The sequence below is a fragment of the Hemitrygon akajei genome, chromosome 7, assembly GCF_048418815.1.
Source record: "Hemitrygon akajei chromosome 7, sHemAka1.3, whole genome shotgun sequence".
Taxonomy (NCBI): Eukaryota; Metazoa; Chordata; class Chondrichthyes; order Myliobatiformes; family Dasyatidae; genus Hemitrygon; species Hemitrygon akajei.
Window position 1 is genome coordinate 183,551,773 of NC_133130.1, and position 142,358 is coordinate 183,694,130.

The 142,358-nt window shown below is 40.9% G+C and overlaps 2 protein-coding genes across 2 annotated transcripts; one reads left to right on the top strand and one right to left on the bottom strand.

Moving 5' to 3' along the window:
• Positions 1-7,814: 7,814 nt before the first annotated feature.
• On the bottom strand, positions 7,815-57,249 carry ubac1 (UBA domain containing 1). Its single transcript, XM_073052850.1, has 10 exons — positions 56,991-57,249; positions 38,968-39,088; positions 34,968-35,041; positions 34,483-34,590; positions 30,931-31,033; positions 27,702-27,810; positions 26,827-27,040; positions 26,087-26,173; positions 23,422-23,560; positions 7,815-20,016 (listed from the first exon to the last, which is right to left on the bottom strand). Exons 1-10 carry the CDS (start codon positions 57,126-57,128, stop codon positions 19,901-19,903), a joined length of 1,209 nt encoding a protein of 402 aa, XP_072908951.1. The 5' UTR covers positions 57,129-57,249; the 3' UTR covers positions 7,815-19,900.
• Positions 57,250-67,523: 10,274 nt separating this feature from the next.
• On the top strand, positions 67,524-141,720 carry LOC140730113 (xenotropic and polytropic retrovirus receptor 1 homolog). Its single transcript, XM_073050248.1, has 14 exons — positions 67,524-67,565; positions 100,598-100,699; positions 106,335-106,552; positions 110,220-110,369; positions 114,172-114,255; positions 116,916-116,997; positions 118,704-118,891; positions 119,674-119,853; positions 122,644-122,812; positions 124,535-124,729; positions 125,828-126,000; positions 130,237-130,373; positions 132,768-132,977; positions 140,174-141,720. Exons 1-14 carry the CDS (start codon positions 67,526-67,528, stop codon positions 140,217-140,219), a joined length of 1,974 nt encoding a protein of 657 aa, XP_072906349.1. The 5' UTR covers positions 67,524-67,525; the 3' UTR covers positions 140,220-141,720.
• Positions 141,721-142,358: the final 638 nt, after the last annotated feature.

Here is a 142,358-nt window from a genome sequence, read left to right on the forward strand (position 1 = left end):
GACTCATCCATAGACAATGCCGAATACGCTTGTTGAGCCTTCCCCCCAAGTATGCTCAGTAACAGAACAGCCCATTTCCCCTTAGGCCAGTTCTGATACACAGCCACTTTCTCAGAATGAAGGAAGAACTTATCGATATCCATCTCCTCGAATGGAGGTACCAACTGGATCCCCTGACCAATATTGAACCCCTCATTTGGGTTTGCAACCCAGTCTCTTCCATGCGATGCCTTTAACCTCTCCATTTCCAGCGCAAACTGCCTCTCTTTCTCTCCGTCCTCCCTCTGCCTATCAGCTTCTTCTCTCTGCCTTGCAACTTCTATTTCCTTTATCTGGAGTATCTGGAGCTCATGCTCCCTTTCCTTCTTCTCCGCAACCAACCTTAATCTTTCTATCTGTATCTGAAGCTCACCCTCAACTGTTTTTTTCTCAGGGAACAGGTCCAATACATCCGACGTGAACACACCTTCGGATACATAATGCACAGCTATTGCTCTCTGTATATCCGACTTGCTCATCGACGATTTCACCGCCGAGAGATTTAATCGTTTTGCAACGCTCACCAATTCCACCTTCCTGGCATCCTCTAAGTCGGGTCTTTTAAAAATTTGTCAATTTCCATCTCTGCTGGTTTCCTGTCTAGTTATCCACACAACCAGATCAGATAAGGGACTTTATCCTGATTCACTGGCCCCCCAATTTGGTAATCAAATCCCGGACGAGCCCCCAATTTGTTACATACCCCGTAACTGTGTGTCTGGCCAGCAGAGAAAGAAGAATCCGTTGGAGTCTGGTGGTACCAAACTAAAGGTGTTTATTAGTAAACTACACAATACAATATCAAAAATGCAAATATACATATAAAACAAGTTAGCAGTAATAAACCTAAAAGTGTAGGAATAATAATCATCAATAATAAACAAGTTCTATCAATGTCTAGGGGCAAATGAATTGTCATAGTAAAGTATAGAATTCAGTTCATAAATACTGAGGTGGTTATGGTTGTTGTATTGAAATCATTGGAGAGAGAGAGAGAGCAAGCGAGATGTAACAGCAACAGCTGCGGCAGGCAAACCTTTTGTGGCTTTCTTAATCCGTCGTGTCGTCGTGGCCATTCAGTTATGACCCCTCTGGTCTTCAGCTAGACTGTTCTTCTGTGGTGGACTCGTCACTCTGGCATGAGTGGACACACACACAAGTCCCCACCGGCCCTGCTGTAACACTGTGAGCTTTACTGACCGATCTCCTGGTTCAGTCTCCGAAGCCCCCACCTTTCTGTGGGTTCCCAACACTCAGTCAGTGTCCACTGGTGTGTCTGAAGGGTGTCTCGCCAGACCTGTCTTTTATCCCCACTCACGGGGTCTCAGATATCCATCAACTCTGAATGACTGTGTCCATCAAATCAGGCCACTCCTGCTATCTCCTGAGGAATGTTAACGAGCAAAGTAAAGTCCTTGAAGTGGAAGGTAAATAATCCAAGAAGAGTCAAAATACAGTAAGACAACAGTCTCTCTCCCCCTCTTATCTGTAGCAAATGTTCTTGCCTGGACTTTCTCTCTCTCTCTCGAGCAGCATAGCAGCAGCAATAGTTCGTAGTTCTCAGGAGGGGGGGGGTTGGGAATGGTTAACTCTGCACCCCATTGACCATCAGGTCTGTTCATCACTCATAACATCCCCAAAAATTCATGAGGCATTTGCAGTCTCGTCCTACAGAAATTCTCTACCCACAGCACAAAATAAGGACTGCAGTGATACAAGGCAGCTTTCCACCACCGTCAGAGGCAGCTCTGGGTAATAAATGCTGTTATTGGTAGTTACACCTACATCCTGCAAATGAATGTAAAGAGGTTACTGTTGTAATTTAGAGAAAAGAGAAGCACCTTCATGCACATAGTTCCACAATAGCATTTATATAAAACACTAAATAATTTGCTTTCCATGATTAGTTCAGTAAGTACATTGGCTGGGACACTAAAGATGGCTCCGTTATTCTGTGAAATAGTGTTGTGCTCTTTCTTGTCCATTCACGACAGAGGGGTCATGGATTTAACATCCTCTGAAAGAGTGCTCTCCTGACAGCACTGCAGCTCGATGGCTTCACCACTCTCCGCAAAGACAGGACAGCTATCTTTTAAAAGGCAAAGGAGGTGGAGTAACACTGTGGTTCACAAACCTGGTGGTTCTGTCTCAGTCCCACTCACCTGATCTGGAACATTAGTGATCAAATGTTGTCCCTTTTATCTGCCAAGGGAGTTTTCCATCATCATCCTGGTAACGGTGTACATTTCACCTCAGGCCAATGTCAGGCAGGCATTGCAGGATCTGAGCAATGTAATCAACAGGCACAAAACTCTGCATCCTACTGCCTTCCCTGTCATTTGGGATATCTCAACCAGATCAGCTTGAAGTAGTCGTGGAACAACTACCACCTATATATCACCTGTGGAACCAGACTGGTCAACATACTTGTCCACTGTTACACAACCATCAAGAACACTTACCACCCCACACCCACACTTTTGTAAGTTCTATAACCTGGCTGTATTTCTACTCCCAATGTCTAGGCAGGGACTATAAGACTGCAGCACCAGTGGTGTGGACCAAGAAGGTATGGTCAAGAGTGGGAGAGGAACACTTACAGGATTGCTTTGAGTCGGTGGACTGGACAATATTCAGGAATTCATCTTTGAGTCTGAATGAATATGCCACAGTCATCATTGATTTCATCAAAACCTGTGTGTGTGTACCTGGAGATTCATTATCTGCTGAGGATTAGATCTGTGGCATTCAAGACCGGGGGATCCAGAACTATACAAACAGTCCAGGTGTCACCTACAAAAGGCTATTTTAAGGGTGAAAAAACAATTCTGATTTAGGTTAGAGATGGAATCAGTTGCATGTCAGTTTTGGCAGGGTTTGCAGGCCATTATTTCCTACAAAGTAAAACATTACTGTTTATGATGTTTCACTCCCATATGAGCTGAACACCTTTTATAGGGGATAATAAAATTATATCCATACAAATCAATGCAGCATCTGGTGACCATGATCTCTGTCTTGGAGGCTGACTTCAGAACATCTTTCAAGAGGGTGAACCCTCACCTTCAGGGTGAAGACTCTCATAGTGTACCTGGTAGGGCTCTGAAAACCTGTGCCAGCCAACTGGTGTGAATGTTCAAGGACATCTTCAATCTCTCACTGCTGCACTTGGAGGTGCCTACCTGCTTCAAAAGGGCAACAATCACATCAGTGCCAAGAACAGGGTGATCTGCCTCAATGACTATTGCCCAGTGTAATTAACACCTACTGTGATGAAGTGCTTTGAGAGGTTGGTCCTAGCTAGGTTAAACTCCTGCCCAAGCAAGGATCTGAACCCCCTGCAATTTGCCTATCACAACAATAAGTCTACAGCAGGTGCAGCCTCACTGGCTCCCCACTCTGCCTTCAATCACCTCGAAAATAGTAATACAGTACTGTGCAAAAAGTCTGGCATGTATATATAGCTCAGATGCCTAAGACTTTTGCACAGTACTGTACTTGTTGGGAACGGTGAAGGTGGGTGACATGGAGGGGTATGGGACAGGTGGGTGCTGCAGGGGTTGACACAGGATCAGAAACACCCAGCCCTGAGACACAAGGTAAGGTAATTTGATTCCAAACTATTGGTTTATTGATCATTACAGAATGTCTCTGGTGCCTCCCACTCTCTCCCCTCACCCTTCCCCTTTCCTTAACCACGATTCTCCTTTCCCTGTCCCCTTCCTACTCTCAAGTCCACAACAGAGACCCAAATCAGAATCAGGTTTATCATTACCCATGTCATGAAATTTGTTTTTTTTTTGTGGTAGTATAGTGCAATTCGTAGAATTATTACAGTACTCAGCAGAGTCTTAAACACCCTAGCTATACATGTACCCAAGACTTCCACACAGTACTGTATGCCAGGCTATTAACTACAGCTCAGCATTCAACACAATCATACCAAGTTCAAATCTAACCTTGGCCTCCGTACCTCCCTCTGCAACTGGATCATTGACTTCTTCAATGGGAGACTAGTCTGTGAATCAGAAACAACATCTCCTCCTTGCTTACAATCAACACTGACACACCTCAAGGATGTATGTTTAGCTCCCTGCTCTATTCTCTTTACACCCACAATTCTCTGCTCAAAAACATCTAGAAATTTGCCAATGACAGAACTATTGTTGGCAGAATTTCAGATGGTGACAAAGAAGCACACAGGAGCAAGCTAGATTAGTTCAGTGGTGCCACAGCAACAACTTTGCACTCAATGTCATTAAGACCAAGGAATTGGTTATGGACCTCAGGAAGGGGAAGCTGAGGGAACACACATGAAGGAATCACAAGTGGAAAAGGTGAGCAGTTTCAAGTCCCTGGGTCCAACATATTGATAGAATTACAAGGAAAGCACAACAGTGGTATATTTCATTAGGTGTTTGAGAATTGGTACATCACCAAACCTCTCGTAGATTTCTACAGATGTACCATGGAGAGTATTCTAACTGGTTGCACCACCATCTGGTATGGAGGGGCCGCTGCACAGGATCAGAAAAGGTTCAAAAAGACCCAGCTTTATCATGTGCACTAGCTGCTCCAGCATCCAGGCCACCTTCAAAAGATTGTACCTCAAAAAAAAATACAGCATCCATCATTAAGGATCCCCATCACCCTGGACACACCCTCTTCTCATTGCCTCTATCAAGGTGGCGGCACAAGAGCTGAAGATACATTCAACACAAGGAACAGCACATCACTTCTGCCAGCAGATTGCTGAATGGACAATGAACCCATGAACACTATCTCAGTATTTTTCCCCTCTTTTTGCACTATTTAATTTTTTATATTTATAGTTATTATTAGATATTACAATGTACTGCAGCTACAAAAAAAAATTCAGGACAGTACTGTGCAAAAGTCTTCGGCATTGTAAAAAAAATTTTGTAAAGAGAAGATGCTTTTAAACAATGAAAAGTTTTAATTATCAAAAAAAACTATAAAGAGCAGTAAACAACAAGTAACTACATCAAATCAATATTTGGTGTGATCACCCTTTGCCTTTAAAACTGCATCAATTCTCTTAGAAACACTGTTGAGCAGTTTTATAAGAAATTCAGGTGGTAGGTTGTTCCAAGCATCTTGGAGAACTTGCCAGTTCTTCTGCAGACTTGGCTGGCTTGCTTGCTTCAGTCTCTCCAGGTAATCTCAGATAGCATCAATGATGTTGAGATCAGGGTTCTGAGAAGGACATACCATCTGCTGCAGGACTCTTCTTTCCACTAAAGATGATTCTTTATAAACTTGACCATGTGTTTAGGATCATTATCCTGCTGCAGAAAGAAGTTGGGACTGATCAGACATCTCTCTGGATGGTATTTACGTGATGGATGAGAATCTGCTTGTATTACATTGAGCATTCCATTAATGCTGACCAGATCATCAACTCCATTTGCAGAAATGCAGCCACAAACCTGCAGGAAACATCTACTTACTTCACTGTTGGCTGCAGACATTCATCCATCCATGTAGTACTCTCCAGCTCTTCTATGGACAAACTGCTTCCCTTTTGAGCCAAAAATTGACTTGTCAATCCAGAGCACTTGCTGTCGTTGTTCAGCACTGCAGCCCTTGTATTTTTGTGCTCAGTCAAGTCTCTTGGCCTGGTTTCCACTTTGGCGGAAAGGCTTTTTGGCAACTATTCCGTGAAGACCAGTTCTGACAAGACTTCTCCATACTGTAGAGGAGTATGTTTGGGTTCCTGTGGTTTCGGAGAGTTCATAGCAATGATGTAAGAAAATATTGTAAAAAAAAAATGATATAGCAGTTAGCAGTGCTGGACTTCTCATTTTAGAGGGGACGTCAGTTTGATGTCTCATCTGTGCTCTCAGTTGCATAGCTGACCTCTGCGTTTCTGGTGCTCAAATTTGCCCGTTTCTCTGTGTTTCATCAGAAGAGCTTTGACAGATTATCTTGAAACTCAAGACTGCTGCAAAATTTCTGGGTTGACAAGGACCTTGATGATGTAGGATGACTACCTTGTGTCTGTTTGCTACACTCACTCTTGCCATGGTGTGAGAATTGATGATTTGAAGGTTAAACAGTGACATCTGCCACGTCCCCATCTTTTAGCTTGGTTGTCCTTTGTCCAGTTAGACTCAAACACTTGTTTCTGTTTCAGTTAATCAGTTTAGTTAATTCAACTAATAATGTCACTGATCAGTAGCATCCTGTTTGTTATCTTTGTTTAAAGATGCACTGAGCTACGTACATACCTACAAGGTTATCAAGTTTATATTTGAAAAGTGGTCTATTATTTAATATTACTTCAATGAAATACATCTCATTTTTTGGAAAATGACTATTTGGAAATCTAAAATTTGCTCCTTTCTACTGACACATTAATGTAGAAGACAAAAATAAAATCTAAAATACAATTTATATAAAAAATCTAGAATGCCAAGACTTTTGCACAGTAGTGTATGCCAGTGATATTAAACCTGATTCTGATATCTATTTAGCATGGTGGGACCACTAAGATCTGTGACCAGGTTCTTAATACAATTACATGTGTTCAATAGTTTAATGTTCTTGCTCATCAGGTAATCACATTTGTTTTAAGAGTAGCAATAGTCAAGTGAGCAGTGAATTATCTGTGCGTACTCGTTCTATTCATTTCCCACACCCACATTCTGCACCAAAATCAACACTGAGGTTGAAAGCAAAGAAAACTGTAGATTACCGCTCTCTCTCTCACCGGCGCAACTGTGCGGCACAAATAACTGAAATGCTCCCATGCATGCAGCATTTGTTGCTGTGCAGTTGGTACAAAGACAGATGAGAAAAGTTTATGAAATGTGAAGTATGTTGTAGTGTATTTCATTATACCCTTCAATTGATAAAAATGTATGTGATTTTTAAAGTTTCATTCTAAATATTCATAGTATGCAAATTACAAAAAAATTAAAGTGCTGCAGAGATTTCAGGCTGTGTAAAAATTTCCAGCTCAGAGCAACAGTTTAAAAAAAATAGGGAACATTGCCACAGATGCTGCAAATCTGGAAACAATATGCTGGAAATTCAACTGGTTGGTTTGTACCTGTAATTTAAATTGGCCGCTGCTTTCCCCAACAAGCCAATTAATCTTTGCTGTGCTGGTAAACTGATCTATACTTAAACTGTTTACTTATTAAACAACCCTGCTAAATGCTTCAGGGCAATTGGCAGCACCCATTATGAAACTCTGTGTGTGTAATCTTATACAGTACAGATGTATCTCCAGGAATGCTGGAGAAAATGAGCCTGCACCCCTCAGGCTTCTGTCTATTGCTCTTGTACATATTGGTTACAACGTCATCAGCACATCCAGCAATAGCTTGCCGTTTGTGGATTGCACTCCATTTCACATCATGATGTGTTTCTGCTTTGATCACTCCTTTCTTTGTTGCTATTTTGGGTGCTTTTGACTGAACGGCCTGGATTCTTTCGATTTTGTCTTTTATATTGTGTTTTCCATTCTTTTTTTTGCTGCCGTTAGCGCGATTTTATTCTTTTTGCGCAGGGCAAGGTTCGATGTTTTTCTTTGAACAGGTTCCATGGTTTTCTGTCTCGTGGCTGTCTGTGTGGAAGACAAATCTCAGGGTTGTATACTGTATATATACTTTGATAATAAATATACTTTGAATCTTTGAATATGGTTATATATTCACATTTCAAACAAGCTCATTCATATGGAGAAACGCTATAATTTAACTCATCTTTGTAGTGTGTTTTGAAAGTACATTATACAAATACAATCAGACGCTTAAATCTTTTATTGCAAATAAATAAATTCCAAACATTTTGTCAACCTGAAATCAGTTCACATTAGTATCAGAACTGTGCACTTCACAATCCACAAAACCAGTTCACAGTCACTCCAAATAAGTACAGGAAATTGGGAGAAATTGTGCCAAGTCTGACTTGAGAAGGAACAACTTTTGACAATTGAGGGTTGTTTTACAAGCAATTGCAATTAATCAGAACACAGAAAAGAGAGATACAACACAGAATTGCAATGTATTTTCACAAAGAGCTGCATTGGTCTATAGAAACCCTGTGTAGTAATACTCTATTAAAAACTGCAGAACAACAGGAATGCTTTAATGCACGCTTTTCCCTTGTCCACCAGATACAACCAGAATTGCAGCATAATAGACTGTGACACAATTAACCAGTGTTAGTCAGAATTCTCTAGTTTCTTAATATCTGTAGATTTTGGATTGGCATGAATGCTGGAGTGTGCATTGCAAATCATACTTTGTGGAAAATTACAGCAGACTGCAGTTAATAAATGAAGACAGTTTAGTTGAGATTGCTTCGCCTCAAAATGATTCTTATATTAAATCCTCATATGCAGAATTGAAACCTGACACATTAATTAGACTATGAACTTAATCTGCTCAGACCTAATGATAGCAGATTTATATCTTCTGCTGTTTTCATTACAAAGACCGTGTAAGTGGGCTGGGCTAAAGAAATCAATGCCAGCTCTCATCTCTCTCTCTTCCTGGCTCAAACTTCTCTTCCTTCTGTTAACTCATTTTTGCAGTATCTTGCAGGGCTAGATTCTGAAAATTGTGTATTCTTGCAATACCGTTTAATATATCAAACTCTTTAAACATGTAATCTAATTAATCTTGCTTAGCCATACCTGACCCAAAGCTCTGTACTCTTCTCCATGGGACAACATTGAAAATGAAAGAAGAATACATTGACCAGGCCTCTATCTTGAACCAGCTTCCAATCAGTACAAGATTATAAAACTGGTGAAGAGGTTCAATATGTCTATCTTCCTAAAAGTTGGTTCAGGTCAGCCCAAGGCAGTCAGACAATAATAACACAACACTTTTTTTTAAAAAAGGTATCTTTCTTTCATTTTCTACAGTTTGCAGAGAACTTGGCCATATCCACAAAACAAACCATCAACATTGAGGTATATAGCAGAGTACATTCTGAATGCTATTTCTGCGGTCAATAGATAATTCTCATAAGGATGCAAGATCGGAATTCGCTTTCCTTCCCCAATAACTAACACTTGTGAAGATATTGGGCATGTGAATTTTGATGATGCTCCAGTAACCACCCAGAAGCCCTACAGAACTAGTCTTAACTGATAACACTCCAACATTATATGCTGATAACATGGCTCTTAACAGCTGTATAATTTAGAACAAATGTTCTAAATTTTGAAAAATGGGTGTGTAAACAGAGATCAAAGTTGCAGTACAGCTGAAGAGTTTACTGACAGAGTTAAGGAATCTGACCAGCCAAATCAATGGCACAATTAGCAAGTTAATGATCAGATTCCATAACTCTGCCACTAAACTCTATTCGTTTGATTGTTGATGTGTCAATGACAATGACCATAGACAATAAAAGTCATGGTAAGTTTACATTTACATTAAAATGAATGCTCCATTCTGCTTCTCACTACAAGTTCTGTATTGCAGTAAAAGGCAAAACTGACAGGCTGTATGATCACAGTTTTACCCTGAACTAAAAAGTTGCACATCATAGACCACAATCCTGATAAAAAGTAAAAGGGGACATACTGCAATTCAATAGATGCAGCACCAGTTTAAGAGTTTGGTTGAATATAGCATGTTTGTACTGCACCCTAATCCAAGCCCTTATGTTCTCTCTCCAATACTTTGGTCCATCATCTCAACCTCTCCCACATCAAATTGTCACATCAATTATGTCCATTACAAACAATAGATTAACTTGAGAATGCTGAAGATTTGAAATAGAGTGGCTGCATTTGACCTCTAACCATCTAATACATTGAGGGAAGTGTATCATACACTGCTGATATATATTCTGGGTCACTATCTGAGGATGTCACTTTCAAACAGCAGAGGAGGGCATTATGAAGAGCTGGTATCTTTCAAAAATAAAACAAAAGCAGCGCAATTAGATTGGCAAGGAAATTAAATAATTCTTCAGTTCAAATCATGAGATCAACTTAAACCCAAAGTTAAAACAACACTACAAGTTGCCTGCCATAGAGATGATCAAATGCATTTGTCCCATCTGCATCTTTTGCAGGTAAAAACATTGCTGTAAATCAAATGAAACAAACAATAGTGCTTCTAACATCCATGGGATAGTTTGTAAAATAACTAAAGGTTTGAGATGAGTGGCAGAAAGTGGCAAATACTACTGCAAGATTGAGATGTACTGTACACAACTATCTTTTTGATTGACTGACAAATGAGGAACCAAGCCCTTTAGCTAATACGAGTCCAAATTCTATTTCCCCATTGAACCATTGATAAGTGTACCATGTAATACAGCTATATATCTGATCAACACAGTTGCATATACCACATACAAAGTGACCAGTATGAACGCAGAGAAGGTTGCTGTGATGGTAATTATTAACCAGAAACTGGTGAAGGTTACAAGTTTAGCAAGTCTCTCTTCTCAATGCAAATCCAGAAAGTGCAGACGGCACATACTGGGTCAAAAAGTGAAAAACTAGAGTTAGTGATGGAATTCAGACATATGAGAGTATCCTGCTTTCAATGCAAGACGCCTGTGAACTCTTTGCTTTACAGATAGAGACTTCACTTCGAAAATAAATTCATCTAGAAATGAAAATAGTCTTATATTTTGACAGATATATCACATTCTCAGTAAGAAAAAAATCTAAATCTATATAGACTTCTACAAACTAAGTGTCTCTGCATTAGACTGGATATCCATCTTAAATTAGAAGGAAAATCATTCTGACTCAATATTCTTTAATTGTAAGAATGAAAACGGTAAGGTTATGATTACATATTTTAACTTCTCTGGAAATTTACCAGATCTGAGAGAGCAAGGGAAGTCCCAGCCACACATTCTAATTCAAAAAGGCTATTCACAGAACTGCAATGGTTTTCAACTGACAGTTTTACAATAAATTGACGTAGCATTTTCACAGGTAACATTTCAGATTCTCATAATGCATGTATATCACTGATAGAAATATATAAATATCCAAGTTAGCTATTCTAAATGATTCACTGAGTTTGGTTTAGACGTAAATAAAGCAGTAACACTACAGAGAATTTGGTTTCTAATGTTCTGCATCACAGCACCAGCAGTCAGTGAATAATATTCAGGTGATAAATGGATGCCTCCTTGACTTTTACTTTCTGTATGAATCAGACAAATTACTAGAAAGAATTGGCAAGAGGACCAATTTTGAGGCTACATAATGATGTAACTTGCTGCAAGGTGATAGCACAGTCATTTGGCTTAGGGAGAATCACAGAAATGACTGCTACAGAGCTCACAACACAAGCTTGAATCAGTTTTAACAGATTGCGAATATTAGTGGGAATCCCACTAGATAATTTTCATTTCTTCCTCCAGGGTTGTGGTAGCAAACTTACATCCTAGAAACTTTCACATAGGGATATCAGAAAGCACAATTTTTGAACGTTCAAATAGGATATCTCAAAGCAAACTCAGCAAGTTGCCCAAATTCCTTTGAGAAGGGATGGAAATAGAAAGCTCAAGGCAACAGACATTACTAATAGCAAATACATCTCCAGACTGTACACCACCATCTTTCATCAATTACAAACCCAACTAGTGTACAAAATGGTTTGCCCTTTCCAGGTAATGGGCATTAATAAACAATCCATTTATTACATTTAATATTAATAGTCAATATCATGCAACCAGTGAATTTAGCTACAAACAGAAAATTTAGAGAAACCACTGAACAATTCAACACCGAGCCATAAATACATCCTTTTTTGTCAATTTATATTTTAAAAATGTACCTTTCAGCAGGGATCTCTTCCACTGACAATCGTAGGTGTTCTTTTATTTTTCAGTCATCAAACTGAATAATCAAGAGAACCATTAAATATCTGCAAACTGGATTTTGACAGAGCCCTTTTACAATCTCAGGATGCCTTCAACCACATGTATCTACTGATATATTTAGAAATGTAATCACTATTGGTAGAAACTCAGCAAGTCGACAGCAATGTTATGATGGTGACCATAGTGTGACTAAATGGCCTATTTCTCTGCTATACAACTCTATTTGGTACAATTCAATAACTCCAAGTATAAATAATTCAAAGTTTGGAATTCTTGTGGCAAATTTAAATTTTAATAATGAACATAACAGAGTGTATTAACCAATCCTATCATTTCAGGAGTGGGATATGGTGGTCGGCAACATTGCCTCTAATTTCCTAATTATTATCATCTTTTTTTTTTAATACACATCTTTGTGGTCCAAACATTGCTCTGAGCAGGATTCCCCCCCCCCCACCCCAAATATAAACACAGCCTGAAAACTGCACAGCACTTTAAATGTTTCCTAAACATAAGTCATTGATGTCAAACAATCAAACAACCAATAAGGCACAATGCAAAATTAAAATATTTTGAACAGAAGGTAGCATTTGGCAGACTGGTGGCTTATTAACAATGAGCTACTCATTTCTATTCTGTGTTTATTGCTACAATTTCAGTGTTTCAGGTTTCAACAGTCTTGTAACTTGAAATATTGACAAAATAAATATGTAGATGCTCCAAAATGTTTCAAAGTAAAGGTTGCATTAAGTTTATTATTTAGAAAATTTATGGATTATATTAATTATCAATTACAGGGTATTTCACAATGATATTAACAGATTTCAATTTTTAATATTACAGTGCCTTGAAAGTATTCAACCTCCACAACTACTCTCACATTTTACTGTCTCATTTTCTAAATTTGAAATATATTGGATTCATTTTGAGCTAATCTGCATCATGTTGAAACAAAAGAAAGATTCCAATACCTGTCAACAATTTACTAAAAATTAAAAACCAATTTTAAGGCTAAGAAAGTATTCACCCCTTTGTAATTACTATGCTAACTTTCCTCAGATGCAATACCATACATTACCTTACCAATTCACCCAATTAGTTGATGTAGAAAATTGGAGGATCACCTGCTTTTCAATTAATTCATTATTAATGAATCTGTAGGGTACAGCAGTACACCAGATTTTCAACAGACTAAACCAAAATGAAGACAAAAGAGCTTTCAAAACAAGTAAGGGAAATGGTAATAGAAAAGCACAAATCTGGGGCCGGGTACAAGACCATGTCAAAGACAGTGAACATTCCTCAGAACTCAGTCCATCGAGAAACAGAGGAAACAAAATGAAACCACAGCCACATTGCCTGGTTAGGCCATCCCTCTAAGCTTATTCGCCAGAGAAGAATGGCACTTGCTAGAGAAGCTACTGTGATGCCAACAGTCACTCTGAGTGAGCTGCAGAAGTCAGTGGCTGCAACTGGAGATGAAGTTCATAGTTCCAAAATCGCTAAGGCCTTGTGCCAAAAGGATATTTATGGAAGAGTGGCAAGAAAACAGCCCTGGCTTAAAAAAAAGCACATTTTTACCTGTAGGAACTTTGCAAAGCATCAGTTAGTCGATACTGTAAAGATGTGGAGAAAGGTGTTGCGGTCAGATGAGATTTATGTTGAAACTTTTGGTCTCAACACTAAGTGGTGTGTGACATAAATCTAATAAACTGTGCATCAGCCAGGAAAACCATCCCTATTGTAAAGTATGGTGGAGGTACCGTCATGATATGGGAATGCTTTTTCAGCAGCAAAGACTGTTAATCTAGTCAGGATTGATAGGAAGATGAATGCTGCTAAATACCAAGAGATCCTGGATAAAAACCTACTAGCCTCTGCCAGAAAACTTAAACTGGGGAGAAAGTTAGTCTTTCAGTGGGGCAATGACCCAAAGCACACTGCCAGAGCAACCATGGAGTGGCTTCAAATGAAGAAAATTGATATCTTTGAGAGGCCCTGTCAGAGACCTGACTTCAACCCAATTGAACATCTTTGGCAAGACCTCATGATTGCTGTCCACTGCTGCTCCCCAACTAACCTGGCACAGCTTGAGTAATTTTGCAAAGAGGAATGAGCAACTCTTGCTCTATCACATTGTGCAAAGCTAATAGAGACTTATCCAAAAAATCTACAGGCTATAATAGCTGTAAGGGCTGGTTCAAATAAGTACTGAGCAAAGGGGGATAAATACTTTTAAACTGCTGACATTTCAGTTTTGAATTTAAGTTTTTCATGCTTTACAAGTTTCTATTTTTTGGGCTCTACTGTGAAAAAAGGAACAAGCTTATGATTCACAAATAAAAATACTCAGTTATATTGTAATACTCATCAACGTGAACAAAGGGTTGGGGGCTGAATATTTCTACAAGGCACTCTATACAAAAGAAAATTCCAGCCATGCTGCAACAAGGTCTATCTGCACAGGAACATTTCAGTTACTGCATAGCCATTCACCTGTGCAGCTTAAAGGTAACACTGGTAGTCTGAAAGAAATATTTTGTGACCTGTAACTAATTGCAAAGAATTGAAATAGCTCACTTGAAAGAAATATTAAGCAATTTATCAATATGAAGGTATTTACTCTCACCTATTTCAGCAGAACATTACAGCTTGGATGGTTTTTATTAGTCACCTTTCAAAACAGTAATTGACTTGCAGGAATTCAGTGTATTCCCCACAGCTCAGGTCCAGTACAATGACAGCAGCAAAATGACCTAGCAATTATACGATATAGTGCTTTTCACAATGCAAGTACTTTTCAGGACCAGTCATTATTTTATCATGTGAAATGTGGCAGTTAATTTATTAATACCAAGCTCTCACAGCAAACTGAAGTGACCAAATAATCAACTTTTTAATATATATTGATTAAAAGATAAATATTGGCAGGGATATTGGCTAAAGCATTTCATCCAAACCAGAAATAAAGCAAGATACTCTATGACTCTAGCTAAAGTTAATTCTTCACTACTCTAACAGAATTTGCCTTTGGAATTATATTTAATTAATTTTCATTTTTATGAGGTAATATTTCTGCAAGGGCCAACTTCTGGTGCAGTTTTTGGGCATTCTCCAAAAGGGTACAGGAAAAACAAATACTTAAATTAATGCAGGAAAGAGAGCGTCTACATTACACATCATAAAATGGGAATCCAATCAAAAAGACAAAGGCCCAAACTACAGATTGAATCAAGAAAGACAACTTAACAAGCACTAGATGTCAACAAGTGGTAATATTGAGCCCATATTGTGACTCTTGAAGATCTGGTAAAACAAAACATCAGGATCACATGGGGAGCTGGCATATCTGGAGTGGTAGGGGCGAACGCAAGTTTGGAAGATTGCATTTACTTGAAGCCTTGAAGATATGAGCGAAATTATATTATTGCTGGTTGTAACAGTTAGAAAGCAGACAAGAATAGAAGTAGTGAAAGACCAACAGTATGAACAAGGCCTTGCTTTGCTTAAGTATGTTTGGAAAAGAACTGAGTAAAAAAAACAAGCATGAAAAGACTCCAGCATGGCACTCTCAGTGATCAGTTACTATTTGAGGTTCACTAAATCACATCTTTTTGCCACTGTATAAATTAACCTACACCGATTCTCACCATCCCACATCCTTTACTTTTCCACCTCTTGGTGCTACAGTCAAACCACCCACTCTCTGCTACTAGCATGTAGTTCTGTACTTTGATATCACATTAACCAAGATAAGTGCCCAATCCCGCTAAAGGTCACTCCATTTCCACTAAGCCTCAATGCAGACATTACATAATGATCTCAATACAGGCATTACGTTGTATTACTAACATAATTAACATAACCCACAAATCTGTAGACTGAAGGTCTACATTTAGAAAATTGCATATGGTCATTTGCCATTAAACTCTCATTCAAATTTGAATTACTAAAAACAGGTAAGATGCATTTAAAAATAACTTTTCCTAATTCAAATAATCCCTCCATCTGTCACGCAGCTGATTTTAATAACAAATAAATTACCATTTGCTAAAAATCTTAAAATGGAATCACTTCTTTAAAAAGGTAGAATATAAATAATATTAGAAGTCAAATAAGGACTGGAAAACATGCTATCAAGGTGTCAGCATCTAAAAGTGAAAATAGGCTCTTTTCAGTTAATCTGCTTTTCACAAGCTTGCAGACGCACTGTGGATTAGCAACATTTTCCTTTCCTTCTGATTTCATTAGTCAATTTTAAAAATGTTTGTTTCTGCAAATGGATGCTGCAATAAGCTCTTGGCAGCAGTTCCCAATAGCTTGAAATCTGCATTGTGCAATGGTAAACGCAAACAGAGATGAGGATAGATCAGAAGGCGTGACTCACTTACATTTTAAAAGAAGCATAACTCGGAAATAAGAGTCTACATATCAATATCCATTGAATATTTTCTATAACATATCACTTGACAGGAAGGAAACAGAGCCATTACAATTTTTGGGAGGTTACCTTGTCTCCACAGTAGTTGAATCATTTTTTAAATTATTTGTCTAGTAATGTCTTGATTTTCCTTATTCAGCTCTACCTTTATCTAAACAATACAAACTCAAGGTCAGGCAACCCAACATACCGAGTGGCAGTTGCAATCCCAGAAATAAACAGGCTGCATCACAATTTTCCATACCACAAAGCCAAATCATCTACACATGTATCAAGAAACACAAGTTGGGAAAAAAAGGCATTTACTTTGCTTTCGCACACAAATTCTGTGATTGAATTTTATTCTGAATCTCAAACTTTTTGGATAGTTATTTGTGAAGCTTGTAAGGGTGAAATTTCATGATCCAAATGGCAGTAATGGGAGAGTAATTGTATAAAATGGAGTGCTAGCAACAACAGAAAAAGGTACGTTATTTCAAAGTCCTTATGCAAATTAATCATTCAGTGATGACATGCTTAAAACACTGTTCTTCTGGAAGGCAAAGTTTAGAGGAGCTGTTTTTTTTAAAAACTTACATTTAACGAAAAGATGGTGCCAGATCAAACAGATGAGCAAAAAAACTTGGACTCAGTTTCAAATTTCTATAATTTTGCATGGGTCTTTAGCAGGAGTTTACTATTTATAATCATTTAATGCAGGGTGATTAAGGTAGGGTAATCATCTGATTATCTGTTCTAGAATTGGAAGTGAATGAATGGCACATCCACAAGTGAACAGACTATATTGCCCCATTTTCAACAAAGTAGTGAGAGATTCTTTCACATACAGATATATCTCAAAGAATCTCTCAGTGTATGTATTGAGGTATATGGTAGCTACTGTAAGCATAAACTGAGAATTGAAGCATTGATAACCTGAATTACTTGCTTCCCTCAGTATGCTATCACAGACAGAATACAAATAGCAATTGCTCAGTAAGCACATCATGTGTTAAATGAGGTCATTTTCCAGAGAATTTTTGTTCCTTCACAAATGAAAAATTGCTAACAAACTGAGACGTGGAATTGTCTCTGGAGGAGTGCAAACAAAGTGGGAAATACCCAACGAATGGTAAGATACCAGGTAGGGCAATTTTGTTGGTGGATCCCAAAAGACTGCTTAGCTAAGCAATAAAGTGATGATGATAAGTGGAGTACTTTCCATTGCTGGCAAAAGCAAGTATAAAAGGTCATGGTGAAGATTATACAGTAATTAAGTTTGAGCTGGTGTACTGCTCCAGCTCTGGCCATCATGTCATGAAGGATGTGATAGCACTGGAAGGGATAATCTCTTTCATCCAGTTCTTGAGCATTCAATCTGACAGGGTGTGGAGATAAAATGACCCTCTCCACATGAGAATTTCTAAGATGAGCATTCAATATGTAGTGGATCAAGACCTGGCAAGTGGTATTATTCTTAATTGCTTATTTGGTTGGCATGGTATGGATCAGTTTCATATCATAAAGCTATACACTTCTACAATTGAGAAATGAATTACACACAAGTGCTATGCAGTGATATCACCTTTCATTCTTCTGCTGCAAGAACCAAAAATACCTACTGATACTATTCATTGGATTTACACATAAAAAGTTTGTCATTTTCAGCAGGGCACACAAAAACGCTAGGGACCATGAATTAGTACCTTAAGCAGAATCCCTGGAACATTTGGAATTAAGGAAAGGCAGAAATTAACCCAATGTAAGCAATTATGCAATTAAAGCACTTCAGTTCCTCTAGTTATAGCTAGAAGTTTCTGCATTGCAATTATTCTCCATACCACCTTAAATCTGCACTTCAGGCAGTAAAAGCTATTTCCCTAACTACCCAATCTATTCCATATCAATAGAGACATGTTAGTTGGTCTGCCTTGTAATGATGGAGAGGATGAGAAGATCTTCTCAAATGAAACAGTAGAAAATTGAAAATCAACTAAATTCCAAAAAAAAGCGGCACCCAGACAGTTCCCCATTTTAATGAAAACCTTTCGATAATCTTTTCACCCAATATAAATGCAGAAAAGACTTTTCACTTTGCTCAGTCTATTTTTAAAAGCACTGGTAGTCTCACACTCCAAACTACAAATTAACATTGTGAATCAGTACCTCCTGATAGTTTCAGTACACATTTTAAAGAAAGGAGAACACTTATAAAACACAACCGAGCACAACAGGAAGAACTGCTTGTGCCTTCATGTTTAGTGATTTTGTAAGTATTTTTCAGAGCAAAAACATATTTTACTCTATGGGGACCAAAGCACTTCTTATGCTTGGTCTCTATTTTGATAGTGTATCAAATCTTACCACTTACAGATGTTTTGGTGTAATGTTAAACCCCAGCAGCCAAAGCATTTCCTTTTCATATACAGATGACTGCTCCAGCATTCAACTCCAACACCAATTTTAGTATCTCACCACTGGAAAAACTAGCTTAAAAGCAAAACAATTTCATTTGTTCATGGTAATCATCAATTTCATTGAATGGATTCATATGTCACAATAATTATGGATTTTAATTTTTCCCCTTGTCCCCCAGAGATGTTACAAGCTGGTGCATGGAAAACCCAGGGATATCACAAGTAAAACTCAACTGTACAAGTTCTCCAAATAGAGCGATCTATAAAAATCAGCATTTAAAGATTTCTTATACACAGCAGTAATAATTCAGTACCTTATAGTGAAAAAGAACTTCCAAAGCTACAAAGGAACCATGTACTTTCATTACTGTATGAATTTTTCTTTTAAAAAAAAGCAGTGGGAGAAGTATTATTTACTCTAAAATCGACTTATTTGGCACTGAGTATTTTGAATGATGGACCTCATGTTACAGGGTGCAAGGAAATGCCAAACCTGCATGTTAGTAAAAGATGTGGTAAGAAAACCTTATTCAGTTACAATGATTACATTTTCAATATTGCCATCATTACTGTCTCCAGGATTGTCTCCTTTATGGTGTGCTGCTGCGAATTTTGAGGTTCTCACAAAGGACTGACAACCTCGATAACCAAGATCTTCAAACCTCTCATTAAGGTCATTCCACATTTGCTTTGGTGCAATTCTGAAGGAACAGTACAGGTCACCTGTTATCAAAGTCGTTCGCTCCCTTTTGAAGAGGTATAGGGTTCAAAAACCAAGGCAATTTAAATAATAGTAAACATCTGTTTAGTGTATCCCAAGCTTTTTACCCTTTGTTCTTTGGCTGTTCACAAATGTCCAAATGCCAAACAACACAATTGTTGCCCTTTTCCCAAAGTGGGATTACCATTGTAAATTTAGTTTTTATAAGTGTTCTCTTATGTCTCAAATTCTGTGCAATTACTAACAACTATTCCTTTAAATTAAAATACCTTAGATCAAGTTCTTAAACATTAGATCCAAAGGCAACAGTAGTTAAGTGGATGTAGTTGCAAGCTTCTCACGTTTTAAGTACAAACAGGCTCCACCAGTGAACAATCCATAATTGCTCTTCTCAGAAAATAATACCCAACGATGCAGGTGTGTAGCTGGAAGCACCTGTGTCAGGGGAAAAAGGGGGAAGTCCTACGTACGATTCAATGTCTGGAAAATTCTAGAAATCTGTAGCATCACAGGGCCTGTCTCAGGATCATTCATCCACTGAGTACTGTTCAGTGGATTTTCCAGCATATCTTCAAAAGCTGCAAATGAGAGCAAAAGGGACAGGGGATGGAACAGGGAGTGGGAAGGTGGTTTAGAGGAAGAAGAGAAAAAGGGGAAGTGAATTGCAGCACAACACAAAACTCTGGACAATGGAATAGTAAAGATTACTTTAAAAATCTCAAGAAAGATTTGATTAAAACTGTTCTTGCTGTTAAATATATTTTACATATTTGAAAAAAGTAATCACTTGTGGTATATTATTTTTTACAATGCATGTTTATTTTAAAAATTATTAAAATTTGAATTAGTGAAGTACATTCCTTTATGATTTAAAGATCCTATTGCTCAGTATTAAGTGAATAAAATGACAAGCAAGTAACTTCTAAGGAACTTAAAACTAGTGAAACTAGCATGATCTTTTATCATAATCATATACAATTCAAACAAGCCATTTGGCTCAACTTGTCCATGGTGACTAGTGGGCAACATTCTGTATTAACCCCATCACCCAGTCCACAGCCCTCTATACTTAAAGCATTCAAGAGTTCATCACGATATCTGAATGGTGAACCACACTGTTGGACAACGGATTCCAAGTAGTTCCCACTCTCTCTGGATAAAGGTGGTTCCCCCACATAACCCCTCCAAATCTCTTCTCCATTACTCTAAACTTGTGTCCTTTTGTTTTAATTACCTCTGATATTGAGCAAAGTTTTCTGGTGACTGTTCCATCTATACCTTTCATGTATCTCAATCGTGTCTCCTCTTAACCTCTTTCGTTCTCTCATCATAACTGGAATACTCCATCCCAGGATATATCCAGGCTAATCTTTGAATTCTCTGCAGCACTATTACATCCTTCCTATACTCTGGTGACCAGAACCGCATGCAGTAATACAGTTGAGGTCTGGCCCAGGGTTCTCTCAAGTTGGAGCAGAACCTCCCTAGTTCCGAATTCACTGCCCTTACTCCCAAAATCCAATATCCTGAATGCTTTCTAATCACAATGCATTACTACCTTCAAGTAGTTCTAGACATGTACTCTGAAGTCTCTGTTCCTCAATTCTTCCTGAGACCCTACCATTCACAGTGTATGTGCTTTCAAGATTCATAATCTCACATTATGGATTAAACTCCTTATGCCATTTTTCAGTCCATTTCACAAAAATATTGATATCCCTCAGAAGCCTCAAACTAACTTCCAAAACTAACAATCAACAACTCTGCCAATCTTGCTAAAAAGCCAAGGTTGTATGCAAACTCAAGATGTAAAAGTACAAGCAAGGCACAATTCACTCAGAGTCTGCACATTGCCAGAATCTATTCAAAGAAGAATCAAATGCTATGTGAATTACAGGAGTCTGTGGATTTTTTTTTTACATAAATAACACTGAATGAGAGACTACTGTCAAAATTATTTTCCTAGCAACAGAGGAACTGTTTAAGAAATTAATTTCACCCTCCTTTGAAGCCAGGATTGAACAAACAATACTAGATGACAGACTTCTCCACCTCTTGGTTAGATAATTATATAGGATTCTTGGAGGTGACCATGCAGGAAAAGTACAAGAATTTTGATCATACTTGGAAAGTCCATAGGCCTGATGTTCCTACTGCCCAGATCAAGACAGTGCAAATACAATATAATGAATTAACAGATATTTCTAAGGAGATATACTTCACACATTATGAGAATTCTTTAGTACATTTTCCTCATTTACCTAACAAAAGCAAAAACAAGTTAGGCTGCTCTAAAAGAATCAGTCAATAATAACAGCTGCCATGGGCAATTGACAGTTCTATCACAGCTATTGTTCTATTGCGAAAGAAGCCCAGAGGGAAAGTTATTTTTGTACAGATAAATTGTTATGCAGCTTTGCATATAAAGTTCACTGTTTGCTCAAGGGTAACCACACCATTACAGTAACACAGTCACACAGTCAGCTTGCTCACTGAACATCCATGAATAGCTGCAACATTTTTAGAAATATAATATACAAATCTGCAGGGTTTGAGGAACATTTAAACCTTCCAAAGTGTGCCGAGAACATCTGACTATGTCAATGTCACGCTTTGCTGCAAAACAAGGCATCAATACTATAGTAACAAATACAAAGGACTGCTCACTAAACAGTTTATAAATCCCGGAGTCACTGATCTCAGCAAACTGAAGTTATAGTTGTCAACTATGTACTAATTATTTTCAAATACTATTTACATGTAGTCATGCAACTGTTAAATTGGCTATGGAAGTGAAACCTAGTAACAAGAGACATCCCAGACAAAGTTCCTGCTGCAAGTTAATATTTAGCCTCTTATGTGAATATACATGTTCACAAGGGAGGGTGGCTCATTACATCTTGCATGTGAAAAGCAGGGACTAAACTAGTTAAACCTTACCAAGTCTTCTTCTGGTTGGCCAGATTTAACTAGTGGTGTCACAAGGACAGTGGAACCCCAACTTTTTATATAAATTATTTGGATGAAGAAACCAAAGTGATGATTCCTAAATTTGCTGATGCCACAGAGAATTGGTAGGAAAGCAAATTGTGAAGAGGACACAGAAGGATTCATAGGATATAGTTAAGTGAATGGGAAACGATCTGAAGAGCAGAACATAGAAAAGTGTAAAGTTCTCCAATTTGGTGGGAAGGTTGTTTAGAGATTAGAGTTCAGAGGTGCAGATAGATCAGAATACCTTTGCACATTATGAGTGAGTACTGGCATTGCTGAGTACTATGCATTGGTCTCCTTAATTAAGAAATGTGTTAAAACACATTGAAAACAGTTCAAAGAACATTATACCAGACTGATACCTGGAATGGATTGATTATCTTATGGGATAGATTGGACAGGCTTGGCCTTTCTGTTCTGTAAATTAAAAGAGCAAGGTGACCGGTGGGGGAAGCAAAATCCTGAGGGGTCTTGACAGATTAAACTAAGAAAGAATGTCCCCTTTTGTGGGAGAATCTAGAACTAGAGATCATTGTTTAAAACAAGGAATTGCCTATTTAAAGAAGATGAGGTCAAAATTTTCTATGTCAGTGGGCCTTATGCCTTTGAAGCTTTTCACAGAAGGCATTGGAAATAGCATTTTGAGTATTTCAGGCAGGGATAGAAAGATTTTTTTAAATATAAGCAAAGGAGTGAAATTACCTTTGATGTGTGGTGATGTGTTCAACTCTAAGTCAATCAGCCACAATTTTTGTGAACAAGAGAACAGATCTGAAGATCAAATTGCCAACTCTTGAACTAAATCAGACTCATAAGACTCCAAGGAAAATATGGAAATAAACACTTGGATGTAGTTAACATCCCCGGGAGAAACAGTAAGGACAAATAGAGAGGAAAAATTGTTTGCAAAAGATACAAGGAGTCAAAATAAAAGTAACAGTTTGAAATTCTACTTTTTCATGAGAGCAAAGCTTTATAAGGAAACTTACCAAGCAGTGTTTTAGGATTAATCAGTCCCAGCTGTACTACAGGGTTGTCCAAAATGGCTTGAAATAATGGACTTTCCACATCAATGCCATTATCCAATTCCTCAGGGGAAGGCTTTCGATCACCCAGCAGCCACTCACACTGAATGATGAAAATTGCTCATTATCAATCAGTTACAAATTTATTCTTTGCAATCAATTGGTACAGTAACCATTCAATTTTGCAGATTGAGAATCTTTCAATTACAAGACTTTACACCTTTAATATTATAAAATGACTCAGATTATTTCAAAGGTTATACGAATTATTGCCACAACAAATTCAGGGTCAACAACAAAACTTTTGCTAACGGGTGATTTAAGGAGCAATTTTAAAGCAGGAAATAATAAGGGGTTCAGTGAGGAAATTTCAGACATTGGTCCTCACAGAGTGAAGGAATGGCTGATCAGCATTGGGCAATTACAACTGGGGATATCCAGAAGGATTGTTAGCCGAGAGGCTGTAGACAGCAAAAGGCCAAGCAATGGAAACGAGTTTTAAACTAAAGCATCATATACCCACTAGCCAACGTAGGTGATCAAGTTCCAGGGTGATAGGTAAAAAGTACTGGTGTGAATTGGGAAATGGATAGCATACTAGGCATTAGCAGCATCAATGGGTTCAGATGAAGATAGACACATCTAGCTGGCATCCACAGTCAAATCATATTCCAGGCATGTTTTAGTTGGAAGAAAATTTATTTATAGCAACTTTTCTTCCTCTTTGGTAGTCCTCAAGGTCAAAGATCCGAGCCCAGTTGTGCAGATTCTAAAGGTTGCTGATATAGCTACTGTGAGACTCACAGAATCTGCCTTCGGAGGAGCAGAAGGTGCCTTATAGTATAAGTGAATGTATTTTAAGAAGTCACTGTCTAAGGATCCACAGGAATCAGTGAAATAATTATACTTTGAGAAAACTTTCAAAATATTCTCACATTCTTTTCTACATTTACCTTGTAATATCTTGCCATAACAAATTGGAATAGAGTATTTTATATAGATGTGGTGTCACGTGTCGACACTTGTGAGCTGCCAGCAGCACAATCCTCTGACCATGTTGGTTATTGATGTAAAACAACACATTTCATTATGTTTCTCAATGTATATGTGACAGATAAAGGTAATCTTTAATCTCTTCAATGACTCCGAGTCAGACAGCAGGGAAACCTCTAATTATTACAAACCATTTCATCCCTTTTTTCCCTTTTTAAAAGATGATCACAATTATAGTGTCTCAGAAATCCCCAGATACATTCTCCTCATTCCAGCCAGGGGAGCTGCAGTTGTAGATCTGCCCAACGTTCTCCCTGTGAACATGTGGTTTTCTCCAGGTGCTCTGGTTTCCTCCCGCATTCCAAATGTACCAGTTAGTAGGTCAATTTGTCATTGTAAATTGTCCTGTGATTAGGTTGGGTTAAATACGTGGTCTGCTGTGTGATGTGGCTTGTTGAGACGAAAAGGCCTGTTCCATGCTGTATATCTAAATAAAATTTTAACGTTCTAGCTGACCTGATTCATACACAGCTGCCTCTCTTCTTCAAACTACTACTTCAGCAACCATTCTTTTCATGTAAAACTGAGAGGTTCAACGTTTAAGTAAAACTATTACACTTAATTCATGAGATTTACTAAACTTCATAGGCTCTGTGGTCAAGCTGTAATCTCACTTAAAACATGTAAAGCACTATTTTAGGGTCAGGGTGGAGAGCATGCAGAGGGAGAAGTGGATGAGGAAGAAAAAGAAAAATTACAGCATCTTAGCTTAAATAATAGGACAAAAACAACAAATCTGCACAAATATTTCCTTCGGGAGCAAAGAGCTGAAATGCTTTAAGAATGTGATTTTCAGTAGTCTGAATAATTTAACAAACTTTACTGACCTAAAATTTCATCATTATCAATATTCCACTAGTTCCAGCCATTTGCTACATTTTGGTTTGCAACAGGACTTACCATATTGACTATTATTGCTAACCATTATGCTGGTGAGAGCTTTCATTTTCTCCTGAGACAGCAAACCAACTCTTAGCAGCCAAGCTGTAACCACTAAATTTTATTCTATTTCAGTTGGTATTACTAAGAAATTCAAAAAGGAACAGCCGTAAATAAAACTTTATACACTATCTCAGAATAGAGAAAACTATCATGGCAAGTGAATGCACTACCTCTTCAGAGGGATACAGTATCATGCCTCATACTGACTCACAAAGACAAGCGTATCACCTTTGCTTAAATTATCAGTGACTCATTTTGCACAAACATCATACCTTCCCCACCCCCTTAAGTCAAACAATCTGTTCATGGTTTAGATGAAATCAGTGAAGCAATTATGAATCCAGTGAAAACGAATATAATTAGGTACAAGTATTTGGAGTCAGAGTTGTACAGCACAGAAACAGGCCTTTGGCTCACCATGTCTGCTGACCGATGTGCACTAATTTGAATTTTCTGCATCAGGACTGTGTCCTTTCATACCTTGCTAGTCAAGTGTCTGTCTAAATGCATCTTAAACGTAGTAGGCATATCCAATTCTACCACCTCCTCTGGCAGCACATTCCAAGTATCAACCACTCTGCATTTATAAGACAATATTTTATCTCATTTAATTATCTGCCCCACTGGTACTTACAGCAGCATCTTGTTGGTTGTTATTCACTCTCAATGCATCTATTACTTCTTTTTCATCAAATCCCATTTCCATGAGAGCAATCATTGCCTATCAAAGGAGAAACAAATTGAGTGGCAACTGTTTCACAACGTGTATTTCACTTATTTTGACATTACATCCTTAAGTCGATAATTTCAAAAAAAGCACATTACTTTAATCTTTTCACAGTCTGTTTAGGATTAATGCTTAGTGTTGCTTAGCAGCATTCAGAAAAGGAATCTTAAAAACAGTTGTGAAATATCACTAAAATGTCACTACATACGGCCTCCATCAACTCTGTTTGGCAACATGATTCAATTTTATTTTTGACTTTCCCTTTCCATTTCCCACAAATCTGTAAGGCTTGGAAGCCTGTGTAATGAACAGTCATAGGGCAGTGATCAGAGGATTAAGAGTAGGATTAAAGCAGTTGATTCTAAACACTGACCAAGTACCCAGACTCATTACACATCTTTGTTCAATAACACAGCAGTCTGCAGCCCCATCTTCCTCATTTTGCCAGCTAAAACATCAAAGAATTGGAATGCAGAGCTTTTCAAAGCCTACAACTGATTGAGGGAAAAATGACTACCTGTAACACATCTGTGGCACACCTACACATCAGTGAGCACACCTACTAATATAAATTATACTATGCACAAGGAACATTCAACATTCAAACCTTATGACATCAGCATCGGGGAAGAATTTATTCTACTCACTCTGGGTTCTGGTCGAAATTCCCGTTTCCTCCTAATTCTCTTGAAGATGTCAGTCAGGTCATCTTGCTTGGAAGTTTCAGTAACTGTTTCTGGTTTTGCCTCTTCTGCAGCTGCTCTCCTTCCTCCAGATGTTCCAGGAACAGGTAATGGTGCATCAATTGCTGGGTCTTCTGCATGCTCAATCAGCCACTCCATGGCCTGTGTTACAGACATACTGGAGGTCGAAGGGAAACCCTGCAATTATTGGTACAGCTGGATACAAAGATACTACAGATATTCAAACCCCCACAATGGGGACTGCAGAATTAAGACTCTTCACTACATCCATAAGCTAAATAACTCTAAATTATACAGTTGTACCGGTACTTGAAATTGAAATACAATAAAAACTTAAAATTGGCTAATGATTGATCACTGCACTCAAAACAAAATGTTTTTGTGTACCTAACCCACTATTTTGACATACCACTCCCCAATTGATAATATAATTGGCATTAGCCAGGTGTTTAAAGAACAGCTAGATTTGAGAATACACTGTTTTTGCTCTGTTTAAGGAGCATCAAAATAACAATGTACTACTTAACACAAAACAAAATCACCTTGAGTATTCCAAGTTCCCTTATCAGGGCATTTAAAAAATATCAGTATTTCCAATAGCTGAGCTATTGCAACAAAGATGTTTAGAAAAAGCAAGTCCTTTGAAAATGAAATAGTGCCCCATTTACGTAAATACTATTTATAAGGTTCTCTGCTTAAGATACAACATATTCCACAGGGGACTCTAGCCCTGACAGCCTTTAGTACACATATATAGTATTAGGTAAAATGGGCAGAACTATGCCCACAATTCCATCCTTTCTTATAGTCACACTCACTGATTCAGCCGCAATGCTTTAACTGCTCGACTCTCGGGGAAGCCCATTTCCGTCAGTTGACGTAGAGCTGCCTCATCCACCCGTTCTTCCTCATCCTCATCCAGCATGGCTATGGAAAGGAAGAATATGCTAGCAACAATCACAATAATCCAGTTTTTCAGAGCATTCCACAGATTCACTACTCTCTGACTGAAAAAAATTCCTCTAAGGTCACCCCTCAATTTTGAGGCTATGCCCTCTAGTTCTGGATAACCCCACCATAGGAAACATCTTTCCACATCCACATTATCTAGCCCTTTCAACTTTTGGTAGGTTTCAATGAGATTCCCCCCACATCCTTCTAATTTCTAGTGAGTACAGGCCCAAAGCTGCTAAATGCTCCTCATAAGTTCACCCTTTAATCCTGCAATCATCCTTATGAACCTTCTCTGGACTCTCTCCAATGACTACAGATCCTTTGAGTTAGGGGGCCCAAAACTGTTGACAAATGTGGCCTGACTAGTGTCATATAAAGCCTCAGCATCACCTCCTTGCTTTTATATTCTATTCCCTTTGAAATAAATGCCAACATTGCATTTGCCTTCTTTACCACTGACTGAACCTGTAAATGTAACCTTCTGCGGGTTTTGCACAGGGACTCCTACTTCCCTCTTATCTTTGAATCTACTCTCCATTTAGAAGGTCCGCACTATTGCTCCTTCTACCAAAATGCATCATACATTTCCCAACACTATTCCATCTGCCGCTTTTTGCCCATTCTTCCAATTTATCTGAGTCCTGCTGCAATCGTATTGGTTCCTCAGCACTACTCACCCCTCCACCTATCTTTGTATCTTCTGCAAACCTTGCCACAATGCCATCAATTCCATTATTCAGATCACTGACAAACAATGTGAAAAGTAGCAGTCCCAATACTGACCCCTCAGGAACCCAACTAGTCACCAGCAACCAACCAGAAAAGACCCCTTTTATTCCCACTCGCTGCCTCCTGCCTGGCAGCCATTCCTCTATCCATGGCAGTATCTTTCCTGTAACATCATGGGATTTTATCTTGTTAAGCAGCCTCATGTGTGGCACCTTTACAAATGTCTTCTGAAAATCCAAGTAAATGACATCCACTGCATCTCTTTAATCCACACTGCTTGTTACCTCCTCGAAGAACTCTAGCAGATTTGTCATGCAAGATTTCTCTTTACAGAAACCATGCTGTCTTCGACTTATTTTAGTTAAAATAGTCAAGACCTTATCAAAGACCTTACTAAAGTCCATATAGACAACATCCATTGCCCTAGCTTCATCCAGTTTAGCTACCACTTTGAAAAGCTTCGTTAGACATGACCTCACTCAGCCAAAACATGACGACTTTCCTTGATCAGGCCTTAGGCCTTGACAATCCAAGCGATGTTAAATCTTGTTCCCCAGAATTCCCTCCAGCATCTTCCATACAGTGGAAGTAAGGCTCACACGCCTGAGGTTCACTGGCTTATCCTTGCTACCTTTGAACAATAGAATATTAGCCATCTCACACATGACGCAGCTATTAAAAATATTTGAAAATTTAAACATGGAATAAATATCTTCTCTGCAGTTTACTGAATCAGTGGCTTAATCTCCAAAATGATTTGACCAAGCCATTCAAAATAACGAAAAGGCTTGATGAGCTTGCCATCAAATGGAAATGCAAACTCTGTCCCACTCCACTGATGCTACCTGCCCAGCTGAGTAACTCCATCAGTTTTTGTTTTTATAGCATTTTAGAGTTTCATGTACCATAAAAACAAATCAAGACTAATCTGTGAATATTATTTCCAAAACCCAGTTGATAAAAAAATATTCATTATTCTATGATCAATCAAGTTTTATTTCCTCATTAAAGCATCCCTTCCTCCAGATCTGGCAAGGATTTAGGAGGAAGAATTCAGCAAGCTCCACAAATAAGGCTCAGTATTACTTTAAACCCACTTTTGCTCACCCATTTCGCAATGCTTTACATTTTAAAGTAGTCATAGAAATGCACGCTACATGCTTCAACAACAGGACTTTAAATAGCCCTTTATAAATTAGAAATTGTCAAATTTCTTGATTTCTTTGATTTCCACAATCATTTCCTTCAGTGCATAAGGTCTCAAACACCATGCTCATTATATTTGGAAAATAAGTAACTTCATTTCTTAAAATAGTCCAGTACATCCATAATTGCTACGTAACATTCCAAAAACCCACATGCACTCAGCCATACAATGTAATCAACAGAATGAAGATTTTACTCTCACATTTAGAACTATAATGTCTGTTCTTACGTGTCTCTCGTTGGTCTGCAGCATAATTTTAAGATGGCATTAATCAAAAATTAATTTGAATTTTCTGTTATTTCCTGAGCTTCCCAAGCTGCTAATTAGTTTTCTTTTGAAAATTTATATTTCAGACAATCTGAGGAAAAGTATGTGTATCATACTCCAAAATGACACTGATCAAAGAAATTCAAGGCGGTAGTTTCATTTAATAAAACATCTGGCACTGACACAATGTTACCATTTTACTTCCATGAAAAACTCCAAAATATAAACACTTTCTTACATCCTGTAACATACAAGCTCATTGGGACACAAACCTGGCTCCCAGACTGCTCTGAGGATGCCATTAATGCAGAAAATGGTTTCAGTTCACTTTAATATAGCTCCACCCTTTGGCTTGCTGGCCAAGTACACCTAGTTGGACGGTCTTTGATTGATTCTATTATAGTTATTATTTTATAGATTTGTGAGGATGTCCACAAGAAAATGAAACTCAGAGTTGTATATGCTGACATATGTATTTTGATAATACGAATTTACTTTAAACTTTGAAGTGGAGAAATGTAATATTTTTAGAAAGTCTGTTATTTCCACAAACTTTTTACAAGGTCTTTCTATGATTTTTTTTATAAAAGAGTCCCTTGTCACACTACTATGATGTTCTCTATCCTCAATAATATTGTCTCACCTCACAATCTTTAAAAGAAAAACAGGATAATGAATATCAGAAAGCACCAAATACCCCAATTACAAATGCCATTAATTCTGATAATTCAGTTCAATTGTCTTCAACAAAAAACTTTGTCTTTAAAATTTCATTTGCTCCTAATCTGTACTAGGGGATAACCTTAGAAAGTACATTTTTTGTGGTTAGAAAACAAAATTATTGCCAGAAAGCAGACCATTACCTCTTCTTAAACAATTGATAATCTTACCATTTGCCTTCTTAAATAGTTCAACAGCATCTGGATTTAGCGCTAGCAGCTTCTGTGCCACTTCTATTAGCGAAACAAGGATTTTCCTGAGTTCTGTCTGAAACTAGAAATGCACATTGGTTTATCATATATTTTCAGTTAAATATCATTGTCTGGCTGAACAAAAGTTCAAAAAGACACATTTTTAATGTACATCTGGTATATTTTCCAGTAATGCTCAATCACATCCTGCTGTTATTTATCTAGTCATTTCACATCACAAGCTCTAGTACTCAGATAAATATCTATACCAGTTCATCTGCTTCTACTTAGTCCCTCTTTAAATTCCATATCTTTGCACAAAATGACTTTTAAAATTTTATTGCTTGCAACAAGGTAACTGACTGCCTATTCAATAATTAGTGTTAGAAAGCAGACATGGTCATATTTTGGTTTTGTTTTTCCCATTATTTAGTGCCTCTGTGATTATAATTCAAGCGCTATTAGCCCTACACTCTCCCTGCAACTGATCATCATTATTTTGTAGGGCTGATTTCGATATTGCTCATCAGATGGAAATAATGTGACAAGACAGTTAATTAATATCAGATGGAAGACGGTCCTTTCCCAGTTTACAATTTTGGAGGCCTTGGCAGCAAGGTCTCCCAATAGACAACCTTGGCTCAGTCATAAATACTGGAAACCAATATTAAACATCCTTATAAGGAAAGTTGCCTTAGCTTTCCTGCCTAATGAAAAACATGGAGAAAATTTTGTAATCAGAGATGCAAGGGGTCTTGTGAGTCCTCATGCCAGATTCCCTGAAGGTTAACTTGCCAGTTACATTGGTGGTAAGGAACAGCATTCACTTCAAGAGAACTAGAATATAGAAACAAGACATACAAGGCATTAGTCAGATCGTATTTGGGAGTACTGAGAGCAGTTTTGGGCCCCTTATCCAAGTAGAGATGTGCTAGTATTGTAAAGGGTTCAGAGGAGGTTCACGAGAATGATTTCACGAATGAAAGGGTTAAAATACAAGGAGCATTAGATGGCTCTGGGCCAGTATTCGCTGGAGTTTAGAACACTGAGGGAGGATCTCACTAAAACCTATCAAATATTGAAAGGCTTAGATAGAGTGGGCATGGAGACGATACTTCCTACAGTGGTGCTGTCTAGGACTAGAGGGCATAGGTTCAGAATAGAAGGACATCCCTTTAGAACAGAGCTGTAGAACAACTTCTTTAGCCAGGACACGGTGAATTTATGGAATTTATTGCAACAGACGGCTGTGGAGGCCAAATTCTTGTGCATATTTAAAACAGAGGTTGATAGGTTCTTGATTAGTGAGGATATCAAAGATTACAGGAAGAAAGCAGGAAAATGAGGTTGAGAGGGATAATAAATCAGCCATGATAGAATGGTAGAGTAGAACTCTATGGCCAAAGGGTCTGATATGATCTTGTTAGGAAGTATTCTGGAGGTATGTGAATACAGCAGATATTAATTCAAGCAAGAATCAGTCTTTAATTCTAAATGTAAATTGCAAGCAGTAGATTGAAGTTAAAAGCACTCCTTACAAATAAATAATAGTCTATGGAGCAAAGACTATGAGATATGGTTTACTAAATGATGACACTGAAACTTTTGCACATGCATCAGCCGAACGTTAAAACAATGGAGTTATGTTAATTGGCCTGTATCAATCCTATGGGTTTAGATCATTTGTGTCATTGTAATCAAGTTCAAGGAAGCCTGCAGATAAGAATGATACCATCACTTAGCTCGTATCAATCACTGGGCTCTCTGCAGTCAGAATATTTTAGAAAATTTGAGTTAATTACTTTCTCCCAGCAAAGCTGTTTGAACCTTCAGATGAGTCTATCAATTACACTGCTTCCATTGTAAATATGCAAGTCAAAAGAACCATTAGTCAACCCAAAGTACTGAAGTAAATAATGTCATTGTAAGTACTGAAACTGTATTGCATCACCTACTGTTACCTTTGATCTTAAGGGTATAATGTAATGTACTTTTGAGTTTGTCAGACTCTACCAATAGGGGCTCCAGAAAAATGTCTATGATGATGAATAAAGACTTCTATATCACCAGCTTCAGTGTCTCTCAGGTGACTTAGGGTTCATAGTCCCAAGAGTTTTATGGTCTAATATTAAGTAAATCTGGGCTACAAGAGACAACTACCGTAGATTCCGGACTACAGAGCGCACCTGATTAAAAGCCGCTGGCTCTAATTTTAGAAATAAAATCAATTTTTTACTTGTACAGGCCGCACCGGATTTTAGGCCGCACCGGATTTTCGGCCGCAGGTGTCCCACATTGTAATATGAGATATTTACACAGAAAGATATTACACGTGAGGATTTTTTAACTTTTAGTTAAATCCATATGGTAACATAAACAAATACATATTGCAAATGCTTTTTTTCGAACCGTGCCTGTAACGCGGCTACTTTTAAATATACGTTGCGTATACTTCTTTACTGAACAACATTCCAATATCTCCTAACGACTGGTAAAAAATATATATACTGCAGCCTACCAGGAAAAGTTATTGATCGCCTTTAACTTAAAAGCAGTGTTTTCGCTCCGCCGCTCCCCCCCGCCGTCCCGTTTATCGCAAACCGGTATCCCACAAGACGCGGCGAAACCGGGTGTGACGTCATAGCATCCCGTGATGTAGTACAGAAAACAAATGTAGTTAAAACAGTTTTAACTTTAACTAACAAATGAATTACTAAGCGAAAATATTATAAACTAAATAACTGCCATAAAGGCAGCACAATGCTTTTCTTCGAGTGTTTTCCATGTTGATGAGGGTGAGTACAAATGACTGATTTACAATAATTTAATTGTGAAAGTGCGCTTGATTTATCGTACAATTTCATTGGACCTCTGTGAACTACTCATCAATTTTATTGGTCTACTGTTACGAGGCAAAATGTTTTTGGCGGCATGAAAAAAAATAATGCATTAGCCGCTCCGTATTAAAGGCCGCAGAGTTCAAAGCTGTTCAAAATGTGGGAAAAAAGTAGCGGCTTAAAATCCGGAATCTACGGTAATTTCTTAAAGAAAATCTGTACGGCACAACTGAGCAGAACTTTCCCTCTGGATGTTGCAGGACAGCTACAGGCTTCCCTGCAAGAAACCTTCTTTTTGTGGCTTAGGAACCATTCCAATAATCCAGATGACAGCATCCTGCTACAATACAAGTAATTCTTTGTCACCATCTGTTGCTTATTAAATTTGAGTTGGAAAATACACTCATGCTTCAGCAGTTAAAAGTCATCCAGAATACAGGTGCATTTTTCAGGAGCTTTACAACTGAGCTTTATCAAAACAAACTCAACTTAACAATGGTAATGCATTATCTTATCTTGATATTATTAAAATTCACATTCAAATTCAAATACCGAAACAATTACTTTGGAAACAGCCTACATAAGCCCATCAACTGTATCCTCTTGCCAGCTGTTGGGGTGGATAGGAATTTATCCTGACCAAAGTAGATCAGAATCATGCAGAGAAAAGGTAATTAAATGTTAAGTATCGTACATCTCGCAGGTTGTGCTGAGTGACCATGCGATCAGCCTGTCGAGCAGCAAGTTGAGCTGTCACCTTCATGATGGCCTCCTTATCTGGTGCCTTTTGCTCCTGTTTTTTCTGAAAGCAAAGGGAAATCTCAGTATATCTGACTATCATTTGAAGGTGTGTTACAGACTATAAACTACTAATACAATATCACGGCTTGTGCACAAACTGAATCAACCAGTCTGAGCAAAGTCAGAAGTACTCATTTATCACTCCATAAATAAATCCTTATCTTCCCACAGGAAATATGAAGAACTATGTAAAAGCCCCTAGTTCACATTCAGTACTCTCCAGTTCAAGATGAACCCAAAAATTAAGTGCGACAAGATGACAGCAAATGTGACATGACAAGCAATCCTTAGTGATATGAAACCACCAGTGAATTGGACCATTGCTTTCATATATTTTACCCTACAGGCATTGTACATCATTTCAAACAAGTGGTTTACCTTTTCTTCAGCAGAAACATCAGCCATTTTGGGAGGAGCAGCAGGGGCCCGCTTTTTAATTAACAATAAAACATCTAGAATAAAAACCAAAGGTGAAAATGAATATGCAGATAAGCGAACAATTGATAGTAGATTATCTGAACACATTACTCAGTCATGTCACCAGACTACAACAAACAAAGCAGGATAAGAGTTAATGTCATTATCCATTTAAACCACAGGAATTACCTAGAGCAGTTTACACTACTGTATAATGTTTATTAGGCCATTAATTTTACCTGGACACTCAATGGTTCACCATAGACTTAGGTTTGATAAGCAAAAGATTTGCAGATGTTGCAAATCTAAAATAATAACAAAAAATTCTGGAGATACTCAGCATTAACTGTCTCTTTGCAGACAGTGCACAATCTGCTTAGTGCTTCCAGAGTTTTCTATTTTTATCTTAGTTTTGAAGTAGTGATCCTAGATATCTAAAGTACAGTAACAATACGTTTCCACCCTTTTACTGCTGACTTCTAACTATTTTCTCTGCAGGGTTAGTTTGTTAGCTTTCCATCATTTACTTTAACCCTGTGATCATTATTGATCTTAACATCACAGACATTAAAAATCAACTGTGACTCTTTCCCCAAGCAGTAACAAACAAGAACCTCAGATAATTCTGAGTTACCTCAAGAATGCCCTTGTTTTTGGACTGTTTGTCCACTCCCATTAGGGAGGAGACTATGTAGCATCCACGCCAGGACCACCTAACTCAAAAAAGCAATTTCCCCAAGCAGGAAGGCTGATCAACACCTCCATCCACGAACCCACCCCTCCACAATCCCACAACTATAATTTTCTGTCAGAGTCACCTTATCTAAACACTCCTGTGCCTAGCATCACTTAATGTGTAGAAGCTATTTTTTTTTGTGTTCTTTGTTTTATTAGTTTTTTGAATGTTGTGTCAGATCTAAAGTCATTTTGTTCTTCTTTACACTTGCATACTGAAAATGCTCCTCTTGAATCTACTGAAGTTCTAATATCATTTTAGATAGATGGTCTCACTTAAAGGATTCTTTATCTTGGCATTTATTGCCATTTATTTATATTTGCATTTGCACAATTTGTTGTCTGTTGATCCTGTTTACAGCTACTGTCCTATAGAATTGCTAAGTATGCCCACAGAAAAAGAATCTCAGAGTTGTATGCAGTGATATCTACTCTGATCATACATTTTATTTTGAACTTTACTTAGAACTTTGACCAAGGAACAAAGGTGGGCCTTTCCTATTTAGTGTGGCTCAGCTACTGACAGAAGAAAAGCAATGCTACAGAGGATAATTTAGACCACTGTTTTAGTGCAATCTTATGTATACATTTTTCTTCAATCACACTATTCAAAATCACCACTCAGAAATGAACAGGCCAAGATTAGCAACTGTCCAAAACCTCCAGTTAAGACAAGAAACACTCGTGGTGTGAGAGGACATTCATCAAACAGAATAAAGTCATAACAAACCTTCCCCCAGCTCAAAAATTAGAACTCCTTTCTTAGCAGTACTGCAAAATACTGCTTGGAATTCCAAGATGGCGGCACGATGCAGCTTGCAGCAGCCACTCCGGAGCTGATTATCTGTTATTTTTGAAGTGGGGTGCCGTGCACAATCATAATCAATTGAAAACGGACGTGGGGGCACGGAGGAACATCGGGAAATCTCCAGGAAGACCTTCTTCGTTGCTGCTGCTGCTGCGAGGTCTGGGACTCTGCTGGGAAGAACAGGCCCCCAGTCCTCGGGGTCGCATTGCCGATGGCCATTGGCGGGGCCGTCTTAATACGCTCGGCAGAGGATGGTGCTCGGAGAAGCTGTGCCGGAGGGGATGGTCGTCGGCTCGGAGGTTCGACGGACTCGGAGTCCGCTGCGGTCAGGTCACTTTCGGTGTGTGCTGCGTCTGCGAGGCTGGTTTCGATGGAGCTTTCGTTGTGTGCTGCGTCTGCGAGGCTGAGTCGGGCGGTGCCGTGGAAGTCCGCAGCGGGGGTATTCCCTTCTGCTGCCAGCGTGGGATGGCGAGTCTGTTGGGACCCTGGGGACTTGTGGAAACTGTGTGGCGATTTCTTTTGAACTTATAGTCCTTTAACATCTTTGGACTATTTTTACTGTGCCCATAGTCTGTTTTTTTAAAAATCAATTATGCTATTGTTTGCACTGTTGTAACTATATGGTTTTGTGCAGGTCTTGTAGCTTTAGTTTTTGGTCTTGTTTGCCTGGTGGATTTGGAGCTCCTTTCCGGGGAACGCGCTGAGATGGTAGCGCGATATTAATATGCAGCAGCCTCTCTGGACTCTGGATTGGGGATTGCCAAACGTTATGTAGATTTTCTAATGTAGTCTGTTTTGTCATATGCTTTTGTGATATCATTCTGGGGGGAACGTTGTCTCATTTTTTAACTGCATTGCATTTGTGGTTTCTAAATGACAATAAACTGAATCTGAAAATAATAGACAAATGTTCAATAACAAAGCTCACCATTCCCCACCACCAAGGCAAGAGGGAATGAGTAAATGAATAAAGTATTTTTGTACACAATTCCTCTTTTTAAGGAATAGTGTGATTAGACCTTTAACCATGTCAGTGTTATTTTTTGTACCTCTTTTCAGGTTAGCTCTGCAACTTAACACCCTTTCCTTGTGCATCTTGTCACCTCACCATTTAACAGTTTCCTGCAAAACGAGTCTATTCATTTCCCACAATTTCTTTAAGATCATAAGGCATACACAAATATATACAGCTATAACATCAAGGGCTGAAAATGGAGACAAACTCAAAAGCAATACTTAAAAGGGTTAATTATGTAGCTAAATACAGCTCCAGTGGTGTATTTAAGTTTGCTGATAATACCACTGTTGTTGGTTGAATCAAAGATGGTGACAAATTGGCATATAGGATGGAGAATGAAAATTTGGTTGAGTGGTACCACAACAACAACTTCTCACTCAAATTCTGAAAAACCAAAGAGGTGATTATCAACAGCAGGAAGAAGCAGCTGGTGGAGCGGGGTGCTGAGAAGGAGGGAGGAGGTGGAGAGGGTCAGTAGCTTTAAATTCCTTGGCATTAACTTATCAGAGGTTCTGTCCTGGGCAGTGCCTCCACCTTCTTAGAAATTCACGTAGGTTCAGTATTTCACCAAAAGCTCAGACAAATCTAAATGCTTGCATCACAGCCTTCTATAGCAACACCAATGCCCAGTAATGTAAAAGGCTACAGAAAATAGTAGATACAGCCCAGTGTATCACAGGCAAAGCCCTGCCCAGCATCAAGTACAGTTGCATGGTGTGCTGCTACAAGAAAGCAGCATCCTTCAAAGGCCCCTGTCATTCAGGTCATGCCTTCTTCATACTAATACATCAAGTACTTGAAGCCTTTGGTCCCACACAATCAGGGTCTGGAACAGTTATTACCTTATAACCATCAGCCCCTGGACCAGCATAGATAACTTCAATCACCACTACTCTGAACTAATTTTAAACTCAATTTAAAAGACTCCTTTCAACTCATGTTTTCAGTATTATTTTTATTTGCATAGTTTGCCTTCTCTTGCACATTGGCTGTTTGTCAGTCTTTGTCTATGAATAGCTTATCCATAAAATTCTATTGTACTACTTTTTTCCTGTTAATGCCTGCAAGAAAATGAATCTCAAGGAAGTATAAAGTAACGTATGTGTACTTTGACAATTGTTTTACAATGAACTTTGAACATTTTTCATGTTTGGGCAACCGAGTTAATCAGAAGACCCAAACCACTGAAGTACAGTCACCATCAAGTCTTTGTACTTTCCATGCATCCCACCTCTAGATACCAACTTTTCTGGAAGTTATCAAAGTAGGATTAGAACTTAAGAGTGAACTCCCAAGCAAGCTTCCTTTATCAGTATTTGAACCTTAAAAATGATGAATTGCTACCTAAAGAAATTGACTCCAAAGATCCTTTCCATTCACATAGTTGTGCTGAAACTCACCTTTATCCTGGAGGTTTTCTTCAGCCACAGTCTTTGTGTCCGACAGGACCCTCTCTGAAGAAGCATGAATGAGCTTGTGGTGTGTGACTGTCTTTGGATCTTCTAATCCTCCCTGTACACACTGCAGGATATGCCAATAAATGAAAAAAGTGATCTTAACTCTTAAAGATACGCCACAGTAAACATTACAATACAGGCTGGAATTGCATCTTTTAATGCTGAATCACTATCTGGCACTCTTACTAGGCTTAGAGCACTGGCTGCAGGATAAAAGAAAGAAATTTTTAAAAAAGCAGCTAAACCAATGCTGCATTAAAATATTTATAAATTTTGCCTGTTTTCTCTTACTCCTCAATCAATTGGCTCTTCAGCAAAATATAGATCTGTGGGCAGAGGGAACCTGCTGCAAGTGATGCTCAGGAAGTGTTCTATCCACAACTGAAAGGAATACATGTCATGCAGTGGACCTCCCATAGATATAAAGGCTTGTTCTGTACTTTCTCTGCCTGGACTGAGGCTAAGAATGTCTCAGGCAAGCCCAACTGACATTAACCACTCAGCTGTTCATATTCATCTCACACCATGTCTTATGTTCTTAAGACATTATCTCGTATTACCACCGCACTCTGCAGTTGGCTACGCAGTGCCAATGCGGCATATTACTGCAGTGTTACATAACTTTCAAATAATTTACCGGGAAAAACAAATCTAAATTTGACAATTGTGTTCAGATGCTTTCTCCATAGTTGGCACAACTGAAAATTTCACATACTTGTTATTCTTCAATTGAGTACAGTCTATACACACACATTAAAGAATCATCCAGGTATCAAATACTCTCATCAAAATATTAAAAGTCTGTAATGATGGGACTCCACTCTCTGGCTGGCCTCCAAATATCAATACAGTCGGCCCTCCTTATCCGTGAATTCCACATGCACGAATTCAATCAACCGCGAATCGCAAAAACCCGGAATTGCTCTTCCAGCACTTGTTGTTCAAGCATGTGCAGACTTCTTTTTCTTGTCATTATTCACTAAACAATGCAGTATAACAACCACTTTACATAACATTTACATTGTATTAGGTATTTTAAGTAATCTGGAGATGACTTAAAGTATACGGGAGGATATGCGTGGGTTATCGTAGATTTGGACTGAAAAAAATTGGAAGTTCTCTTACTAACTAAGTTGGAACAGGTACATCCAGTATTATTTAGCGTCAGTTAGTCAAACGTTTGCCTTAGTGTATAGTATATATTTTACCTTTCTATGCATATAAAGCACTTAAGAACGTATGTTTCAGCACCAGGAACGGAAATTCTCAGGACTTGGGACAGATCGTCCCCGAGCGCGCTCTCCATCGTGCTGGGTTGATGTGGAGGATCAAAAACCCCAAACCCCAAAACCCAATAATTAAACCACTGCGTTGCTTAGTAAAATAATTGTAGCTTTGATCGGGGCAGAGCCTTTCTCACTTTTAAAATTGTTCTGATCGTTGACCGACGTAGCCTAACGCTTTTCCAATGACCGATGGCGTTTCACCTCTTTCCGATCGCTTTATTATTTCCACTTTGTTTTCAATCGTTATCGTGATTATTTTCGCGAACAGAAACACAGCAGATTCAGATCTCTACCACCAGGTCTTAAAATCCACTGCACTGAAACAGGTTAAATAAAGTCTGGGGTTCCGCTGGGTCCTAAGGTCCACCGCATTGAGACAGTTTGAATAAGGGACTTGAGCATCCGCGAATTTTGGTATCTGCGAGGGGTCCCGGAACCAATCCCCCGCGGATAAGGAGGGTCGACTGCATCCAATTTTTAACACGTACTGCTATTGCCTCATCTTTGCTACTTCAGTATACCAGAATCCTATGTCTAACACCACCTTTGGAGTTGCTATGAGTGATGAACAGACCTGATGGACAATGGGGTACAGAGTTAACCATTCCCAACCCCCACTCCTGAGAACCACGAACTATTACTGTTGTTATGCTGACCATGAGACACTCCAGAGAGAGAAAAACAGGCAAGAATATCAGCGACAGTTAAGAGAGAGGGGGAAATTGCTGATTAACTGTATTGTGACTCTTTTTTTTAATTATTTACTGTTTCGCTGCAAGGACAATAGCTTGCTCATAAACATTCCTCAGTGGACTGAAGGAGTGGCCTTATTTGATGGACACAGTCATTCAGGAGTGATGGATAGCTGGGTCCCCATGAGTAGGGATAAAAGACAGGTCTGGAGAGACACCCTCCAGTCATGCCAGTGGACACTGATTGAGTGTTGGAACCCACAAGAGAGGTGGGGGCTTCGAAGACCGAACCAGGAGGTCGGTCAGTAAGGCTATCAGTGTAAAAACATGGCCTGTGGGGACTTGTGCGTGTGTCCACTCATACCAGAGTGACAAGTCCACCACAGAAGAACGGTCTAGCAGAAGGACGGAGAGGTTATAACTGAATGACCACACCGATATGACGGATTAAGAAAGCAAAGGAAGGTTTGCCTGACTGTAGCTGTTACATCTCACTCGCTCTCTCTCTCTCTCCAACAATTACAATACAACAACCATAACTACATCAGCACTCATGAACTGAACTGAACTTTATACTTTTCTATAACAATTTATTTACCCCTAGACATCGATAGAGCTTGTTTATTATTGCTTATTATTATTATTCCTACACTTTTAGGTTTATTACTGCTAACTTGTTTTATATGTATATTTGCATTATTAATATGGTTTTTGCTTATTTTTATTAATAAACACCTTTAGTATAATACCACCAGACTCCAACGGATTCTTCTTTCTCTGCTGGTTAGACACCCAGTTACAGGGTACGTAACAGAGTGTCTTTACCGTAAGTGGAGTAGTATTTCCAAACATCAGTTGTCAGATTCCAAAACAACTGAGAACGGTAATGACTAAGACACTGCTAACATTAGGCCAACTTTAAGCACAGTTCAAGAGGCAAGCATGGTTTTAATTTTTCCACTGAAGACAGAGTTCTAATCCAGTTACAATAATGGGAGTCACTTTTTTAAAAAAAAGTCAGTGTATAAAAATATTCATGTTCCAGTTTCTCTTCTGAGACCGATTCCCCACCCTTTCAAAGAAACGCAAGCACTATACACCAAACATTTAGATAACATAACCTTAAAACAGTAAACAGCTAACATTGCTCACGGTTCTTCCCTTTTCAACTAGTCCTTCATTATCTACCATCAACAAACTCTCTCCAAAATAAATCAAAGCACTTGTCTTTTTGCCAATGACCATTTCCAATACTGTTTCTTCAAAGTCCTATCGGCTGCCAAACCTGTGATCTTCTTTCCTGGAAACAAGTTTGAATCCTTCTAACCAAAGACTCACACAAGAAAAGTTACAAAAGATTTTGTCATTCTGATAAACTAACCTTCTAAGTTCAAAATAAATTTATTATCAAAGTACATACATGTCACCATATACAACCCTGAGATTCATTTTCTTTTATTGGGGGCACACTCTATAAATTCTTAACAGAATAACAACCATAATGGAATCAACAAAAGACTGCACCAGCTTGGGTGTTCAACCAGTGTGCTGAAGACAACAAACTGTGCAAATATAAAAATAAATAACAAGGATTAATAAATAAGCAATAAATATTGAGAACATGAGACAAAAGAGTACTTAAAAAATGGGTCACAGATTGTGGGAACATTTCAATGATGGGGCAATATGCCCTGGTTCAAGAGCCTCATGGTTGAGGAGTGATAACTGTTCCTGAACCTTGTGGTGTGGGTTTGAAGTTCCTGATGGCACCAGTGAGAAGCGAGCCTGTCCTGGGTGGTGGGGGTCTTGGACAATGGATGCTGCTTTCCTACAACAACATTTCATGTAAATGTGCTCAATGGTGGGGATGACTTTACCAGTGATGAACCTTCTTCCACCTGCCCCTCTGCAATTATCCATTTGGCAGCAATGCACTTGACTTGGTTGCTTTCTTATTGATCCAGTCAGGCCAAAATCAATTGCAACAGTTTCTGTTCACATGTCACCAGCCTCTGCCAAGAAATTATCCCCCAGCCCCTTCCATTTCTTATTTATAAGCTCTCCTATGGCAATAGTTCTTGTACATATTCTGCTTCACACATTATGTAAACTATTAGGCAATGCATCAAACATAGTCTTCAAATAACTAGAAATCTCCTCTAGCTGACTATCAGCAAGGTCAAAGATATCACCACAGCTTTTGGCCATTAAGTCCATTCCCTAGTTGCTGACTCCATTATCCCGGGTATCCACGTATAAATCAGGTTCTTCACAATCCATGACCATTCATCAAGGTGAAGGATTTGAATGTTGAGATGTAATGCTAGTTATGGGCTAACATGTAATGTTAAGACAATGGAATGGACAAAGTTACTGAGAGAATTGAACAGAAGAATTGGCTACGATGAGGCCACCCTCAGGATGGAGGAGCAACACCTTTATTCCATCTGGCTAGCCTCCAACTTGATGGCATGCACATCGATTTCTCCTTCTGGTAAACCCCCCTCCTTCTTCTGTTCACCACTCTGGCCTTTTACCTCTTCTTACCTGCTTATCACCTCACCCTAGGTTCCCTCCTCCTTCCCTTTCTCCTTTGGTCCATTCTCATCTCTTATCAGATTCCTTCCTCTCCAGCCCTTTACCTAGATTCTGTGCAGAGCCCCAGTTAAGCATTTCGCCAAGACTCTGGCCCCAGATGGAGCCTGTCCTATCAGAAAAGCTCCTCCCTCCTTCTCTAATACTGGTGCCAATGTCCTACAAAATCAAGCCAATTTCTCCCATGCCCATCCTTGAACAACATATTTAATTCTCTGTTCTTACTAACTCTGTGTCAACTTGTGCATGGCTCAGGTAACAATCTGGAGATTAAAAGGAAAACACGAGGAAATCTGCAGATGCTAGAAATTCAAGCAACACACACAAAATGCTGGTGGAACGCAGCAGGCCAGGCAGCATCTATAGGGAGAAGCGCTGTTGACGTTTTGGGCCGAGACCCTTCGTTAGTCCTGACGAAGGGTCTCGGCCCGAAACGTCAACAGCGCTTCTCCCTATAGATGCTGCCTGGCCTGCTGCGTTCCACCAGCATCTTGTGTGTGAATCTGGATATTATTACCTTTTAGTTCTGTGTTTTAGTTTAGTCTTGAGCCGTTCAAGTTCCCTCAGCAGAAGCTCTTTCCTTGTTCTTCCAATGTCGTTGGTACCCAAGTGGACCATGATAATTGGATCTTTCCTCTGGAGGTCAGATGACATGTCCTGAACTTTGCAAAAGAAAATTGTGTCTATTCCCAACTATACTACCCCCAATTACTAATACATTTCTCTTCTCTCTCGAATGCCTTCCCAAAACATGATTCAGTAAGGCTAGCTGCATTATTCTGGTAAATTTTAATTTCATGATGACCAAGAAGAAAGAAGAGGAAGGGGTGCAGCCAACAGACCCCCATTAATATTAACAAGTTTCTTTAAACTAGATGTAAATGAATGAACTTTTTTAGTTCACTTACAAGAGCCTATAGCATCACAACTTTCATCACACCTTCAGACTCATTCTACTCTGAGAGGAACCTCTAATACCATCCTTGCATTTCTTCATGACTAATGCTCTTCATCTTCTCCTTAAGTAGTGCTTCAGATTTCATTTCTCTATGCAATGTAGCACCTTATATATGATCACAAATAAAAAAAATCAGCTGTGCCTCTTAACTGTGGAGGACACTAGCAGTATGGTGAAAATTCCAGGTGTCAAGGGTGATCAAGTGTGTGAAGTTACCATTACTAGGGAGAAGGTTCTTAGGAAACTGAAAGGTCTGAAGGTAGCTATGTCACCTGCACCAAACGTGTACTCTCCAAGGTTCTGAAAGAGGTGGTTGAATAGATTATGGAGGGATTAGTAATGATCTTTCAAGTATCACTAGATTCTGTAATGTTTCCAGAAGATTGGAAAATTGCAAATGTCACTCCACTCTTCACGAAGGGAGAGAGGCAGAAGAAAGGAAACTATAGGCCTGACGAAGGGTCTCGGCCCGAAACGTCAACTGTACTTCTTCCTATAGATGCTGCCTGGCCTGCTGCATTCCACCAGCATTTTGTGTGTGTTATAGGCCAGTTAGACTGACTTCAGTGGTTGGGAAGATGTTGAGAATCGATTATTAAGGATGAGGTCTCAGGGTACTTGGAGGCACATAATAGGCTGTAGTCTGGATGGTTTCCTCAAGGGAAAATCTTGCCTGACAGATCTGTTGGAATTCTTTGAAAAAAATAACAAGCAGAATAGAGAAAGTAAATAAATAAATCAGTTAATGTTGTGTACTTGGATTTTCAGAAGGCCTTTGACGAGATGACACACCTGAAGCTGCTTAACATGCTACGATCCCATGGTATTACAGGAAAGGTTCTAACATGGATAAAGCAGTGGCTGATTGGCAGGAGGCAAAGAATGGGTCAGTGTTGGGACTGATTCTTTTTATATGTCAATGATTTGGATGATGGAATTATTGGCTTTGTTGCAAAGTTTGCACACAATATGAACATAGGAGGAGGAGCAGATAGTTCTGAGGAAGTATAGAAGCTACAGAAAACTTAGATTCGGAGAAAGGACAAAGAAATGACAGGTGGAATACAGTGTTGGGAAGTGTATGGTCATGCACTTTGGTGGAAGAAATGAAAGGGTTGACAATTTTTAAATGGAGAGAAAATACAAAAAAACTGAGGCACAAAAGGACTTGTGAGTCCTTGTGCAGGATTCCCTTGCACAGGTTCAGTCTGTGGTGAGGAAGGCAAATGCGATACTAACATTCATTTCAAGAGGACTAAAATATAAAAGCAAGGATGTAATATTGAGATTTATAAAGCACTGGTGATGCCTCACTTGGAATATTGTGAGCAGTTTTGGGCCGCTTATCTTATAAAGGATATGCTGAAACTGGAGAGGGTTCAAAGGAGATTCATGAACATAATTCCAGGATAGAATGGCTCATCATATGAAGGGCATTTGATGGCTCTGGGCCTGTATTCACTAGATATCCGAAGAATGGTGACCCTCATTGAAACCTATCGAATGGTGAAAGACCTTGATGAGTGTATGTGGAGAGGAGGTTTCCTATGATGGGAGAGTCTAAGACTAGAAGGCACAACCTCAGAATAGAAGGGCATCCTTTTAGAATGGAGATGAGGTGATATTTTATTAGCCAGAGAGTGGTTAATCTGTGGAATTCTTTGCCACAGACAGCTGTGGAGGCCAAGTCTTTACGTATATTTAAGGCAGAGGTTGATAGATTCTTGATTGCTCGGGACATGAAAGGATATGGGGAGAAGGCAGATGATTTGGGCTGAGGGAAAAATTGGATCAACCATGATGAAATGGCAGAGCAGACTTGATGAGCCAAATGGCCTAATTCTGCTTCTGTATCTTATGATCTTAAAACTGCCTTGTCAATTAAGCTTTTGATCTGTCCCAATCTGTTCCAACATCTTTTGTGGCTTGGTGTCATATTTTATTTGTCAATGGTATGGTGTATTTTTCTAACTTAAAGACAATGCAGGAATGTGTTCTGGCCAATTACCATAGATTCCGGACTACAGAGCGCACCTGATTAAAAGCCGCAGGCTCTAATTTTAGAAAGAAAATCAATTTTGTACTTGTACAAGCCGCACCGGATTTTAAGCCGCAGGTGTCCCACGTTGTAATATGAGATATTTACACAGAAAGATATTACACGTGAGGATTTTTTAACTTTTAATTAAATCCGTATGGTAACATAAACAAATACATATTGCAAATGCTTTTTTTCGAACCGTGCCTGTAACACGGCTACTTTTAAATATACATACGTATCGGTAACACACAAATTACGTTGTGTATACTTTTTTACTGAACAGCGCACGAACAACATTCCAGTATCTCCTAACGACTGGTAAAAAAATATATACTGCAGCCTACCAGGAAAAGTTATTGATCGCCTTTAACTTAAAAGCTGCATCATATGTTTACAGCGTTCTCGCGCGGGTCTAATGCGCTTGCCCCCTCCTTTCCGTTTATCGCAAACCGGTATTTTCCCCACAATACGCGGCGAAACCGGATGTGACGTCATAGCATCCCGGGATGTAGTACAGAAAACAAATATACTTAAAACACTTCTAACTTTAACTAGAAAATACTAACAAATGAATTACTAAGCGAAAATATTATAAACTAAATAACTGCCATAAAGGCAGTACAATGCTTTTCTTCGAGTGTTTTCCATGTTGATGAGGGTGAGTACAAATGACTGATTTACAATAATTTAATTGCGAAAGTGCGCTTGATTTATCGTACAATTTCATTGGACCTCTGTGAACTACTCATCAATTTTATTGGTCTACTGTTACGAGGCAAAATGTTTTTGGCGGCATGAAAAAAAACCATGCATTAGCCGCACCGTAGTAAAGTCCGCAGTGTTCAAAGCGTGGGAAAAAAGTAGCGGCTTATAATCCGGAATCTACGGTAGTTCAAGCTGAGTGTAAGAGCTACTTTGTGAATGGAGTATCACTTTTTCACACAAATTTCCAAAGCCTAACAACATCATGACACTGACACGAACTACCATTTTCCAGAGCAGTAAATTTTATACAAGCTTAAGGACTTTATACTGCAGATCAAAACTCTTATGATGCCGTCCAGCACATTTCAACAAAACTGCAAACTCCAACTTCTTATTCTACAAACATACTGTTGTTTAATAAAAAGTAGAAAGCTCACAAATTTGGAAAGATTTTTCTCCCACAATATTCTTGGAATTAAATAATAATTCTATTATGACATTGTACATTATGATAAATCATAATTTCACAAGAGTATTTTTCAGATTAGTGTTGAAAAATAGCACCCGTGTGCAAGATAACAGGAAGTAAAATATTGTGCTGCAGAGTTAATGGATAAGTAGTAAGATGCTATTATTAGATGCTACTTCGATTTTCTGGCCTTAGTAAACCAGTTTCCAGCATCCCCTAGTGGAAATGTATGTGTATACAGCCAGCAAGGTAGTATCACACTTATTTATGAAGTCACCACACTATGACAGTTAAATGAATCAAGGAAGCTGTTGCAAAAAGATCACTTCAATGGGATACCAATGGGAACCATTTTCCAACCACTCCAAGCCAAGAATAAATTCCTTCAACACTGAATTCTAGGTACACTCAGTAAAAGCACAACCAGCCTAAGAGTAACTAACAATGCAAAAATACCAACCTAATCAAGCCATGAGATTGAGGGCCCTACACAATACGGATCTCAAAAGTTCTGAATATTACTTACTGGAAGGTCTGTGGCCTCAATCTATTAATGAACAACACCCAGTAAAAGCACAACCACATGAAAAATAATTGACAATTCAAAAATACAGTACCAATTTAATCAAGACATGAGATTGAGGGCCAAAAAATCTACTGCATCTCAGCAAACACTTCTCACACCAATAGCATAACCAAATTATGTAGTTTCTCCAAATAACAATTAAAATGCAGATTTTAAAAGACCTGCAGCTTAAAGATGTAGAAATTTAACTTGTAAACACTCAACATCTATAACATAATGGACTTGGAGAACATTAATGGAAAAGACAAGCAAACACTCAATGCAAAGTTTTAACCAATTAAGAAATTACCAATAATGGTGGAGGGAATTTTTTAAAAAGAAAGGCATTCTGATATATTTGCTCTAGCCTGGATGTCACACAAGGGATTATTCCTCGTGTGATATCTAGGCTACAACACATAAAACAGTTTGCAGGAATGATATGGAAGGGCTGATGATTATTTTTCTGTGGATAGTTAATGTTCTAACCATGTTTATTGATTCCAAGTGACAGAACACCTGGAGATTAACTTCCAGATGTGACATTGCTTCATAAGCAAATTTTAAAATGCCACTTGATTTATCAGATAGTAGAAAGTAGCTTAGGCGAGGAGCAGGACCCCAATGCACTTAAGAGATCTGTCAAGTCAGATAACATAGGGATAAACAAGTTTAGGGTACATTAGATCATAAGGCATATGAGCAGAATTAAGTTATTTTGATCTATCAAATCTGCTCTACCGTCCGATTGTGGCTGATTTATTTTCCCTCTCAACCCCATTCTGAATCAGGTTTAATATTACTAGTACGTGTGGTGTCATTTGTTGTCTTTGTGGCAGCAGTACAATACGTAATAATAGAGAAAAAAAACATGAATTTCTACATAAGCACAAGGAAATTTGCAGATGCTGGAAATTCAAGCAACACACACAAAATGCTGGTGGAACACAGCAGGCCAGGCAGCATCTATAGGAAGTACAGTTGACGTTTCTGGAAACGTGACTGTACTTCTTCCTATAGATGCTGTCTGGCCTGCTGCGTTCCACCAGCATTTTGAGTGTGATGAATTTCTACATAATGTTTTTATATAGTTAAATTAAATTAGTCCAAAAATTTTTTTAATTTTCAATGTCCATTCAGGAATCTGACGGTAATGGGGAAGAAGCGGTTCCTGAATCCAGTGTGTACCTTCAGCTCCTATACCTCCTTCCTGATGGTAAGCAATGAGAACAAGTCATGTCCTGCATGATGGGGATCCTTAATGATGGATGCCACCTTTGAAGCATCATTCCTTGAAGGCGTCTTGGATACTATGGAGACTAGTCCCCATGATGAAGCCAGTTAAGTTTATCATTCTCTGCAGCTTATTTTGATCCTGTGCAGTAGCCCCCTCCCCATACCAGACGGTGATGCAGCCAGTTAGAATGCACATCTGGAGAAGAAGGATGCTATGTGAGAATGCTGTTCTTGGACTACAGATCAACATTCAACACCATAGTTCCATCCAGGCTTGACAAGAAGCTCAGTGACCTCGGCCTTCACCCTACCTTGTGCAGCTAGGTCCGGGACTTCCTGTCAGATCGCCAGCAGGTGGTAAGAGTGGGCTCCCTCACCTCTGTCCCTCTGACTCTCAATACAGGAGCCCCTCAGAGCTCTGTACTGAGTCCCCTTCTTTACTCCCTGTATACCCATGATTGTGTAGCCACACACAGCTCTAATCTGCTAATTAAATTTGCCGATGACACTACATTGATTGGCCTTATCTCAAACAATAACAAGGTGGCCTACAGGGAAGAAAGCATCTCTCTGACACATTGGTGTCAAGAAAACAACCTCTCCCCCAATGTTGCAAAAAACAAAGGAGCTAGTTGTGGATTACAGAAGGAATGGAGACGGCCTAACCCCTATCAATGGATCTCGAGTTGAGAGGGTAAGCAACTTCAAGTTCCTCAGCATCTGCATCACCGAGGACCTCACATGGTTTGTACACACCAGATGTGTGGTGAAAAAGGCACAACAGCAGCCCTTTCACCTCAGACAGTTCAGGAAGATTGGTATGGGCCCCCAAATACTAAGAACTTTCTACAGGGGCACAATTGAGAGCATCCTGACTGGCTGCATCACTGCCTGGTATGGGAGCTGTACCTCCCTTAAATGCAGGACTCTGCATAGAATGGTGCAGACAGCCCAGCGCATCTGTAGTTGTGAACTTCCCATGATTCAGGACATTTACAAGGACAGTCGTGTAAAAAGGGCCCATAGGATCATTGGGGACCCGAGTCAACCCAACCACCATCTATTGCAGCTGCTACCATCCGAGAAACAGTAACGCAGCATAAAAGCCAAGACCAAAAGGCTCCAGGACAGCTTCTTCCACTGAGCCATCAGACTGATTAACTCCAGCTGATTTGAGTGTACTCTTTATTAGATTATCTGTTCTATTTATTATAAATTACTATGATTGCACATTGCACATTTAGATGGAGACGTAATGTAAAGATTTTTACTCCTTGTGTACGTGAAAGATGTAAGAAATAAATCAATTCAATTCCACAGTAAACTGTAGAAATTTGAGAGTGTCTTTGGTGACATACCAAACCTCCTCAAACACCTAATGAAACATAGCCACTGTCGTGCCTTCTGTATAGCTGCATTGATATGTTGGACCCAAGATGGATCCTCAGAGATACTGACACTGGGGAACTTGAAATTGCTCACTCTTTCCACTTCTGATCTCTCCACGAAGACTGGTGTGTGCATGTTCCCTCATCATGCCATTTCTGAAAGTCTACAATCAGTTCTTTGATCTTACTGAGATTGAGTGCAAGGTTGTTGCTGTGGTACTATTCAAATAGCTGGTATATCTTGTTCCTGTACTCCATCTGAAATTCTGCCAACAATAATTGTGTCATCAGAAGATTCATAGATGGAATTTGATCTGTGCCTAGCCACATAGTCACAGGTGTAGAAAGAGTAGAGAAGTGGACCTATTCCTGCATTCTCCCCATAACATTTGATGTCTTTACTAATTAATTGCCTCTGCTTTAAACATACCCAAAGCCGCAGATGGTAATGGATTCCTCCTAATCTCTGTTCTTCTGAGGTTGTGCCCTCTGATCCTGGACTCTCCCTCTACTGGAAACATTCTCCCCCTGAGACTTTCAATATTCAAAAGGCTTCAATGAGATCGACCCTCATTCTTCTAAACTCCAGCGAATACAGGCCAAGGGCCATCAAACACTCCTCATCCATTAACCCTTTCATTACCAAGATCATTCTCAAATCTCCTCTGGACCCTCTCCAATGCCAGCACATCCTTTCTTAGATATGGGGCCTGAAACTACTCACAATACTCCAAATATCTTTCTTGTATCTTTACATAAATTCATGGGAATTGCTGGAAATACCAGCTCTAACTATAGGAAAAATCCAGGATTCTGAACCAGTGATAATAATGGATTTCAGTAATAAGGATTAGATCACTTCCACAAAAGCTAGTATGTGTTAGGTAGTGGAAAATATGACCAGATGGGAAAAGATGCAGTAAAGGGACAGGCATCACCACCAGCAATGATAAGAAAATTAGTTTTAGTTAGCATGTTTATTTTAATGGTGCTATGCTGTGACTTCCATTGAGTTGCAGCTCAGATTTAGTGTTTTTTTAAAGATTTTCATTAGGTTCGTAGAGACTATTTTAGGGACAGGAGTGTTAGGGATCAGGTTGGGATTTAGAGACAGGGATATGGGGAATCAGAGGTCAGGCTGGAGTTATAGTCTCCACTTTGTGTTGGAAGGCCAGCAACGTATACAGGGGGCATTCACAGACCAGGCCAGGATGTTTAGCCAGTCGATGAGCACTGGTGCTCCCACGCCTGCACAGCACCCCCCACCCCCCAAGTTAGCAAGTTGTGGGTAGGAAGAATGAGTCCCATGCACCCTCTGGGCTCACCAATTAGTGTGGCCCCAGTTTCAGGCCTAGTGTTCAGGGTTTTACCATTGCAAGTTCAGAATTCAAAGCCTAGTGCTCGGTGATCAGCAGGTCCTCTGCATCAATGCCAAGAATTGAGGCCCAAGGGTCAAATCAGAAGTCCGAAAGTTGAGGCTCATTAGATGGAACCCCAAGAGTCTGTGAATCTGAGTAAAGGAAGTCAAAGCCCAATGTCTGCGAGTGGGTGAAAGGGAGGCTGGAATGGGTCTTTGTTGTTTTGTTGTTTGTCGTTTTCTGTATTGTTCGGCCAAGCATTGTGGCTATGCTATGTTGACACTGGAATGTCAACACCCTCAGATGTGTTGGTTGTTAATGCAAATAGCGCTTTTTGATATAAAATGAATAAATAAATTTGAATCTAATATCTTGGAATGTACAATGTACTTGGCATGGCAGTCAGATTTCAATTTCCTTGTGGGGCTTATACAAATATTTCTGTAGATAGCAGAATGACAACTGTTTGGTTATGAAATTAGAAAAGAGGATTGGAAGTACAAAGAGAGGAATTTTGAAACCAGCAACATGAAATAAATAACATGCAGGTAAAGGTACAGGCAAAATAGCTTCAAGTAAAAACTGGGTAAAGGAAGGGAGATAGAAGTAATAAAACACATACAAACAAAATAAATTTGGCCTTGATAAGTTTGTTTTCAGTTCATCTTTTAAAACAGTCTTCTGGAATACAACTACCAACTGGCCAACACAGCAGTAGATTTCATCTATCAAATATCATACACAGCTTTCCCAAGTTTAAAAATAACATGCACTGGCTGGCAGCACATTAATGATGGCGAAATCAACACGTTTGAACCAGAATCAAATATTTTGTCTGGCCAAGAATAACCAGCTATAGCCAGAGACAGGAACAATGTGCATACCATTCCTGTGGGCTAAACTCAGCTTCTGGCTTTGCCAATGGCACGTACATTACCGAATTAACATATTGATTTGGACAGTAAGATACAAGTAAAATGGAAAACAAGTTCTGGAGCAAATTGGACATCTATTCATTTCGTGAATCCCTGGGGTACTCAAACAACTACGTCAAGAGACAAACTCAAATACCCTTGTGCTACTCTCAACAAAACTGTCATTGCTAAAAACCTCAAAACTTAGGTACAGCACTGAAAGAGAAACAGTATTTTTAAAAAAGGAACCAATTTATTAAAAGAAAACTGAACATTTCTTCCACTGTCTGCATCTAACTGGATTCTGATCAATGACGCTAGCAGATGAGCCAGAATAAAGAATCGTTGCATGCTGTTTGATCCCAGGCACTTTTCTAGACATATTAGAAAGTTCTCTTCCAAAAATCATAATCCATGTCTTTTGCATTTTTCTAGGCTTTGTTCCTTTAGATGATCCAACTTACTCAGAAAGAAATTGAAGGTGCAAACTCAGTGGACAAGGTTGCAACTACAAAATGTCCCAGACATATCTTCATCCAAGTATGCACTTCCAATTTCTTTCTGACATCACAGGAAAGTGAGAGCCAGAACTCATTTTCACACAAACACCATTGCTTTCACAGTGACAGTAATCTACATGCCTATAAAACATTCCACCTTTTCCAATCCTTTAACACTGGGATATCATTCTTCCTTCCAACATTGGTAAATAATTCACACACACATTCTAACAATATAAAGCAAATGCTTCCATCTTAATTTGTGGGTTTTCTCCCATTTAGCTATTCTTCCAATTGAAAACTGAACTAACATGTTTTTGTCTCAAACATGACAAAATCTAGAGATGTTGGAAATCCAATGATGCTGCCTGGCTTGCTGAGTTCCTCCAGCATTTTGTGTGTGTAACATGTTTTTATGCACAAGTCTGGGTGATTATTAACTACTCTGGCTTGTAGTTAGCAACCAAGTTATTGTGCCTGATGGTGACCTGGATTTTTTAAAATAAAGGATGCACTAATTCAAAAGGATGCAGAATAAATACAAATTTAAGATTCCTCATTTATGCATAATGTTGGCAAATAATCTGACATCCAATCTAGCAGGATCATACTTTCACAAATACACTCTTTCTTGCAAACATCAGACCTGAGGTCTCAGAAATGTGTAAGTGATCAGACAAATGTCTTCATTCAAAGCCAGGATGCAGGAATTATTCATTGACTTAATTCTTCACAGTCAATTCGATCAAATCCAAGAATCTTGTCCTACTATTTACTTAAATTTGGGAAGTTGTCATAACTATGTAACACTGGTATACACATTTTTTTAGAAGCACATTGGGGAAATTACAAGATGTACAAATGGATATAGATGATCTTTGCAATGCAAATTGCCCTTCTTCTGGGCTGCAAATTCAGTTACACTGTATAGAATTGAAAAATTCCTTTTGCTTGGAAAATTAACAGCCAAAGAGGACAATCAGCGCATCACGTCTGTGCTGATCAGACTTCATAATCATGATGTTAAATCTGAAAAGGCCACTTCCATAATAAACAGTGAGATGAAAAAAACATATACAGCAAATTAAAGGAATAATCAAAATGAAGATTTTAAAATATTATTTCACTTCACTAGTGACAAGAACTGATCATTATGATTTTAACATAAAGTGATCTAACTTTGCATTAAGCTGCTAGTGCAGAGCATTTCCAACAGCTGGACACTGCACTCTGAGTTCATCTATTTTTGGCAGTTAGTAATTGCCAGGGCACAAGTGAAAGAAGAAACCCAAACTTTTAAAAAAACTGAGCAAAAGACAAACTTTTAATCCAAATCAAGAATTTACTGGAACCAAAATCCAAAAGCTGCTGATAAGAAACACTTCATAATTTAATAATGCAAACAACCAGCTGAAAATAATTTTCAACAAAGATCATAGCTTTTAAGGACTGACATCAACTCCTTCAAAGCTAGGCACCACTTTTTTTGAGCATCTTCTACATAATTAGTCTAGTTTGCAATAACCACCTTCATAAATGATGGGACTTTGAAGCATCTCAAGCAAATATGTGCTAATAAATTTATGACCCTGTCAAATAAATCCATAATAATTTGTCTAAACTGCATGTTTTTTTAAGTTAAAAGAAAATGCTTGCATTTGTAGAACACCAGCCATCTCTGCAGCTCCAAAGCACCTGCCCTACAAAGAAAAGATAAATTGTGTTCACTATTGTTATGCAAGCAAACTCTGCAGCCAGCTCAGGCAGAGTGAAGTCCCACAGATTGAAATGAGAATGATTTCCAGAACTTATTTTTAGCTAGCTGGGGGATAGTGATTGGTCAGGTCTTGTGCCAAGCAAACCTTTAACAGATGGGGCACTTTAAAGAGAGCAGTTCCAACATCAAGGCACTTCAAATTCTGCACTGAAGTAACTAATGAAGATTAAGTATTCACATATCCAGACTAGGACATGAATCCACAATCTTCTGACTCAGGCTAGCAACAGGCCAAAATCAACACTTAGATCTTTAAACAGCCAATGAAAAAGCCTATTTACCATTAAAAAGCAGACTGTGCACAGATTAGAATCCAGTTGAGGAGAGGAAAAGACAGTCCACTTATAGTATCATGTACAATAAGTTTTTAAACGTCAGGACTAGAAATAAGCCTGCTTTGGACTACACAACATTGAAAACTTATAAAACTTCAACTGTAATAGAATCAAAAAGGGAGAGTTCAAGGGTAAAAAAAACCTCACGTGACAAGGGCCTGGATAGGATGGAATTTGTGAAATGTGTTCAGGAACGTTTCCTGAATCAATAGCGTGATGCAAATACAGCTCGGAGTATCGGAGTTTGGAATTTAATTCCAGTGTCCTCTGAAGCAAATGTGTAGGTTCCTCCCAGTGCTCCGGGTTTCTTCCCACAGTCCAAAGACGTACTGGTTAGTAGGTTAACTGGTCATGGTAAATTGTCCTGTGATTAGCAGGGAGTTAAATTAGTGGATAAATGGGGAAACTACTTTAAAAGTTACACCATGTACGCAGTAGAGATAGAATTCAGATGGCTTAGTACATTTATTTATGGAATGCAGTCACTGCCAAAGGACACATGAAATAAATCACGCAAACTGCAAAGATGCCAACGTCCTAAGCAAGGTTCACTGGGAGCATTGAAGATGAAGTGCTGATAGTAAAGCCTCAGTGATTTAATAACGGAACAAAACAGTATTTTGGAAGGAGGTGGATGAAGGGGCAGGACAAGGGCCCCGACCTACGAAAGGCAGGCAATGATACAACCACTGAAACCACGAGGGCAGTAGTTCCCATTTCCCAAACACCCCAGCAGTGCTCAACTCCCTCCCAGCACCCCAAACACCCCGACAAGGATCACCGCTCCCTCCTCCCCATACACTCTGGGAAGGAACCACCCCCACCCCAACCCCACAAAATGCTTTAGGTAGGGTCCACCTCTCCCCACCTCCTAAACGCTGAAGGCAGATATTGGCTCCCCCAAACGCTCTGGGCAAGGAGCATCTTCCAGTCCCACCCCCAAAAAACGCTCTGGCCAGACAGAAATCAACCCCCCTCCCCATTACCCCTTAGCGCTCTGGGCGGGAATCACAAGCCCCCACCACCAACACACCGCATGGCACCGACTTCCCACCAGGGCAGATCATCCCTCTCCTAGTACAGGGCAGCCGTGCCTTGCCCCCACCCCCTGGGCCCGCGGGGCAGGACTATCCCAGGCCTGGCTTACTTGTTTCAGGCAGCTCTCCTTGAGCTTCTCGATCCCTGTGTCCTCGGTCACCTCCTCCACCCACTCGGCCCCCTCCATGGTGCAGATGTGGAGCCGCACCACCTTCCCCGCAAAGATCTTCTCCTCTTGCACAAACATGGGCCCGGCCGCTACCGCCGACTTTATTCAAACGGCCTTTCAAAGTCGTCCGGCACCTCCAGGCCACGCCCGACCTTCTCACCGTCCCTCCGCCCACAGGCTCAGAGACCAGTGCGACCTTTCACCTCTCACCCGCTCCCGGGGGGAGGGGGCAGGTCTCTTTGTCTTCACCTAGTGCGCAGACGCACGTCATGCAATGGATTATGGTTACTGTAGTTCCTTCTGGTTGGGGATAGAACTACTGTCCTGTATTTAGAATTAGAACCAGGTTTATTATCACCGGCATGTATCGTGAAATTTGTTAACTTAGCAGCAGCAGTTCCATACAACACATAATATAGAAGAAGAAGGAAAAAAATCAATCAATTACAGTATATACGAGGAAATCTGCAGATGCTGGAAATTCAAACAACACACAAAATGCTGGGGGAACACAGCTGGCCAGGCAGCATCTATAAGGAGAAGCACTGTCGACGTTTCGGGCCGAGACCCTTCATCAGGTGCTTCTCCAATTACAGTATATGTATATTGAATAGATTAAAATTCGAGCAAAAACAGAATCAGGTTTATTATCACCTGTTAGCTTAGCAGCAGCAGTGCAATGCAATATATGATAATATAGAAAGAAAAAAAATAACTAAACTAATTACAATAAGTATACATATATGTATATTAAATAGTTAAATTAAAAGTAGAGCAAAACAGAAATAATGTATTAAAAAGTAAGATAGTGTTCATGGATTCAATGTCCATTTAGGAATTGGAGAAGAAGCTGTTCCTGAATCGCTGTGTGTGCCTTCAGGTTTCTATATCTCCTTCCTGATGGTAACAATGAGAAGAGGGCATGCTCTGGGCGATGGAGATCCTTAACAATGGGCATCGCCTTTCTGAGGCACCACTTCTTGAAGATGTCTTGGATACTACAGAAGCTAGTGCCCTAGATGGAGCTGAATAACTTTACAACTTTCTGACACTTTTTCCAGTTCTGTGCAGTAGCCCCCTCCCCCCCCCCACCCATATGCAGCCTATCTGAATGCTCTCCACGGTACATCCACAGAAGTACCAATGTCTCAGTGCGGAGAAACTGAATCAGAATGAAGTTTGTTATCACTGACATATGCCATGAAATGTGTTGTTTTGCAGCCTCAGTACAGTGCAAGACATAAAATTTACTTTAAGTTACCAAAAATAAATGAACAATGCAAAAGAGGCATAGCAAGATAGTAATCAATGATTCATGTACTATTCAAATATCCGATGGCAGGGAGAAAGATGCTGATTGTGGGCCTTTAGGCTCCTGATCTTAACCCCCAGTGGAAGTATTGAAAAGAGGGCATGTCTCAAATGGTGAGTGTCTTTAATGATCAATGCCGCCTTCTTGAGACACCCTCAGTTATCCTCAGTGGTGAGGAGGCTGGTACCCTTGACAGAGCTGGATAAGTCTACACCCTCTGAAACCTGCACATTGGAGCCTCCATACCAGGCTATGATGCAAACAGTTAGAGTGCTCTCCGTGCTTACTAGGCATTTCATTTCCAGTGCTTGCCTACACTCCCACTTACTTCCACTCCACTGCATTTTCCTTATACTCCTGAACATTTCCCCTGCAAATATTTGTTCAAATTCCGTCCAGCCAATGAATGCCTATTGTAAGCAGCAGGAAAAGTTTTGCAGGAACTCACACGGTTAGGCAGCATCAGTGAAGGAAATCTATGGATCCTTCATCTGGACCATCTCTTGTAATTTTCTTGTCTTTCTTAAATCACCTGAAATCTGTGCGTGCCACAGGAAACGGTTTCTTTTTCCTCTATCAAAACAAATCAGAATCCACAATATTACAATGATAGGTGGTGTGGCAATGTCCAACTGTATGGAATATTGTGAGGCAAAGAGTCCAGGTCTACCCTTCCCAACACAGAATCACTTGAGTACTTCAGTTCTACAGCTTGATGCATCCATGCACTAAGCTAGTCATTAGGATGAGAGCAATGCAGCCTTCAGAAATGACACAATCTCATATTGCTGAGCTGCAATAATCCCTGGCTTCACTATGCTGTTCAAGCATGGACTACCCTCAGTGGTAGCTCAGAGTACTGGGCAAGCTAGTCCAAAAAATCCTCTGATTCAACTGGCAGGATAGGTTTCAGTAGCAGCATCCTCTCCCAGGCCAACAACCCCAACCCTGAGGCCCAACTGCAGTTGTTTGGATCCAATGGGCAGGACATGTCCTCTCTATTTCTAACACCAGGCTCCCAAACCAGACTTTTTTTCAAGCTACATTGTGGCAAGGGATTATCAGGTGGAGAGATCTACCATAGAAAGTTAAAATTTCCAAAGCTCATGGAAGGAATATGTGCATGCTTCTTAGCTGCATGAATTTTAAAAACACTGAAACTGGCAATGTAAAAATGCAATTTTAGGGAATTGGAAGGCTGGGTTCAAGATATCTCCTGATGCAAGTGCTTCCAGGCCAGCAGAGAGCAGTCTTTACTCAGGCTACCGGCACCAACACAAACCTTTGTTTTTGTTTTACTTTCCCAGCAAGATTTGCACATGGCAACATAATCGGTATCTAACACAAAAATAGCACTGCTGAAGTAGACATGGAGCAAACACTTGAAGCAAAGAATATCAAAAGAAATTTTTCATAAACCATTGCATGATATTGGTCCTCTATTTACTAAAATACACTACAGCTCCTCCACAAACCTGTAGCATCCTCCACTAAAAGATAGAAAGTCAGTTATGTGAATGGAAAGACAATCTCATTATGTTTCCCACCAAGTTACACTTCATCCCAGCCTGGAAAAATTCCTTCATTCTTCCATAGTTTCTTGATTTAAGATCCAGGAAGCCCAGCCAACAGCAATGTGAGATGAACTGTAACACTTCAAAAGAAGGTGGTTCACTGCCACTTCTTCAAGGAGAATAAGTGCCCAAATTGTCAGTGCAGCTCTTCAGCTGAGAATGGACAAAACAAATTTAGGATGTGTTTTGTAATTAAGGGATTCATCAAAATTCTCCTGGCAACAAAGGAAACAAAATGGAGTTCATCCCATTCATTCTGCAGAAACATTTGTGCTGGGATCCCTTTCAAAGTAAATTTATCATCAAAGTGCATGTATGTCACCATATACAACTGTGAAATTCATTGTCTTGCAGGCATACTCAATTAATCCATAATAGAATAATAACCATAGTAGAATCAACGAAAGACCACACTAACTTGGGCGTTCATCCAGTGTGCAAAAGCCAAAAAACTGTACAAATAAAAAAAGAAAGAAATAATAATACTAAGGAATAAATATTGAGAACATGAGATGAAGAGTCCTTGAAAGCGAGTCCATAGATTGTGGGAACATTTCAATGATGGGGCAAGTGAAGTTCAGTAGAGTTATCCTCTTTTTTTTCAGTAGAGTCTGATGGTTGAGGGGCAATAACTGTTTCTGAAGCTGGTGGTGTGAGTCCTAAAGCTCCTGTACCTTCTTCTTGATGGCAGTAAGAAGAGCGGGCAGTGCTGATTATTCTGCATGCAGAAGGAATATTGATACCAGGCACAAGTAGAGCTGCATGAGCAATGCATTTTGTATGATCGAGTTACAGTAATCTGATTACTATGGTACTGGAGTAGATCATAAATTCAAATCTGAATTTATGCCTCCAGAATCAAGGGATGAGTTTAGATGTAGGATGGTATACTGATGCACTGCTCTCATTTAATAAAAACAGTAAGCCAATTTACTCATCAGCTCACGTAGGTGGGCATGAATGATCCAAAGGAACAACAATGGATTCTTCCATGGTTTCCTGGCCAAGGTTTATCTTCACAGAATGTCCTGATGCAGGATTTCAACCAGAATTATCAACATAGATGCTGTTCACACATTTACATAGATCAATTGTCGACATAGATGCTGTTCAGTTCCTACAGCAGATTGCTTGTCGCTCCATACTCCAGTATCCGCCTGTGTCTCCATGTTTTATTGTCTCGTTGTGGCTTGTGAGTCATTTCTGTGTGTGCGCAGAAAGTAGTGTTACAATTGTAGCCAGACCGGAAATTAACATAACCTGTTCTAGGATTCTCTCATGTCTTGAATAGTGCTGTGGGATACAAGTCTTTTATTTTTATTTTCTTGGTAATTTATGAGGTAAAACCAAAAATTATAGACTATCATGAAGGTTTCTGGACTTGTAAGATCCCAAGAGTTTTCTTAATGTTATTCAAGAATGAATTCTGCTGGGTTTAAGATACATGTTACTCTAATCCCACAAGAATTAGCTTTCTTTTGCAGTTAGGAAGTACATCAAAGATATGATGGGGCAATTCATGTATGTTGGTGACAGTGAGATGAAATAGCTTGCCAAATCACTTTGCAGTACAATTGCCAAAGGAAACATTGAAAGAGGAAGGAGAGACAAAGGTGGAGACATTGGGCAGGAATAAAGATATAACTATTGAGAAAGGGTGTGAGGGTGAGACAATAACAGAAATGTTAGAGTCATACAATCACAGAGCACTGAAGCACAGAAACAGGCCCTTTGGTCCATCTAGTCCATGCCAACTTGATCTTCTGCCTAGTTCCATCCACTTGCATTCTATATCCCTCTCATCCATGTATCTATCCAAACTTCAGCTGTGTTAAGAAATAACAGGTCTACCAACAATGAAACTGTCTGGAATGAACTGACTAAAGGAGACAAGCTCTGTTTATACAGCATTACTGAGATGCTTCAAGAAAATAGTGATACTTATAAAGTGGCACTGAAAAGCGTAAAAAGACAGGGTACAACCTTGTAATCAGTTAAATGAGGTGCAAAAATTTGCCTCAGCCTCTCTTTCCAAAATTCACCTTGTGCTACCCAAGGTCTTCCCAGCTCCAACATCATCATCATCATCAAAGACCAAGATGCTGAAGGATTTCAATGGGTCAGGCAGCATCTGTGGAGGAAAATGAATAGTTGATGCTTTGGGTCAACACCCTTCACCAGTCCAGGTGAATGACCCACAGAGTTCCTCTGGCATTTTATTGTTTTTCTCCAGATTCCAATGTCATCATCACCAGCATCTCTGTTGTAAGAAAAGGGAGAAAATCTGCTACAGTTCTTTTTTTTAAATTACGGGATCTGGCAAGGCCAGTATTGATTCCACGTCAAGTAGCTTGGTCCTCGATGGCATTTTCCTTTGAGTGTTCTGGAGCTGCAGTTATCCAGGCAGGTGAGAGACTACTCCAATACTCTCATCAATTGCAGTGAAAATGTTTTGGAGAATCAGATAGAGAGTTGATTGCCACAAGACAGCCAGTCTCTGACTTACTGTTGTATTACCATGTCATTATGAACTAAAAATTCATACAGCACAGGTGCCCACCTGGCTGGTTGTTGCTCACAGCTCTCTGAACAATCTATTTGTCTCCACTCTTTCCTGTTCTTGCCTGCAGCCATGGATTGTTTTATTTATAATAGTTGTGACAAATCCACTGACTGTTAAGATGGGGATCTTTGCCAATGATTTCAAAATGTTCAGTTTGTAACTTCTCCAGAAATGAGATGAGTAATGCCTGCGAGCAGCAACACTGGGACAACATTAAGGCTTGGGATGTGACCCACCAAGTCCCAATTTATGCCACATACCGGACAGAAAATAACAATGGACAAGAGAAACCTAATCAGCTATCTCTGATGTTGACCTGCATAATCATCACCAAGTCAACAACATTAACAGCTTGGTGGAGCTCTCAACTGACCTGAAACTTCCAGAGGTTCCCAAAAGCTTAATCATTGAGAAATACAACAAAAAAAAGGCAAATGACTTAATGCTGGAGGGATTCTGCAGGTCAGGCAGAATCTATGGACAGTCAACGTTTCTGGGTAGTTTTATGTACTGTAATATATTGTTAGTTTTGTCTGTGAATCTTGCAATGTATTCATTATTTATTGTGAATAATAATATTATTTCCGTACTAAGTTTAACAACTAAATGCTTATTCCTTTTTCTTAGACAGTCAATTTATAGGTGGTCCTGGGGAGCACCAATGGTTCTCCCATTACAGAAGAATTAATATATCTGGTGGGGGAGTTGGTTTCTATGGAGACAATGGAGTCAGATTTCTACTGGAAATTTGATCCTGCTTTAATTTTGGTAGAAGATTGGCTGACACCATAGTGAGCCCATTTAGAAGAGCAGCTCCCATCACACAAGCTTCCAACTGTAGATGCATCTTAAGAGAATTATAGGTTTATACTACACCTTTCATCACCCCTTGTTCTAATTTTAGGATTATACGCCCTCTTTCTACATACACCAAACTAGGACAGGAACAGAGAATGTTGTAAAGAGAGACACCGGCTTTCAGGTCCAGGAACTTTCATCAGAACTGAAAAGGAAACTGTTCTCCAGATTAAGATCATCAAGATCAAATCAGACCCGCTCTCCTTAGAGCCAGGGGAAGATACTCAACATAGTTTGTCAACTCTGAAGGTGTGTGCGCTCTCAGTTGTACATTTAGCTCCATTGTCATCAGAGCTGTGCGTGGGACTCATTTTTCATGTGCGGGTGAGAGGGACTTCTCCCCTTAATCTTCTGAATGGAATGAAAACCAAGTCAATCCCACCTCACCTCATGATTCAACCCTCTATGCACAATGCACCAAAATCATTATGCACAACCCACTTATCTGTAGTTTACTAAAAGAAGCGAAAGTTACTTTGAAACAGCGTGTTTTTTTGACAGTGCTGTGTTTGCTATATCCCCCTCCCGCCCTCCCTTCCTGTTAGTAGAGCGCTCAATTATTTATTGATAGGTAGTGATACTGTTTCTGTTAGCGAGACGCCTGAAGCCAGGGAAAGGTGTCAGGGATCTGCTCGTACTTCACCATAATTAAGCGTTGTGCAAAATAAATATACATGTTAACTTTTATTGCCGTATCTGTCGCCGGGTTAAACACCAAGCATTCATAAGGCAGTGGGCTAGTTTGGTTGCTTCATCTTTTTCTTTCGCTCCTGTTATGTTTCCCTGGAACATCCTCAAGCTCGGAGTTTTTGACAGCAATGAAGTTTGCGGAACATCTGTCGGCGCATCTAACGCCAGAATGGAGGAAGCAGTACATCGAATACGAGGTGAGAACTATGGTTAACGCTAGTCTTACATCGGAATGAAAACTATTTTCGTTAACGGGGTGTTGATGAAAGGTACCCTCGTGCAAGAACCTAGCTCAAGTTGGGTGCCAAAACATGGAATGTCAGTGGGCGCCGGCGACCTGCAAATGTCTCTTTCAAACTCAAAATACATTTATTATCAAGACCTTTATTAAATTATCATCAGTAACTCTCAACAGCATCTGTGAGTTTGTCGGAGAATGATTTGTTGACAATGTTTACGAATCTGTCAAATCTGTTATTATTGGTATAATACTGCGTGCAGAGGCGAATAGAGCAAAACGTTAGAACTGAGTTGGGGGTAGTTGTTGAGGGGTTCCAAAACGAAGCTGTGAGAATCTGATTATATCTCCCACTATTGTCCCCATGCGGGGTCTTCAGCACATTGTCCGATTAATTTCCTGCAGGGTATGAGGCGCAGCTCCTCAGGGACAGTGAAGCTCATCATGGTCCTGATGAAGTGTTTTGGCCCAAAACCACTGTTTATTCCTTGCCATAGATGCTGACTGAACTGCTGAGTTCCTCCAGCACTTTGTATGTGTTACTCAATTAGAATAGACTCTGATTAAGCAAAACAGATCCGGGTCAACTCCTCAAATGTTTCTCCTTCAATCAATTCCACTGGAAGTAGCTAAACTGGCCATCCAGTGTGGCTGTGAGGCATTCTGATATGTGCAAAATGGTTTCCATGTTTGCCTGTAGAAAGACAGCTGTTGGGAGGAAGGAGGGAACCAGTAGATGGATAGATGCCAGTCATCTCAAAGATGGGCTTGTATTCACACACTGCAGCTTGAGCCTGAAATAGACACACCTTCATTTCAAAGAATAGAAGTCCACATTACTAAAAGAACACATAATAAAAAACACAAAGCACAAATTAAATATGTAAAGCTTGGCCCACGATAATGCTAGTGTGTTCTGAAACATTACAGTCACATATTCAATGGCTTTAGTTGAACAGACCCCCATCACCAGCCATTTATGTTGAGGAATAAGCACTGTCAATGCTGTTTCCACTCTCATCAATTATGAGAATTACTTGGACTATGTTAAGCAGTCTGAGGCTTTCAGGTGGTTTGAATAGCAATCTGTCTACAATATGTAACATCTGACTGCTCCCAATTTTAATCAGTCAGCACCTAACAATCTAGCTACACAATAAACTTTGGAAATCCCTCCCTAAACCTCTTTTATTTCTACAGCTCTTTCCCCCTTAAGATGCTCCTTAAAACATATTATTTTGTTCAAATCTCTGATTATACTGCTTGCTGTCAAATTTGCCAAACCCCATTCACATGAAGCACCTCGGAATGTTGCTTTCTCTTTTTCAAAAGCATGGTATAAATATGAACTAATCTTGTTCACTTGAAACAGCATATTACTGAGTATTAATTTCTGAAGTATTCTCTCAAATATGCACATAGCAATTTACAAACTCTCAAATTGATTAGAACAGTCTTTAGGCAAAAATTTTCAGTTCTACTCTTAACAGAAGCTGATGGATCTGTTAATTTAGATGAATTAACATATACCTTCAACAAATCCCCATTTCATTTTATTATTAAAAACCACAGCATTTGAGTTTTATTATGTAAAATTACATTGAATTTTGTATCACTGTGGATAAGGATGATGAGAGAATAGACCATGCAAGTAAAGGCATAAGTAGCAAAATTTTCTATCAGTTCAAGTTTACAGAGAATGAATGATGAGCTGTTGGCTATTTGACCTTGCCCACAAACATTCATTGAAAGCTTTACACTTTTGTGCAGCAGATAAGGCTTGTGATCCAATGCATAAGCTCTTATTTAGAATTGGAAGCTTGATCAATGTACAATGGTGTCATGACCTGTCTGGGTTTGAGTTCTTCCTGTTGATGTCAACTCAAAGATACCTCTCCAGAGTGAGGCAACGTATGATGATGCAAGGAGAAATGTACAGGAGATGCCATGTGTACAGGCCCACTCATTCTTTTCTTTCCACCAAGGAGTCTTCTGGTTCTGTGCATTTCCTCTTTGGTTAGCAACAGAAATGGTCAAAATGCAATCAGTGTATCTTGAGAGGTATTTAACGTCAAAATGAGTCCTTTGTACTCTTATGGCAATAGGAGCCTCACATCCTGCTCATGCAGTTACCCAGAACATTAAAGAAACAAATCATGGTTTGCTAAGTGGAACTGTATATGCTCCAAATGAACCTCTCCTCACCCTGACTTATCCTGTCAATGCATCTACATTTCTTGCTCTCTCATGTAAATAATGAGATTTAAGGGACAATTATGATGTTCACCTCAAACATTTCCCTTGGCATTGAGTGTTCCATTCTAAGCACTCTCTGGTTAAAGACTTTTTTTGTGAATTCCCCATTGGGAAGTAGTGGCCATTTGATGGTTCAAGGCTTCAAGTTTTCCCCTATACTCTCAGCTGCAAACATCTCTATCTTTCACTTCTTTCTCAAAAAGTGCCCAAACTGTCATTTAGAGTTACATCAATGACAAATACTGTCCCTAAATAATGGCTTCCAAATTTGTGTTCTCAAGATCTTTATAGATTTCTTTTTACATTCACATGCAGCCTAAATACAGCCTATCATTTTAAGCAAGAGGAAAGAACACTGGATCTTCATCAGGTCCAGTAGTTATTTCATCATCATGCAGAAAATCTGAGATGATTTGTGATGATACTAGATTTTCTGCATGGTGACCAGTTGACTGTTCACTGATCTAGATCCAATGACTAACATTGAGCCTGTTGGCAGGTCTGCAGGGTTCAGGCATTATCAGATGATGCAAATATGATATGATTTTTTTGGGGGGAAATTCCATGATATTGATTTCGTCGACATGTTTATACAATCCGTTGTGCTCTGAATTTATGAGAAGTGAACCACAAATAGCAACACAAGCATGTATAGCTAATTTAGCACAGTGGTATTCATGTTTTTCCATCTTGTGAGACATGAGCAGCATTAACCAACAATATAGCTGATAGCAACACACAAAACACTGGAGGAACTCGGCAGCATCTATGAGGAAGATGGATAGTTGACACTTTAGGATGAAACCTTTCATCTATGTGCTGCTCCTACATCTGCAATCTCTTATGTCTCCTGTACTGGTGATAAGGATTGGTTTAGTCTTATGCGCCTCCTGTTCCACCTCACCTGTCCCATAGTTTGGAAAAACACCATGTGGGTGTTTTCTAACACTTTTTATTTTCCCTGTTGATCAGGCTTTGAAGAAGATGCTGCATATGGCCAGGCACCAAGCCCCAAAGACAGAAGGTAAGGTGTGAGTGGCCTTGCTTTGAGATGGCCCTGCAGTATCTCCCATAACAGATGTTGCTTCTGAATAGAATATCATGACTTGCACTTGGAATTATGCCAAATTTAGTCAGTATCCAGGGTATTAATATTTAATGCTGAAATATGATTTAATTTATATATAATGAAAGAGGGATTAGCTTCAATATTGTTCCAACAGTGAAACAGTGGTCAATATTATTCCAAGATTTGTTATAGAAGGTTTGTTGAACAGGACATTACACACTTTAAGTATTCCTGAATTCTTTCTCTGAACCTCTATATCTCACTGCCCTTTTAAGATTCACCTTCAAACCTGCCTTGGTGCTTTGAAAACTTGGTCTAATTCTGTTCTTGTGAGAGGGACTGGGATATTTTACAATGTTAAAGGTGCTATATAATGTTAGCTGTCTTGTTCTTATCTTGACTTTCAATTGTGTTGATAAAATACAGGTCAGTGATGAATAATTAACATTCTGAATGTGTTCCTATCAAGCAATGGTGATGCCAAAGGATTTAATTAATAATCACGTTGTACACTGCCTGAAATATGAAATCATTCTTGCTCATCAATAATTTAATAAGGCAAAATGTTGTTCCACTGTTTGTGCTTACACTTTCAATGAGAGCTGTGCACAGAGAAGCTACTTAACGGTATATTGTGATTGTTTAGTACGACACACCTATGAGGGAGTTTGTATAAGCAACATTTGTTGAAATAAAACTGAATTACTAACATTCACTATATTTCTTGAGCTTAGATGCACATTCTGTAGAGAACTGATAGGAGGAAATGCTGCAAAATAACTGAAAGGGAAGAACTGCTTTATAGAAATCTTATTGTGTTTGATGGTATGCTAAACATTGCAAAGAGGTGAATTGATAAAATAACATATGATCATTTCCACTAATATTTTTCCCTTATTCTACTCTGCTCAACATTGTCTAGTTGATCATTTTGTGGTCCTTCAGAAGTAGCAGTAAGCTTCCTGAGAGATACCTTTCAACAAATTTCAATATCATGAAGATGTTTTTCCAGGATCTATCTCACCTTTTTTGTTACCTTTTCAATCCATAAGTGACCAGAGATGTAATCCCAACCTCCTGTGGATGTATCTATCAATGGATGGTGAAAGTGGTAGTTCTGCTATAGCAATTAACATGTTGAACATAGAACATAGAACATGACCACATAACCTCCTCCAGAAACTGCCTAGAATTTCCCTACCACATACTACAAGGGAAATAAAGATATTACAAAGGTTGGATGTGCATTGTATGCAGCGGACTGGGGCTTACTGACTGGGTTCTTTGTGTATGTGTTTTTGGAAACTTCTTACAATATAATTTCAGAACATATAAGAATCATTGTAAAACTTATAAAGCTATTATAGCACAAAGAGAGCGTGAACACATAAGTGATTTGTTTGAAATAAAGTTTTACGGTGTGTGGCAAGGTACACCTTCTCCAGCAAGGTGACAGTGGTCATTGGACTAGATGTAACTGACTACTGTCACCACAAAACAGCCAGGTTTGGAGAGAAGGTGCCAAGAGAATTTGGAAGGCTTAGGAGAGCAGAAAATACTTGGTTCTGAGTATCGTGGACCAGGACTGCTTGAAGTAGCTGCATATTTAGAGTGAAGTGGTGGAAGGAGCTGGAAGCTGGAATGTACAAATGCTTGGAAGCATGGAAGACACAGTAGTGTAAGAATTGGGAAGAAAAAATGGAATTGAGAAGAGGAGAATGAAGAATGATCAGGCAGCATGGACATCAGGTTGTTGGTTTGACTGGCAATATTAAGGAGGATATCTGAACTATCAGCAGGATATAAACAAATGGGAGGTTGGGGCAGGTCAGGGACTGAAGCACTGGACAAGAGAGAGGCTGCAAACACAGGGATGCATGATGAATGAAGAGGACATTTTTATTTAAGCTGATGAAAACAGAAACCTTTAAGAAGTGGAGGGAGGGATGAAGTAGAGAGCTGGGAAGTGATAGGCTGGAGGGAAATGGGCTAGGGGGCAGGTGGAGAATTATGGGAAATAAAAGAGAAAGAAAGGTAGGGCTGGGGGAGATTATAGTGGGGGGGGGGGAAAGAGAGAGAAAGAGAACCAGACTAAAATTATAGATAGGGATGGGGTAAGGGGGGGGGCAGGGGTATTAACGGAGGTCTGTGAGTTGAATGTTCATGCCGGCAGGTAGGAGACTACCTAGGCAGGAGATAAGGCATTGCTCCATTTAGGAAAATGTGGTTTATATTTTTGACTCATTTGAAGATACTTGCACCAGAAACATGATGCAAATGGGAAATTTTTTCTTCATTTTCTTAATTAATTATTTTTTAAACAATTATTTGTGAATTTTTCATTTTGTACATTTGTAATTTTTCTGCCTTCTGCACACAGCATAAGAAATAGCTTCATGACTTGCCTAATATTTTGGTACAGTGGGGGTTCCCAAACTTTTTGTTGTGCCATAAACCAATGCCATTAAGCAGGGGGTCTGTAGAGCCCATGTTGGAGACCCCTGCTGTATAGGATCAGGATCATTGTTGCTTTTGGGTTACAATGGCACAAGCTACCAAGAAGTGCAGAACAGAACAGAAGTGTAGTGTGAATAAGAAATACTAATGTAGCAAGTATCTACTGTATCTGCTCTCACATTTATAACTAGATGTGACCATTGACCATCAACTCTCCAAGTGATGCAGTGAGAAAAGCATGGAGCCACCTACTCATCTGAGTCTGACTGATGTCATTTGTAATCGTCATGTTTTCCATTCATATGGCGCAGAGGTTCCCAACCTGGGGTCCACGGACCCCTCAGTTAATGGTAAGGATTCATGGCATAAAAAATGTTGGGGAACCCCCAGAGGTGGGGTAAAATATTTAAGACTGGTACCCGTTGGCTTGCCTGGTGCTTCTAGTTACAAACAATCACTACATTTACTGAATGAAGCTTGCCTTGAGAAGCTCATGAACTCTTACGTTGCCAGCTGCTGGAAACTGGAAAGACAGACAGAAAATGTGCTGATGAAAGTGCTAACTAGTTCCCTCTCAAGATTAAAAAAATAGATGTTTTCTAATCTCCCAAATTTTGGCACACCAATTGATTATAGAATAGGCTTCATTTCAACAGTTCTGTGGTTATTGCATCTAGATAGGAAAACATCTCTGCATAGCAGGCAGAATCTAAAGACTTAATATTACTAGAATATAAAGTGAAATTCAATATGGAATGTTACTGGTTGACTTCAAGACAATGAAGCTTACTGAAGTAGATAACTTGCACTGGTTGAGGATAAAATCGGTTTCAGTTCAAAACATCAGACTTGATCTGAAAATAAGACAATTATTTTTGTCCTGAAATCATATAGAAGGAAGATAGGATGTAGTTTACTGAACTTTCATTTTTGCTTTTCACTTATGCAGTTCACAGTGATCAGTGATCAACATGGACCTCGTGAGACAAAAGAGACAAAGACAGATTTAGTGTGAAATTAGTTTACTGCTAAAGAGCGGAAAGTAAAGGATATGCTGGCAAAATTAATTGAAGTAGGGTGGAAAGAAGCTCATGTTCATCTTAAGTACTGATACAGACAGATTGGGCTGAAAACTACTTCTGTACATTAAATCCCTTGTAATTCGGGATTACAATGCATCATGTTTATTCATAAACTAGTTCTAATGTCACAGAACAATTAAAGTCTTAAAATGGGATTCTCATTTGACTTCATCCAAATAAATGATTTTGAATGCATTCAAGAAACATCCTCAAAGTATGGAACCATTTTCCAATAGTGTATTTTTCAAGGCACAAAGGCTTCCCCAATCATTAACAGGGCCATTGAAAGTAACAGTGCCACAGGTATATTGTAGAACCAGATAAATTGAAGGGCTTCAAAGTTTGATAAATTAGCATCCTTAAGAAATGTAAATTTGTTAAGATAACCAGAAACCATTAGCTGATTGATTACATTGTCACCATCAGTAATACTCACTATGAATTACAAATACGTCAATTTGTGAACAAAATTGGGCTTGTCCCATTTTACTCTTCGTGACCCCTGTCATGTTATTTGAGCCTTCAATATCTCATTTCCCATTCCAGAATAGTCCTCAGCTGTGGTAAGGGTAAGTAGAGTTGCCAATCAAACTAATCCAACTGTTCTCAAGGGTGAAATTTTGCCCTTAAACTCTTGTATTCCTATCTGGTCTAATTTATTAAACGGTATTGAGCGAAGTTCTAACTGATCCAGACTTGACAAGTTAAAAAGAAAGAAAAGCAAAGAAAGAAAGAGATGGACCTGTAAAGTGCTTTTACAGCTAATGAAATATTTCTGAAAGGTGGTCACTGCAGTAAAGTAGCAAATACAGCAGCCAATTTGTGCACAGTCAGACCACACAAACAGCAATTAGCTAATCAGGCATTTTATTTAGTGAAGCACACACAAAATGCTGGAGGAAAACAGCAGGCCAGGCAGCATCTATGAAGAAGAATAAATAGGCCGAGATTCTTCATCAGGGTGGGAAAGAAAGGGGGAAGAAACTGGAATAAAAAGATGGGGGCGAGGGGAAGGAGTACAAGCTGGCAGGTGATAGGTGAAGCCAGGTGAGTGGGAAGTTTGGTAGGTGGGGGGGATGAAGTAAGATGCTGGGAGATCATAGGTGAAGAAGTAATCTGATCAAAGAGGACAGTGGATTATGGAAGAGAGGGAAGGAGGTGATGGGCAAGTGAGCAGAAGAGAAAGGGTAATTTAGTGATCTGGCTTAGGGAACGATTTATTTACTTATTGAGATATAAAGCAGAATAGGCCCTTCTGGCCTTTTGAGCTGCACTGCCCAGCAACCCCTGATTTGACCTGAGCCTGATCATGGGCCAATTTACAATGATCAATTAACCGACCAACCGGTACATCTTTAGACTGTGGGAGGGAACCGAAGCACCCGGAGGAAACCTACAGGATTACAGGGAAAATGTACAAACAGACAGCGACATGGGAATCTCCCTGTTAATTCTACTAAATTGTTTATTGCCTTCACCAGCTCCTCAGATCTACACTCAACAGACGGCCTAGATTTTGTATTCATGACCTTGGAGTGGAGCTTGAACGTTGTGATTTAGATGGAAATACCATCAAGCAAGCTAGTCCCATATAGCTAAATGACAATGCGTAACCCATCAGCTGACTGATCAACAGATTTGATTAATGTATCACAAAATGTGGAAATCTAGAATCATGCTTTCCAGACCCTGTAAAGTCAGAGTTAATTGAATTTTCAGAACCAATACTAATTGATTTTTATTACAGTATGTAAGTTATTAATGACTACAGAGGCAAGTAAATTAAATTAAAATACAGAAATTTTTTCATAATTTAGTTGAAAGGCAGGGCAACTTTGAGAAGCTGTGGACCTTCTCTTGTTTCTATAGTTCTATGATTTATTTCAATTATTTCATTCATGAAGTGTGTTGAATGTAAGCATGCATCACTGGCATGCCATATTCACCTGCTTCACTTTCTGTTCTAGTTAACATAACCAGAGGTTTAGTTGTAGTGTAGTTTCAGTACATCATTATTACATATCATAATGTAAGAAAAGGTCTTGCTTTCAAAGCTGACTTCAGGACATTAAGTCCTTTTACTGTTTTTGAATTAAATTGTAAGTATAATTATTTTGCAATGAAGTGAGTGGTATCCAACTAAGAAGCAGATCACTGAGATTGGAATTACAAATTGCGATATTCCCCTGAAGATTTTCTTTCATGCTTGGAAATAAACTTGTATATAAAAATTGAGTTGCTCTGTCCAATTAAAAGAAAAAATAAATTACTGGTCATATAGTGCATGCTCTCAGTACTCTGAAGTGTATTCTGTAATGCAATAATGTTGTCAATGTGACAAGTCCAAGATCCAATCTTCAGTGCAACTTTATCGAGCATTCCACACAATCTATTACACCTGCACGAACAGAGGTGATCTTCAGATCCTAAAACATACATCATCAGTTAAAGGTTACTTATTGCAAAGATCAATGACTTTGCTAAAGTAAAGTTAGAAACCATTACTTATAACTTCTGCTGCATGGTTCCCAATGTTTTTGGAAGTAGCTAAGTTTTAAGCACTGTTCTCATTGTCCAGTATTCCAGTTGCAGGTTGAGAGTGAACAAATTGTTTTCTACATTGTATGCTCATCATTAGGAAAATACTTCTGTTGCTCATTCTGCTTCCTTGAAAGTAGAATGCCAAACTTGCCAAATCCGCCCAGGTTGTGGGTCCACCCAGCCTGGTGCCTGTGTGGAAGTCCTGGTAAGATAAGGGTTAACAGAATGTCCAATCAAGGATAGATTGCAGGTTGAGTGCAGGCAGCCCAGGGAAGAACAGTTTTTGAAGCGCAAAAAAGCTGGATGAATTCAGCAGGTCGGGCAGCATCCGTTGAAAGAAGCCGTCAACGGATGCTGCCCAACCTGCTGAGTTCATCCAGCTTTTTTGTGCGTCTTGATTTGACCACAGCATCTGCAGTGTACTTTGTGTTTACTAGTTTTTGAAGCGCGTAGCTTCCCTTTGCACAACGGGGAATCGGGCCACTTTGGCTTATGAAGATGAGAGAAGAATGTAACAGAAGGAGTCGAGGTGCACACTCACCAAATGAGGGATAATTACTAATGTCAAAGTGTCATCGGTTGTCAGCTTGTAGTGTCTATTGACTTTTAACACCTGTATTGTGAATGGTAATTGATCTTGCAAATAAGGAACTTGAACATATCCAAGGTTACCAATTGGTCAATATTGGTAAAAGGTGTATAAAAATTGGCATTTCTTTGTTCAGACTTCCAAACAGTTCAGTGACACGATGCACGCTAATCTCCTTGTACTCAAGTAAATAAAATGTGATTGAGGGACAAGTGTGAGTTCTCAGAGTGCAGGTAATTGGCAATGATATCTGCAAGTGCCATCTGTGCTGTACTTGTAGTGAAGTTTGGGATGGCCAACCTTCCTACAAGTCTTTATAGATTTCTTAGGCAGTCGATTGCTGTCCATACCTATGAAATAGAAGGCCATGGTCATTAGAATGGTTTCTGCACTTGCTACAGCTGCTTGTTGAAGGTTTTTGTTATTGTTGATGTTTTTAGACCATTATACTGTAAAGGTAAAATTATTTAGGGCTTTCAGCATGTTGTTGATAAAAGACACATGTCACCAATTAGTACAGGAGCATAATAATTTTGAATTTTACAACTACTTTTTGTTAACAACACCCACAAATATTCTTTTTTCAGGCAGCCAAAGCAGCTGAATTTTCACAGAAATGATTTTCTTTCTGCCAGGGGTGATTTATAAATCACTTGGACTTTTTTACGGAAGTACAAAATGCACAAAGGGAAGTAATGGGCAAAGGAATTCAGTAAGCTCTGCAGTGTTTGAAAAAAGGGCAGCAAACACCGTCGTATCATCCTATAGGAGATTAATTATTCCACATTGTTGGGATTTGCTTCTGCATTTGAAGCCATGGAGGCTGAGGAGTCTGCTATCAGATTTCAACCCAAGGATGACACTGACAGTGCCAACATCAGTGAACATTGAAAATGTTGCAAAGATACCAATCCTTTTTAAAGCGAATATTGACATTGCAGTCAATATTCAAAAAATTGATAATATTAACTATATAATAGCCATAGCTAGTTATTCAGAACAGAAAATGCAAAGCAAATAAGACAAAAGGCCTACTGTATATTTTGAACTTATACTCATTGGTCACTTTATTAGCTAGCTTCTGTACTCAATAAAGTGACCACTGGGTGAAGGTTTGTAGTCTTCTACTGCTGTAGCTCATCCACTTCAAGATCCAACATGTTAAGCATTCTGAGATGATCTTCTGCACAACATTGTTGTAATGCATGGTTATTCGACTTACTATCGCCTTCCTGTCAACTTGAACCAGTCAGGCCTTATTCCCGGGCCTCTCTCATTAACAAGGCATTTTCACCTACAGAACTGCTACTCACTGGATAACTCCATAATAACTCCAATCAAGATCAGAGAAACAAAAGAGGGGCAGGAACACTTGAGAGCTACCACTTAATTCAGCCTAAATTGATCCATATTATTTTGAATATTTTAAAATAAATTAAACAAATGAGACGAAACAACACTGCCTTAAATTGCCCTAGAGAAAGGATGATTGTTAATGCTTTACATTTTACATAACTTCTTTTGATATTAAGTGCACTCACATCTACCAATGTTTAATATAGCAACTCCAGTAACATTAATTTATCTCAACATAACTCCAGGTGAATCATAAATTACTGATTTCATGCTGCATGTGATAAAGTCAGAAATGTCAATCCCAATGTCTGAGCCAGATACTGTGCCTATAATTATTTAAATATAATTACAATTGATGACTAATAAAATTAAAAGCTGTATTTCTTATGTCATCAAGATGTTCTGCAGCCTCCAATGAGGTGCGGTCAGTTTTATAATATAGCGGTTTAATGCTTTGTTCGGAAACTCATTCAGTAAACTCAGATTAATTTCAACCAGATCCTCCTGTGTTCAGATTATAAATCTGAGAGACTCAATTTACAATTAAATTACAGAACAGCTCATACACTCAGTGGGCATTTATTAGGTACATATCTGATTAGATATGCAAATATCTAATCAGCTAATCATGTGGCAGCAACTCATTGCATAAAAGCATACAGACATGGTCAAGAGGATTAGTTGTTGTTCATGCCAAATTTCAGAACGGAGAGGAAATGCAATCGAAGTGACTTTGACCATGGAGTGTTTGTCAGTGCCAGATGGGGTGGTTTGAGTATCTCAGAAATTGCTGATCCTCTGGGATTTTCACATATAACAGTCTCTAGAGTTTACAGAGAATGGTGCAAAAAACAAAAAGAAAATGTCCAGTGAGTAGCAGTTCTGTGGTTGAAAATGCCTTGTTAATGAGAGAGGCCCGGGAATAAGGCCTGACTGGTTCAAGTTGACAGGAAGGCGATATTAAGTCAAATAACAATGCATTACAACAATGTTGTGCAGAAGATCATCTCAGAATGCTTAACATGTTGGATCTTGAAGTGGATGAGCTACAGCAGTAGAAGACTACAAACCTTCACCCAGTGGCCACTTTATTGCGTACAGAAGCTAGCTAATAAAGTGACCACACACACAAAATGCTGGTAGAACACAGCAGGCTAGGCAGCATCTATAGGGAGAAGTGATGTCGACGTTTCGGGCCGAGACCCTTCATCAGGACCAATGAGTATAAGTTCAAAATATACAGTAGGCCTTTTGTTTTATTTGCTTTGCATATTCTGTTCTGAATAACTAGCTATGGCTATTATATATTCAATATTATCAATTTTTTGAATATTGACTGCAATGTCAATATTCGCTTTAAAAAGGATTGGTATCTTTGCAACATTTTCAATGTTAGCCAAAAGAAACATTGCGGGGTGAATGCACGAGAACTGACTATAACGTGCGGCACCAAGCACCATCAGCACTGAAGAATTGTACATTCACACTCACTAAGGAAACAGCACACTTAAAAAGAAAGGCATCTCATGGAGTTTTTACTCTTACGAATTTTCTCTGAAATCTGCTTTCAATTCTTGATGTTTGCCTCGTAGCTCTGTTCAAGTCTGTCTCATCATCTATGTTGGATTAGGATCAAAATTGTTATTGTTCCTGTGCTTTAATTTTCTTTGTGCTTGCTTGTATGTTTATACAATCACTTGCTTGTCGATAAATGTTCAGTGGTTTTTCAGTAATTTGTAGAATAACTGGTTCTGTACTTCAGTAGTTTCTTTGTCGGTAAGCCTGAGCTCTCATAGCAATGTAGGTCAAGACTGTCCTTGTTACAAGGACGTGGTGGTGGAATGAACCCAAGTGCTGAACACAGGCGCAGAGGCAGAGTAGGGAGGTGTTATGGTCATAGCAAGCACGGAATTGGTGCCTAGGGAGTCTTTACCCAGAGTCTTGGTTTTAGTAGAGAATTCAGGAACGATGCTAGTCTAGAACCGATAGTCCCAAGAACCATGGAACAAGGTTAGTCATACACAAGTCAACCAATGAACTGACAGCTCGTAGTTGTGGTCACAGGGCTTTTATACTGCATTTGCTGATGGAAAGCAGGTGTTTGTAGTTAGTGGAACTTGGGAATGATTGGGAACGAAACGAGGTGATTGAGGCCCAATTCCTGAGGAAAATAGCCGGGTGGGTGATTGCCAGAAGGGACCGAGACAGTCCTTGTTGTCTCACAGCGTGATCTTATCAGAAGAGATTCTCTGTCTGTCCTGCTTGCAATATAAAGACAGACCATGAGGCAGGTTCTTTGTTAGAGTTCATTACCTGTTCCGATGGTTCAGTGATTCCATTTAATATCAGAGAATGCATACAATGTGCAACCTGTTGCTGTGTTCACGTTGCTCACAGTGCTCTACTGAACATCTAATGAAACAGCTGTAACCACAAGATTTGTGCCTCATTCTTGACTCTGAAGAACCTTCTGGACAGTGCCATCTCCAGATCCAACGTCCAAGTGTGATAGAGTAAAGGTCTGGGCAATGGATTTGTGCAATCTCAATCTCTCTTTCTAATGGCTTCATTATGGTTGTGCTGCCTAACCAAGGAATATTTTCAAAATTTGTTTACAGCATCTGTCTGCTGTGGAAGGACAGATATTACTGTCTCTTCCCCTGCACAATTCTGGTGGAAGAAATGGGTGGAATTTGTCAAGGAAGGGCTGTCTGAACCAGCTGAGATGCCTGGCCTTGGTCCTGTTAGCTCTGCTGTACAGTTCTCATCTCACATGCTTCTCAGCAATGTTTACATCTCTCATACTTCATGTCTTAGTCACGATGCTTTAGCATCTTACTTTCAATCTGAGATGCCCTTTCGACAGACGAAGTGGAGATCCTGAGCCAACTATTCAGACTATTTGTTGTTCAATGACCTTACCTCTAAATTGCTGGATTTCTTTCTCCAGCAGTTACTAACCACTTTATAACATTGAATTAAGCTGGTGTTCCATTGTTGTTTCTGCTCAGTTTTGTATCCCATTCTTTTTCTTTATTGACTTAGTACAAAGCTGCCTTTACCTATTCGCATCTCTCACATTCCTCAAAAATATTGACATTTTGCTTTGTGCATTCAAGTTACTTTTCCCATCTTAGTGGACTGAAAATGTGGTGTTTTTAAACTGTAAAGATGCAAAATATCATGCATTGCAGAATTAATGAGCGCATAGTATGTGCTATGCAGAAAACCAATTTAAAAAGGAAATATAACTGTACATGTTACAAGCATTCTAGTCTGTAATTCAGTATCTTAGCAAAGCAAGGTGCACAAATTGTGAATACTTCTACTGTCCCTTTTAAGTGACAGATCAAATATTTTTGCTTTGATAAATGTAACCCATAAATAGGAAATTTTAATGAGCCTGTCCCTTAGTAATAAATTTACTTTTAACTATTTATGTTTATCTGGACATCTTACCAAAGTTATTATGTATTTGATATTACTACCCTTTGTACCTCCATAACAAAATAGGACTTTTAATAATAAATTCATCTTTCATCCTGTGCCACTTTGTACCAATCTTCGGCTTCTATAGATCCATTTCTATGTCTTTTTTTAGTGAGCTTTACTAAAGCAACCCACATTGCTTTAAGGTTATGCCTAATTCACCCGATTGTTGTTCAGGGATATTTTTAATTCCCTCACCAATGGGCGAAAACTAAATGTTTCTATTACTAGAGGAAAGAGAGAAATCAATAAAACAATAACATCAATGGGCCACAAGACAGTCTGATTAAAGCTTCCAATACAGATGCTTGACATTAACTACCCCTGTTTGAAGGATTCCATACTCCTCCCGAAATGCTGCAATCTCGTCTCCCTTTTCAGGTTTTCTAATCCAGTACCAACACCAGGTTGTGATTCCTCTGACTGCTTGTCCCTCCCCTTAGCAAATTTTGTTGATATTGAGTTTGTAGTTGACCATTGGGTTTTTGTGGCAAGATGACTGCCAGGCCTTTCTTCCGCACAGATACCAGGTTGGGAACTGACCGGATCTGACTGCAGGCAGGAGCTCCCTGCCTGCAGAAAATCCTCCTCACTAGCAAGAACGAAAGAGTGCTAATCAAAATATCTAAAATACTTTGCCAGTATCTTTCAGTTCTTCACTTCATACAGAGATTAATTTCGACACAACACTGATTCCTTCAGCTTCCCTTCTTTAAAGCATGATTTATGTCAGTATGTGACATTGGTACCCATTAGCTCTCCTAGTTATAGGGCAAGCATAATGCCAGAACGGTGGGAATAATAACCATTAGCTCTTCTATTTGCACCGTGTGATTAATGACTCCTACTTGCAAAGAATAATGAACATTATTGTAAAACTGATGCCTGCAGAAGTCCTATACCTTCAGTATGATAAATCTGTGTGTCAGATAAACCATCAGTTGTTCTATTTGGAGCCAGCAAATTAGTGCCTACGTAATACTTACAAGCTCTCTTATTTGTCTAATCTGAAAGACATTAGTGGGTGTCTTTGTACCTTTGAACTTGTACAGGAACAATGAAGAAAAAGTTCAAAAAGAAACCAAGATGCTGCCTGACCTGCTGAGTATTTCCTGCATTTTCTGATTTATTACAAATTTCCAGCATCTGGAGTTTTCTCATTTTCACTGAGGTGAATACAACTGGCACAATCAATCTGCTAATTGAATCAGTTTGATGAATGTGGTTGGCTAATATTATAAGACAACAGTTATTTATAGTGTGTTGAATGCCTGTTTCCTACACAGCTACACCTACAATGTGAACCTAATCAGTTTGTAACACAGAGATAAATCAGATCTATTTACGCAGAGCGTTGGAAATCAGTGTGTACTGTATGCAATGTGTTGGTTCGTAACGTTGATGCTTTTGGTGCCTCCGGGCTGAGCTCTTGACATGCGCCCAACTCCTTTACCCGCACAGCCCATACCAACCACTGGCCATTATCCAGCCCTCCTCTTCTGCCGCTGAAGCTTTCATCCATGCATTTATTTTCTTCACTTTAAACAGTTCCAATTCTCTCTGGTGCCCCTTCCCTTCTTCCCACATAAGTTTATCCATTATCTTACCCACAATCCATCACTCCCACGCTCGCTGGCCTACATTGTCTCCCATCTTGCAAAATCACAAGTTAACTTAATTTCCATAGCCCTCACTGAATTTGCTTCATGGACTCTTCCTCAAATCCAACAATAAGGGAAATTCTCTGTCTCTGCTTTTTTTCTATTCTGGACTGTTCTGCATCCCCAATTCTGACTGTTGCTCACAAAATTATAGAATCATGGAGTCAAACAGCACAGAAACTAAGCTCGAAGCAAATTTATGATCAAAGAACGTGTACTACATAGTATATGTACAGCATATACTATATAGTACAGTGAGATTCAGATTCTTGCAGGTATTCACAGCAGAACAAAGAAATGCAATAGACTCAATGGAAAAACTCGCACACAAAGTCCCTTTAGCTTAATTGATCCTTGCTGACAAAGATTCCTATCTATGCTAACCCTATTTTCGCACATTTGGCCCATGTCCCTCTAAACCAGGGGTTCGCGACCTTTTTTATGCCATGGACCCTTACCCTTAACTGATGAGTCTGTGGACCCCAAGTTGGGAACCCCTGATCTAAACCTTTGCTGTCCAGGTACCTGTCCAATCACCTTGCAAATATTGTTAAAGTACCACCTTCAACCACTTCCTCAGGCAGCTCATTCCATACAGTAACCACTCCCCAGGTGAAAAGGTTGCCCCTCAGTTTATTACTAAATCTCTCCCCTCTCACCTTAAACCTAGGCTCTCGAGTCTTGATCTCCACTTATCAATGCTGCCTATAATTTTCTACACCTCTATAAGATCATCCTTCATTCTCCTACTATCCAGTGAAAACTACACTAGCAGCTGTGCCTTTGCTGGGCTTAAGGTCTGAAATGCCCACCCTGAACCTGACTGGCTTCCTCTTGCTCCCTCCTGCCTCCTATAGAAATGTTCTTCTTCCCCCTTCCTTGTCTTTTGGTGACCTGCCTTAATATCTGCTTCGAAGGTTTGGGGTAAAACTTTCTCAGAACCATCCCAGAATGACTTAATGTGGAAAAATTCTGTATTCTTATGTTGAGTTTATTGTCACTAGTACAAGCTGCAGTACAAATTCTGTATCCTAGTCAGACAACATGATAAATGCCAATTTAGGAAACTCTCTTGCATCTACTTTCCTATTCACACACAGTGAGTCAATCAGTAATACTGGTATCAGTTACTGACCTTGTTGATCAAGAATGACAAATGCCAGTTTGTTCTTCTAGTGTCAGAGGAAGTTGTAAGCACAGAAAAAGGTCATTCAGCCCACTATATTTATTAATTGTCCATTCTATTATCCTTCCCATGTATACAGATCCCACTTGCCTGCATTAATTCCATATCTTCTATGTCCTGCTTATTCAAATACCTGTAAAGATGCCTCTTCTATTTAGTTATTGAGATACAGTGCAGAATAGGCCTTTCCAGCCCTTTAAGTCACACCGCCCAGCAAACCCCCCCCCCCCAATTTAACCCTAGCCTAATTATGGGACAACTTACAATGACCAAGTAACCTATCAATAGGTACATCTTTGGACAGTGGGAGGAAACATGAGCACTTGGAGGAAACCCACGTGGTCACGGGGAGAATGTACAAACTTCTTACAGCGGTGGGAATTGAACCTGGGTCGCTGGTACTGTAAAGCATTGTGCTAACCACTGTACCATCTGACTGTGGGGTGATTCTTTTTTATATATATATTTTTTTAATTAAATTTTTAAGAGAATTACATAGAATGGATAGAATAATAGTGTAATGAAAATTAATATTAGCCCTCCCCCTCCCCTTAATCCTTCCCTCCTTAACATCCCTGTTTAAAAAAAAAAGAAAAAAGAAAAAAAAAGAAAGAAGAAATAAAGAAAGATTGTCTGGATATCGGAGGATCCCCACATGCTCCATGGAGTTCAAAATAACTTTAGTATATATCTTTATTTTTTTTCCCCAAATAACTACGGTAATAATTTTATCTTCAAAGGACCGATATATTTAATCCTATCTTTTGTAGATTAGGGTGCCAAATTTTCAAATATATATCATATTCATTTCTTAAATTGTAAGTAATTTTTTCAAGTGGAATGCAGCTATATATTTCATTATTCCAACAGTCCATAGTTAAGTATGAATCTGATTTCCAAGTAACTGCAATAGCTTTTTTGGCTACTGCCAATGCAATTTTTATAAATTTTTTCTGATATTTATTCAATTTAGGTTTCAGTATTATCCCTTCAATATCACCTAATAAAAATAATATTGGGCTATGTGGAAGTTGTATTCCAATAATTTGTTCCAGTAAAAGTCTTAGATTTATCCAAAAAGGTCTGTGGGGTGATTCTTGTGGCAGCTCTCTCCAGATACCGTTGTGTGTGGAAAACTTAACCTGTGTGAAAAGTCATATCTCCTTTAAACCTTCTTTCTCTCACCTTAAACCTATGAGCTATAAGTTTTAGACACACCGAAACAAAAACACTGACTATATATCTTATCTAAGCCTTTCACAAATTTATAAATGTCATTCACAACACCTTTCAATCTCCCTCGCTCCAGGGAAAACAGACCCAGCCTATAGCTTCCAACCCAGGTAACAACCTTGTGAATCCATTCTGCATTTGCACACAGTGTGCATAATGTATTCCACGTTACAGGTAATAATGGTACAAATTGGTAGTAGGGTGGGTTGGCAAGTTTTCAGATGACACAAAGGTTGGTGGTGTTGTAGATAGTGTAGAGGATTGTTGAAGATTGCAGAGAGACATTGATAGGATGCAGGAGGGGGCTGAGAAGTGGCAGATGGAGTTCAACCCGGAAAAGTGTGAGGTGGTACACTTTGGAAGGACAAACTCCAAGGCAGAGTACAAAGTAAATGGCAGGATACTTGGTAGCGTGGAGGAGCAGAGGGATCTGGGGTACATGTCCACAGATTCCTGAAAGTTGCCTCACAGGTAGATAGGGTAGTTAAGAAAGCTTATGGGGTGTTAAATTTCATAAGTCAAGGGATAGAGTTTAAGAGACGCAATGTAATGATGCAGCTGTATAAAACTCTGGTTAGGCCACACTTGGAGTACTGTGTCCAGTTCTGGTTGCCTCACTATAGGAAGGATGTGGAAGCATTGGAAAGGGTACAGAGGAGATTTACCAGGATGCTGCCTGGTTTAGAGAGTATGGATTATGATCAGAGATTAAGGGAGCTAGGGCTTTACTCTTTGGAGAGAAGGAGGATGAGAGGAGACATGAGAGAGGAGACATGATAGAGTGGACAGCCTGCGCCTCTTCCCCAGGGCACCACTGCTCAGTACATGGCTTTAAGGTAAGGGGAGGGAAGTTCAAGGGGGATAAGAGATCTCGGAGTCCTTGTTCATCAGTCACTGAAGGTGAATGAGCAAGTGCAGCAGGCAGTGAAGAAGGCTAATGGAATGTTGGCCTTTATTACAAAGGGAGCAAGGAAATCCTCTTGCATTTGTACAGAGCCCTGGTGAGACCACACCTGGAGTATTGTGTACAGTTTTGGTTTCCAGGGTTAAGGAAGGACATCCTGGCTGTAAAGGAAGTGCAGCGTAGATTCACGAGGTTAATTCCTGGGATGTCTGGACTGTCTTACGCAGAGAGGTGAGAGAGACTGGGCTTGTACACGCTGGAATTAAGGAGATTGAGAGGGGATCTGATTGAAACATATAAGATTATTAAGGGATTGGACAAGATAGAGGCAGGAAATATGTTCCAGATGCTGGGAGACTCCAGTACCAGAGGGCATGGTTTGAGAATAAGGGGTAGGTCATTTAGGACAGAGTTAAGGAAAAACTTCTTCTCCCAGAGAGTTGTGGGGGTCTGGAATGCACTGCCTCGGAAGGTAGTGGAGGCCAATTCTCTGGATGCTTTCAAGAAGGAGCTAGATAGGTATCTTATGGATAGGGGAATCAAGGGATATGGGGACAAGGCAGGAACCGGGTATTGATAGTAATTGATCAGCCATGATCTCAAAATGGCGGTGCAGGCTCGAAGGGCCGAATGGTCTACTTCTGCACCTATTGTCTATTGTCTATGATATTAGAGGAAGGTTTTTCACTCAGAGACTGGTTGGTGTGGGGAATGCACTGCCTGAGTCAATGGTGGAGGCAGATACACTAGTGAAGTTTAAGAGACTACTAGACAGGTATATGGAGGAATTTAAGGTGGCGGGTTATATGTGAGGCAGGGTTTGAGAGTCGGCTCAACATTGTGGGCCGAAGGGCCTGTAATGTGCTGTACTATTCTATGTTCTATGTTCTAAATCAGAAGTTCTAATTTATACTGTACACTGACCATCAATGGTGTCAGTCAGGTGATAAATATCAGCAAGCACAAGGAAATCTGCAGATGCTGGAAATTCAAACACTACACACAAAATGCTGGTGGAACGCAGCAGGCCAGGCCACAGAGGTGCTGCAGTTAGTGTGACGCTATTACACCTCGGGGTGTCGTGTTTGGAGTTCAATGCTGATGTCCCCTGTACCTTCCTCACCATGAAATGCTTGTGTTTTCCCCAGGTGCTCCAGTTTCCTCCCACAGTCCATAGACATACTGGCTAGGTTAAATGGTCATTGTAAATTGTCCCGTGATTAGGTTTGGGCTAATCGGGGTTGTGGGGTGGCAGGGCCCACTCCATGCTATATCGCTAAATTAATAAAAGCAGGATGATCAATGTCAGTAATGTCCATCAACATCATGATTACATACATCATATGATAAATAAGTCAGTTTATCAAGCACATTTGAACCCCTCAGAGCTACTAAGTAAGCTTGCGGTGAATGTTTTTCTGTTACACTGTTACCTACAATACTTTTCATTTATGCACTTTGATAAATGTTAACATGAAACACCAAATTACCGCTGCAGATCTGGTTATAACTGCTGACAAATGTTGGTGCATAAACACCTCTGATGTGTGATTTAGCCCAGACCTACAGCACAAACATTTGAGAGCTCTCACAGTAAATTGGGCAGCACCTTCTGGTGTCTTTACTCTGAGGTTAAAGACAATCATCAGGAAATTGCCCGTGGAGTTCCCTATCCTCCATAAGCTTCACTGCTCCAGAACCCTGCCCACTGACTCGGCATCAAAGGGCCCGGGGTGAGGCATGAAGTGGCTGTACTTCAGTGACTCACATCCACTCATTAGGTCTCACCTTTTCAATACCAGTAAATGGTTAAAGCCATGGTAAGTATTAATTACTCCAAGCAACCCCCCTTGGCATTGAAGCCAACTTTTACATGTGGTGTCTTATTACTTTAGAATTTGTAGACGTTTAGAGTCATGGAACATTACAGCACAGAAACAGGCACACAGAGTCTGTGCCGAACTATTGTTCAAAGTTCAAAGCAATATTTATTAACTGAGTACATACATGTCACCACATACAACCCTGAGATTCTTCTTCTGTGAGCATACTTAGCAAATCTATAGGACAGTAACTGTAAACTGGATCAATGGACAACAGACTGTGCAAATGCAAATGGCAATAAATGATGTGCTTGAAGTAATAGGATACAAAGTCCTTAAAGTGAGACCATCAGTTGTGGGAACACCAGAAGTAAAATGAGCGTAGTTATCCCCTTTTGTTCAAGAGCCTGATGGTTGAGGGATATTAACTGTTCTTGAACCTGGTGGTGCGAGTCCTGAAGAACTTGTGCCTTCTACCTGATGGCAGCAGCAAGAAAAGAGCATGGACTGGGTGGTGAGGATCTTTGATAGTGGATGCTGCTTTTCCATGGCAACGTTTCACATAGATGTGCTCAATAGTTAGTGAGTGTCTAGTCCCATCGACCCATGTCTGGACCATAGTCCTCCACATCCCTCACATCCAAGTACTTACCCAAACTTCTCTTAAAAGTATATATACAAAAAAAAATTTTAAACACTTAGTGGACCCCTTTCTCTCCCTTTTCATCCCATCTATTTTCCTCTTAATTTCTGTGCAGGATTTACCATTAACCATTCTAATGTGTTTTTTGCATCATATTTTCTGCATTTCATTCAGTAGTCTTCGGTCTGAGCTCTTGGAGCGCTACCTTGCATGTTATGTTGTATAATATCCTATATATGTTTATATGTTTATATCCTATATATGTTTACCATGATGGATACACAGGGAAACAGATGAGATGTAATATTACATGCTGACTTTCCCTAAACAGCACAAATGGAGAAGCTGATATGTGCCCAGGGACATGACACTGTACAAGGTCCACAATCACTGCTGATGCTAAATACAATGTGAGAGTATTGACTGACTTTTGTACCAGTTACTGAATGTGCAGAGTCAAGCTGTTGTTGTAGTTGGCCTCTGTCAGTCAGTGTTGACCATGCACGTTGGGTTCTTGCTGTCAAGATACACAAGCCTGGGCAGTACGATATGGAGAGCAAGCTGTTTCCCATGTAGCAAGCTCCCGCTCTCCACGCATCTGATGAACCCAAAGGAATGACAGTGACCAATACAGTTTGGTACCAGAAGCGTTGCAGGAGTTGCTAGTCAGTGTTGAATACAACGTAGGATTGTCTTAGGGACTCCAGCTCCAGATTTTCCATCATGGGTTTACTCCCAAAGCCTCCCCAATGAATGGATATAGCCGCAGGGCAGCGGAGGCTTGAGATCAGAGTTTTTCTTCTCCTAGAATTTTCCTTCTCCTAGCTGAGCTAACAATCACGTCTGACAAGCCCCAACTGCCCAAAGTGACTGGTTTTAAGACACCAGTAACCCACCTTTGCCCCTTCTCCTGTTAGTAGAAATAGTTCCACTGGGCTTCATAGCTAAGTGGCACGTGAAGACCAGGAGCTGGACTTGGTTGTCAGAAGCTATTTATTGGGAGCACTTAATAGGTAGTGGGAGCTTGTCCCCATTACCATCCCCAGCTATAACAACCTTAAGGAACCTTAAGAGCCAAGTACAAGTGACTATTACTCAACTATAGGTTTAACACTAGTGACCAATGATAAATTTATCACATCGGCCAGTGTAACTCACCTACCCTGGGTCCTGGTGTCACACAGTGACATTGACTCAAATATATAAAAATAAAAGGAGAGCAGCTTTGCATTGATATTGACATTCATCACAAAAATTTGCATTTATATAACTTAAATAAGGAGGCCATTGGCCAATTGGGTTCTTGTTTACCTCTTTAAAGATAGTAAAGCCTTGCATCATCAGGAAACATTGCTGAGGCTTTAGAATGGACAATATAGGCAATTGTTATGGAATGCAGTTTAGGCGGAGAATTTAAGACCTATTGCAGGACTGTGACTGTGACCTCTGACTGTGGGGTGACTTATCCGTTACATACTGTTTGGGTCAAATTTGACCCGTTTTGACATTTGACAGCAGTAAAAACACCTTAAATGCCATTTTTTTAGCCAAAATTTGATGACTTTTCCTAAAGTGACCCAAAATGCGCAAAAATGAAAATATTTTAAAATGTTATACTTTTGTACAGGGGCTACAAGTGTCTGTATATTGAGGCTGTTCCGGGTCAAATTTGACCCTTACCTATTGAAATGGATTTTAGATCTCTGAAACATTAATTAAGGATTAATCACCCATTTATTAATGTCAGATAGGCTATTTATACATTCTAAATAGATCTGTGGTTCAAAATCTGGTATAGACACTTGTTATGAGGGGATTCTTGGGCCGGGTCAAAATTGACCCAGACCATACTGTGAAGGTATAGAATATGAACAGGTTGCCTGGGTTAAAAACTGGGGATGTGGAAGTGGTCAAAAATAGGGGAGCAGCAAAAAAGGTTGTAATTAAGGGTTGTAATGCTGAAAGAAGCTGCAGAGACAAAGACAAGACTACAGAGAGATTTGAAGAAAAGGATGGGACCATCAGGAAGGAGGTACAGAAGTCTGAAGGCACACACTCAATGATTCAGGAACAGCCTCTTCCCCCGCCATCTGATTTCTGAATGGACATTGAACCCATGAACACTACCACACTACTTCTCTATTTTTGCACCACTTATTTAACTTAACTGTTTTAAAAGAAGTGTGTGTGTGTGTGTGTGTGTGTGTGTGTGTGTGTGTGTGTGTGTGTGTGTGTGTGTGTGTGTGTGTGTGTGTTTACTGTAATTTGCAGTTTTTTTCTTTATTATATATTGCATTGTAGTGCTGCCATAAAGTCAACAAATTTCACGACATTGGCCAGTGATATTAAACCTGATTCTGAATTTTAAAACTTAGATGTTGCAGAAGCCAATGTGGTTCACAAGATGGGGTGAGAAATGGGATACTTGTGGTAATGCTTTGGATGAACAAATGCTTGTGTAGAGTAGAAAGTGTAAGGCTGCCAGGAATTCTATAATATGGGGACATTAAACACAGAGTAGGGAGATGATGCTCCAAATTCAAAAGAGTTGGGTCAGACCTCAGCTGGAGTTCTGGTCACCAAGGATGTGACAGCACTGGAGAGAGTACAGAAAGGACTCACCAGGACATTCTGTTTCAAAGAGAACCCAGATCTATTCTCCCCTGAGAGGAGGCGATTAAGAGGGACATGACTGAGATATATATAATTATGTGAGGTATAGACAGAGTGCACTGTAGGAAACCTTTCTCCCTATCAGAAGTAGGTAAAACTAGAGGACTTGGGTTCAGGATAAAGGGAAGGAGACTGAATGGGGATATGAGGGGGAACTGTCTTCACATAGAGAATGACAAGTACCTGGAAAGCACTCCCTGACAGCAGGGTTGCAGCAAGGTCAGTAAAGTGTTTAAATGTCGAGATGGACCCATGAATGCTTAGGCACAAAAGGCTATGGACTGCTTCTGAGGAAAAATAGGGTGGTATGCATAGTGGACACAGACACAAATGTTTGTGACACAAAAAATGTTTTTGATAACCTTTATGGATGAATAAGGATTTAGTAAGTAATTGCTCTGGAGTTACAGGTGTGTAGATTGTATAAATTGCACTCAATTTGAAAAAGTAGATGACTAGATTTGTGATTCATAGGGTTAATGCAGAAGGGTACCCATTAGCCCATTGGGTGGTGGGGTGGAGATATCTCTACCAAAGGAGCTGTGAGGTGCTCCTTCTCTCTACGAGCCTGCAGGTCACCCTTGGGCAAAGTGTAGCACCTGCTTAGCCCCTGATCAGGGTCACGTGAAGCCATGGGAGCAGCTGGTGCACATCACAAGTCCAGGCAGACAGACAGTCTTTGAAGAGTATTGATAATGGCTGGAGTCACCTGTCTTGTAAATAAATTGCCCAGAAGCAGGCAATGGCAAACCACTTCTGTAGAAAGATCTGTCAAGATCAATCATGGTCAATAGACCATGATCGTCCACGTCATTCAACATGGCACATTATGAATGCATGAATGCCCACTGTGGATGAACAAATGGCCTGTTTGCATGCTGTACAATTCTGTGGTCATCAAAGAAAGGAATAGGGCATGCATGGGCGTTTCAGAAGAAGACAGAGGGATTCACACCGTACAGTAGTGCTACAGTCATCTTTTAGAGCCAAGGGAACTGAAAATTAGAGGCAGTATGTACAGGCTACTGCTGTCCTATAGCAATATTTAGCATCACTGATTGCAGATTTCCAGCACCTGCAGATTTTCTCTTATTTGGCAGATGAATTCTTATTGCAGTATCTCCTGATGTCATCTCAATTTTTTTTGGGTAAGCCTGTCTCCTCTTACTGATCTTCATTCCTCTCTTTAAGCTATCTGGACAACTTTTGCATACTTCTATCAAAAATACCTTTCTTACCCTTATCTGTATAATGTTCTGTAACATTATAAAATAATAGAGAGATAAAAAACTGGAATACTCAGCAATGTCAATGGCCTGAAATAATTATTTATATAAAGTGCCTGACCTGCTGAATATTTCAATTTTTCCTGCAGATTTCCAACATCTACGGTTGCTTTACTTTTTCCCCCGTCGATTTATTTTCTATTCATCTGTGGGAAGTGAATACCAAGGCCAGTATTTATTCTATATCCTCAGTTATACTTGGGAAGGTGAAGATGAGCAACTGAAAGGGATGTGCATTGATTACAGAGTTACACCAGAGAAGCGTTAATGCCAACTGGGTTACTGGAGTCACGAAACGGTGAGATTGGAAAAACACTTTGGCAAACTGAATGGGCTTTACAAAAATTACCACCACTTGCATACACTTTATTAAATTAACTGATTTTTAATACCCATACTTTTGTAATGGATTACACACATACACCTATACATGTACACCTTGTCTGAATACCCTGCTGCCCCCATCCCCACTCTCCATTTCACAGACACATTCTCATCCTGGTCACTTTTCATCTTTTACTGCTGCTGTTTCACATGTTTATACAACTGTTTGTTTTATTGTAATAGTGCCAGTAACATTACCTAAACATGCACCTCAGTCTTTACGTCAACTTTCTAGTCTTTGGGCCATGCCTCTCAGGGACCTGTGCTAATATTGTATGTGCTGGATCGTAACTATACTAGCGGTGTGTGACCATATGTACTGTGTTTTGAACCTTGACCTCAGAGGAATGATGTTTCATTTTGCTGTATACATGTGTATGGTTGAATGCCAATAATCATGAATTTGAACCTGAATTTGAAATCACACCTCCCTGTTAATAATCCAGATGAACAAATCATTAGTCCAGGAGCATTAAGCTGCCATTTAGATTCCAATTGCAAATCTTAATCCAATCATTCCATTGAATCTATGCTGTAGTCTCAAAAATGCCACTCTCCTGCATCAGCAGTTTTTAAATTTGTGACCCATCTAATTTTCTCTGGTCCCTTGGATTTATTAAAGACTTAGCACAACTTTATTGGTGGTTGTACTCTTTAGCAACATATTTATTCTTAATCCAATTCTGTCTTGGAGCCATCAAGGATTTGAAAAAAAACACCAAAAAGATTAACTGTTCTAAAAGTTTAAAAAATTGTATCATTTTATCAATGTTGCTGAAATAAATAAATCACTGTCTTTGATTCTATAATGTCTCTTGTACTTACTGTGAATGCCTGCAAGAAAATGAAACCCAGGGTTGTATGTGGTGACATATATATCAGGGTTGTATATGGCTGCACTACAGCCTGGTATGGGAATAGCAATGCCTTTGAGTGGAAAATCTTACAAAAGATAGTAGATTCGACCCAGTAAATCATGGGTAAAAACCTTCCAGCCATTGAGTACATCTACATGAAACCTTGCTGTAGAAAAGCAGCATTCATAATCAAAGATCCTCACTACTCAGTCCAGGCTCTTTTCTCGCTGCTGCCATCAGGTAGAAGGTACAGGTGCCTCAGGACTCGCACCACCAGACTCAAGAGAGTTACGACCATCTTGAACAAAAGGGGATAACTACACTCATATAAGGACTCTTTTATCTTGTTATTTCATGCTGGTTATTTATTGCTATTTATTTATGATCTGTATCTGCACAGTTTGTTTAGTTCACAGTTCCTAATGTTTACTGTTTACAGATCCTGTTTACAGCTACTGCTCTGTAATTTGTTAAGTATACCCACAGAAAAAGAATCTCAGGGTTGTATGTGATGACACGTATCTACACTGATAATAAATTTTACTTTGAACTTTTAAATTTTGCTATGTAATTTGATAATAAATTTACTTTAAACTTGGAACTTTCCACTTTATTAGTCTGTGTACACTTGAAATCTGCCATTGTGCTCCTGATTTCTGTATTCCTGTAATCAGAAACGAATATGTATCTAGGCCAATTTACACATTATTTGCTATTAATGTACATAATTTGCATGCTGCAATGTTCTTTTTTTAAACATTGTGAAATATTGAATAACTGGCATGGTGCTTTTCAATGCTTAAGCTGTCACAAAGACAGGCAGGAAAAGTGAATACTTTTCCTGCTTTGGAATTCCCTTTGGTCCAGTAACGGACAAGTTCAGGATTGAAAGAAGCTACGGAAAGTTATAAAACTAGTCATCTCCATCTTGGGCACTATCCTCTGTGGTATCCAAGACATCTTCAAGGAGTGGTGTCTCAGAAAGGTGGCATCCATTATTAAGGATCTCCATCACCCAGAGCATGCCCTCTTCTCATTGTTACCATCAGGAAGGAGGTACAGAAGCCTGAAGGCACACATTCAGTGATTCAGAAACAGCTCCTTCCTCACTGCCATATGATTCCTAAATTGACATTGAATCCATGAACACTACCTCCCTTTCATACATATTATTTTTGTTTTTGCACTATTTTTAATTTAACTATTTAATATACATATAAACCTAATGTAATTGACTTATTTATTTTCTATATTATCACGTATTGCATTATACTTCTGCCAATAAGTTAACAAATTTCACCACACATGCCAGTGATATTAAAACCGATTCTGATTCTGAGTTAGCAGGAGTAAAACTAATCATTTAATAACACTCTTAGATAGAACCACAGCAATTTATGGACAGCGTCCCAAGAAAAAGTTGCCATATCGCCTTCTGATGTCTGAAGACTCCAAACTGTCTCTTTCTGTGTCATTTTTCTTCGATATGCACATTTCCTTGGACATCTACAGCATTCTTCATAACTTCCTGCTGCTGTTCTCTCTTGTCCTCAGAACCTTTTCTCCCCCATTACCTGTCCTCTTCAACCACCATCCTATCCTCATCTGTTAACTGTTCAAGCTATCAGTCCCAATTCCTGTTCTGCTCTCAAACCCCTGGGCTAATCCTAGTCTCCAATTCAATCAGTTTGGGGCTGCTTGCACCCTATTTAATTGTGAAGTTATCCTGCTGGTCTAAAATCCTTGATACTTTATTCTCTTAAAAATATCTAAACCCCATTATAAGGTGCAGTTCACAGAAAAGTCTATCCTCCCGTTCACCTGTTGCCAGGTCAACCTTTGTTTAAATGTGTGGATGTGGTCATGTGGAATGCCGGTTGCTAAAAGTAGCATCCTTTCCACAATACCTGACAAGGCTGCTCCCAAAGCCCATCGGGCGTGTACCACGTTTGGACCACATCCTCTGTTTCTGATTCCAGTCAACAGGGATTTGGATGTGGAGGCTGAGGGGTTAACACTGGCTTTAGAGGCTCCATCAAAATATTGGCAGAGACGCCCCAATTAAATGCTGGGGAAGAGCAGTACTCTCCGAAGTGCCACAGTTTGGGTGTGTTGTTAAACTTACCTGCCCTGATATTATTTCACAGAAGTTCTGAGGAATTACTCCCCCAGAGTCCTGGTCAATACTTATCCCCGATTCAATATTTATCTGATCTTCCCTCAGTGATCACTTTATTAGGCACACCTATACACCTGCTCGTTAATGCAAATATTGAATCAGCCAATCATGTGACAGCAACTCAATGCATAAAAGCATGCAGACATGGTCAAGAGGTTCAGTTGTTGCTCACAGGCGATGCCTAATAAATGAAAATCTGCAGATGCTGGAAATCCGAGCAACCAGACACAAAATGCTGGAGGAGCTCAGCCGGCCAGGCAGCATCCATGGAAAAGAGCACAGTCAAAGTGTTGGGCTGATACCTTTCAGCAGGACTGGAAAAAAAAGATGAGGAATCAGAGTAAGAAAGTGGGAGGAGGGGAGGAAGGATCACAAGGTGATAGGTGAAATCGGGGCAGATGGGTGAAGGAGAGAGCTGGGAAGTCGTTTGGTGGAAGAGATACAAGGCTGGAGAAGGGGGAATCTGATAGGAGAGGATAGAAGGCCATGGAAGAAAGAAAAGGGGGAAGGAGCATCAGAGGGAGGTGGTGGACAGGCAAGGAGATTTGGTGACAAGGAAATGGGAACTGGAATGGTGAAGGAGAGGGGGAAGGCATTACTGGAAGTTTGTTCATTCCATCAGGTTGGAGGCTATAAGACAGAATATAGATTCCTAATAAAACGGCCTCTGAGTGTCCATCACACAGTGTTTGGGAGAACCTGTGGTGTGCTAATCACTTTTTTTAATATTTATCACTTCAGGCTGACCTGAGGCACCGTATCTATCGAACACCAGACTAATCCTTCTCCTTCTGACTCCTTTCACCACTGTAAACATGATAGCACGCAGCTGCTACAGGACACGAGTGTTTCCATGGAGACCACTGCAGCAGGCTGTAAACTCCAGCTGTTTGACTGTCCTGCAGAACAATGCCAGCCCATTGCCACCTCACCCTCTGCCCTGTATTGTGGTGCCGATGCACACTGTGATCCCGAGCAACAAGAGGTCACTTTCCATTATTCACTTGCCTTTCCTGAACGTTGAGCTAACCGGAATTAGCAGTCGCGTTTAACCTCAAACACTGACTGAAGCATTGATGTCTGTGTAGGGATCGATTTCCTTTTATATTATTAACAAGGGGCAAGGTTTTATTTGTGCTGTCAGTATTTATTTATCATGAAACAAATAGTTGTCTAGTTAAAGACAATGCTCCACTTTAGGGGTTGGGACAAAGAATCTGCTGCTGAACACCTGCCTTTGCAATTCGAGTCACCATCTTCACTTTCCCCAGAGTAACAGTCCTTAAATGAGGAAACAGGACAATTATAACCACCACAACTTTTAATTGTACAGTGCCCTTAACATGGGAAAATGCTCCACAAAACCTTTATTAGATTCCATTTGACAGTAAGGTACAGAAGATGTACTTCGGCGGGTGGCCAAAGGTCCAACAAAAGCTGGTAAGAGGGATTTAAGGATTAAAGAGGAGGACTGTTTTAGCGAAGGAATACAGAGCCCAGGGCCTAGAATGCTGAATGGACAACCATGAGAGGGGACATGGATGAGCCTGAACAAGAGGAGAACAAACAGTAGAATTGGAGAAGGTACAAGATACAAGGTCACAGAGGGATGGAGCAAGATAGTTTTAATAAGGATGCATTCCTAAACTGGTATCCAGTGTGGTTAATGCGCATGGGGAGGTGAATGTGTTAGTAACCCAATGGCCACTGATGAGTCCTCTGGTGTTGTCAGTTTAAAGAAAATCCATCGAGCCCTAGATAATTAAGAAGCAGGAACTGAGATGAATGATTTGGGTAAAGAACAGTTGGATGGAGGTGCTGCAGATAAGGAACAGGAAACCAAAGATGGGCAAGGAGGTTAAAACATTATGAGGCATAACCAGTGACTTACACTGTCAATACTGAGCTTCACACATGTAAGTTACAAAAGAGATTTAAGTGGAATTACAGCAGGGACCAGGACTCATCCAGCTCCATCAAAAACTCAGCCAGCCCCATCATAGGCACTAAACTCCCCAGCAGGAGGACATCTTCAGAAAGCACCCATAGTTATGGACCCAAGCATTGCCCTCTTCTCATGGAAGAGGTACAGGAGCCTAAAGACAGACTAAACATTTTGCTCTCTTTTTGCAGTAGAGAAGTTAGCGGTCAAGGAATGTATATTTCTTAATATAATTTATAGTCTTTTTATACATTGCACTGTACTGCTGCTGCAAAACCACAACTTTCATGACGTACGTATGTCAGTTGTTATAATTCTGATTTTACTTGTGGCCTTCAAGAGGACCGCAACCTTTTCATGGCTTGGAGGCTTGTGTGCCTCAATGACCTGGAGATCTATGTTGGTTGGGGTCAGGGCTTTATGCTTTGACTCCTGCTAGGATCACCCATGCCAAACAGGTCAAAGGGTAGAGGCCAGACTAAGAGTGGAACACCATTCTTCCAGGTTCGAGGGTTCAGCTCAGGGCCATCAACCCTGAATGGCGAAACAAAACTGTAACAGAAGCAGCAATGAAGAATCCTTCTACATCTGAGTGTGACGGTATTCCTGAGTTTCCACTCAGTACTTACATGTCCGGCAGTAGTGAAAACCGTGAGGAAGCTACTGACGATGAAGGAAGTCAGAGTCGGAGGACCTTCATTGCTGCCCTAAATGCCAGTGGCATAATGGGCAAAGGGTGATGATGATGTTTCTGCTTGTGAAGACCAAAGGTGCAAGTGGAAAGGCAGGTGATCTGAAGGTGGAAAGGACAGGACCTGAGGTTTAAAACTTAGCACAGGAGTACATAGAACACCAGGGCAACCCAACATCCCCCAGGCCTACGATCTACTGTGGTAACTATTTCCCTTTAATTCTGCCCTCAACCCATAGACTTAATTTCTTCACCATTGTCCATGATACAATAGGTTGCACTGTGTTGCTGTTTAAAACCTACCTCTTTGACGCAGTTTTTGTTCTGCTTCGATATATCGCGGCATGGTCCAGTGTCAAAGTTTATTTGATAATTGTCCTGTAAAGCATTTTGGAATTTTAGTCATGTTCAAGGGGCCACATAAAACAAACTTTTGTTGTTGTGCTGCCCTGTCTGAGAAAAGAATCAATGAATGTGATTAGCAGAGTTAGAAGATGGAAGTAGTCACAACTAAAGAGTCTTTGACAGGGTTGTACAGAATGCTACATTGTTTGGAGCCAAAATTTTAAGAAAAGTAGTGGTTCAATGTAGACAGCATTCATGATCCACATAAACCAGGCCGTGATAAGTTGGCTTTTCTCGCCTGTGGGCAGAATACAACTCGGGACAAAAATAAGATAGTTCCAAAAGATGTAGAAAACAGCAATTTTCTACCTCTCACTCACTCTAGGGGGAAGTTTAATGGCCAGCTCTCTGGTTGCTTCAGTGGCAGGAGGACTTCCACAAAATACCTGCAGCTTAAAATGAGTTCTGAACATAGGGTGGGCAGAGAAAGGGGAGTTTAAATCCCCATATTAACATATCCTGAAAATAAATTAATTCCTACCCTATATTTATCCACTAATTAGCATCATTAGTTGTTGAATCATAATCTATAAAGTAAATACAGACACTTGTCTGTGCAGTTTATTTCATGAAAATTGCTGTCTTCTCTGGGTGTGACAAACTGTCTTCCCAACTCACCTGCCCCTTTGTTGTCTAACTTGTAGCTTTAGCAGCCTGTGTATTTCTGAAAGTGGTAAATTTATGCTAATAAATCAGTGGGAAACAATCTATGAATGAACATCAAGCATCAGCTTCCACACAGAACATCTGATATTTTGTTCTGGTGTATAACAATTAGCTTTATAGATGAATACAATTCCTTAGCAGGTAATGAGAAATTAGGAATAATTAATCAAGCCAGTCTTCACCATGTCTTAAATAAACATAAATATTCTCTAGAGGAGGAGATTTCAGAAGCCCTACAGCAGAAAACATCATCCTGAGAACAGACACAGTAGAGATAGAGAAACTGAGAAAAAGTGATGGCATCCTCACAGGAGAGAGGGTGGGAGGAAGCAAGGTTGAGGTGACTGTGGGAGTTGGTTGGTCCATAAAAAATGTCAGTGGCAAGCCTGCCTTAGAGAGAGAGATCCAGACAAGGAAGAGATGAGTCAGAGATGGTCCAGGGTGGAAGCTGCTGATTAAGGTGATGAAATTGTTCGATTCAGCACAACTGTAGGAGGCAATGCTAACACCGTCGTTGATAATTCACATCCATCTGGAAAACACATCTACCAGGTTTGGTTTAACATGGCAACAGTTCCCATTGGGAAGAGTCAGTCTACATTGTGTAAAGGTCAATGAAAGGGAACTGGATCCACAACTTCCTATTTCAGAAGTCAGATACCATCCATTGAGCCAGCCATGGCTAACCGCCTCCAAATGATGGATTCTCTTACTCATGAGTTTGAATGGCATAATCAGTTAACAGCTTTAATGGCAAGTTTTCTAATGGCAGTCCACTAATTACCTGGATCATTGGTTTTAATTTGTCTGTCACAGAGTTATACTGCTGTTGTTTATGTTCTTCACAATATGTGCTTGCCCACTTTCACACGGGACATGATCCCCTATGACACTTTCATCCTCCGTGGCTGTTCTCTACTGTAGGAAATCTGTCCCAACAATGTGTATTTAACTTCAGGTGCTAGAGGGCTCACCCTGATCTCTCCTTGCACACAAACCTTCACTTTTTGGTTGATTTGTGCACAAAGAAATTTCATTGGGCATCTAGACAAATGAAATTAAGGAAAGAGATAAAATGTTACAAGCAAACTATTTTATAAGTAAAAGTAGAATTAATTTGATAGGACAGTGATTAACTTAACTAAAAGAATTGCATTGCAAATGTAGAGAAGTATTGCCTAGACGAACAGTTTCAATGTGAAGCGTTTACTGTTTGTTTTCTTATACAGATAGCACCTGACAAACTGAGTTCCTCTAGCACATTTGTTTTGCTGTATACCAAAATGGCATTTTGGAGCTTGTGACATTATTAAACATTAATTATGACTTATCAAGCTATCAAAATTGACTTAAATCTCATATAATAAGCTGTATGTAGTATTTTCATGGATGAAAATCTGAAATTGAAAACAATCTGACTACAAGATTACTAAGAAGCAGATCATTGACTGACCACAGGTATTCAAGCAGACTTTAGCTAACATTAAGGCAATAAATTAACCTAGGAATTAAATATAAAAGTACACAGGAAATGTCAGTCCTTTTCATACAGGTAGTTTGCTATCACTTATGCTAGATCAAGGAAAAGGCCTTTAAATGGGTTTTATCAGTTGGGCAACGTCACTCCTCTTAAATAGAAGGAACTCTGAATCTATTTATGCAACTTGGAATCTTTTCTGAATGATAGAGGAAACAGGATAGATATACAGTTCTGTGCAAAAGCCCTAGGCACATACATTATATATAACTAGGGCATCTAAGACTTTTGCACAGTACTGTAGCAATTTTATGTATTGCGCTGAACTGCTGCTGCTGCAGAAAAAACAAATTTCATGAGAATGTGTAAGTAATGATAATCCTGCTTCTGATATGAGCCTCTATTGTGGACCAAGAGTGGGAACGAGGCGGGGAGATGGCCAGGAAAAGGGGAAGGGAGAAGGGAAAGGGAGCGGGAAGCACCAGAGCGACATTCTGTAGTGCTCAATAAACCAATTGTTTGGAATCAAATGATCTTGCCTGGTGTCTCAGGACTGGGTGTGTCTGCACCTCCACCCCAGGCACTCCTCTGCCACCTGTCCTGTGGCGTACTGCCCTTGCATTCCCAACATCCTTTGCTCCTGGCAGATTGTTGCCCATGTAGCAAGCTGCTCCCTCTCTATGCAAACCAATAAACCCAAAGGAACAGCAGAGACCAATATAGTTTGGCACCAGCAGCATCGCAGGAGTTTCTAGTCAGTGATGAACTCAACGTAGGACTGCTTTAGGGACTCCAGCTCCAGAGTTTTCCTTCAGAGTTTGCTCCTGAAGCCTTCCCCATGAGTGGGTAGAACCGCAAGGCAGTGGAGGTTTGAGATAAGAGTTTTCCTTTTCCTAGAGAAGCTGCCAAATATGGGTGACAAGCCCCATCTGCCTGAAGTTAGAGTGCAGTTAATCATAAACAAGAGATTTTGCAGATGCTGGAATTAGGGAGTAACACACACAAAATGCTGGAGGAACTCAGCAGGTCAGGCAGCATCTATGGAGAGGAACAAACAGTTGATGCTTCGGGGTGAGGCCTTTCATTGAGACTGATGAATTTAGAATGCAGTAAGTGTCCAGAACACATAGTGTATACAATTAATTCCATAATGAAGAGGGAAGGAAGTAAAAATAAGCAGATACAGGAAATCTGAAATAAAACTCAAAATGCTGAAAATATTCAAAAGACTCAAAATGGTGAAAATACTCAACCAGCCAGACAGCCACTGTGGAGAAAAAGACAGAGATAATATCTCAGGTCAGTTCTGACAAATGTGTCCCATTTTACCCTTTGAGTCAAGATGAGTAATGTCATAGACAACTGGCATATGTAAAATTCTGAATACAAAGGTTCTAAAATGCTTTAATCAAGATGATTTTACCAGAGTTCTTTTGATGAATGTTCTATCTTTGTCTCTGCAGTTTCAGAACCTGCAGTTATCCAACGATATAATGCATCACTGGAAGAAAGATTTTTTCAGATAAGTGAGAAAGAACTAACCAAAATAAACACATTTTATGCAGGTAAACTCAAGATTCTCTTTTTTATAAAAAAAAAAGATTTATAGTCTTTGCCTTCTGTGTTATGAAATGAACCAGTTCTCAAAGGGACAGATCTGCTTAGCAACAAATTGGTACTAATGTACTCACGGCTGATATGATGAAACACTAAGGTAATCTCGCAGGGAGACTGCTCAGAGGCTGAGATTGGTAATGGGCTCCCCAGGCTTTCACTACCTCTGAATGTGGTAACATAAAATTACCTTGAAGTAACCTGTTGCTAAAATTTATCAGAAAGAACAAACATTTATTTTATGGCTTCTAGCTATTAAAAATGGCTTGGAATGCAGCTCCTATTAATTTATGAAATGAAACCAGCTGAGGAAGGAAAGCAGAGCTGGTTGGTTCTACACTCACTGGTATTCAGATGTGGTTGCTGGGTGAATGTTTCCCCTGATGAGAAAATCTAGGACTAGGGGCATAATTTCAGAATAAAGGATTATTTAATTAAAGTAGAGGAGAGAAGGAGTTCATCATCTCAGAATAATTCTATCCCAGAGGGATGAGAAAATTGAGCAATAGAGTAGTTTCAAGGTAGAAAAGGAATGCTTCCCAGGTACTGGAGACTGAAGTGCTAGAGGGAACAGGGAGTGACGTGAAGACGAGGCCAGCTCATAAGACCATAAAACATAGGATAAGGATGGCTGGAGGGGTGGGGCAGGATCGCATTGAAACCTCTCGAATGTTAAAAGGCCTAGATAGAGTAGATATGGAAAGGATGTTTCCCATGCTGGGGAAGTCTAGGACAAGAGGGCACAGCCTCAGGATTGAGGGGTGTCCATTTAAAACAGAGATGTGGAGAAATTTCTTTAGCCCGAGGGTGTTGAATTTCTGGAATTTGTTACCACAGGCAGCTGTAGAGGCCAGGTTGTTGGATGTATTTAAGGCAGAGATTGATAGGTTCTTAATTGGACATATAACCATATAACTATATAACAATTACAGCACGGAAACAGGCCATCTTGGCCCTTCTAGTCTGTGCCGAATGCTTACTCTCACCTAGTCCCACTGGCCCGCACTCAGCCCATAACCCTCCATTCCTTTCCTGTCCATATACCTATCCAATTTTTTTTTTAAATGACAAAATCAAACCTGCCTCTACCACTTCTACTGGAAGCTCATTCCACATAGCTACCACTCTCTGAGTGAAGAAGTTCCCCCTCGTGTTACCCCTAATCTTTTGCCCCTTAACTCTCAACTCATGTCCTCTTGTTTGAATCTCCCCTACTCTCAATGGAAAAAGCCTATCCACGTCAACTCTATCTATCCCCCTCATAATTTTAAATACCTCTATCAAGTCCCCCCTCAACTTTCTACAGTCCAAAGAATAAAGACCTAACTTGTTCAACCTTTCTCTGTAACTTAGGTGCTGAAACCCAGGTAACATTCTAGTAAATCTCCTCTGTACTCTCTCTAATTTGTTGACATCTTTTCTATAATTCGGTGACCAGAACTGTACACAATACTCTAAATTTGGCCTCACCAATGCCTTGTACAATTTTAACATTACATCCCAACTCCTATACTCAATGCTCTGATTTATAAAGGCCAGCATACCAAAAGCTTTCTTCACCACCCTATCCACATGAGATTCCACCTTCAGGGAACTATGCACCATAATTCCTAGATCACTCTGTTCTACTGCATTCTTCAATGCCCTACCATTTACCATGTATGTCCTACTTTGATTATCCCTACCAAAATGTAGCACCTCACACTTATCAGCATTAAACTCCATCTGCCATCATTCAGCCCGCTCTTCTAACTGGCCTAAATCTCTCTGCAAGCTTTGAAAACTTACTTCATTATCCACAATGCCACCTATCTTAGTATCATCTGCATACTTACAAATCCAATTTACACCCCATCATCCAGATCATTAATGTAGATGACAAACAACATCGGACCCAGTACAGATCCCTGAGGCACTCCACTAGTCACCGGCCTCCAACCTGACAAACAGTTATCCACCACTACTCTCTGGCATCTCCCATCCAGCCACAGTTGAATCCATTTTACTACTTCGATATTAATACCTAACGATTGAACCTTCCTAACTAACCTTCCGTGCGGAATCTTGTCAAAGGCCTTACTGAAGTCCATATAGACAACATCCACTGCTTTACCCTCGTCAGCTTTCCTCGTAACCTCTTCAAAATGACATGACATCAAAGGTTACAGGCAGAAGGCTGGGGAGTGGGGTTGAGGAGGAGAAAAAAGGATCAGCCATGAATGAATGGTGAGCAGGCTCGATGAGCCAAATGGCCTAATTCTGCTTCGATGTCTTATGGTCTTTGAAGCAGAATTAGGCCATTCAGCCCATCGAGTCTGCTCTGCCATTCCATCATGGCTGATCCCAGCTCTCACTCTACCTCATACATCTGCCTTCTCGCCATGTTCTTCAGTGTCCTGACCAATCAGGAAACTATCAACTTCCGCTTTAAATATACCCACGGACTTAACCTCCACCGCAGTCTGTGCAGAGCATTCTACAGATTCCTTACTCTCTGGCTAAGAAAGTTCCTCCTTAGCTCTGTACTGAATGGTCACTCCTTAATTTTGAAGCTGTGCCCTCTAGTTCTGGACACCCCTACCATAGGAAACATCCTCTCCACATCCTCCTTATATAGTCCGTTCAACATTTGACTAGGTTTCTATGAGAACCCCCCCCCCACCCCCCCCACCGTATTCTTCTAAATTCCAGAGAGCACAGGTCCAAAGCTGCCAAACACCTTCACTCCTGAAATCATGTCAGCCATGATCTCACTGAATGGTAGAACAAGTTCAAGGGAATGTAAGACCTACGTCTGCTTCTTTTCCTTATGTTCTTATAGCTATGGGAGTGTCCAGAGCTAATGTTTGCAACAGTCTGAACAATACAAAGTCTTGAGCAAAGATCGCCAATGTTGAGAGCATGGTAGCATAGTGGTTATGGTAACGCTATTATGGTATTAGAGCACCAGTCAGCCGGGTTTAATTCTGTCACTGTCTGAGAGGAGTTTATGCATTCTCCCCATGAGCGCGTGGGTTTCCTCTGAGCACTCTAGTTTCCTCCTGCATTCCAAAGATCAAAGGCAGTAGGCTCATTGGTTACATGGGTGGAATACAGAGTATGCAGAGTTACAGAGTGGGCTCACGGGGTCAGGAGATTCTGTTACCGTGCTGTGTCACTAAATATAAAAAACATAATTAGCTACCGGTCCATCATTTCATTTCAGAAGGTATAATTAAATCTGATTCACTACTTCTTGGTCATATTGTCTTCCATTTGTTCTTTTTATCACTGGCAGTCTCCAGGGGTGAGGTTAGAAACTGAGGCAGAGCCCAAATCAACAACAAAGAGCTGATTTGTCAAAGTTACGAATAATAGCATTGGATTGAGTGTGGCACTAATGTACAGGATAAATTTTTGTTTCCAAGTTGGATTTTACTGTAATTGTAGATCTTAAAATGAAGCTATACTTCAGATTTAAAATGGAGATGGAGAAATAAATCCGATTACAAATGTTTAGATCTAATTTAGACTCTACTCAGTCTGCTCTGTCTCTTGCAAAGTGATACTGAAAAACTACTGAAGAAAAATATCAGATTAGTTAACTAACCCAATCTTACCTAAAGTTACGTGCCAGGGAACCAATGCGATTCTTTGGTCCAGTTGCTCAAGCTGATGCACTGCTCTGCTAACTCCTTGTAATTGTCTGAACACAACAGAGACAGTCACTGATTCTGGGAAATCTGTAATACTGACCAAAGTAAACTTTAGTTCAGCATATACTGTAGAAGGAGAGCTACATTCTCCACTTGCAATGAAAATGGACACCAGCTCTCCATAATCTGACGACAATGTTGTTCCACCCAAAAGGCATCCAGAGCTTTCTTACATTCGCCTCTCCCCATGCCTGTCACCAACAATGAAAGGCACGATGCAAAATATGAGCTGGATTTGACAATGTTTAAAAATCATACATGGGCCATCCTTGAATAGCAGGTGGAAAGGAATTCCATGCTCTGCTTCCTGCTACAGTTACAGATGCCATGCATAATGATCAATTACCCAACAGCTTGTTTAATAGGCAGAATTAGATCACATGGTATGAGCACAATGAACTGTTTTGTTTAGCAATAAGCAATCCGGTAAGTCAAGTCATTAATTATAGAATATAGACCATAGAACAGAACGGCAGAGTACAGACCCTTTGGTCTGTCATGTTGTGATGACCTTTTAATTGACTCTAAGATCATTCTAATAATTCCTTCCTACATGGTCCTCCAATTTTCTGTCATCCATGTGTTTCTTAAAGAGTTTCTTAAATATTTTTAATATCCCTGCCTCTACCACCACACCTGATAGGGTGTTCCAAGCACCACCACACTCTGTGTAAAAAAACTTACATCAGACATCCCCACTATACTTTCCTGCAATCACCTTAAAATTATGCCCTCTCTTATTTGCCATTTCCACCCTGGGAAAAAGTCTCTGGTATTAAGACCATAAGATATAGGAGCAGAAGTAGGCCATTCGGCCTATTGAATCTGCTCCGCCATTCAATCATGGCTGATCCAATTCTTCCAGTCATCCCCACTTCCCTGCCTTCTCCCCACACCCTTTGCAAATCAAAATGCCATCTCCCCATACCCTTTGCTAATCTTGATGCCCTGGCTAATCAAGAACCTATCTATCTCTGCCTTAAATGCACCCAATGACTTGGCCTTCACAGTCGCTCGTGGCAACAAATTCCACAGATTTTCCACCCTCTGACTAAAGTAATTTCTCCGGATCTCTGTTCTAAATGGGTGTCCTTCAATCCTGAAGTTGTGCCCTCTTGTCCTAGAATCACCTACCATGGGAATTAACTTTGCCATATCTAATCTGTTCAGGCCTTTTAACATTCTAAATGTTTCTATGAAATTCCCCCCTCATTCTCCTAAACTCCAGGGAATACAGTACAAGAGCTGCCAGACGTTCCTCATACGGTAACCTTTTCATTCCTGGAATCATTCTCGTGAATCTTCTCTGAACCCTCTCCAATGTCAGTATATCCTTTCTAAAATAAGGAGCCCTAAGCTGCACGCAATACTCCAAGTGTGGTCTCACAAGTGCCTTACAGAGCCTCAACATCACATCCCTGCTCTTATATTCCATACCTCTAGAAATGAAAGCCAACATCACATTCGCCTTCTTTACCACCGACTCAACCTGGAGGTTAACCTTCAGGGTATCCTGCACAAGGACTCCCAAGTCCCGTTGCATCTCTGCATTTTGAATTCCCTCCCCATCTATATAATAGTCTGCCTGTTTATTTCTTCCACCAAAATGCATGAACCATACACTTTCCAACATTATATTTTACTTGCATTATCTACTCAATCTTTGCCTCTTATCATCTTGTACACAAATGTGCTTTACTTTCCTGTTGACTCCAGACCCTTGTGGTGGATCCTTTACACCTTTAACTCTCTGACTCATGGTGCTATAGTGAAGTACATGGGTAGTGAATGAGAACAATTTTATCATGTGAATCCAGATGAGGCAGTCATCATTTCACATCACCCCTTAATTAAACACTAATGTCTTTCTACCTTACCCCCACATTTTCAGAGAAAATTGCTGAAGCCCAAAGAAGATTGGCAACATTGCAGATGGAACTTGAAGCAGTTCTCAATTCCCAAAGAGAGAGTGATACAAGATCAATGGCACACTGGAAGAGCATCCTTCTCAAACCACACAGGCAGCGAGCACGGCACAAGAAAATGTGCGACCTGAAGCTGGCCTTCAGTGAACTCTACCTTAATCTAGTCCTGCTGCAGAATTACCAGGTATGTGGGTGGTCACTTCAGCCCAACAAGATGATAGAATCCCTTGGATCTCAGAAAGTCGGGCGGCATCTTGGAGGAGAATAAACGTCTTGGCTTGAAACCTTGATTGCTTATTCTGTTCCAAAAAATGAAGCAAGACTTGCTGATTGCCTCCAGCATTTTGTGTGTGATGCTTAAGATTTCCAGCATCTGCAGAATCTCTTGTGTTTAAAATGCCCCTTAATGTCATTATTGAGCTTTCAGACCAGACATGGTGATTTTAAAGATTTCACGGCCAGTACTAACATTGGCTGAAACAGAATTGTGAAACAGAATGCATTGTCAGTCTCTAATCCACTGTGTTAAGCATGAATAAAGGAGGGAGCCTCTGCTCGATCAGCAGTATCACTCCTACCTCTGAGGCTGGAGGTTGTGGGTTCAAGGTCGTTCAATAGAATTGTGTGCATAAACATCTTCATTGTGATACTGGAAGAATGCTCAATGTTGGACAGGATACCAAATATATCCTGATCTACTTGCTGATGATGGTATCCATCTGTCTCGAAGGACAATGTGCGAATGGAGTGACCTCTCCAGGACACAAACCTGGGCAGAAGGCATGGAGATCTGGGATGTCCAGTTGTCAAGATCCTCCTCTCGGCCTCACCAGTGTAGTCCAAAGGAAAGTAAAGCACTATGTTTGGCACCAGCTTGGCTGCAGGAGCTGCTGGAAGGGTGCTCAGTGACATCCAGCCACCTGGGGCTCCACTCTGGATTTTCTCTCTGGGTTTACTCCCGTAGCCTCCATCTCTCTCCTGTGGCTGCCCACAAAGCAGTGGGGCTACTTACCCATAGCTGGGGATCTGGCCCATGCGCATCAGGGCATGTCCTGTGTGCTACATGTGCAGGGGTCAGACCTCCCTAACATTACAACAGCTATTCACATGATGATCATGGGACGTGTACAAAATGGCTGCTGCATTTTCCTCCCTGGCTGGTGTGGCCATTCTTTAAAAGTTGACTTTGTGGAATGGTTTGGTCTGCACTGAGGATGAACACAACACCTCTCTTGCTAAAGCACCAGCTCCCTCAGAGCGCAGTGGTCCCTGCAGAGCAAATGGAGTTCACCAGGGAACATCGAACAAAGGTGGAACAGTTAGGTCTAAGTTCAAAGTACAGATACGTCAGCATATACCACCTTGAGAGTCATTTTCTGAAATCCAGGTGGAGCTGCAGATCAGCACTGATCTGATTGAATGTGAGCTCCTCCTGCTGCAGCTACTCTCCCCACAATCAAGAGAAGGCCCAACAGTGAGAGCTGGAGCCTGAGACTCCGAGGTTCAGAGCTGAATCAGCTTGGAGCAATTTTGTCTTTACATTGATTTATCTTTTAATTTCCAGCGTCATTCCACGACGGGTATTGATCAGGTGATGCCCGAGATAATGCAACAATGTGCCCTATGCCACATCAACCTTTAGTAGAGAGAGATAGGAAAGGGGAGAGGATGGGGGAAAAAACACTGGTAATGAAATGTAGACTTTGACTGATTTATACATGTAATAAGATAAAGATAGTTCTGGGGATATTTCAGGTCCTCATATTGCCTGGTGAAGACCATACACATAGTCATGGAGTCATACAGCACCAAAACAGGCCCTTCAGCCCATTAGGTGCAAACTGACCATCAATCACCCACCTGTGTAAATTAATCCCACTCAGTCCATTTATTCCCGCCACATTCCCAGCAATTCCTGCCAGATTCCCTCGTCATCTGTACACCACCTCATCGCCCGTTTCTGCTCCACCTCATTCCTTATCAACCAGTGTTTATCTATTAAATTAGTAACCATAAATTAGCAGTGTTTCTTAACCAGCAGCTCCTCAACAGCCAAAACTTCCTGTAGAGAGTTTAACAGTTAATTAACACACACATTTTTAACGATAGTGTGGAGAGTGGGAGAGTGTGGACACCACTTATTCTAGTGATTTGTGACCCACATTGTGTCTTTTATAACCCTCAGAAATCAGTGGACAATTTACATTACAGCACAGTACAGACCCTTTGGCTCACAATGCCGTGCCAATCAATGAACCAACTCTAAGATCAATCTAACCCTTCCCTCCTACATGGCCCTCCATTTTTCTATCATCCATGTGCCTATCTAAGAGTTTCTTAAATGCCCCTTCACCACCACCCTGGCAGCGCGTTCTACACACTCACCATTCACTGTGTAAAAAAGATTTAACTCTGACAGCAACCCCCCCCCCCACCACATTTCCCTCCAAGCACCTTAAAATTATGCTTCTCATATTAGTCTCTAGCTATTCATTCAATCTATGCTTCTTATCATCTTGACACCTTGATTGGGTTATCTCTTATCCTCCTTTGCTCCAGAGTGAAGAGCCCCAGCTTGCTCATAAGACATGCTCTCTAATCAGGCAGCATCCTGATAAATTTTCTCTGCACCCACTCTACAACTTCCACATCTTTCCTATAATGAGATGAGCAGAACTGAACACAATGTTCCAAGTGTGGTCTATCCGGAGTTTTATGGAGCTGCAACATTACTTTGCGGCTCTTAAACTCAGTCCCTCGACTAATGAAGGCCAACACAACATACACCTTCTTCATAAACTTATCAACTTGCATGGCAGCTTTGAAGGAACTATGGACATGGACTCCAAGATTCCTCAGTTCCTCCACAGTGCTAAGAATCCTATTATTAACCCTATATTTTGCCATCAAATTCAACCATCTAAAGTGAATCACCTCTCACTTTTCCTGGTTGAACTGCATCTGCCTCTTCTCAGCCCAGCTCTGCATCCTGTCTCTGTCGCATTGCAACCCTATGACAACTGACTACACTATTAACAACACCACCAACCTTTGCCTTTGCCTATTTGTCTATAAGGAACACAAAACATGGATTCTGAATCAGAATCAGGTTTAATATCACCAGCATATGTCATGAAATGTATTAACTTTACTTTAGCAGTTCAATGAAATACATGATAAATAAATATAGAGGAAAAAACTGGATTACATTATATAAATAAAATAGTTAAGGTAAAATAAGTAGTGCAGAAGAAAAACAGAAATAAGGAAGTTGTGAGGTGGTGTTCATGGTTTTAATGTCCATTCAGAAATCAGATGGCAGCAGGGAAGAACTATTCTTGAATTGCTGAATGTGTGCCTTCAGACTTCTGTACCTCCTTCCCAATGGTAACAATGAGAAGATGGCATTTCCCTGGTGGTGGGGATCCTTAATGATCCTTAACAATCCTTAATCCTGCCTTCCTAAGCCACTGTTCCTTGAAGATTCTCCTCTGCAGAGGCTAGTACCCATGATGAGGCTGACTAATTTTATAAATTTCTGCAACTTACTTTGATCTCGTGCAATAGTCCCACTTTCCCTCCCCCCCCCCCCCCCCCCCCATACCAGACGGTGATGCAGCCAGTCAGAATGCTCTCCACGGTACATTTGTAGAAGTTTTTGAGTGTTTTAGTCGACAAACCAAAATCTTCTCAAACTCCTAATGAAATATAGCCACTGTCTTGCCTTCTTTATAGCTGCATCAATATGTTGTGTCCAGGATCCCTTCTTTTAAAAAGTTCTGAAAAATTGTATTCCTTCCACCTCCCCCACCCATCCATTATCTCAAGAGAACCCTTTTCTTCCAATCCAGAATCTCAACCTCACTGGGCTTTCCAAAATCATGAAGAAATACGATAAAATGTTCAACACATCGAAAGGCGCAGGGTGGCAGGAAGCTCAGGTTGAGAGCTCAGCAGTGTACACCAGCCAAAAGGTGGACCAGCTAATCAGCGAGGTGGAGGTAAGTGTGGGAGAGACTGACTCGGGCCCCTTCTCCCTCGTCCAGAAGCCAACACTATACCCCTGTTGGGAAATAAATCACCGTTGCACAGCAGGCTGGGCTTGTAGGATTTTACAGGAGTAGCCATTCCACGCATGTGGTTATATCACTGGGATATATGATGGGTTCCAGTGTACACTACAGGATGAGACTTGCTAAAAATCGAACTTGTATGTGTGGATGTCTGGGTGTTGGGTGTTTGCTCAGAACTTGCCTCCTGTCAGCTGGAACAGGTGGTGCTTTAAGTGGAAGTTGATAGGCTCATGATTAGTAAGGATGTCAAAAGTTACAGGGAAAAGGCAGGAGAATGGGGTTGAGAGAGATAATAAATCAGCCATGATGGACTGGTAGAGCAGAGCCAAAGGGCTGAATGGCCTAATTCTGCTCTATGTCTTATGTTCTTATTGTCTTAAACAGGGGAACAAAATAAAAAGTGGCGAAATCTTTACAGGGACTGATAATCATCACAGGCAGAGGTTGAGTATTGGCAGACAGGTATAGTGAAGCATATAGAGGGAGGATGAGAGGTGTTTGTAGAGACTGCAGCATCCAAGCAGAGTGAGAGGAGCATTCACACAGACTGAGAGGGTATTTACAGAGATTGCAACATACAGACAGGAGAATTTCAGAATCAGGTTTATTTTGAGGAGGCCTTGGCATGTACGATTAAGGAGCACCCCAAGGCTTTCTATGCATTTGCGAAGCATAGGAGGATGATGAGAACTAAGGTGGGACCACTAGAGGATAAAGAGGGCCACATGTGCCTGGAGGTGGAGGAGGTTGGGGAGGTCCTAAATGAATACTTTGCTTCAGTATTCACAAGTGAAAAGGATCTTGATCAGGATGAGGTTGAAGTAGAGTGGGCCTGTGTGCTGGACAATGTGGAGATTAAGGAAGAAGTGCTAGATCTTCTTAAAAACATTAACATTGATAAATCCCCAGGGCCGGATATGATACACCCCAGGTTGTTGTGGGAATTGAGAGAAGAGATCGCAGGAGCATTAGCCATGATCTTTGAATCCTCTTTGGCTGCAGGGGAAGTGCCGGAGGGCTGGTGAATGGCAAATGTAGTTCCCTTGTTTAAAAAAGTTTATAGGGAGAAACCTGGGAACTATAGACCGGTGAGTCTTATGTCAGTGGTATGCAAACTACTGGAAAGGATTCTTAAGGATAGGATCTATGAGCATTTGGAGAAGTACAGTTTACTCATGGATAGTCAACATGGCTTTGTGAAGGGAAGATCATGCCTCACGAGCCTGATTGAAGAGATAACAAAAGAAATTGATGAGGGTAGGGCAGTGGATGTGGTCTGCATGGACTTTAGCAAAGCATTTGACAAAGTCCCTCATGACAGACTCATCCAGAAAGTCATGAGGCATGGGATAAGTGGAACCTTGGCTGTTTTGGAAAAAAAATTGGCTTAAAGGAAGAAAGCAGAGGGTAGTTGTGGAAGGAAAGTGTTCTGCCTGGAGGTCGGTGACTAGTGGAGTGCCGCAGGGATCTGTCCTGGGACCTCTGCTATTTGTGATTTTTATAAATGGCCTGGATGTAAAGGCGGGAGGATGGGTGAGTAAGTTTGCGGATAACATGAAGATTGGAGGAGTTGTGGATGGAGCTATAGGTGGTTGAAGGTTACAAGAGGATATAGACAGGCTGCAGAGTTGGGCAGAAAAATGGCAGGTGGAGTTCAATCCAGACAAGGGTGAGGTGATGCATTTTGGAAGGACAAACCAGAAGACTGAGTACAGGATTAATGGTCAGTTACTTAAGAATGTGGATGAACAAAGGGACCTTGGGGTTCAAATCCATACATCCCTCAAGGTCGCTGCACAGGTTGATAGGGTAGTTAAGAAGGCCTATGGGATGCTAGGCTTCATTAACAGGGGATTGAGTTCAAGAGAAGAGAGGTCATGTTGCAACTCTATAAATCTCTGGTGAGACCGCACTTAGAGTATTGTGTTCAATTCTGGTCACCTCATTATGGGAAGGATGTGGAAGCTATGGAGAGGGTCAGAGGAGATTTACCAGGATGTTGCCTGGATTGGAGAACAAGTCATATGAGGCAAGGTTAGCAGAGCTGGGACTTTTCTCTTTGGAGTGTAGGAGAATGAGAGGGGACTTGATAGAGGTCTACAAGATTATGAGAGGCATAGATAGGGTGGATAGTCAGTACCTGTTTCCCAGGACACCAATAGCAAACACCAGAGGGCATATATACAAAATTAAGGGAGGGAAGTTTAGGGGAGACATCAGGGGTAAGTTTTTTTACACAGCGGGTTGTAAGTGCCTGGAATGACTTGCCAGGGATGGTGGTGGAGGCTAAAACATTAGGGGTATTTAAGAGCCTCTTGGACAGGCACATGGATGAAAGAAAAATGGAGGGTTATGGGGCAGTGTGGGTTTAGTACTTTCTTTTAGGGATTATATGGGTCAGCACAACATGGAGGGCTGAAGGGCCTGTACTGTGCTGTCATGTTCTATGGTTCTATTTTCATGGACATTCATTGTGAAAGTCGCTGCAGAAGTACAGTGTAAGACATAAAAATTGCATTAAAATAAATACAAGGTGGAAAAGTGGAATGTATTTGCAGGGAATGTGGTGTGTAGACAGAGCACAGTAAACAAGCTGTGTGACAGGGATATTGACAGAGGTTGTGGGGTACAGCCAGGCAGTGGGACATTTCTAATAACTGAGGAACATATTGAGGAACAAGTGCTTTGTACAGGACTGAGAAGCCGAGTGGGAAGGTTCTTACAAAAACTGCAAGGCATATCCAGGGCATGAGGGTAGTGGCAGATACAATGAGATCTTTACACACTACTGCATACAGACGGACTGGGTACTTAGAGAAACTGCAGCCAAAAGGAAGAGGGACAAGACTACTTACTGGGACAAAAGGTGGACTGCAATCTACCAGAGAGTGAGTAGTTAGAGTCTGCAGTGTACAGGCAGAGAATACGAAGTGTTTGCAGAGACGCTAAAAGATTGGGGTGTTTACTGAGACTACCAAACACAGGCAGACACATTGAGGTGCTCAGAGACAGCTTGAGCAAGGTGTGTTTACCCAGTATCACACATCTATAGGAAAACTTTCAGAGAGAGGAAAGCTATGCAAAATGCTTTCAGTGGGTGAAGGCAATGAGATACTTACAGAGATCATGGCATTGAGAGATGTAGAGATGGTTAAAGAGTGTAGCATCCAAGTAGAGGCAGAAGGGTATTTAACAAAATTACAGAGTACAGGTGAATACAACAGAGTATTTACAGAATGCAGTATACAAGCAGATGGGGTATTTATAGAGTCCAGAGGGAGGGGTAGTTATGGACACTACAATACATGTAGATGGAGACTATTTACAGAATGTGCAGTGGAGCAGAGAAGGATATTCATGGATAATCTGGTAAACGTTATGCGAAGGCCAATTCCTCTTGATCACGAATATTAAACCTCTGTAATTTAATGGCTTGTTAGAAACCAAGAGGGAGCTAACCATGGGAGCATGAGGAACCTGCCCTGAACTAATTGCAGTCAGAGATACTGGCAAATGACACACCAGTTGTGGAAACTCTTCATGCATCCTGAAGGCTCCACAAAGTGTAGCAGTGAAGAGCGGGGCTCTTATCTGTCTAGAAAGAAACCTACTGAGTTCGAGTGTGAAAACCCTGGCAAAAAGCACATACACAGGACTGGTGGTAATGACAATACTTGCAACTAAAGCAAAGAATTCATTAAACTTAAAGATGTAAAATTTTGCCCCACAGTCACTCTACACAACTCAGCTGGCTGGAGGAGACAGAGCCCGGGCGATGAAGAGGCTTCGAGTTCCTCCGCTAGGAACAGCACAGGTCTGTCACCTACAGTTCAGTGAGGTGTTTGAGCAATTGTGTACACACGAGAGTGAGAGAGTGGGTGTACTTGTGTGTGTAATTCCATGACAATAAGTGTAGGTGTGTGTTACAGACAGAGCAGTGTCGGTGTGTGTTGCTTGTTGAAGGTTTGGTGAATGAAATTTGTATATCTTATATGTAGGTGTGCTATCGACTGTATGTGTGCCACCCGTGTGCTTGTGTTTTTTGTATTTTTGTGTCTGCACTCGTGTATGTGTGTGTTTGCACACTCGAGGGGTAGTACGGTCAGAGTAGGTATGTTAGAGTTATGAACACAAGCTGCTTCCTGCATTGTAGTGTAGGCTCTAACCATTCAGAGGCACAGTGGATATCATCTTCCCTGTGTGACCATACCAACAAAATACAGGGCCCAACACCACAAACTATACATGGGTTATTCTGACCTTACTCAAGCCTTTGAAATGATCAGTCAGCAGGGACAGTGAAACACCCTGCTCAAGTCTGTGTCCAGATTATTACTCCATGATGTCTATGTGCCACAATACCGTGTACTGGATCTACAACAGAGCAGCTCTGAGTGGAGACTGGTGTCCAACGAGGCCGTGTCATTGTTTTTCTGAATCCATCTCACTGCAATGTTGCATCTCACCTCAATCATTCCCTCGGGGGTACAGCTAATTTTCAGACCTAATGGGAATCTAAAATGAAAATGTTGAACATAGAACACAGGTATAGTCCCTTCTGCCCACAGTGCCTACACCAACCACAATCGTGAATTAAACCAATTCTCTTCTGCCTATATGTGATCCATATCCCCCCACTGACTGTATATTCATAAAACATAGGAGGAGAATTAGGCCATTCAGCCCATTGTGTCTGCTCTGCCATTCCATCATCGTAGATTTATTATCCTTCTCAACCCTATTCTTTTGCCTTCTCCCAATGAACTTTGATGCCCTTACCAATTGAGAACCTATCAATCTCTGCTTTAAATATACCCAGTGACGGCCTCCACAGCCATCTGTGGCAATTCACCACCCTCTGGCTAAAGAAATTCCTCTATGTCTCTGTTCTAAATGGACTTCTTCAATTCAGAGGTAATGCTCTGCAGTCCTAGACTCCTCCACTATTGGAGACGTCCTCTTCGTGTCCAGCCTTTCAATATTCCATAGGTTTCAATGAGATCACCCCTCATTCTTCTAAACTCCAGTGAATACAGGCCCAGACCCTTCAAATGCCCCTCATGTGTTAATTCCCTCCTTTTAAATGCTACTATTGTACCTGCTTCCACCACTCCTCCCAGCAGCTTGCTCCAGGCATCTATCACTCAATGTGCCCTCACATCTCCTTGAAACTTCTTTGTTCTCACCTCTAATACCTGACATTTCTGCCCTGGGAAAAAGATTCCAACTGACAACTTCATCCATGGAGTGGTGGGGTGGGGATATATCTCTACCAAAGGAGGTTTAAGGCACTTCTTCCCTCTGCTAGACTGCAGGTCACCCTTGGGCAAGATGCAGCACCTATTTAGACCCCCAATCAGAGTCACGTGAAGCCATGGAAACAGGTGATGGATGGTCGTAAGAGCAGCTGGTGCACCTCACAAGTCCTGGTTACGCAATCACTGACACCAGGCAGACAATTTCTGAAGAGCATTGATAATGCCTGGGGTCACCCATCTTGTAAAGGCTCTGCCCAAATGGCAGCAATGGCAAACCATTTCTGCAGAGAAGTTTGCCAAGAACCATCGCGGTCGTGGGAAGTTTGCGGGGAGAAGGGTCTACATTCAACATCAAGAAGACAATAGGTTCTCTGCCAACCTATCTCCACTATGTTCAGTAACAGAGATTCACAACAACGCCATTCACCGCATTTCGTATCTCAGGAGAAACCCTTGGCAATGGCAGTCATCACCTCCAGTGTTCCAGCACAGCCTTTAGTTGACTAAGGAGGAAGGTATTTGAAGATCAGGACTGCAGACACACACAACACACACGGTCCACTAATCAGTTCTGATTCCTGCCTGATATACTTCTGAGATCTGACTGCAGTCATCTCAAGGCACTGGAAGATACCACCAGTCCAGTATTGGTAAGATCTCCAGATTTGTTGGAAAGATGAACAAAACAATATCAGTCTCCTCTCCTGGGCCATCATCTCCTGCGCAGGGGTTGACTATATTGGGTAGGCCAATCCATTCACACATTCAGCAACACACTCCTAAAGCAGACACTCTGTTCAAGGTTCGGTCATGGCAAGAGATTCAACATGTGCTCAAAGCTTCCCCGTTGACTTTCGGAGCCTCTGGCCCATGTCTGCTTGAAATGGATTGCAATGAGAACCTCCGCACCGTGCACCAGGAGCACACAGAAGCTCTTTGTAAACAGTGGAAGTGTTGCAACATCTCACAAGCTACCCACCTGGACATTGCCCCCTTCCCCCCATTGCAGATGAGAGCCCCTCACTGGCATCCTAAAGCACGTCAAAGACCACCACAGCTGAGTGAGAGAAGTCATCCTTCATCCCGAGAAACTGCCTCAGAAGAAAATGAAATCAGTGGCTGAGTATGTTATTGTGTATGTGTTAGTCAGAGAGAGCACGTGTGTTGCGGGAAGATCTCAAGAGTGGCCATAAAGCTTTGCATTGTGTCCCCCTAGACTCCCCCAGTGTGGACAACCTTCCGTGTGGGCGTGCAGTGTGGACTCATTATGGCACTCTCCGTGCTGATAATCATCAAAGGTAAGCGCTCAGCGCCAGCCAATGAGAAAGAAGCTCGGGCTCATTGCGTATTCCAGAGCTATTTGTAAACAACACGACTGACAGGCTGACATGAATCATTCAACACTTTGTACAGATCAAATGCCCAGAATAGACAGGAGGCTCCGGTGACACAGGTCAGCATAACTCCGACTGCCGAGTGTAATGAAGAATGAGAGGCGGAGATGTTCGCAGGCCCACATTTTAACAGAATAACCCTGTTTTCCCCAGAACGGCAGATAATGAATGGTATACACTGGACCTCAAGCAGCAGTTTGGAATCTCAGTTCTTAGCTCTCTCTGCAGAAATACTTCCAATCAAATATTTTATACAAAAGGAGACTCGAATCTTCCAGATGACTTGCCTGTTCTTCTTCATCACTTGCTTCGGGCAGTAATTGAAGAGCATAGACCTATCATGGTTTTTTTCAAAGCTTGCCAGTAGGGGTGGATGGGTCCTTGAAGGTTTCACCAAATGAGGTCGGCAATGGTACAACCCAATTGGTTGGTCATTTTGGCCATATAGGCCACTGCTGACTAGGCCCCTTGCCAGCCAATCAGAAAATGAATAGGTTCATCATATGGGTGAGCTGGTGCCTACTGGCCATTTCATGCAGACGTTGGTGCATGGGGAAGTCAACCTTCCATTACTGACATAAAGCCTTCAGGAAATGAAGGCGGGTCTCCTGGGCAGGACTGCACCAATTCTGGGATGAAAGAGAGACAGATTTTTTTAAAAACAGTGATTTTCTTTGATCATATCTTTATTCGTTGGAGTTGGAAGGCAAAAGGCTGTTTAACAGGGCAGAATGGCTGATGTCATGCGATCAGCCTCTATTAGTTGGCAAGTATACATTATCAACAATTAGAAATTTACCCAGACATCTTAGTCAAAACCAAAATACTGCAGATGCTGGAAGTAAGAGTTAAAACAGAAGGTGCTGGAATTGCTCAGGTCAGACCTGAAACATTAAATGCTTCTCTCTTTGCAGATGCTGTCTGACCTGCTGAATGTTTCTAGAATTTTCTGTTTTCAATTATTAAAAAAAAACAACACTGGCTTCCAAATAACATAATACAACGGTGGTTATTGTGGCACAAATTGTTGCACCTGAATCTGGCTTCAACATGCATAGAGAGAGACAGGTTTATGTAGAATTTATCGCATGGAATCAGGCAGAATTAACAACTGCTTGGGTTTACGGTCTATTTGACTGTCTTTTCATCTAAACCAGGGGTTCTCAACCTGGGGTACAAACCCCTCGGATAATGATAGGGGTTCATGGCTTAAAAAAGGTTGAGAACTCCTGCTCTAAACCACTCCTTTCTAACTTGGGAATTTTAAAAGATAATTCAATCTCTTCTTTCCAGTGAATATCACTCAGCCTGTTCAGTCTTGCCCAATAGATGTAGCTGAACAGTTTTGCTAAAGCCTCTGTCTATCTTTTTATACTTTCTCCACAACTTTTACAGCCTTTTTTCTAATATGCAGACTAGATCTGCTCTGAATAGTGTTGTTTAATCAGTATTTATGATTACCATTACATGTCTTTAGGGAAATGATAGCCCTATTGCCTATTTAGCTACCTGGCTAAAGTGATATAGGCCAGTGGAACAGACTCGATGGGCTGAATGGCTTAATTCTACTCCTATGTCTTATGGTTTTATGGTATTATATTTTTTTCTAGGTATCTACGTATCTCGGGAAGCCAGTGTGTGGCCCCTCCTGAGGGCTTACAGAGGGGGCTTCATTTTCATTGAGTTTGTCTTCCTGCTGGGAATTAATATCTATGGCTGGAGGAAGGCAGGAGTGAATCATTGTTTGATCTTTGAACTTGATCCCAGGAACCACCTCTCCCATCAGGAAATTTTTGAGGTGAGTCTGATGGAACATGTTAGTGACTGTAACAGCCTGACCAAATTCAAAGCCTAGTGAGGGTCTGAGACAGGGTGGAGTGGAAGGAGTCAAGTTAGCTGTAGCTGGAAGGGAAAGATAAAAGTTGATTAGAACTCAAAGTTAAGCTCAGGTCATAAACTGCTTTAAAAACCTGCCCAATGCTACTCCCCAAGGAAACTTCAGAGTGATAGGCGGTGCATTATTCTCTTTGCTACTGTGTACCTGGTTATATCACCACACTAGTTAGCCAGAGAAACAGTAAGAAAATAGTGCACCATTAGGGATAATGTGTCTGTCCAAGAAACAAGGTTAAAGCCCCTGAGCCAGCGTGAGAACAGTAGTTCATTGCTTAGAAAACTAATCATCATTGATGACATCTCCTTGTATGGAGATGAAATGTTTGCAAGTAAATTGCCAAGATTGGAGAACAGCTCAACCCAGCCATCAAGTTTCAGTGAAAGGAACCATAGATTTGATGGATTTTCATTAAGAGAGGGAAACAGTCTTGGTAACAGGTCCGGAGTTAACATGACTCCAGTTCCACAGCAGTCAGGTGTCCATTAACTACTCTGAAGTTACCCAGCAAACTGCTGATTTGCATCAACTGAGGAGTTAAAAAGAGGGAAATCTACCTGCCACAGAAAGTTCTGAAAGTACACTTTCCTCGGGGATATATTGCCATGGGCGGCACTCTAATTCTGTCAGTGTGTCGTGCCAGTTTAGGCCCTAACACTAACAGCTCCTCACCCTCTCTCTTTCAGCTGGCTGGTTTCCTGGGAGTCCTCTGGTGCTTGAGTGTGCTCGCCTGCCTTTTCAGTGCTTACATCCACACTCCGATGTCAATCAGTCCACTGGTCCTGTACGGACTCATGGTGCTTCTTCTCCTGAACCCAACCAAGACCTTCTACTACAAGTCCCGCATTTGGTTGTTAAAGGTCCTGGTGAGTACACCAGCAGAGATCCCTGGTCTAGGAATGATATGCATTTACTTGTATCTTACTTTAAAGAGCTTCAAACCAACCCAGTGCCCTTTCCAGCCACTGAAATACTTCTGAAATTACCAGGTCAACAAAGATCAGAATGCCATAGTTCCTCCCAAGCCTTCCTCATGTGCGTCTGACTTTCCCACTGAGTATCCATGGGATTTACTGTTGCTGAGATACAAGACCCTGACTATTCTCTTAGTAAAGAAATTTCTCCCGGGCTGAACATATTGCCTTTGTCTAAGCATCTAATTTTTGATATCCACAAAGAGGGGCTGCCTCCTCTAAAACACTCTTTTCAGACTTGGGAATCTTAAAGACTTCTCGGCTTCTTCCTTCTGGAGAATGTGAGCCAGCCTGTTCAGTCTCTGTCCAGGCTCCCATTATCCAGCGGTGATTCTCCTCTTTGCCAGTTGTGACACTAGCGTTCCTTCCCCCCCGATACCTTGATCTTTGAACAAGAAGGCTATCTTTAGCCTACACGATCATTGTGATGCAAGTGGCTGTACAACAGGTTATTTATTTACTGGGATACAGAGTGGAATAGGCTCTTCTGTCCCTTCTAGCCGCACTGCCCTGATTTAATCCTGACCTAATCACGGGACAATTTACAATGACCAATGGGAGGAATCCGGAGCACGCGGGGGAAACCCACGCGGTCTCGGGGAGAACGTACAAACTCCTCACGGGCAGGGGTGGGAAGTCAACCCGGGTCGCCTGTACTATACAACGCTGCGCTGCCCATGACGCTGGATCTGGTAAAGTGGAGGATGGAGGCCCGGAGGCCTGTACTGGGGTTGGAGACTACGTGGGTGCGTGGGAGAGGAGAAAGGCTTGTTTCACCATTGTTGTTTTGTTGCTGGCTGTGTTTTGTGTTGCTGTGCTGAACAGAGTGGGCATACTGGGCTGCCTCCAGCACATCCTGAGGTTGTGTTGGCTGTTAACACAAACAACCTATTTCACTGTACTTGTGATAAATAAATAAATCTGTATCCGAAAAAAACGATTTAATAAATTATGTTATTTTATTTAGAGGTACAGGGCAGAATAGGCCCTTCCAGCCCTTTGAACCAAACCATTAGCAACCCCAAATTTAACCCCAGCCTAATCACTGGACAATTTACAATGACCAATTAACTTACTAACTGGTATGTCTTTGGACCGTGGGAGGAAACCGGATCACCCGGAGGAAAACCACGCATTCCAAGGGAAGAATTTAGAAACTCCTTACAGAGGATGCTGGAATTGAACTCAGAACTCCGACGCCCTGAGCTTTAAAGCAGCACACTAACTGCTATGCTACCGTGGCGCCGAGAATGAAATATCACCGAGGAATTAGCAATCACAGCTGGGTGGAATTCAACAAGAGAATGGGTAACTTTGGTCTGAAGTAACTATCCTAAACTAAAATAAAGGCAATGACCAATGAACGAGCGTAGAGGTGGATAACGTTGACCAGGCAAGTAAAGCAATAGGCAAATACTGTAGATATTTAAGGAGAAAGTTGAATACATCCAACAAAAAATATTGAAACGAGGAACAATGCCTCCCAAGGCGAGGGTGATGAGGGCGGAGTGTAAGCCCTGGCTAATGAAGGAATGCATTCCATTGAAGAAGAAACCATGGTAGTAAAAATTAATGATAGGCCCAAAAGTTGAGACAGATTTGGAAACTTGCAGGAGAAGAGTAAAAATAATCAGAGGAAAGTAAATCTGAGGACAAACTAACAAGTATACCAACTGACAATGAGAGCTTCTTGACGAATACAAACAGTTTTGGTCCCCCGAGTTATGGAAAGTATTGGAGGCAGTTCAGATAGAGTTCACTAAAATGGTCCTGCTTACGGAGAGGTTAGGGTGAGGCTTAGCTTTTTGGATTTTGGAAAAATTACAGGCAATTTTATTGAAACATACAATTTTAATCGGCTGGGATGTGTTGATAGAAGAATTCAGAACCAGAGGGATGGTCTCTAATCCTGAAGTTCACTTTCCCAACCCTCCCCATGTAATCCTTGGTTCCGTCAATGAGTAAAAGTCTAATTATCTAAATCTTTGAACATATTCCAATATTTAGCCTCATTAGCAATCTGAGGCAAGGAATTCCAAGCATTCCCAACTCGAGAGAAGAAATTCTTCATCTTTTTTTGTCTTAAATAAGCATCTCTTTTATGCAGTGACCCTGTCCTCTGGTTCTTGTTGCAATTTCACACTTGGATGAGGAAGAAACTCTTCTAATAGGTTGTGAGCCTTTGAAGCTGCCAGGTGTGGGGTCTTTGAAGCAGTTTTTCTCACCTGTAATGGGGTCATGGGGGGTGGAATTGATCTTCCACAGTCCTGCTAAATGCTGGAGCAGACTGAACATCCCGCTCCCATTCACATCTCTGATGAGTTTCCTATTGCGACTAGAAGCAAGGATTATATCGGAAGGGTGGCAAAGTGGACCTGAGGAAGCTGGAGCACCATTTGGGTGGTGGAGCAGGAATGGGTGAGAGAATGCCCAGTCGTCTTCTGTGCTCAGTACTCTGCTCCATGAGAGGAATGGCTGACTCTTTCCCTCAAGGACCACCCGTTTATGTACCTACCCCGAGCAGCCGGCAGAGAGTGGGTCCAACTGCTACTCTTACCGAGAATGTTTGGGCACTTCTTCTGGTAAAGGGTTCTGGATCGTCAGAGTGAAGGGGACAGAGGGGCTGGTTTCCCGTGACTGGATACACTCCTCAGACTTAACCTTTGTGTTTTTTGCGAACAGTCCCGGGTAATAACAGCCCCCTTCCATAAAGTCGGCTTTGCTGATTTCTGGCTGGCGGATCAACTCAACAGCATGGGGCCCGTTTTCCTGGACCTCTGGTCCTTGATCTGCTTCTACACATTTGACGTGAACTGGGAGAGTAACCAGGGCCTCCTGAGCCCACCTGCAGGTGAGAAGCCACGCCAAAAACCGATATAGTCAGTCCACAGCACCACACGTTATGACAGTGAGGTAGCTGTGAGGTACAGAGTGCTGAAAATACACGGAGCTCTCGGAAAAACACCAGTATTTTCACCCATTTCCCTGAACCATCACAGCTCTTGGTTTCAAAGTTGTCACAGTATGGCATGTCAGTAAGTTCCTGCATTTTCTGCATTATGACCAAGGGAAAGGGCTAAAACAGGTCCAATTTGGCACATTGTGCGTGGATGTTCTAGGCAATTAGATTCTCTTGCTCCTAGAAAGTACAAGGGAAGAGCTGACTTACTGCTCCAGGGAATCCTGAAGATAGTGTACGTTGCAACATGGTAGATCAGAAACCGATGTTGGAGTCTGATGGCAGGAGAACAGATCCAAGTCTAGAGCTGTGGCTCCTGCCATCCAGAGGAACTTTGAGTATTCCACTCCATTGTTCTTCCAACTTCAGCCGTATACAGGGACGCTTAGAGTCTCGTAGTCATAGAAACAGGCCATTCAACCCATCTAGTCCATGCTGAACTATTAATCTGCCTAGTCCCATTGGCCTGCACCTGGACCATAGTCCTCCGTAACTCTCCCATCCATGTAGTCATCCAAACTTCTCCGAAATGTTGAAATCAGACCCACATCGACCACTTCCACTGGCAATTCAATCCACACTCTCACCACCCTCTGAGTGAAGAAGTTCCCTCTCATGTTCCCTTTAAACATTTCACCTTTTATCCTCTACTTTGAGTCTTGCCCAACCTCAGTGGAAAGAACCAGTTTGCATCTAACTTCTCTATACCCCTCATACTAATGCCCTTCCCTTGGACAACGTCGGTGGTGTGGAGAGGGGAGACTTGCAGCTTGGGAAACTGCCGGTCTTCCATAAAAAAAAACCTTGCCCAGGCTTGCGCCCTGGAAACTTCCAAAGGTGCGAATCCATGGTCTACCGAGACGAACAGAGGCCTACACACACACTCCTCATGAGTTTGTCTACCCTGATTTGCGTTAGTATGTTCCCATGGGGTTAACATGGCTTTTCCAATTAAGAACCTCATGATCCCAGTAATGACCCAAGACATTAAAGATAGGTACACAGTGCATGCAGGTCAGGATGGAAGTAGCTGGGATTTTTCTTGTTGAATGTAGTCTTTAGATCATAAGATATAGGAACAGAATTAGGCCATATGGCCCATCGGGTCTGCTCTGCCCTTTCTTCATGGCTGATCCATTTTTCCTTTAGACCCAATCTCCTGCCTTCCCCCCGTATCCCTTCATGTCCTGACCAATCAAGAATCTATCAACGTCTCCCTCAAATATACATAAAGACTTGGCCTCCACAGCTGCTTTGCCAACGAATTCCAGATTGAAGAAATTCCTCCTCATCTCTGTTCTAAAAGGATACCCCTCTATTCTGAGGCTGTGTTCTCCAGTCTTAGACTCTCCCACCATAGGTAACTAGCAGCTGTTGGTATAAGTGTTACAACAGACAAGATGTCACCAGTCCGTGCTGCCAGCTGAGAGCAGAACACCAGAGCTTTCTGAAGTACCAGAATGCTGGAGATACTCAGAGAGTTCACAGTGCAGGCCGATGATCTTCGGCCAGAGTCTGAAAGAAAGACCAGTTGTCTGTGGACATTCATGATCCATGTCCTCCAGATGTTATTTAAATGTTCTTTACCTCACACCTTTCCTTCTCTCTGCACAGATAAGTTCATAACCAGCGGTAACTCCTACGGAGTGACCTGCTTCATCCAGTGCATTCCACCCTGGATCCGATTCACCCAGTGCCTCCGTCGATACAGGGACAGCAGGGACGCATTCCCACATTTAGCAAATGCTGGGAAATACTCCACCGTTTTCATCATGGTAACCTTTGCAGCCCTGTACTCAACTGAGAAAGGTGAGTGTAATTAATCTGCTACTATCCCCGTAAACCCAGTAGCAATAATCCGGTGTCCGATTGTTCGGAGGTCCAGACACCCAGCATATGGCTCACTCGTAATCTGGAATGTGAGCTGGGGTGTGAGTACAGTCTGCAGTCAGTCTAGCCAAAGTCAGGGATGGGATCTGGAACACCAGGGTTCAGGAACATGGGAAGGCTTGCAATTGGAGCAGGGCCTGGAGTGTTTGTATATTCCCTTAGCTGTCTAAACTCACCAGGTTCACTGGAAAATTTATTATACTACTGTGAATTTATCCAAAATCTTAATAAAACGAGAGTTGGGAGCTCAATGTTGGAACTCCAGTTGTATGTAGTTAGGATATGTCACGGTATTTAGTTAGTATTACACTGATTCAAAAAGATACAACTTGGCACATACAAAATTTAAAAAAATCTATCAATGCTTCCTCAGAACAGATTGGATGGCTTGACTATAGAATTGAATTTGAAGCAATGTGAGTAACCAGAAATAGTTTCAGTTGTTGAACATCAACAAAAAGGGGCCATAAATATTAGTCTAAACAATGGCCAGGTCCCAAGGGTGCAACAAATTTTACTGTCTGTGGTTTCTCTCCATTTTGTATCAAGAAAAGAGAGAATGATGTTATTCCTAGTTCATCCAGTTGGACAGGGAGCACTGGATGAACTAGGAATAACATCACAGCACTCAGCGTGGTTCCCACCCTATGGTTACCATAGTGTTGATCGTCCTGTATCTCAGACACATTCATTGTCCAATTCTCACCCACCGTGCTGGACCACCATGTTACCAGTCAAAGTGTGTCTCACAGTAATTAGTCAGAACTAGGGAGCAGACTTACCGCTGTGCAAGAATTGAAAGTGTGCTGCGTGTAAGAGCTACCTTATTTAGGAGAAAACTTAGACGATTTGCCACAGTTTCCTCCTGTTGCCATGGTTATGTGCCTTACCATAGCATGCCACTGAATATTAAAAAGGTCACTAACAATCCCCCACAAGCTTTGCTCACCGCATTATTCTGATGTGAAGTCGAGCATAATTCTCACACACTCCTTCCTGCAACCTGCTCTCCCTCAGAACGCTCTCAGCTGACAATCGGTGTGAAGGTTTACTTCTACCTGTGGGCCGTGACGACCTGTGTCAGCACCATCTTCACCATCGGCTGGGACCTGAAGATGGACTGGGGACTGTTAGACAAGAAAACCAAAGAGAACAAGTTTCTGAGAGAAGAGACAGTATACCAATATAAAGTAAGTGAACACCTAACCTCAGATGTGAACATACTCTCCAACCAAAGAAATTGGGTAAACGCTGCTGAAATTGAATTCTTCTCTTCCAAATCCTTTATTTGTGAAAGTACCACCAATGAATGATCAAATAGGTTGGTCTGGATTAGTAGTAGAAGTAGTAACAACAACTTTATTTATATTAACACCTTTCGAACATTAAGATGCTGGCTCAAAGTACTTTACACAGATTTTGAAGGTAAATCAATATGGTTATAAAAATATGAGACAAAATTAAAAAATTAGAAGTAAAGACAAACATATAGAATAAAACACAATTGAATATAACAAATTATATAATCAACACCCACAGGCAATAAGCAATCCTATAAGTAGACCAATTTTAAAAAGTAGGATTTTAGAAGTATTTTGCAGTAATCCACAGAACTAACTGGGCTCATCTCAGTCGGTAGAGTATTCCAGATTTTCAGCAGTTACACTTAAAGACATAGGGAGATATGCATGGACGTAGATCCTTCAGCCCACCAAGCATATGCTGACTCTTAAGCACCTACATACATTCATTCAGAATCAGGACTAGGTCGAATATCACTGGAACTTGTTTTGGGGATGCAGTGCTTTGCTATACATAATAATTTTTAAAAAGCTATAAATTACAGTAAGAATTTAGTAAATTTACAGTACAGTAAATTTAAAGAAATTAAATAAGTAGTGCAAAATATTGAGGTAGTATATATGGGTTCATTGCCCATTCAGAAATCTAATGTTCCTAAGAATTTGAGTGTGTGTTGATTCAAATTCCTGTACCTCCTCCTTGATGGTAGCAATGAGAAGAGGGCATGTCCTGGATGATGGGGATTCCCAATGATGGATGACACCTTTTTGAAGGAGTCTGTGATGCTGGAGAGGCTAATGCCCCTGTCCACATACCTCAGCTGGCCGAGCTCACAACTTTCTGCAGCTTTTTCCGGCGCTGTGCAGTCGGCCCTCCACACCAGACGGTGATGCAGCAGTTGGAATGCTCTCCACGGTACATCTGTAGAAATTTGTAAGTCCTTGGTGTCACACACACCAAGCCTCCCCAAACTCCTCATGCTGTCCGCCTTCTTTGTAACTGCATCAATATGTTGGGCCCAGGATAGATCTTCAGAGATATTCATCCCACTTTCCATTCTTCCTGCATATCCATCAACTCCCAATAATTCCACCTCTCACTTCCATACTACTGACAGTTTACAGTGGCTGATTAACCAAAGCACTGGGATGGGGATGGGGAGGAAATCCACGCAGTCTCCACACAGACATCACTTGAGGTCAGGGCTGTAGTATAGCCAAGCAGTGACTCTCCCTGCTGTACCACCTCGCTGCCAGTAACTGCAGAGGAAATGATGCCGAGTTAGGGATGAGGAGATGGAAGGGCAACGTAAACACCTTTCCGCCAGCAGGGGGCGCTGCAGCCTCACGTTTGGTTCGCATGCACTGAACACGAGGTATTGTCTTCACCCACGTTATAATGTCCATCTGCAATATTAACGTTTCAGATCACAATGCACATTACTAAAATAATTCAAAATTTTTAATAATATTTGCTGCCAAACTTACATAAATCGAAGAGGGGTGACTTAATAGAGGTGTACAAAATGATGAGATGCATAGATGAGAAGATAGCTAGAAAATGTTTTCCCCCAGGGCAAAAATGGCTAATACCAGGAGACATAATTTTAAGGTGATTGGAGGGAAGTATAGATGGGACGTCAGAGGTAAGTTCTTTACACAGAGAGTGGTGGGTGCATTGAGTGCTCTGCTAGAGGTTGTGGTAGAGGCAGATACATTAGGGGCAGTTAAGAAACTCTGCCCCTTGGTGGACATAAGGATGATAGAAAAATGGAGGACTATGTATGAGGAAAGGGATAGATTGATCTTAGAGTGGCTTAAAAGGTTGACACAACTATGGATGGAGCAGACTCAATGGGCCAAATGGCCTAATTCTGCTCCTATATCTAATATCTCATGAAGGGACTGTAGTGCATTGATTTACCTTTATGTTCAAAGACTCCCGTTTTATCTCTTAGTGTGTGCAACATCACGGGCCAGTGATGTTAGTTGTTTCAGCTTGGTGTGTTTGAAAAGACTGGTAGACCTCAGACTCAGTTCCTGCCTTCTTGTCTGGACGAAGCTGGCAGATGGAACGTGGCAGGTAGCTCTTCACTGAGAGAGTGAGGAGATGGGCCTCGGTGCTTCGAGGACCTACGCATCCGGTCCGGCCTCATTCAGAAGTGAGAGCCCTTTGTCATGTGATATCCCATCCCTGACTACGTTCACTGCCAGAAATTCCAGAGGCCACAAATTCCTAATTTTTCCAAGAAGCAGGAAGATATTTAACCTTTTGTGATTTAAATATTTAACACACAAATACATTTTTCCTTTTAAATTAACATGTTGAGTCTATACGTTCATTTTCTTTATACCCATCAGTAACAGCTGCAAACCAATTTCAGTTTGATTTTCAAACCGTGAACCAGCCTCGGCATGGGGAGCCAAGGATCAACTCCAATCAGCCCTGAGGTATTCAGTTCCACAGAGTTTCAGAAACAACAGACAAGACATCAAAGAAACACACATCACAATGAGGCATGAGAGCTTTGGAAAATGACAAGCCCCACCCACACAACTGTTGTGACAGCTGCTGAAACTGCAGTCCCAGCCCCAGCCTACTGTGTCACAGCTATGGAAGAACTTCGACTGTCCGACATTCAGTTACTGAAGAATCTATTCAGCATCTTTTCATCTCACCATTAAAACTGAATGCGGTTGCTCAGCCCTTGCTGGAGTTCAGAAGTATTAAGAGGGATCTCATTGAAAGCCACCAGATGTTGAAAGGCCCAGACAGAGTGGACTTGGAGAGGAGGTTCCCTACAGTGGGAGACTCTCAGACCAGAGAGCACAGGACTTGCTTTAGAGCAGAGATAAAGAGGAATTTCTTTAGCCAGAGGGTAGTGAGTCTGTGGAATTCCTTGCACAGACAGCTGTGGAGACAAAATGATTTGATATAAAGTCAAGGTTAATAGCTTTCTTGATTAGTAAGGGGTCAAAGGTTATGGAAGGAAAATAAGTCAGCCATGGTGGAATGATGGAGCAGACTCGATGGGCTGAATGGCTTAATTCTACTCCTTTGTCTTAAAATTCAAGATTAAAAGCTGGGGGGGTTTTGAAAAATACTGTATTTCAAATAATTAAAACACTTGGAACACTTGAAAATTTACCTAACAATTGAGTAAATTGAAATGAACAACTATTCCAAAGATGGATATGACCTGAAACTTGTCTGCTTTCCGCTGGTGTCCTATTCAATTGAAGCATGGTATGGCAGCGCGGCAATTTGCTCAGACTATTAACTGCGCCAGCAATCGCCAATTGTGTTTCAATTCCTGCGACTGTCTGGAACGTCCTCTCTGTGACTGCATGGTTTCCTCCGGGTTCTCCGCTTTCCTCCCACATTTCAAAAGACATGCGGTTCGGGTCAGCGAGCTGCGGGCATGCCATCTTGGCACTGGACGTGTGGTGACACTTGTGGGCTGTCTCCAGCACGGCTATGTTGGACGTTGATGCAAAATGACGCATTCCACCGTCTACTCTGATGTTTCGATGAGCACGCAACAAATAAAGCTAACGTTTTAAGTAGACTTTCCACAACATTACTGGGAATCCTCAGACCCCATCTGGAATGACCTCAGAAAGATACCGATGGCCCAGGTGGCCCCCAAGCAAGGGCATCGCACAACACCGGCTTTGATGCATCCAAGGGGGTGGCTTATTGTAATAGTGTGCCACCTGGGGGGCCACGTGAGGGGCAACAGCCCCATTAGTTTTAGGGAATGCAATGTAACAATACTAATGGCATTGACTGTGAATGTAAGCATGAAAGAGTTTATTTATGTAACTAAAGTTAATAATAAAGTTTATTTTACAATAAATAAAATACTTAATATTTATTTGAAAATACAAAGAAAGAGACAGCTCCCTGAAGAACTGGAGAAAGCATTCAATGAAGTTGGCAGTGGTCTGAGTGGTCAATGGTCTGAGTGGTCTGAGTGGTCTGAGTGGTCTGAGTGGTCTGAGTGGAGCGTGAACCATCAATGGCAGGGTCAGTTAGACCAAATGCTTCCACGCAGCGTAGCCCAGGGTGAGCCTCATCCTCTCTGGGCATTGATTCTAACTCAAGCTCCCTCTGCTCGTTAGGCCTACTACTACTGTGCCATCCTTCAGGACGTGGTGCTTCGCGTGGCATGGGCTCTCAACATCCTGTTCACCCAGACCAAGCAGTCGGAGGTGGCAGAAATCATCTCAACCACCCTGGCTCCACTGGAGGTCTTCAGGTAAGAGGCCAGTGAGTTCAGATAGGGATACGGGAGACCCCCAGCTCAGGAAAGGTGGCTGTATACCCAATACCCAGAGCCATCGATGCCCTGGCACCACTCTATGCTGACATTTAGACCTAACTGTTTTCTAAATCTTTGTCCAAGCCCTTCCCTCAACTAGTCGGAGTTGTGGCAATATCCACTGACAAATGCACACAAAATGTTGGAGGAACTCAGCAGGTCAGGCAGCATCTCTGGAGGGAAATGAACGGTTAAAACGATGGGCCGAAACCCAACTTGGCCCAGAATGTCGCCTGCTTTCTTCCTCCTGTAGTTCCTCCTGCATTTTGTTTGTGGTGCTCGAGATGTCCAGTGTTTGCAGAATCGTGTGTTTTACAGCCCAATGGCTGCATTCGCAATCCCTCAGGTCTCGTAGCTGTCCAAACTTACACACAGCAAGGCATGATGAGCTTCCGGATTGGCTGCTGTTGGAAATAATAACTGTTTTACATAAGTACCAGACAATGACCTTTACCGACAAGTGCAGGTCTAACCGCCTCCTCTCGATGTCGAATGGCATTTCCATTGCAGAACCTTCCACTGCTGACCAGGAATTCTACAAACACTGTGGTTGAAGGCAGTCAGAGACTGTATATTCTGTGGGCGATGACCAAGTTCCCCACTCTCAAAAGCTTTCCATCGGCTACCAGGCATGTCAGGAATGTGAGGGGTTTTGCTGAAATATTCTCTGTGTGACTGGCTGAGTTCAGCTCCAACAACACACTCAAATGTCAGCCCAGTCTGGCCTGCTTGATGGACACCTCAGTCACCTCTCCCTCCCGTACTCAGACATCACAGTTGCAGTGTCTAGAAAGCACACTGCATCTTCAGGATCTTTTGATAGTCCCTCTGACCCGCAGTGTTTACTACGTAGGAGGCAACAGCAGCAGGCTATGGAAACTCTGAGGGTTGGCAAGATTCTATCTACAAGAGGCTGGATTTCCTGGTGACCAACCATTTTAATTCCACTCCCTATTCCCATTCCCATTCCAATATGTCTGTGAATTGTCTCCTCTACTGCCACCTTGAGGGCACCCTCAGTCTGGAGGAACAAAACCTCGTATTCCATCCAGGCAGCATGAACATCAATTTCAGTATCAGAATCAGATTTAATAGCACTGGCAAACAGTATGTTGTGAAATTTGTTGTTTTGTGGCAGCAGTACGTTCTGCTGCATAATAATAAAAACTATAAGCTAAATTAAGTCATTTACATAAAAAAGAAAACTAAATTAAATTAGTGCAAAAAAGGCATGAAAAAACATACTGAGGTAGTGTTCATGGGTTCATTGTTCATTCGGAAATCAGATGGCAGAGGGGAAGAAGCTGTTCCTGAAACATTGAGTGTGTGTCTTCAGGCTCCTGTACCTCCTCCTTGGTGGTAGCAATGAGAATTCTATCCTTTACCTCTTCCACCCATCCCCACTGACCTACCTTCCCCTTGCTTCACATATCACCTGCAATCATGTACCCCTTCCCTTCCCCCACCTTATTCTGATTTCTTACCCCTTTCCCTTCCAGTCCTGACGAGTGGTCTCCGCTGAACCGTTGACCGTTTATTCCTTTCCATAGATGCTGACTGACCTGCTGAATTCCTTCAGCATTTTGTGTGTGTTATGAAACACGAACAACTTAGAAATACTGCTGAGAGAATATTTGGATTGGGTCAGTGAAGGGAAAGGGAAGTGAGGGACCTGTTATTGTAATGATGCAAGAGTCAGGTGTGAGCTTCAAGCTGTCTTCCCTCTGCCCAGGGTGCATACTTCCAAGAGTTTGTGTCAGAGCACAACAGATCTGTTTTAAATTGACTATGAGTCTTTAGAAACTTCAACAAATAAGACAAATCTACAGCCGCATCTCCCAATTAAACAGTTTATCTTTCAAAGAATCGGAGCGAAGGGAATATGGTTAGTTAGTACAAATCAGACCCAGTATTATATAGCAAGGTTTCATGTGTGTGAAGAATACTCCATTCATCTCTGTTTTGACCAACAGGACTCTTATAAAGAGCTAGTGATAACATGCAGAGTGCTTCAGGTGGGAGTGAGATTTAAGAGTCATGGAGTCTTAGAGAAGTACAGCAGCGAAACAGGCCCTTTGGCCCATCTCATTTGTGCTGAACCACTTAAGCTGCCTGCTCCCATCGACCTGCATTGGGACCATAGCCCTCCATACCCCAATTATTCATGAATCTACCCAAACTTCACTTAAATGTTGAAATCAAGCTCCCGCTTTAATTTGAAGTACAAACTTTTATTCCAGAACACCTTCACTGCAGCTCATTTGCAAATGTTTTATTTTGCTTAAGCTTAACACAGTTGCCGATTTTTAAATTTATTCACTCCCTCCACAGACGCTTCGTCTGGAATTTCTTTCGGCTTGAAAATGAACATTTGAACAACTGTGGCCAGTTCCGAGCGGTCCGAGACATTTCCATTATACCCTTGACCGGGGACAACCAGGCGACTCTACTGCTGCTGATGGACGAGCAGGAAGGGGTCAGAAATCGCGGAAAGGTCAAAGGCAGCAAGCGGAAAACCAACTTCCCTTTTAAAAGATCCAGGTCAGTTGAGAAACAACGGCGACTTGCAATGGTATAGATCACAGATTGAATCTTAGTGTGCAGAGTGTAAGCAAATCGAACTTTCACCAACCCCGCAAAAGTAGACTTCAGAGTCAGATTTAATTATCACTTGTACATTGAAACCTACAGAAAAATACATCATTTGTGTTAAAAACCACACACCCAAGGATGTGCTGGGGCCGCCTGCAAGTGTCACCACACATTCTGGAGCAAATGCAGTGTGCTCGGCAGAGCATAACAAGTTACAGAACAGAAGCAAAACAAGCTTACCCACTTGTACACACAGTTCCCTAACCCCAGGATAGCCCGGCTTCTTTGGCCTCCAATCTCCAGCCAACTCATGGACTCACAGAGCTGGGGTTCTGACCATCGGGCCTGGACTTCCGGACTCTCGACTGACGGTCGGGCTTCAATTTGGACCTCCGATCGGCCCTTGGTATCGACCCAGGACTCGCTAATGTTGACGAACAAGCACCCTGCACTCCAGGCCTCGAAAGCTGGCTTCGCTGATGACGGGACCCCGAAGCTAAGGAAAGGGAGACAGCAGAGGTTGAAAAGGAAATCGCTGAGTTAGAGATCCAGAAGGTTAGCGCAAGGCTGGCAGTAACAGAGCACCGGACTGGACCAGAACGGGAGGAGTGCGGTCATCTCAAAGTTCAAAGTAAATTTATTATCAAAGTGCACATGTATCACCAGGTACTACCTTGAAATTTATTTTCTAGCAGGGATTATGTAAAATAGAAATATGAAAGAATCAGTGAAAAATTACACACAAAACCTGACAAACAACCAAAGTGCAAAAGGCAGCAAACTATGCAAATACAAACAGCTACGTAATACTGAGGACATGAGCTGCAGTCCATCGGTGTGGAGACAGTCCAGAGTTGAGATGGGTGAAGTTATCCACACTGGCTCAGGTTTGGGGTAATAACTGGGAGGAAAGGGTTGAAAAGGGAGAGCGAGCAAGCGAGGTTTGGAAGCCACTTTGAGGAGTTTTAAATCAAGACATTGCTCCCTATAAAGCCAACTTAGACTAAATATAGAGACAGCGGTGAAGAGAATGCAGTAGAATTCTGCATGAAATGCTGTTTATAAAGGAGGATGGTGAGGAGCCTTGCCAGAAGAAGCATATTGGAATAGTTGCATCTAGAAGTCAGAAAGAAATATAGACACAGCGAAACTACTTCTGGCAGAAGACCAGTTCCACTGAGAAGGGCTGGATTGTTTTTGTTAGGAGGTCCTGTTCACAGCTTCATCCAGGATCACCTTCAATCACCAAAGCCAGGGAAGAATTTCCTAGAGATCAAGCCTCCCCCCAATCTCAACCTCACTGTTGACCTCTATTTTTATTGTCTATGACCTCACCCAGGATGTCACGTGGCTGTAGAGGCAACGATAGGGGACACAGGAAGTTGGGTTGTGCAAGGAATGTTTCAATATGAGACTCCTGGCAATGTAAGCTCGTGAAACCACTTGGTCTTGATTATTATGCATGGGGAAGTAAGTTATGTTAATTAGATAAGGCCTTCCTTGCCAATGATCATAAAACATAGAAGCAGAATTAGGCCATTCGGCCCATTGAGTCTGCACTGCCATTTCATCATGACTGATTCATTTTTCTTCTCAACTCCACTCTCCTAACTTCTCAGAAACTTTGACTCCCTTATTAATTAATTATCAAATTCTGCTTTAAATATACCCAATAACTTGGCCTCCACAGACGTCGGTGGCAATGAATTGCACAGATCTGGCAACAAAGAATCCCCATCTCCGACCGTCTCTGAGATGGGCAGACACTCTCAGGCAATACTGAAATAGTTATCGTATTTAAAGTTACAGAAGCAATTTTGAAATGCTGTGAGAGAAATATTCCATTCTAAACATTTGTGTTCACCCACTCAGTTTTTTAGCACAGGGTGGCCTGCACATTTTGCTTCTTATGAGACAGGACTTCGATTCCTCTGGTTAATGAAACACGGGGAAATCAGCTCAAGTCCCTGATCCAAATCACCATGCAGTAAAGCCTTCTGCCGAGACTGGTTTAAGGACACTGGACAAAGAGAGAATGATGACAGCGCTCCCTTCACAATGCAGTCGTGCACCAATACAAATACAAATTTGTCCAGGAGCAAAACAAACAAGCCATGAAAAAGAAAATCTGCTGATGCTGGAAGCTGAAATACAGTAGAAGTGGGAAATGCTGGAAACACTCAACAGATCAGGCAGCATCTATGGGGAGAGAAGGAGTTAATGCTTTGGATCTCGGCACACCGAGATCCATTATTAACACCACATATTGGCTCACCCATGCTCTTGACCCGTCTCCGTGACTCACAGCTGTAGTGGGCAGTTCCCACTTTATCCCGCAGATCACACATTATTGCAACAGAAGACTTCCTTCCCTTCAGGTCAATGATTTCGACAGTTCTCCAAACCAGATCTTCCCTCACTTTCCCCTGACCTCATGTCACCCACCACATTGTCAGCTCTGCTCCCTTTTCACCCTCCCTTCAGACCTCATGCGCTCTGACCTGCATCATTGGTTCTCAGCGGCCCTCTGCATGAAATCCAAGCCAGTCGTGACATTGAGCTGTTCCCCTGCCTCCTGCACCCACTTCTTTGGTGAGGTCTTCACCACCACCCCCACCCACCCCTATCTGCGGACCCTCTCTCCTACCTTCAGAATTCCTGACACCCCTCCCACCATCCTGGCCCTTGACCCCTTCCAGATCTGTTCATTGCTGACTGCCTTCACCACATTGAAAAACACAGTTTTGCCAGCCTCTCACTCACTCTAACCCCTCCCCTTCACAGATTCTCATCTTCCTCTCAACTTCATCGGGTCCATCCCTGATCTTCCTCCTCCCCTCCTCTTCTGATATTCCAAGTGCTTTTTTTTCCCTTTGTAACCCCAATGTTCACCATTCCATCCCCATCAAGCACTCTTCTACGTATGGCACCTTTCCAATCAATCACAGTGCTTGCAACACTTCCTCTTTTGCCCATCAGCCAGTGAAGAACAATCCAATGCACCATTTTCAGTCCAGTGCATTAATGATAGTAATAGGCATCCGTTAGTCTCGAGAGACCATGGATTTGCACCTTGGAAGGTTTCCAGGACGCAGGCCTGGGCAGGGTTGTACGGGAGACTGGCAGTTGCCCAAGCTGCAAGTCTCCCCTCTCCACGCCACCGATGTTGTCCAAGGGAAGGGCAAGGGCCGATACATCTTGGCACCGGTGTCATCGCAGAGTGACGGTATCTTGCTCAAGGACACAACACACTGCCTTAGCTGAGGCTTGAACTAGCTACCTTCAGATCACTAGACCAATGCCTTAACCACTTGGCTATGCACCAACACCAGTGCATTGTATCCCTAATTATAACGAGGTCACCTCTGTATTAGAGAATTCTGAATTTGACCCAAATGCTTGAGGTCCTCTACACTGTTCCAACAAGACCCAATATCAGCCTAGAGAGCAACACTTCATCTTCCATCTGGGCCAATTGCAGCCTTCAGAACTCTACACCAGTCTCAGCTAATTTGCTTCTTTGGCTGTGTCAGAACTGGCCAAATCTGCTCTAAGGATGACCATCTGGAATATTTATTTCTCTCTCCTTGGGCATATCCTGACGTCCTGGATAATCTCAGCATCCTCTTTCCAATTTCACATCTCAGCCACAGTTTCGACCTGCATTACAGAATTCTTTTTTTAAAAAAAACACATTCCTTTGTGTGTGTGCCTTCTCTCGAATTTCCCTCGTTAATCTATCAGCCATCGATCTCAGTTGTCAGCAACGTTGGTCTCATACTGGCGTTGATATTCCCTTACCCTCTCCAATCCCCCTCCCAGCAACATAAACCCAACTTGGTACCTCACCTTTCCCTGTTCTAATGATAGGCTTTTGACCCAAAATGTTAACCATTTCTCCTTCAACAGAAGCTGTTCGACAGAGAGGAAATTAATATTTTGGTTCAATGACTTTCATTAGAACCTACAAAATGTCAAAGCTAAAAAGATTTGAAGATAAAGGGAAAGGGGTGGGAGCCAAGAAGGAGGAGTGCAAAACCGGTCCAAATACCAGCTGGGAAGAGCAGAAGAGCTTACACTCCCACAAAATGCTGGAGGAACTCAACAGGTCAGGCAGCATCTTTGAAGGGGAATAAACAATTGACATCTTGGGCCAAGCCTCTTACGTTGACTGTTTATTCCCTTCCATAGATGCTGCCTGACCTGCTGAGTTCCTCCAACATTTTGTGTGATGCTCAAGGTTTCCAGCATCTGCAGAATCCCATGTGTTTTAGAACTTTTATGCTCATCCAGTTGTCATCGATATTCTTTCCAGTTTCCCCTCTCACTGCTTCTTACAAATGGATTCTTCCTGGATTAATCCATCATCTTCACAAGGAGCAAATTCAGCGTAGTGTTGGGAGGAAGATTATCCAGGTGTTTCCAGACCTGAGTTGTGGGAACCAAATGTGGTCAGTAGCTGGCATCGCTGTCCTTTAAGACAGCTGTAAAGTGGTATCTGCTGCTGCCCTCTCAGGCTCTGTCAGCCTTGGCTTCCCTCTCTAAAAGGACCATGGTGCAGAACATATGACCTCTGGGCTGATTTTGGTCTAAGGCATGAAGCCACCTGGCCCACCTCTGTAACCTCAGTACTCAACATATGAATGAGGTTCCATCAGAGATGACAAAAAACAAAGACAATGATGATGGACAAAAACTCTGATTAACCACCTCACCCTCGATGTTGGTCCAATGCAACTTCACCACGTGCTTAAGAGACACCCTTAGGTTAAACAAGCCTTCAGAACATAAACTCTGTCAACAATATTGGCATTTGAAAGTGTTCAAAATTCTTGAAAATTAACCATACAAACTAAAATGTAATTGAATTTGAAGTCATGAGAATAGAAGACAATTAACTATATTTGTAGACTCAAATGGACTAGAATATAAAAGCAAGGATGTAATTCTGAGACTTTATACAACATGGGCAGATCACATTTGGAATTTTGTGTGCAATTTTGAACCCCAGATCTAAGAAAGGATGTGATGGTATTAGGCAGGATCCAGAGGTGGTTTACCAGAATGATCCTGGAAATGAAAGTGTTAACACATGAGGAACATTTGATGTCTTTGGGTCAGTACTTGGCTGGAGTTTAGAAAGAGTGAGGGGAGATCTCATTAAAACCTACCTAATACTTAAAGGCCTAGATAGAGTGGATGTATAGAGGATATTTCCAATAGTGGAAGAGTCTAGGACCAGAGGGCACAGCCTCAGAACAGAAGGGCATCCCTTTAGAACAGAGACGAGGAGGAATTTCTTTAGCCAGAGGGTGCTGAATCTGTGAAATTCATTGCCATTGATGGCTGTGGAGACCAAGTCATTGGGTATGTTTAAAGCAGGGATCGACAAAGGTTATGGGCATGAGAATTAGGTTGGGAGGGAAAATAAATCAGCCATAATCAAATGGCAGAGAAGACCTGATGGGCCAAATGGCCTATTTTTCTCCTACATCTTACAGATTTGAAAATTAAAGATCTAAAACTTGCCCCTCCCCACATCCCACACAAAACTGTTACTGTCTATTAAAGTGGGTTGGCCTGCTGAACATGTTCCAGCACGCACTGGGCATCCAGCTTTCCCAGTGCAATTACAAGAAAGCCTTGGGATGTCGGGTGACAACATTGGAGCAGAGTCAGAATTCACCATTCCCTGTGGCCCTGAGTGATACTTTTGATTGTCATCTCTGCAAGAATGCTGTCAAGTATCGGGTGACAGGCATTGCCTTGTGGGCCTGCCACTAAAACACAAGAAACAAGATAAAATTTACAGGACCACACCACGAGTATAAATACTCTAGATTTGCTATTTCTTTATTAGTTTGTTCTTTAGTTTCCACGATCTGCAATAAAATTTTGATGAGAGCCAATTAGCTCAGTGCATTTCACTGAATTCCTTCCAGATTTCATGCAGGCATCATTTATTATTCATGTGGATGTTGCAGGCATTTTTTTTAATTGTGTTTCCCAGATCATATTTGAGAAGCTGCTGATGAACTGTCTTCATGAACAGGAGTAAGTGCAGTGAAACCACTCCACCAATGTTCGTAGAGACAAGACCCAGGATTTTGAAGCAACACACAGAGAATATGAGATGCTTCTCCTCCAACCTGAGTGTGGCCTCATCGCAACAGTGCAGGAGGCCATGGACTGACATGTCAGAATGGGAATGGGAAGTGGAACTGAAATGGATGGCCACTGGGAGATCCTGCTTTTTCTGGCAGACGGAGCCACCTATTTTAAATTTACTTCTCATTTTGACATGTCAGTCCATGGCATCCTCTACTGCCACGAGGAGGCCACATTCAGGTTGGAGGAGAAGCACCTTACATTCCGTCTGGGTACCCTCCAACCTGATGGCATGAATATTGATTCCTTGAACATCCAGTAATGGCCCTCTCTCCCCCTCACCATTCCCCTCTCTCACTTTATCTCTTTTCCTCTCCCTTCCCTTTTTTCCCATGGCCTTCTGTCCTCCCTTATTAGATTCCTCCTTCTCCAGCCCTTTATCTCTTTCACCAATCAACTTCCCAGCTCTTTACTTCACACCTCTGCTCTCCTGGTTTTACCTATCACCTGCCACCTTGTATTTCTTCCTCCCCTTCCCCCTACCTTCTTAATCTGACTCATCTTTTTTCTCCAGTCCCGATGAAGGGTCTCTGCTCGAAACATCAACTGTTTACTCTTTTCCACAGATGCTGCCTGACCTGCTGAGTTCCTCCAGCATTTTGTATGGTTGCTTGGATTTCCAGCATCTCCAGATCTTCTCTTGTTTGAGATCCAGGATTTTGACCAATATCCAAGAAGGCTGTGGCATTAACATTCTGAAGGGTTACACTGTTTTCCACAGCGTGGAGAGAATCTGCATGTCTGACTGTTTGAAGGACAAGGGCGAAACTCTCATGGTGTAATGTCCATTCTTATTGTCCCTGTCCAAGAACCACAGTGCACAAAATTGCAGCCCAGATAAGCCACAAAATAGTCACTGTGCTCATGAGAAATTCAAGGTTCATGCATTACTTACACCCAAGAAATGCGAGAAACGCAGGATTTTGCTCAGAACAAGTGCATTCCCTTCCACTAACTGTTGTGTGTCTGTTCTTCAGAGTCAAAAGCTGGGAAACGAAAGTACACATTGAGGAAACGGAGTGATGTGACACAGCCGAACAAAGTTCCCTTCAGCTGCTGAGCAAAGGCATGGGGCTGTCCTGAATGCTCCAAACACTCATCTGGGTGAACTGAACTGTTCATTGAAGTAAACAAGGCTGAAGCCACAAAGAAATTTCATACTTTTGTAAAGCAAAATACTATATAAAAAAAGTAGTAGCTCTTTTTAAAAATAAAATACTATACTGGCAGAGAGCGTTCTTATTCTGTTGGTCTCCTTGAAAAAGTTCTGCTCCAAGACTCTCACTTTAGAGACCTTCTCATGTTCCAATCTTCTGACCCCTGTCTGGCTAACTCTGCAGCTATCTTCCTCTCCTGGCAAAGAACTGTTCTCTACTCAGTATTACAGATTTTCCTCTCCATTTCCCACCCATCCCATTTTATTCCCCTTTTTCGATGGCACAAATAATATCAGGATCCTGCATGCGGAATTGTGGTTGTATATCCTCACCCATTGACAACATCCGTGTGACTTCAGTTGTGGTTTTCACAAGCCGCTTTTCTGGATAATCAATGTCAAATGAAAGAAAGGGTCCAAAACCTAAAGAGCTAATCAGATTTCATAAACTTAAATCTTAATTTAGATAGCAGAATGCTAAAAATTGCAGCCAGAAATAGTCTATGTGTGTACACACACACAGACACATTGAAAGCAGATGGACAGTTTAAACTTGGATTGCTATAGCTTTTGCAGGAAGAGAGAATCTAACACACACACAAGGAAAATAACTGACCTGGAACGTTTATAATTGTTTACTTGGATGTTTGAATTAACAGATTCTGCTCTAGTCTGGAGTGTCAAATGCAGGGAAAAACTGGTTCAAGTTCCAGTTTGAGATCAATGCTGTAAAATGTGGTTTGGTCTTAGTCTCATTGTTTTACAGTCCAACATCTTGACTAAAGAGGAGCTTATTTAAAATATATATACCGTATATATATGTGTTAGCTGTGTGTGGGCAGTAACAAATAACTCCTCATTATGTTTTAATTCAATAGGTAAGTGTCTGGGTACTGTGATGTTACATAGAATCAGTTACTTTAATGTATTTGTAATAGGCAGTTTGTTAAGTCAGAGCAACCCGCTCTATTTTGTGAACTATGCGTCCATCCCAAACTAAAGGGAGACGTGGGATGGACCAGTAACTTTTAGCTTATGCAAGGTGGCCCCTGGGGCAGTGCACATTGAGAATAGTGTCCGCATTCTTCAGAGACAAAAACCTGAGAAGGAAAGTATACAATGAGAATTCATGGAACACGGCCACACTGCTGCCCAGTTTGAGAAGGAATCCATGCCCACCGAACACAGAGGAAGACAAAATGCTAGGAGGCAGTGGAATATGTAAATAATTTGAGTGTATATATTCAAAATATTTTTGAAGTTTAATCATGTACATAACCTTCCAGTGAGCGCTATTTTGTAATAGATTAAACAACTCTCCAGTTTTTGATCCTTGTACATATTGTGCTTTGTTTTCTCTTATGGATTGCTTAGGGTAATATTAAATTCCTTAAAAATAAAGATGATGAGTGTGTGGCAGTGATTATTCTGTGCAGGAAGTACACTGAAGACAATAGCACTGCTACCTGCGGTCATGACCGTAGGGGATTTTGCTGAAGAGGTCAGCTTACACCAGCACTTGTTAGACCCAGTCAGCTCACTGAGATCTACATGCAGGCAAGACCTGATGATGACACAAATAAGGGCAATTGGGCATGTGCGATTTTATTAAGCAATTCATCCTATGGAGGGAGCTGTACAAAATGGCTGCCATAATAGAAGCGCTGAGCTCTAAGGCAAGGGGAAGGAGAACGGAGGTGGTGGTGGTGGATTTGAGGAAGAATGTTTTTCACATAGGCTAGTTGGAATGCATTGGCTGGGGGCATTGTGGAAGCAGGTACCGTCACGACCTGAAACACTGGCTTGGAAGCCCAAGTGCCAAGAGCTGGAAAAAATGGATCAGTTCAGGTAGATACATAATGGCTGGTATGGACAGTGGGCTGAAGACCTTGTGTCCATTGGGCCCATCTTTGGGGAAGGATTAAAAGATCAAGGAAAAATAAGGGTGAAGCATTACGTTGCGAATGAGGAAACAAAATGAAAAAGTAATGCCAGAGGAAAGAAAA

What these genes read in the sequence shown, in the direction of transcription:
- LOC140730113 (XM_073050248.1), top strand. Translation starts at nt 67,526, where the DNA reads ATGCTGCATATGGCCAGGCACCAAGCCCCAAAGACAGAAG. An exon ending in CCTCCTGAGCCCACCTGCAG is followed by an intron (nt 122,813 to 124,534) that starts GTGAGAAGCCAC and finishes CTCTCTGCACAG; the next exon opens with ATAAGTTCATAACCAGCGGT. An exon ending in AGACAGTATACCAATATAAA is followed by an intron (nt 126,001 to 130,236) that starts GTAAGTGAACAC and finishes TCTGCTCGTTAG; the next exon opens with GCCTACTACTACTGTGCCAT.
- ubac1 (XM_073052850.1), bottom strand. Translation starts at nt 57,128, where the DNA reads ATGTTTGTGCAAGAGGAGAAGATCTTTGCGGGGAAGGTGGTGCGGCTC. An exon ending in AGGAGAGCTGCCTGAAACAA is followed by an intron (nt 39,089 to 56,990) that starts GTAAGCCAGGCC and finishes CATATCCTGCAG; the next exon opens with TGTGTACAGGGAGGATTAGA. An exon ending in ACTATTTAAGAAGGCAAATG is followed by an intron (nt 27,811 to 30,930) that starts GTAAGATTATCA and finishes TCCTTTCCATAG; the next exon opens with CCATGCTGGATGAGGATGAG.